Source organism: Macaca fascicularis, chromosome 2 (assembly GCF_037993035.2).
Source record: "Macaca fascicularis isolate 582-1 chromosome 2, T2T-MFA8v1.1".
Classification (NCBI taxonomy): domain Eukaryota; kingdom Metazoa; phylum Chordata; class Mammalia; order Primates; family Cercopithecidae; genus Macaca; species Macaca fascicularis.
In genome coordinates this window covers 21502140-21646318 of record NC_088376.1, presented here as the reverse complement: position 1 = coordinate 21646318, position 144179 = coordinate 21502140, and the positions used below count along the sequence as shown (strand labels likewise).

Sequence of the window (144179 nt, the reverse complement as noted above, 5' to 3'; positions counted from 1 at the left end):
GTATTGATTAGTCTTTTCCAGGGATTAGGAATTTGTGATTTGGGCTTAGAGAGTCTCTGTCATGGTAATACAAATGATTTTGCATTAACTCAGGGAAAGGCATGAATGCTTTCTTGGTCATTGTAAGGTCACGCTATTAGTTCATGAAAGAAAGTCAAAATTAAATTAACATGAGGAATAGTTGTTTCTTAAGATGTTCTGACTTGAGACTTGGGAAAGAAATGAAACCTTATGGTATTGTGATGTGTTTGAATTTAAATATCCCTAAAGGGAACAATTTACTGCTTGGAGTAGAACCACTCTCTCATTCTTCCCCTTTCTGAGTGAATGGGAACCAAGCTCATCCCCCACACAGTGTCCAAGCTTTTGTACACTGAGATCAGAGCAATATCAACAAAGCAAAGGATAAAAATGTTGCCAACTGATGCCCACGAGTATCAAATTTGTAGGACATAAGAAGGGAAAATAGAGACTAAGAGTTGATCATATTCTTGGTAAATCTGGTGGCTCCCCAAATTTTAAGAAATGGACACTGGGGACCTGAGTAAAAAAGAACTAAAGGAGAAAAAGTTTCAAAAGTACAGGGGGAAGCAAGCAACAGAATGTCCTGGTTGAAAGCTCCTTTTAGGAAGGACGCCTTCTAGAGTATCACTTATTTCATGGGTGTTACCTAAAACTGGATATAGGACCTGGTGCCAAAAACCCTATTCCCCTCCTCAGCTCTCTACTCCTTTGGAGTAATCTCTCAAACCCCTTTAGGTAAGGACATTGAAATTCTTCTTTGAATTCCACTTAATAGAGAAGTGGATTTCCTTTCTTCCTGATTATCAGTAAGCAGAGGTAGTACCCTCACAACAAACCACTGGTCAGGAAGGAGCTTCTGTCTGAGGTCAGACACTCAGTGGGAAGCACAGGATAATTCCCTCCAACCCGCCAACTTCTCCTCCTAGATAGCAAAACTGTGAGCAGAGAAAAACTAGTAGTGCAAGGGAGTTTCTTCTTTGGTTGCTATGCTTCCGTTATGTTTTCCAGTTACAGAACTATTTCAACATGAAAAAATAAATCGAGAAAATCAGTTTGGGCCTGATTTGTGGGATGGCCAACAAGCCAAACATCGAGTAGAAAACCTTGCCCAAGCAGTCAATGCCTTGCATCCGGCACCCTGAGCAGAAGGTCCACATAACTTTACCAACCATCAGGTAGAGGCCCCAAAAGACAGATGTTTAGTTCACCCCAGATGGAGCCAAAGCCCCTGTAGCAGTTTCTCATGTAGGTCATTACCCAAGGAAATTTAACAGGAAATGGAGATGGAGAAGAGGAAGTAAGAGAGAAGTGGCTAGGGCAAAAGTCGTGTGAATTCTGCAGCCTTTAGAATTTAGTCCAGTGGGTCTCAATCTTGACCACACATTAGAATCACCTTGGGAAACTTTAAAAGTCCCAGTGCCTATGCCACACCTTGGACCAATTAACTTAGCATTTTAATGGGTGGGACTCAAGTATTAATTTAGGTTCCCCAAGTGACTTCAATGTGCAAGAAGATCGTGAACCACGACATTGGTCCATTTTTATGTCAGAAAGCGATGGGGGAGTGGGGGGCGTATGCGGTGGCTCATGTCTATAATCCCAGCACTTTGGGAGGACAAGGTGGGAGAATCACTTAAGGTTAGGAGTTTGAGAACAGCCTAGCCAACACAGTGAAACCCTGTCTCTATTAAAAATACAAAAATTAGCCAGGCATGGTGGCAGGCACCTGTAATCGCAGCTACTCAGGAGGCTGAGGCATGAGAATTGCTTGAACCAGGGAGGCAGAGGATGCAGTGAGCCAGGATTGTGCCACTGCACTCCAGCCTGGGCAACAGGGTGAGACTTCATTTTTTAAAGTTGAAATGAAAAATGAGGCCTGAAAAATCAGATAGAAGGGGCAAAATTAGGCCTTTGAAACATGATCAGTCTTTATAGGGTCAGTAGAGTGCAAGGTGAGTGTACATGGAGGTGAATTTGGGTAAATAACTTTGGATCAGACTGTAGTAAAGTTTTAGGTTCCAGAGGCATCTTTATATAGTATCAGGTATAGAATTAAAGAGATCTAATGGTTCTGAGAAATCAGATGCATCACCTTAATCCCAGTCCTTGGGATTTCCAGGTGGGCCATATATCGATGAGCAGGTGACTTAGGTGAAATGACCTTTCCTGCTTTTCCTCTATCTGAATGGTGAGGACATAGATTGTGTCCAGCTGGGACAATTCTTCCTTTAGTTAAAGATACCCCTAATGAATTTCAACCATATGTCTAGGGATAAAATTGCCCCACCCAGCATATTCTGCAGTGGACAATAATTGGTGCTGAACTGGGTGAGCAGAAAGAATCAAGTTTTCTCATATTTCAGAAATACCTTGTCTTATAAATGACATCTTTATTGACCCAAAAAAGAAATAATTTAAAACATTGACATCATTTCCATCATTTTCATACAGTACTCCTTCCATACAGGTGAAGCTGGTTTTCAGTTTCCCACTGAAACTCTATTCCAATTTATTTCTTCTTATTATTTATTACATACACATGGGTCTCTAGAGATATTAAAAATCATTTCCTTAAAAGTCACATTCCTTGAAACCATTGTGAAACAATTCCAGAAACAGTCCCATCCTCACTAAAATTAATAACAAACCCCTCACCCATCCCACCAAACTTTTCCACTCTTAGTAGAGTCCAATTTTGAGTCCCAGCCATTGAAGCCTTCTCCTTAAATCAGCAGTCAACAAATTTTACTTGGATATCTAGGCTTTGGGTTTAAGCATTAGGTTTAATTGAAAAAAACACACACAAACCAACCAACAAACAAAAAAACAGAACGGAAAAGAAGAAACTAGTCCTTGGCTCAGCAAATTAATCTGGATAATCCAACTACAAATCCTTTTGTTAGGGACAGATTTGAAAAGCCTCAGTCAACACAAACGGAACCTTTCATAAAAGCCTCTCTCTGCCACATAATATTTCACTCTCTTAATCTTAAAAAGCAGGCCTTTCCAATGAGATGCCTAACACTCTGCATTATTTAGTCTTTTTAATCCTTTCTAAAGTTTTACTACATTAAAAAATAAGATCAAGGAACTGCAGGTGTCACAATAATAGCATGTTCATACAATTTGCAAAATTATTCCTGAAATTGTGTACTTTACCCTATTACTTCCTTTATTTATGCTTATGATTATCTTTTTCTATTTTCAGTTGTCATTCTTTTCTCTCTCTTTCAGCCCTTTCTTCCTTCTCCCCTTTTGCTGCCAAGTACAAAGTCACCTTAGAATATATTCTAGAGAAATGCATTTTTCCTGATTTTTCAAAGAGACAGATTCTTTTCATGAAATCCTATCCCCTTTTCAATGGAATGTCGCATTTGGTTTATAGGATGCTTCAAGACTTCTCAGTTTCTTTAGAGCTGGAGATGAAGGGAAGAATGGAAGCTCATAACTTGGAGGAAGTTTCCTATTTTTATCTGTAATGTTTAAGTCTACAGTTCTGCGTGAAGGTGACTTTTATCACTTTAAAAGTTGAAGGAGGACAAAGATTGGTCTATTTCCCTTCTAAAGAAAAAAAAAAACAGCAATTTTGAAAACTCTGTAGAAATAATGCTTTCTCAAGGACAAACTGCTTTTATTTCAGAGGTTTCTGGAATTCTACAGCACTCTTCTGGGAGAATCGCCTAGTGTCCAAAGATGGGATATGTTATAATTCAGTTGGAGGCCATACACTCAGAAAAGTAAGTGGTTAGGCACAGAAACAACTACCATGATGAAATTTAGCGTTTGTAATCAACTTCGCCAAGAGCTGCAGCTCAGCTTCAGGTCAAGATATAGCCAATCTCCATTTTATACAAATGATCTCAGAAGAAATTATTCTGGTCAATTGAATATGTTAACTAGGTTATTCTAAATGTGGTTCATTAATTCCATACAAGTACATACCATATTGTATAGTGAGTATCATTCTGTGCTTTTGTCTCTCCATCAAACAGCTGTTTAATATTTAAAGTCAAGAACTATGTTATATTTATCTTTGTTGGCACATACCCAGTGTGGAGGAGACACAAGCATAAGTTAAGCATTGTTTTAATGTGACAAGTAATGAAAAATGCCACTCAAATTGGCTTAAAGAGTAATCTGAGCAATCTAGAAGTAATGCTAACTGTAGGTAAAGCTTGATCCAGAAGCAATGAAGATGGCTTCAGGTACCTTATATACTTAGTATGTAAGCAAAAGTTTAAAAGTACTTAAAATTATTTGACAGTTTTTAAGTACTTCTTCCCCAGGGTATCTGTGGTAGCAGAGGAAAGATGATCAGTCCCTTGAAGTCATGTGATTGGAAGAAGACATGAAAGGGTCTCACTCAGCACCCTGCCACAAGTACTTTCAAACATGTGCCTAATGGCTGAAAATTATTTAACAGTGGACTAAGGTGTTATAAAGAGACTAGATTTATAAGGCAAGCATTTTTGAATGAAAAGAAAAACTGGAACAGATCTTCCCTCCAGAACGAATGATTGAGAGAATCTTTGCAAGAGAAAAGAGTTGAATTCTGGACCAAGTGGAAGCAATGCATGTAAAGGATGAAACCACTGTTCCTGCCACTTGGAGATGTTGTTCCTCTGCTTTTCACCTCATGAACACCTACTGATCCTAAAAAAACCTTGCTCTTATTCATTCTTATAGCCCCAGTTGTTGAATTAGGGCCTGGTTCAAAATAGGCTCTGAATAAATATTTGTTGAGGACAAGTTTATTGAGACCCATTCTATTATAAAGGAATAAAGGAGATGTCAGTCATATAAATCCAAACTCCAGTGGCCCTCATGGCGAAGACATCAGTCCTGTTGTGTCGAAGGCCTATCTCAAGAGCAACCCTGAAAACGCAGCCAAAGCTTGTGTGAGGAGGACCCGTGGCACCTTGTAAGATCTTATTCTCTGATACAGACTGCACAGATGGGGAATGGTCTCTATACAAAAATACACAGCAGTCGCTTTCTGACGTTTTTAAAATAGAAACTTATTTAAAATTTGAATTGTATAAAGTACTTCAAGGGTTTAAGATATCAAGAAAACTTTTTGTTGCAGAATTGTGGGTAAAATGTCAGTTTTGAAAAGGGCAGAGCTCTCAAATGCTATTGACAGAAAAAAATTCAATAACAAACATGACAGAAAAAAATTCAACAACAAACAACAAACAAAAAATACCAGCTAAGATTCCTGTTGGCAGTAACTTTTCTTTATTGGGCTTCTTGATGTTTATCATACATGTCAGGGTACTTTACGAGGTAGAAAAGAAAAAAAAGGACAGTAGGAATAAAATTATATGTTACATTGACCTCACTCTAAAAGTATTTTGGATATTAAATTACAAATTCATGTGGAAGCTAAAGGAGGAGGAATGAAGTACTCATTTTTAGCTTTATATAATTTATTCATTCTTTTATTCATCCATATCATCTTTCATTTCAAAAATGATTTTCATGCAACTTAAAAACATTTAAACACTGTAGAATGTTGTATGTGTAGCTGTTTAATAATTTACTTTGAGGGTCAATCACTGCAGAGAAAGGACTGAGTGAGGGCACTAACTGTCACCCAAGAGTAATTTTTCTGACAATAAGCAAGAGGAAAGACAGTGCAAGTGCTATACATTAAATAAAATGAAGCTTTTATTTAAAAGGCAGTCCATTTGGTTTTCTATCTGGTATGCCATCTTATCACTTACAGCCAGGCACATTCTGTCATCATAAACATAGACTCTCTTGTCTCTTGGGAAGAGAAGCTCATTAGTGAGCTGGTGGGTGGGATGAATCGGGACTGGATGGGTCAAGTACTCAGCAGAGAGTTGTGAGTTGGGTAGAATGAAATGATCTCTCTTCCCCTGTGTTCCCACAAAACTCAAATATAAGCTTATTTTTTCTAAGAAACCATGAGGATGGGAAGAGGGCAGGCTTGAGTAACAAGCTAGATTTGAGCAATACCTACACTGAACATCTCACAAACACAGGATCCGAGTGGAAGAGGCCATAAGGAATTGCAAATAGTAATTCACAGACATGTCGAGGAGAGCCATGTTTTTACAACTCTCCAGTGAAAGAAAGAGCCCAAGTGACATCTGGATTCCAGATAGCTGCAGAGCCAACAGCAAGCCACTTTCTGCTTTCCTTCCCTCTACCCCATATTTGCCCCACTCATGTCAAGCTTTTCATCACCATTCCTGTGTCTTCCAGCCCCAAATAGGAGGAAAGATCACTACACGAACCTTTCCATTTGAACTTCATCATGGCCTTTCTACATTTGACACACTGAAGCAAGCACCTACTTAGGTCTTAGTTTATACATCAGAATTCGTGTCCTTGCTTTAAAAAATCATTGACTTTCCCATGGAGAAATTTTTTTAATTGCCTTAAAAAGTGTTAACTAGATGCCTGCATCTCATTACTGTTCCTAATTTCTGTCTGAATACCTCAGATTGGGATTTTAGTTTCATTTTTAGTTTATTATTGTTGAAGAATGCACTGAATGAGGTGATCTATGGGACCACCTCTCAAGGCAGAATAGAAGAGTCAACATTATGCAGGCCACCAAAGTCTTATTTCAGACTTAAAAAGTAATTGTAGCCTTGCAAATTGCCTTTATTACCAAAAAGGCAGCACCTGTCTTCTAAGGAGTAGCCTCTCTCATTTCATATGAAGCAGCTTCTTGATACTAATTACAAACATCATGCAGCATGCTACACCCAACTGAATTCCTTAAAGTCCAGGCCCAGCTCACCGCCAACCAAATAGTTCTCTGAAGCAAATGGAAGATACAAGTTTGAGGTGGCATTGTGTCGTGATGGCCTCCCTGGGAGGTAGAGCTGTAAGTGTACTGGAAGATCCCAATCCTTCATAAATGTAATTGCTAGCTACTGGTACTTGAAAAATAAACCATGTTAACCTCTGTGCATCTCCATTTAATAAACAAATGGCCCTTAGGAAACTCACTTGCTTGTAATATATTGCTGTTTGTATTCATCATTTAATCTGATGGAACAAAGAAAGCAAATAAACAGGCATCATGATGAAGAACCAAGATCCAGCCATGTCCAGGACACCTTGTCCCTTATAGTAATTCTAGCTCCAATCCATGTGGACATTTGGTAAGTAATGTGGAGCATGTGGTATAAGCAAAAAGCAGTGTGGCCCCAGACAAATTGTCACTTTCTCTGTTAACGATTCCCTCAGTGAAAATAAGAGACAAGAGCTAGATAATTATGGAGGGCCCCTCCCTTAACAACACAGCTGGTGGAAACTGTCTGTTCATAAGTCCAATCTTCTTTCTGTTGTTTATGAAATCAAGTTCAGATTTATCATGTCAGTTTTACATGCCCTCAACAATCTGATCCCAATTTATATTACACTTCTCTTCCCTCCACCCATGCCCACAGCCACAATTTATTCTCAAGAAGGCAGGAGATAAGTACACTTATTCTGAGCTTCAGGAAATGGGTGACACCTGTGGGCCTTCCCCCATTAGTCTCTAGCCCAAACTTTTTCCTTTTTTGAATGCCTCGGCTGACCCAGAACCTGGAACGTTATAAGTATTCAATAAGTAATTGTAATGAAGAAACACAATAACTTACTTCTGCCGGGGCCATTTATTTGTTAAATGGAGATGGACAAAGGTTAAAATTGTTTATTTTTTAAGTACCAGTAGCTAGCAATTACATTTATGAAGTATAGGAATCTTCCAGTACACTTGTAGCTCTACCTCCTGCGGATATCATTATACTCCCAATGCTGTGGTCATTCTTATCTTCCATCCTTTTTTCATGCACTTTCTGGGGCCTGGTAAGGCTCCCCGTCTGCCTCCAATTTTTCCAAGTTCCATATTATCCAGAAGGTCTTCTCAATATGACAGCCTATATTTGTCTTTGCTCCTCTAAAGTTCCATATCAGCATATCATCTAACATTAACTCACTGGTTATTCATTAGTATTTAATATTTCATAGATAAAAATTTAATAGGTAAAAAGCTCCATGTCCTGCATGTAGTAGCTGCTTTATTATTATATTTTGAATACTTAAACTAGACAAATTTTGAAAGTAGCCATTGAAATTAAATCAAAATACATTGAAAGAAATATATAGATTTCATTTTTCAAAGCATATTCTTTCAAGAGTTTATTTTTACTTCACTACTCTGAGATTTAAAATATGGGTTTCTCTGGAAAGAATTCCATATATCCAAAGTGAGAATGAAAATATTTTAAATGCTACTAAAGGGCTATAGTCATATGCTTGACAAATTCCATATAATTAGGTAATCGAAATATTTCCTTTTCTCTCTCTTTTTTTTTTTTCGTTTTTTTGCATGGGGCACTTATTTTTAGTTTTATTGAGAACCATTTGCTTACCATAAAGTTAATCCTTTTAAAGTACAGAAGTCAGTGGTTTTTAATATATTAGAGGAGTGTACCCATCACCACTGTCTAATTGCAAAATTTTTAAAATAATTTCCCAAATAAATCCTGCATCCATTTGCAGTTATTCCTCATTCTTCCCTTTCACTGGCCTCTGACAACTATTAAACTACTTTTTGTCTCTGTAGTTTTGCCTATTTTGGACATTTTCTATAAATAAATCACACAATATGTGGTCTTTTGTATCTAGCTTCTTCCACTTTGCATAATATTTTTAAGGTTCATCTATATTTAGCATATATCAGTGTTTCATTTCTTTTTATGACTGAATAATATTTCATTGTATGGCTACACCACAATTTGCTCATTAACTCATCAATTCATAGACATTTGGTGCTTTTCTGCTTTTTTGCTCTTATGAATAATGTTCTTATGAACATGTGCAGCTTTTTGTGCAGACATTTGTTTTCCATTCTCTTGGGTACATATGTAAGAGGGGAATTGTTGGCTCAAATGGCAGCTCTGTTTTTAACTTTTTGAATAACTCTTAAAACAGAAATACTGGAGGATATACAGGTATAAGATTAATCACACATATTTTATTTGTATTGTTGCTAAATAGTAAGTCCCAACTTACCCCTCCACTTCTGTAATCAAGCAACTTAGTGACACACTTAATGAGCGTCAGGGACACTGAGGAGGAAATTGGGCTTCAGTCATGAGTAGCATGAACTAGTACAGATAGGGAAAGCCTCATCATTACTAACTCTGTCCCCACACACTTTGTGAAGATAATGCCAGTTTTCAGAAATCAGTGGAGTAGGAAATGTCAGCAGAGAGAGCAGTTATCTGTGAGATTGCTTCAAGGGAATGAGTCCTGAGTCTGATAGACACAGCACAAGCAGCTACCAATCTTTGGACAATTTGTCAGAAATTCTTCCTCCTTTTCTTTACTCTCCTTATTTTCTGGGAATATCTGCTTTTCCTCTTCCACCCCACAAATTATTTTTATTAACAATCTGGGAGCTAATTTCTTAGTGAAGATCAAAACATTTGGAAGACACCCGATTCTGAAGCTGATTCTGGAATGTACCTGAATCTGTGTTCTCATCAGCAATGATACCTATTTCAAGGGATTGTTTTGAGAAAATATGAGATAATCAACGAAAACTGCCTGAGGTGGTGTGATCATGTAGAAAAATTCTAAATGAACCTTTCAAGTACTTTCCCTTCTCTCCAATATAATGCAAATTTGGATGGTCCAAAGAATAGTAGACTTATAGACAGGAGACATAGATTTAGGTTTCAATTTATTTTTACTTAGGTTTGTTCTTCTAGTTCTATGAACTTGGACAATTCAATCTAGCCTGTTTTGCTGTCTTGAAGATAGAGATAATCATGCCTCCTTTGCAGCTGCCTACCTCCCAAGACTCTCAAGAGAGTATAAAGAAGTGCGTTGTAAATGTGCGAGTGTGTTTACTCTCACTCACATTCTACGAATGTGTATTAATAGTATCTCTTTTTTCCTCCATTCCCTTGACTGGTTCCATTTTTTATTCATGTTATCATTGGTAACAAGAGATTCGAGGAAAATAAGACACACCTTGACTCCAAAAATTTGGATTGCCATGGGCTGCTATCCTCACTCACACTATGACACATACATTCCACAATATTTGGAATCAAAATTTCTCTTTTCCTGATTTCTGAAACTCAATACTGAGATAACATTATGTTGCACTAAAATGAAGATAAATCTTCCAACATGGGGCAGTAGCAAGTCAAGTCCCCAGGCTTCAGAGATGGCACAGAGTTATTGTAGGTCAGGCAGAGGTCAAGTGTGCCCAGGTAAGTGTACCCAAGTGTGTAATTTTTATTACTAACCCTTCATCATGGTAAAGCACACAATATCAGATACATGTCCCTGCAAGACCAGTGAATGCTTTATTTTCTAGGGAAGGGGGATTCCAAAGAAGAAAGCCTAATGCAGTTATCCCTTGGTATCCACAAGGAATTGATTCCAGGACTCCCTCAGATAACAAGATCGGCAGATGCTCAATCCCTTATATAAGATGGTATAGTACTTGCATGTAATCCATGCACATTTGTATACTTTAAATCATCTTTTGAGTATTTATAATAGTTAATAAAATGTAAATGCTATTCAGATAGCAGTAATACTCTGTTTTTATTTTTGTTACTTTTTATTGTTGTATTTTTATCTATTTAAATATTTTTAATCTGCAGTTGGTTAAATGGGCAGATGCAGAGCCCACAAACATGGAGAGGCAACTGTTCTTACGGCATCTAGTGTAGATCACCTGACTGAGCACAGATTATAGCTTGCCCTTCTGACCTACTGAGTCTGTAAAACTACAAGTTACCTTTTAAAACTCTCGTGAAGCTAGAAGTCCACAGGTAAACTAAGTTTTACCATGCAGACAATCCCACGTTTCTTAGAGGGAGAGAGAGAAAATTGAAGCAGTGCTCCACATGAGGAGATTCACTTTTTGGAAAACAGGTGTCTGGTTACTCTGGACCATAGGGAACATGGTAACATCCAGGCCTTGGTAAGATATTTCTGAGTGGTAGATGGTAGCAGCAGTGATATTTCTAGGAGACAGCTTCATGATATGGTTTGTTTTATTTCACTGCATTGTTCTTCACTGAGTAGCATCTAAGCCTGAATCCCTGTGAAATACTTAATATCATTTCATAGCTCTTTCTGATCAATAGCTATAGTGGATTCTGTTGTCAGTGACTAAGAACCTTGAGCAAAAGTGCTCCATCAAGGTATTCTTACCAGAATGAAAAAGAACCACTGAATTCTAATTTAACCAAATATTTGTAAAGCTTCAAAAAGAGGTATTATTTTTATAAAATTAGTTCCATGTAATATTTCTAATAGTATGATGTTGAGAAATAGAATTCTTATTCCAATGATTGTAATAAATTTAGTGTTATATGTATGCAAGGTTGATGTAGTTACAAAGTTGGTATTTTTTCTGTAAAGTCTATTTTTCCTTTTTAATATTTTCAAACCTTTCTTCTAGCTCTGTTTTTCTCAAATTAAGAACAGCAGCTCCCTGCCAAAAGCCACTAAGGATATTTTAATTGGTGTTAGGAAAGCTACTTAATTTGCAAATATAGATATTTTAAAATTATGATTTGTAAAAATAACACAGAGTTAAACATATTTTGCCCTTCTGGGAATGTTCTGCCGTAGAACTCTTGGTTTTTCTGGCCCTAGACCTGGAGGCACTACATCGAAAACATGGGTTGTGCCTTGGAAGAAAATTTGAGGCAGAAACACCTGTATTTATTTTAGACAAGACAGCTAGATGAAAGTCATAACATCTGGCTACTGCCCCATTCTTGTTAAAAATGTTCACATTAGTCTCTAGTTCCAAAACCTGGATACTTTCACTATTTCTTCAGTTGAAGCCCCTATTCTATTCTTATTTGAATTTCCCAAACTGTAGTCCTTCTGTCCTTCTTTAAATCCTTTTTTAAAAATTTTTTTATTTTTCTGGAGACAAAGTCTCACTCTGTCGCCTAGGCTGGAGTGCAGTGGCATGATCTTGGCTCACTTCAATCTCTGCCTCCCAGGTTCAAGCAATTCTCCTGCCTCAGTCTCCCTAGTAGCTGGGACTACAGGTGCACACCACCACACCCGGCTAATTTTTGTATCTTTAGTAGAGACAGGGTTTCACCATGTTGCCCAGGGTGGTCTCAAATTCCTTAACTCAGGCAATCCACCCGTCTTGGCCTCCCAAAGTGCTAGGATTATAGACCTGAGCCACCGTGCCTGGCATCCTTCTTTAAATCCTAAGCACTTTGCTAAAGCACTGTAATTGGTTGAAGAATGTCAAAGATGACCTCCCTCTCTGCTCAGAGCAGTGCTTGTTAACTTCTCATAATTAATTAATTCATTTGGTGGATTACTTTCCATGTAATGGACATTGGAAAGTCCATTACATGGACATTGCTATACATTTAACACAACCTGTTTCTTCCTTGTGGTTGATAGAATAAGGCCTCCCAAAGAAGTCCAAGATGATCACATTCTAATTCCTAGGCCCTATGAATAGGTGACCTTACATGGTCAAGGGAAATTTGCAGAGGTGATTAAGTTAATGATCTTGAGATGGGAAAATTATCAGAGATTATCTGGTGGGCTGAATGTAATCACAAGGGTTCTTGGAAAGCAGGAGACTCAAAGTAAGAACAGACGTGATGACAGAGGTCACAGAAAGAGAAGATATTGAAGGTGCTACACTGCTGGCTTTAAAGATGGAGTAAGGAGTCATGAGCCAATAAATGTAGGCAGCCTCTTGAAGGTGGAAAAGGAAAGAAAATGGATTGTCAGCTAGAGCCTCCAGAAGTAATTCAGCCTGGCCAACACTTCGGTTTTAAGACTTCTGAGTTGCAGAACCCAAAGATAATAGCATTGTGCTATCTGCTAAATTTGTGGTAATTTGTTATAGCAACACTGGTATACTAATACATTCTTCTTCCTACTAATACATTCTTCTACATAGTTAGACTACATTTCCCAACTTCCTTTGCAGCTAGATGTGACCATATGACTGAGTTGTGGTCAATGGAACGTGGAAGAAGTGAAAGGCACGATTACCAGGCCAAGCCAATATAAAATCTTTTCTCATGATCCTGCGTGATCTTTCCCCTTTAGCTAGCTGTATGAAAATGATACAGCAGAGGACTCTAAGACTCTATGAAAGGCTAGAGCCAGAATATGGAAGACTATTGCTATTGCTACCCTGAATGTCCATATGGAAAGTAATCCACCAAAGAACCACATTGAACTGATATATAAGTAAAAATAAAGTTCTAAGGTATTAAGTCACTGAGATTTTAGGTATGTTTGTTATGTAGTAGTAATGTATCACTTGATCAATAAATATTTATTAAGCACCTACACTATACTAAGCACTAACAAAATGGTGAAAAAGAGACATAATTTTTACTCTCTTAAAGTTTATAATGTTCTTAGACAATTTTCTGTCTGCTTACTGAAAAATCTCAACACTAAATGATGTTGTTAACGCCAGTTATCTCTGTGGTGCTGGTTTTGTGTAAAGAAAAATGTGAAATGATGTTAGTGACGAGGTTAATAATACATTAGTGACTCACTTGCAGAAATAAAAATAACTACATCTGTTCATCAGATGATACTAACTTTATAATAAATAACCTTAAAATCTCAGTGTTTTAACACAATGAAAGTTTGTTCCCCTTTCTTTCTTGTTCCTGAAAAGTTCGCTGTGAGATGAGGTTCTTTTGGATAATTTATGTGAGTGTTGACTGAGAGACACATTCATTTCCATCTTATAGCTCCAAGATTCCTTGGGTATCCTCTAGTCAAAAACTGGAGAGAAGAAAGAGTGAGGAAGGCACACAGATTACATTCGACCAGCTAGGATCAAAGGTGTCACACATCACTTCCACTCACATACCATTAGCCAGAGCTACCCACATGACCCCCTAGGTGCAAGAGAGCTGGGAAATGGAGGTCCCAGCTGGATCATTATTCCCCATTAGTCATTCTGGAAGAGGAGCATACACTGTGAATGGTCTACGAAGCCATCTCTGTCAGGGATCATTGGGCCATGGATTTTATTATTTACTCTCAAAGAAACTCTATGAGATGGTTATATTTTCCCTAATTTACAGATGAGATAAATGTGGCTCAGAAAGATGAACTAACAAGGTTGTGTAGACACTGTAGGGGCAAAGCCAGGATTCAAAGAAGCTTTTAAGCTTGTATCCTGAGAACATACAGAGTTGTCAGGATAGCAACCAACGTAGCATAACCTAAAAAAAAGAAGGAGAAATTGACAACAAAATTGAAGCAGAAATTCAACTGGCTTCTAACCTTCTGGTGAGATAGATTGCAGCTCACCTTCAGAAAGGAGTGCTTATAGAGACTTAGGGAATGGGAATGACTGAAACAAGACTGCCTGGCATTTTGTTTACTGTGGTAAGAGAATACCTCTTCCTTCACCTCCATTACCCCCAGGGAACTTGTCCCTTCTTAACAAAAGGATTGTTCAGTGTTGGGGAAGTTCTGTGTGGAATTTAACCTACCACCACAGCCTCTACATTATCTATATTATCCTTGGGAATTTAAAACATGAGAAAGTTTTAATGCTGAAAGATACAAATCTGTCCGGGTGTGAGCAATTCCTTAGCACTTTTCTTCCACTTCTTTTTTATAGTAGGATTGAAAACTCATGTAGCTTCTCACAGGAATTCCCCTTTGCTACTGCCCTGGAGGAGAAGCCAAAAGAATCAAAGAATATATACTGTATAGTCAACAACATAAGGGAAAATGTATTAGAGAGGTAAATTAGGTAAAATGATGATAATAATATGCTTTTCTGGATTGGGCTATATTTATTTTTGCCCCAGAGGAGAAGCCAAAAGAACCCCAAGGTTTTCTTCTGTGTGCCTCAAAGCATGATTAGCTTGACTCTTACCTTTAGACAAATAAAACTGAATGCAGTTCTATATAGACAAAAAATGCTAGCATAAATGTTATTATTAGGAAGCTTGATTGTGTTAGTCTGTTTTCACATTGCTGTAAAGATATACCCAAGACTGAGTCATTTATAAAGGAAGAAGGTTTAATTGATTCATAGTTCTGAATGACTGGGGAGGCCTCAGGAAACTTACAATGATAGTAGAAGGGGAAGCAGACACCTTCTTCACAAGTCAGCAGGAAAGAGAAGAGTGAAGGAGGACTTTCAAACACTTATAAACCATCAGATCTCCTGAGAACTCTCTCACTATGTCAAGAACAGCATGGGAGAAATCACCCCCATAATCAAATCACCTCCATCCCTTGACATGTGGGGATTACAATTCAAGATGAGATTTGGGTGGGGACACAGAGGTAAACCATATCAATGATGAGGATGATGATGATGATAATGATGATGATGTTAACAATAAATAAGAGAAGCCTCAGGAAAAGGTTTTCATTAGTATTGCAAACAAACTCTACCCTAACAGCTCCACTGATTTCACAGATCACAGCTGCAAGATCATCTAGATCAGGGTCAAGGCAAAAGCAGCAAAAAGTCCAGTTCTGTGGATGGGCAAGGCTAGGAGTTGGGCAGGTGGTGACTCTGGGATGCCTAGTGCCCAACTGCAGAGAAAAAGAAGGCTTTCGCCTGCCCAGAATCACCTTCTCAGGAAAGCCTTCAGTAGCTCTTAAAGGCAGAGCTCGCTTTGGCTGGTTATCTATTTGCACTGGGGCACTGTGTTCTCCTGTATCCCTAGTTCCAATGTTAGGCAGGGCCAGGGTAGTAAGTGGTAATTTTGTGTCTGGACCTAATGTATATGGTGACTCTTGCTACATAGTGAAAATAGTAATTCCTACTTTCCTTTCTTTAATAACTGTCTATATTGAGCACACTGTATGGCCTCCTCACTGTAGTGAGACGAAAACAATGGTCAGCTTAAAAGCTGATAAAGAAGGGACCAGAGCAGGAAGTAAAAAAGGAGAATCTGTTCTGTTTAGAACAGCACATCCATGTGATCAAACAAAAGGGCTTCCTCTGTGGGGACAAAAAGGTTGTTTTTAGGTACATAAGTTTTGCTTTCTAAGAGTGTTTAAAACATTAACAGAAGAACTTTATTTTTACTGGGTTAGGTAGTAACTTAGGAAAGAGAGGAAATTGGAGAGAAGCCTGTTCTGAATGCTGGTAGCCCTTCAGGATCCCAGATGAGAGGCGAGCAGGATCCCAGATGAGAGGTGAGGGTGCTCAGAGAAACAAGATTGTGTGCATGTGTGTGTCTGTGTGTGTGTGTGTGTGTGTGTGTGTGTGTGTAGAGAGAGAGAGAGAAAGATTTTAAGAAGTTGCTCATCTGATTGTTGTGAAAGCTGACAAACCCAAATTCTCAAAAGCTTCAGGGTAGGACAGCAAGCTGGAGACGCAGGGAGCAGTTGATACTGCAATTCAAGTCTTATGGTGGTCTGCTAGCAGAATTCTCTTAAGGGAGATTGGCCTTTTTTCTATTCAGGCCTTTAACCAATTAGTTGAGACTTTACTCAAATCTTCTGTATTAGTCTATTTTGCATTGCTATGAAGGGATATATGAGACTTATAAAGAAAAGAGGTTTATTTGGCTCATGATTTTGCAGACTGTACAAGAAGCACAGTGCCAGCATCTACTTCTGGTGAGGCCTCAGGAAGTTTCCAATCATGGTGAAAGGTGAAGAGGGAGCAGATGTGTCACTCACAGAAAGGGAGTAAAAGAGAGGGGAGGAGGTGCCAGCATCTTTTAAACAATTAGTTCTTGTATGAACTAATCAATTGAGCACTCACTCATACCCATGAGGCAGGCAGCAAGCCGTTCATGAGGATCCACCCTCATGAAAATCTCATATAAAATCTCATATAAAAATACCTTCATAGATATATCTAGAATAATATTTGAGCAAATATCTGGGTACCATGGCCTAACCAAGTTGATAAATTAAGTTAACCATCTCAAAGTGCTTCTGTGAGATTCACCCAGAAGACTGCTGGTTTTTGGGGGCCTCAGAACCCCTTCCTTTTTTTTCTCTCCATAGCATAGGGGTCTGGAGTCTTGCATCTGACTCTACCAACTTAACAGAAGAGCCCAAGTTCTGTGGGGTTTGATGCTTATGTAATTTGAGTGGCCGTCTTTGAGAAATAATTAAAAGACATAAAGCAAAGTCCATTTTTCATTTCAGACATTACTGATAAGAGCAGAAAAAGAAATAAACATTTTGTAGATCAGCTAGTCAGTTTCTTATGAAGGTAACCATTTCCTCTACCCTATGATAACAAAGCGATTCCCCTCCAAAATGAAAACATTTGTCTATAAAAAGACTGCACAGGAGTTTCATAGCTGCTTTATTCATAATAGATCCAAACTGATAATAACTCAAATGTCCATTAAAACATAAATGGACTAAAAATATTGATATATTCACACAATGAAATATTACCCAGAAATGAAAAATAGGAATTACCAATATATACAAGAACATGCCTAAGAATTACCAATATACACAAAAATGTGCCTAAGTATATATAAAAACATTATGCTGCACTAAATAAGCCAAATATAAGAGTACATGGTGTAGTATTTCATGTATATGAAGTTCTAAAACGGGCAAAACTATTCTATAATGTAAGCAGATAAATAGTTTCCCAGGGCTGGGGATAGAAGGTGACTTACTTCAAAAGGACACAAGGAAACTTTCTGGGATAATGGAAATGTCCCAGATCTTGACTTGAAAGGTGGTAACATTTGTAAAGTTTGTCAAACTCAAAATTCAACGTATGTAAAGTACTGAGTATGATGCCTAGTCCGTGGTAAATACTGAATATTGGTGCTTGGATGAACACCCCCACACCCATTTCAAATCTACTGTCTCCAGCCAATCTCCATCCTGAGCCCTCAACCAATATATTTAATATACCCACACAGTAGATAGCTCCACATGGAAGTCCACTAGACACTTATTCATCCTTCCAAAACATTGCTCCTTCTGTCATTTCTACTTTGTTGAATGACAACACAATCACAAAGTTACTCCAGATTAAAAAAAAGTTATTTAGGTAATAATTTTAGGTCACTGCCATTCATTTAAAATATAACACGAACCACAAATGTGAGCAACATAGGTAATTTAAAATTTTCTGGTAGCCACAGTAAAACAGTACAAAGAAACAGGTGGAATTAATTTTGATGACATATTTTGTTTAATGATATATCCAAAATGGTATCACTTCAAGGTGATCAAGATACAAAATCATTAATGAGATATTATACATTCCATTTTAATATTGTGTCTTCAAAATTAGGTGTGTATTTTACACTTACAGCATGTTTCAAATTGAATTAGCCATGTCTAAAGTGCTCATTAGCTACACATGACTAATGGCTACTATGCTGGACATCATGGCTCTAGACTCTACCAACTTGGTCCTCCCCACTACACATCCAATTGATCATCCATTTTCATAACTGCTATCTTTTTGTTGCCTTCACAGTCTCTTACCCTCTACCTTCACTGGTCAGTGAAGAGGGTTTTTTATCCTAAACTGATGCCTCTGTCTTCTAATTATTTTCCCTTTCTTCAAGCTCACTTGCTTCCAGTCTCTCAGGCTTCTACCAGTGGATCTCTTTGTGAGAGCACATTCAAGATCAAATGCTAAGGCCTTAGCTCATCACACAGGGTCCGTCATACATGGTCCCAGGTTATCCCCACAGTTATATCTCCTACTCTAACACATTCTTCTCATTGATCTTGAGGAACATTTGACATTCTTTCAACAAATATCTATTGAACAAAACAAAATCCTTGACCTTAGTGAGTTTTATTCTACCTGCATAGATATGCACATGCAGTTCCATTTCTTTGACATGACTGAGGGCTCTTTTCCCCTTTCCTTCAATGGTCAACTTCTGCAACAATTCCCTCTGACAGAATTTATTACCACCACCTCATTTATCAGGATACTTAGCCCTGTGTTCTTATAGCTCTCTCTTCATGGAACCATTAAAATGATCATTATATACTGTTCTGTGCTTGCTGGTTTCCTCATCTGTCTCCAGCACTTTACTGTATGTGTATATGGAGGGTAGAGGCAAGATTTTACTTAAGTTGCTGCCCCATCACCTGGCATAGGGCCTGAAACATCATGGGTCCTCAATAAATACTTTTTGAGCCCACGAATGAAACCAGACCAGAAACAGCAATGCTGAGTTTTATTTAGTTCATGTTTCATCAATAAAACTTAATTTCATATTTTAAAACGTGAAGTAAGTCATTTCCTCCCACTGTTTGGCAAAAAGGACATTTCCCAGGCCCATTTGAGAAGGTTACTGAAAAAGTGTAGGAGAGCTTTTAACATGTTTTTAAAAACCATATCCCGCACAAAAGGCATCTCAAAAGAAGATTAAATAAGCATCTACCTAAGAAAATCTGACAATGGTCTATTTATGTGGGAGTATCCAAGGTTCCCAGGGATTCCAACCAAGAAAACTACCAGCTTGTGTCCTTGTCTCAATTTTGTCATTTGAATAAAAAGTTTTGCTTTTAAATTCATTCTGTAGCATGTTGCATAAACAGCAGAGTGAGCAGATGTGCTTTTCTTTTAGTCAACTGATTTATACAAAGAAAAAAAAAATCATTGAAAAAAAAATCATATGGGGCTTTCTTCACCTTATGAAAAGGTTTACCTACCATGTAGGTAGAGCTGCACAGCTGGTACGTGTACCTAATCTAGGCTTCTGAGCTGCCAAAGGAGATCCATCAGGATCTGGAGGAGCTGCAGGCCTGGCTCTGCTGCCATATGCCAACCAACAGGATAAGATAGCAGATCAGTAACAGCACGCATGACCTGCAACAACATCCAGTACCTTGCACTGATCTTGAGAGCATAATGACTACTGATTTGCTTCTATCTCCCAGATTGCATGCAAATATCTTTGTGGCCATCCCTAACGTGGAACTTTATAGGGAGAGACTTCTGGATGTTTCCACCTTTGCTATGTTGACACAGTAAATAGGTGCCAAAGTCTACACTCTTGATTTACTCAAGATTCTTCAGCTTGACAATGGTAGAAATCTATCTAAAAATGGTTTGATTTGGCTGAAGGGATTGAAAAGTCTATGGCATCAGTCCTCAGGCATGATTAGTTCCAGATGTTCAGACAATGTTGCCAGAAATCTGTACATCTTCTTGACACAGCAAAGGGAACAGTCAACAAAGTGAAAAGGCAACTTACAAAGTGGGAGAAAATATTTTAAAGCCATGTATTTGATTAAGGGCTAATCTCCATAATAGATAAGGAACTTCTACAGCTCACTAGTAAAAATACTAATAACCCATTTTAAAAATGGACTAAGGACTTGAATAAACATTTCTATTTATATGCCATAAAAGACATACAAGTGGCCAACAGATGTATGAAAAACAATGCTCAACATCACTAATCAACAGGGAAATGCAAATCAAATCCACAGTGAGATATTACCTCCTACCTGACATGATGGTTATTATCAACAAAAATAAGACCACAAGCATTGGCAAGGATGTGAAGAAATTTGAATCCTTGCACAGTGTTGGTGGGAATGTAAAATGATGCAGCTGCTGTGGAAAACATTATGGAGGTTCCTCAAAAAATTAAAAATAAAACTACTATATGATCCATCAATCATATATATGTCTATCAAAATAATTGAATTCATGATCTCAAAGAGACAGTAGCACTTGTATGTTCATTACAGCACTGTTCACAATAGCAAGATGTGGAAATAACCTAAATGTTCATTGACAGTAGGATGGATAAAGAAAATATGGTATTCAGTTGGTACAAAAGTAATTTGCGGTTTTTGCCATCACTTTTAATGTCAGAAACCGCAGTTATTTTTGCACCAAATGAGTATATTCATACCATGGGATACTATTGCGCCTGTCAAAAAAAAGGACATTTTTACATGGATGAAATTTAAGGACATTATGCTAAGTGAAATAAGTCACTCATGGAAAGACACATACTGCATTATTCTACCTATATGAGGTATCTAAAGCAGTCAAGTTTGCAGAATCAGAGAGTAGAATGGTGATTGCTGGGAGCTGGGGATAAGGGGAAATGGGACATTACTAATCAACTGACATAAAATTTCAGTCACTCAAGATAAATGAGCTCTAGAGATCTGCTGTGTGACATTGTAGCTATAGGCAACAATAACGTATTGTACACTTAACAATGTGTTAAGAGGGTAGGTCTCATGTTAAATGTTCTTAACACAATGAAAAGAAATCTGTATTTACTTATCTAAGTGTCTTGTTTTTCTCGTGGTTGATTTTATTCACAGATGAGTTTTCCCAATGTGGTGGCAAGAATTACCATCAGGAGCTCCCAGCTTGCATTCTACTGGCTTGGGGACCCTTGAGGAACAAGAGTATTTCTGTTCTGTAGGGTTCTCTATGATTCTAGAAAGAGTTTTAAATAAGGCCTTGTATTGGTTTCCCAATGCTGCTGTAACAAATTACCACAAACTTAATGACTTAAAATAGACCAAGTGTATTATCTTATAACTCTGGAAAAATTCAAAATGGGTCAGCAGAGCTACATTTCTTTTAAAAGCTCTAGGGGAAAATGTATTTCCTTGATTTCTTCAGCTTCTAAAGGCTGCCTGCATTTCCTCACTCATGGCTTCTTTTTCCATGTTCAAAGCCAGCAATACAGCATCTTCAAATCTCTCTTTTCTCTCTCTTCTCTCTCTCTCTCTCCCTGACACACTTCTATTTCTGTCATTACATCTAATTGTCTGTGTGATGGTTAATTTATAATACATGTCAACTTGACTAGGATTAGGCTATAAGTGCACAGGTGTGTGGTCAAATATTGTTCTTGTGAGGATGTTTTTGGATGAGATTAACATTTCAATCAGTAGACTGAATAAATCAGATTACCTTACCTAACGTGGGTGAACCTCACTCAATCAGTTGAAAGCTGAATAGAACAAAATGCTGACCCTCTCTCAAGTTTGAGGAAACTTTTCCTGCCTGACCACTTTGAGCTGGAACATTGGTGTTTTGTTTTGTTCTCCTTCAAAAACATTAGCTCTTCTTGAGTCTCTAACCTGTGGTTTCTGGTCTGAAACTTACACCACAGACTCTCTTGGTTCTCAGGCTTTCAGAGTTGGACTGAAACACCACCATTGCCTTCCTGGGTTTCCAGCTAACTAACTGTAGATCTTAGGACTCCTTGGCCTTTATAACCATATAAGCCAATTCCTTATAACAAATATCTTTGTGTGTGTGCGTGTGTGTGTGTGTGTGTGTCCACGCGCGTGCATGCATGAGCACACATTATATTGGCTTTGTTTCTCTGGAAAGCTCTGAGTAATACACTCTGACTCTAACTCTCTTGTCTTCCTCTTACAAAGACCCTCATGATTACATTGGGCCCACTCAGATATTCCAAGAAAATCTCCCCATATCAGGACATAATCATACCTGTAAAGTCCCTTTTGCCATGAAAGAAAACATATAGGTTTGGGGAATTAGGATGAGGTGGGCATCTTTGTGGCCATGATTCTGTCTACCACAGGTTCTCATTGGCCCACAGTGGACTATTTCTTCATTTCTGAACTAATCTCTTTAGCTTGGGGGATCTGGTGCTCTGATCAACTATTTCTGAGACATTTGATCATATCTTTATCGAAGCAGAGGAAGTAAGTAGCGCCAGCCACAATATGTGTACCAAAAGCAGTTGGGTCTCACATGCTCTTTCTGTATTAAAGGGATTTGGGGCCGGGCGCGGTGGCTCAAGCCTGTAATCCCAGCACTTTGGGAGGCCGAGGCGGGCGGATCACAAGGTCAGGAGATCGAGACCACAGTGAAACCCCGTCTCTACTAAAAATACAAAAAATTAGCCGGGCGCGGTGGCGGGCGCCTGTAGTCCCAGCTACTCAGGAGGCTGAGGCAGGAGAATGGCGGGAACCCGGGAGGCGGAGCTTGCAGTGAGCCGAGATCGCGCCACTGCACTCCAGCCTGGGCAACAGCGTGAGACTCCGTCTCAAAAAAAATAAATAAATAAATAAATAAATAAATAAATAAATAAATAAATAAAGGGATTTGGATGCTGGAAAGACAAAAATTAAAGGTATTCTCTACAACCCCAAATCCCAAGGTCTTTGAAAGCTCCTAGGACTGTTTTATGACAAAGTGCTGTGGAGTTGGAGTCAACCCAATTCTGCTTTAAACTGTAGTTTAACACCTCAGAGCTGTTTGACTTTGGATGAGTTACCAAATTTCTCTTAGCCTTAGATACTTTGTTTTTAAAAATAGGGATAAAAATATCTATAAAGCATGGCTGTCATGTTGACTAAAAAAAATCAAGTATGTAAAATTTCTAGAAAATGAGTGGCCCTTAGCTGCTATGCAATAAATTAAAGGTTCTTTCTCCTTTCCATTTCTTTTCTGTGATAATCTGTATTTAAAACCCCACAAGGTGAATTTATCAAATCTAATTCTCAAGAGCTCTGTTAAACTGAAATCAGGATGATTTTCCATCTGGCATGTAACATGCCCATTTGGAGATGTTCACTTCTAACCGACAGATTTGAGAAACCACAATTAAAATGTGAGGAGCTCATTCTTCATAAGTCTACCTGGCGAGAAGGGATCAAAGACAATGATTGGCACCAGTAGCTCCTAAAGAATTTAGGAGAACAGAGAATGAGAGGGAAATGACCTTCAGAAGCTGGGAGAAAGACTCTAGGCACTCTCCATGCAGGGTTTTCTGGGAGCGGATCACAGACTTCTATGATCTCTTTAAAGTCCCTTCTAATCCTACCAGGTCATTATTATCAATGTCTATTAGTTAAGGCCTAGAAATAAATAAACTGGTGCTCTTCTAAGAGGACTGGTGAAGTTAGTAAGCATGAGGAGGTTAATAAGCAAGTGTTCCTCAAACATATAATATGCTGCAAGGGTTAAACAGTAACATTAAATAACTGTCTTGAAATCTTTGCTATTTTTCATCAATACTTACGCATAAATTAAAACATCAGAGAAGGTTAAAGAGTCCGTCCACAGTACAAAGTTTGTTGGGTATGTTGGTAGAAAATGTGGGGAAGGAAAGGAATGTGTGGTAAACATATGGAGGTTGGGACTGAACAGTGTTTATTTTTGGACTTTTAAAGAGCTGGCAGAGCAAATTACTGAGCTGTGATTGACCAATTTTGGCAAGTCATCAAGGACAGGGTGTACACGTATTTAAATAAAATTCAAGTATACACACAGGCCTCATTTTCCTGATCCCATGTGATCTGAAAAGCTGATCAAGGTCAGGATGGTGGGTATGTGATTAGGAGACAGGCTTGGAACTCGGAGGTATGGCAACCTATGGGGATCATATGGTATAAGAGAAGGAACCCTGACATATAAGTCAGGATCCTAGTAAGTCTCGGCTCAAACACTGTTTGACATTGAAAGACAAACTTCTCTCTCTGATTTTATCTTCTCATCTGAGAATCCAGGTAGTGCAGATTAAACAATCCATTCAAACACAAGCATCCTGTAATTCTGAGAAGAAAATGGCCTGTAAGGGACTATCTCCTCATCCTCTGTCACCCAAATTAAATGTTCTCTCCTTAGTACTTGGAATGCTTCTGCCAAACTCCCATAGAAACTATGCCTTCTACAAAGGTATCAATCATATTTCACCTTGTATTAGAGCAATTTTGCATTTCTCCAACAAAACTAGCTTTTCCTTCAGGACAGGGGTCCTGGCTGATACACGTTTGAACTCCAACCCCTAATATAAGGCCCAGCCTATAATAGAGGTCTAGTAAGCATTGCAGAGAACTGAGCGGAACTTTTCCTGTTGTCCTAGGATTGGCAACAAGGCCCCAAAGCTGGAGACAAAGAGACTAAGTACTAAACATTCTGCTACCCCTTATCAAAAATGGGTACCAATTCTGCTTCAGACAATATGAGTAGAAGGCTGTGAAAAACAAAGGAAAAGATGGGGAAAAACAATCATTAAAGTCAGGAATTGGCCTACTGGGGAGTTGGGTGGACGCTCCTTTCACCATGAAGCAAAGTGATAGGGGCCGGGAGAGGCAACGGAGAGTGATGTGTGGAGAATGGAGAACTTTGAGTGATTAAGCACAAGAACTTGAGAGTCAGACTCTCTGGATTAGAATCTCATTTCCAGCAGTTATTTACTCTCTCTGCAATGTAGTTCTCTGTGTAACAGAGATAGTAATAATGTCTACCTCATAAGTTGTGAAATTGAATTAATTATTATATATGAAATGCTTAGAATAAGGCCTGGAACATTGTAAACAAACATACAATACAAAACATTTCTATTATATATATAAATGTATATTTTAAATAAAATAAATAGTTTTATTGTTATTTCATTATTAAATATAATTTTACTATAAAAATGAAAAGAATAAAATAAAATTATTCAGTACCTTCTGAGTCCAAAAGATATCATCTGGGTTTACATCCTGGTCACTGACTAAATTTGTGCTCACAGCCAACATATTTGCCAGAGGAACATTACTGCATGTGGCTAACCACTGATCCTCTCTACCAGTGGCAAAGAACAGAGAGTGTATTACATAGAACCCAGGTGGTGATGTCCTGGAGCAGATAAGGTAGCACAGTGACTTTGGAGAGAGATGGAACATGGATTCTGATTCTTGTTCTGGTGCATATTATCCATGCAACTGTGGGCCAGTTCTCAACTTACTGGGCCTCCATTTCTTCGAATTAAAAATGAGACAATGATACCTTCCTTTTACTATGATAGTGAAGCTTAAAAGGAGAAAATGCACACGAAGTACTGAATACAGTGCCTAGAACATCAAAAACCCTTAATAAGGGTTAGTTTTTATTTTTACTTCTATATTAGGAAGTAATGGAAAATAGATAAGAGCAGAAAACAAACTTTGGATCAAGGAAGAGAGTGCCAGTTAGGAGAAAATTGGGCAATAAGCTTCCGTTACGTTTTCTGCAGCACTGCACTGACGGTTTAGTTCTGGATCTGACACAAACATAGAACGCTGTGCAATAGGACAGTCCTTTGTGGCCAGGTGGGAGTACATGGCAAAGCCCCTTTAGAAGAGGACAGAATTCAGCACAAGAGTGAAAATGGTGGGAGCAGCTGAGAATGAGAGAGAAGGCACACTTGGACACTCTGCAGCCAAAATCTCAAACTCATTCCTGTGAGACTGTGCTGCAAGCATCTCCAAAAAATTGTCAGTCTGTTTTCCTGTCCTCTTTCTCTGTGTTGCTACAAATGTGAGGTTGGAAATTTTTTAAAAGATACTCATTACCCTTTGCAAGAGAGCTTTGGGAGGCATAAAAACACCAGTAATGAAAACCACAACAACCGCATAAGCTGGATGCCATAAAAAGTGCTCCAAAGCCTAGCAAACATAGCTGGCAGGATGTGGGCTGCATCTTCTTGAGGTCTGCTCTGACTGGGCTCTGTGGTGATGAGCAGCCCAGAACAAAAGTCACGACATTATTGGCCTCCAGAATAAGTGAGGAAACACCAGCTAGGAGCTCCCGGGATTCTGATGCCCCTGCAAACTCTTAGGCACAACCCTGTTCCAAATGGTCCTAACTTCTATTCAGTGCCCTACCATTCACTGAGTGCTCACAGTAGCCCATTGTGTCCCCAGTTTTCAAATATATTGAAGAACACTTCCACTTTGTGGATAAAGCTCCACAGCTATGAACTTGCCCGATGACACATATTATCTAAATATGGATCTAAGACTGCAGCCCAGACCTCTGATCCAAATTCAGTTCTGTTCTCTAGCTGTAAATGAGTGGAGGATGCTGTAGGGAGGAGTGGGAGAGGGGGATAGGGAAGCAGGGGAAGGCCTGGGCGGGCCTGAGGCTCAGGTCTTTTATGGTGGAATGACCTATGAGAACCTTTGTTTCTTCCCATTTAAAAGGACCCCCTCAGTTTTATTCTGGAAGACCTGCCATTGTCTTTAAGGATTCTTCAAGTCAATTTCCTTTGCTTGTTTTTAACTCAGTTTAATCTTCCAGAAAACAGTATATAATCTCACTGGAAGAGCAGAGAAGGAATCAGAAAATGCAAGGAAAGCCATTAGAAAACTTTATGCTATTAAAATGGTGGTATGTATGAAAATGCTCTCATAAACAGCAACTTCTTACATAGAGTTTTCCCCTCTCTATTAATTATTATTATTATCAGCTTAGCACATGGAGTTCTAGCACGCATTAGAATTACCTGGAAGACTTTTCAGCCCATAGATACAGATTGCTGAGGCCTGCCCCAGAAATCTACATGATTCAGGTGATGATTTGCATTCCTCTAATTAGGATTTCATGTTGCTATTAGGCCACACTTTGAAAGGCCACTGTCCTAGCAGAAAGGTGTGCCTTGCTCATGCATGAATCGCAATCTCTCCCTTCTCTTGAGCCCTCACCTTCAAATCTATTTAACCCATGGGTTGGATGTTATAGGAGAAAACACTTTGGGTAGTTTTTCGGCATACAAATCTCTCATCACCATGAATGGTTCCAAATTACGCAGTGCTGAGTTCCTACTGGAAATTTTCTGTGCTGTGTAATGTGATTTGTGGTTATAGTTGATTGACCTATAGGTAAATGACTCATCCATGCAGGGAAAATAAAACTGGGACTAGGACCTCTTCCACTGGAAATATTCCAAGCCTTTTTCACAGCTCTCAGGATAAAGGGCAAAATCTTTAGTGGGCATATTAGCCAGGGTAAGCTAAGGCTGAAACAGCCCCGACATATCAGTGGTTTAATCTAATAAAGGTTTAGCTTCATTTCCAATCCAAACAAGTTGGCAGAGAATGGCTCTGTTCCGTGTAGTCATTCAGGGATTATGTACCTTCTAATTTGAGGCTCCACCACTCTTTAGAGTTTTGTTAATGAGTAGCAGATAAAATAAGAAAGAGTGGGGTTCCAGTAGGAGGTTTAAGGCCTAGAGGTGATCCTTATTAATTTCCACCCATATTTCATTAGCCAGAACCTACTCAGATGGCTGCCCCTCACTGCAAATCTGGCTGTAGGCCCAGGAGGAAAAGGTAGGGGTTTGGTTAACAGAAATGTTTCTCTTACATGCAGCTTTTAAGGCCTTCTGTGATCTAGTCACTACACAAATCCATTCTGTTCCAACTTCAGGGCATATGCTTCTCATTCATGTAAAATATTCTTTATCCCATTGTTGCTTTGTAAACTTCTAATTAGCCTTCCAATTGTAACACTCAATTGTAACTTCCAATTATAACTAGGAAGGTAACTAGGGACAGGTTGTTCTAATATGCATATTTTAATAAAATAACTTGCCTATCCTTGAAATACAAATAGTTTTAATTATGCTGATATTTGTGTGATTACTTCATTAATTCTACATTCTCTATCCAGTCTACATTCCTCATGGGGCTGTAAATCCCATGAGAATAGAGGCTATTTCAGTTATGTTCATCGGATCCCTATTGCCTATCACTGTATTGAGCAAATAGTAGGCATTCAATGAATATTTGCTTAATGAATGGAAGGGAGGAGGGAAGGAAGGAAGGAAGGAAGGAAGGAAGGAAGGAAGGAAGGAAGGAAGGAAGGAAGGAAGGAAGGAAGGAAAGCGGGAGGGAGAGAGGGAAGGGAAGGAAGGAAGAAAGCAAGGAAGGAAGGAAGGAAGTAGGGAAGGAAGGAAGGAAAGAGGGAGGGAGAGAGGGAAGGGAAGGAAAGGGAAGGGAAAGGAAGGGAAGGGGAAGGGAGGGGAGGGAAGGCAAAGGAGAGGAGGAAGAGAAGGAAGGGAAGGAAGGAAAGGGGAGGAAAAGAGGAAAAGAAAGAAGGAATGAAAGAAGGAAGAAAAAGGAAGGAAGGAAGGAAGGAAGGAAGGAAGGAAGGAAGGAAGGAAGGAAGGAAGGAAGGAAGGAAGGAAGATTAGTAGAGCTGTTTTTTGTTATGGTTACATTCTGGAAAGAAGTTTCTGTTTTCCATGCTGTTGAGATTACTTTTTTTCATTACTCTTGTATAGTCAACCCTTCCTTCTATTCTTTGAGCCCCCCAAAGTTTTTCTGATAAATCCCCCCTTGAAGCTTAAACAGAGCCAGTTTATGTTGCTTCCTAACAAAATAATTCCAAGTCAGTGTTTTTTAAACTTGAGTATATTTGAATACCTGGAGATCTGGCTAAGATGCAGATTCTGATTCAGGAGGTCTTGGAGTTGGCATGGGATCTGAGGCTATGTATTTTTAACAAGAGCTCAGGTTATTTTGATGCTGCTTCTTCATGGACTACATTTTTTAGGGGTGAAATCTGGCTTGGATACTATAACCCAACTGGATGATCATTCAAAGAATTTGTTCTGGAGTACTATTGCCCTTCAGCTCATGGAGGAAGGAGTGTATTCTCTTTACCTACCATGCTTCTACACTAACAGCTGATTCACTCCATTTGATTTCAAGTCTTTATCCTCTAGCTGCCCTCATGGCACCCATAGCACCCATGTTGATTGTTGAGTTTGACTTCCTGCCTCCTGACCTAATGCTAATTTTAAACCTCACATCACTTGGCCAGTTCACTGGAATGTCTGAATATTTACTACCAGCATTTAATTGCACCAAACAATGAATTAACTATCAAAATGCCAAGTCTAGCAGACACAGCCTATTTTTGTAAATGGCATTTTCACTACTGTTGCTTTAAAGGGCTCAGCAGCTGTCATCCTTTGGGCACCGGCTGGCCTGTTGTTTTGAAAACTATCAACTCCTCTCAAGATTCTACATAATCTACAGCTCATTCATACTTCCCTCTAAAGAAATAGTTACAATACTTTAGTTTTTGATAGTTCTTCCTATCTCACAAAACCTATTGATATATGTCATTTCATTCTATCATCACATCCTTTAAAACTAATTCTGCATCATCATCTATGGAGATGGCACCTCCAAGGACTGTGTATTGTATCACAAGTATGCATCATTGCTTTGCAGCACCAGGAACCACAGATTTATATGTGAGCCTTGTGTCGAGATGGCAATTTTCTGAAAAGCTCTATGGACCAAGCAGCACCATGTGTCTCTGTCTAACAGTGTGTAACATGAAAGAACAAGCATGTCTTTACCTGCTAAAATGGAAGTCCAGACAGCAGGTGATTCTAAAGAGAGGCAATGTCCACCTCCCCCCAGGGAGGCGTATCAGATGAAAAAAGAAGTATGTTAGTGTGTAAAACCATTTTTCAAAAGGATTTGGCTATTTGATTATTTTTCAGTCATTTAAGTAACTTTGATAAAAGGTGAGATATTATGTGTATCCATTTATTAAGGACAGCTTAAACTTTGTCAGGTTGTCAGCCACATCAATACGAGTGCTCTCGGGCCTACTGTGGCAATGACAGATCTCAAATAAATTGACTGGCAATGCCGACTTATGGGGAGCACATGGGAGCCCTCCCCAGAAGGGTTTGAGCAAAAGGAGCAAGAAGCAGGGGAATTGAATGTCACTGCTATTTTCCCCTTTGGCAGCCACAGGCTGGGAAGTTCTGGGTAAGTAGAAAGTGTGGTCCATATTTTTAAGACATGCCAGTGAAAGTTACATAATTTTCACATAAGCTAATTATTAGTTTTAGGAAAAATGTAGATATTGAAACTTTGTGATGGTTGTTCATGTTTGATAGTGACATGTCAAGCTCTGCACTGATATACAGTATGTAATTTCTCATAAGAACCCCTTCAAATTGAATACTGTTAGCTGCAACTTAAAGATGGAAAAGCAAAGGCTTAGAAAGATCAGCAATTTTCCCTGGGTTACGCAGACTACAACCAAACTCAAGCCTGGCTAACTTGACTCCAAAGCCTGCTAATACCTATTCACCAAAGCTAATTCCTACTTTGGTGATTTTTTTGAATCTGCTGTGTAAACCATAGTGACCATGGTGTTGACACCACAAACTGGGTTAAAGAGAGAAGAGAGCTCATTGCACCAGTATTATCTTCACTGCTTGTCCATGCTGAAATTATCCAGAACCTCCACTGCATATATGCACAGTGTTTCCATAATATGCCATTAAGAAGTTCAGAATTAAATATCCCACTAAGTTTCTTTTGTTCTGTGGAGAAATCTGAGTCATTACTGGTCTGCTGAAGTGATCCCAAAGGGCTCTGGTATCAGCCATCTACCTCTCCATCAGGTAACCAACTTTTTGCATCTGAATCAGATTTTGAGATTATTATAAGTAGAAAGAAAACTCCTTCCCCGACCTTCCAAATAAGAACATAGATTCCACTCATATAAACATGCACCTTTGCTTGGAGCCTTCTACCTTTCACACTGAAGAGAGATAGAAATATGTTGTAGCTTCTTAATTGAAAAGAAAAATTCTGTTTCCTTTTAAACCCTCTGTCCCTCCTTTGCCTTGTTCTTTACAGATTCTTGGTTACGATGGCCCTTATAGGGCATTCTTTTTGGCTCAAGATTACTCAGGGGATACCCTCAGGGTCTACCATAGAGTTAAGAAACTCTTTGTTCAGAAAGAAATTCCACAGGAATTGTTTACTATTCCCCATGCATATTTAATCCCTGCAAAGAGATGAAAGACATATGCAAAATAATCATATAAGTTAAATATTTAAAAGTGCATTATCAGGTTCTTACTGTAGGCAAGGGAAAAATAGGTTTGGCTATAAAATGTTCCCAGTCAGGAAAAATTATGTAAGAGAAACAAAAAGTGTGGGGATATGCTTGAAAGTCTTATAGGGACCCTCTGGACTATATCATCAAAAGAACAAGAAGCAAGAGGGAAGAGGTGCAAATGTGATTACTCTAGTATCTCTTTTAGTTCTGGTCAACTTGTCAATACAGTGTAGGAGAACATGTTTCAGGATCAAGGGCTCTGAATACAGTTTTAGTGTCCTAGAGGGCTAGATAACTGTGAAATATTCAATCTCATGGTGGTTTTGTGTATCTAATTACAGGAAGGGATTTTTTTTTTTTAACCTCTTTACTTGGCAGCTTAAAATCTTCTAGGACTCAAACCCTTAACCACATTCCACTTCAGCGTCAATTTCTAGTGTTTTAAAAATGAATATGTCAATGAATACTGATGTTCTTATAAGAAACCACCCAGGGGCCAGCAAAACCCTGACGAGAAAAATTTGCTTTGAAATGTGCCAAACATTCAGAATATTATTTACCATGGGATTTGCTGAGACTGTTGACAAATCCCGGAAGATGCTGTGTGGAACGTTTTCAAGAAAATGGTTACATCTCACCATCTAGAGTTTTCCAGAGGGACCCAGATGCAGAGCCTAATGCAAATGAGCTCACATTATCCTTGAAGGAGGAGAAAAACTGTTGGGCTGCAGATTAAGCTACTGAGTGCTTCATCCACTCCAGCCTTTGTTGAAATCTTGTCCGTAGAGTAAGCAGAAACAGCACTCCCCACCCGATAGTCACAAAGGAAGAGCATGTCAGGAAGGTGGTGATGATGGGGAACTGCCTCCTGGATACTGGATCTCACAAAAATAAGAGACTCTGGTGTTTTATTGATACCAGTGGGATTCTAGAACTGTGTTCATGGCTTTGGGATTGTAAGAAAGGGAAAGCACTAGTATGGAAGTGGGTATTTCCAATCACTAATCCCAGCTGTGCTGTGTATCTACTATATGACTTTGAACAACTCATTCTTCCTCTTTTGGGGTCTTAGCTTTATAATTTGTAAAATAAGTAAAAAATTCCAACTTGACCAATGTAATAACCCCTAGTTGTGTGTGAATTAAATTAAAATTTACTTTATCAGTCACACTACTCAAATTTCAATACCATGTGTAGCTAGTGGCTACCATATTGACAGCACAGATTATAAACCATTTCCATCATCACAGAAAGTTCTGTTGAATAATGTTGGTAGAGAAGATGTATTTGGTCTTTTCTAACTCCAAAATTCTGAAACCATGCCCACACCATCTGGGCTAGCCAGGATTATACAGCATGGACTCCTGGCCCTAGAACAGTAGCCTTTGTCTGCTAAACAGATAATGAGTGTGGCATTTGTAACAGAGTGGGGAGATGTTGGCTGGGATTGGTATTCACCCACCAAACAGATGCAACAAGAAACACAATGGAAAACCCCACTAAAGAGGAATGAGGGAGGGAAAGCTGGCTGGCCAGATGGCATGCCTGGGTTCCCATTCCCAAACCTCACACTTGGTCAAACCTCTGAAAGAGACAGAAATACCAGACCCAGTCCTCAGAGAATAAGGCCTTTTATTGTTTATTCTTTCACAATCAGCTGACTCAGGATAATTTACAATTTAGAACTTGGTTAATGCCATAAGAGCTGAACTCCAAAAATAACCCACCTCCAGAAAAGTTAGTATCATGGGCTCACCTTTCCAGCAAGCCCATGGGGAAAATGTAACTCAGTGACCCCCTGTGTCTGAAAACATGGAACTCACAAAACCAAATCAAGGTACCTTGTTTGCTTAGCTCCTATTCTATCCTTTGATACGGCTGAGTTTTGGTTGCTATTGTGGTTGTTCAGTTTTAATTTTTTATTCAAAGAGAGCTCTGATCATGGAAGAGGGACACTGTTGGCAGGAGATGAGGATCCAGGCCAAATGGAAATAAATCCTGCACATTATTCATTCTAATCACTTACAACTAAATCTACAGCTGACTCATTTAATCATGGGTTCAGGGTCTATGGAAAACCCAGTACAGAACTCTCCCCCTAAAGGTTATATCCTATATTCAAACTACGCCAGCCCTTTCTCTAAAAAAAAAAAAAAAAAAAAAAAAAAAAAAGACTGATAACAAACATTTATCTAGCACTAGGTATGCAACTGACATGCTTCCAAAGGCTTTAGATGTATTTAGTAATTTAACCCTCCCAGTAAACTTATGAAGGAGAGACAAAACTGTTTCTATTTTAGAGTGCGAAACTGAGGCACAAAAAGTTTCAATGCTTTGCACAAGATCACACAGCTGGGACATGATAGAAACAGATTCTGCACTTAGGAATTCTAATTTTAGAATGTCCATGAGGCACCATGTTTCTATACAGCCATTCTAAATCAATTAAACTGTTATTTGAAAACCAGAGTGTGAATAGCATTCTATGTAAAATGTACGGTTTCAAAGTTGGCACATAATAGAAAAGATGACAGAAAAAGCAGAGTGGCTGTGACAGGAGCTGGGATGAGTTTGGCTGGTCCTGTTGAAAACAAATTAGAGACCACATCGGTCATGCAAATCAAAACCCAAAACACATTCTTACAACAGAGGCTCTTAGCCAAGACAGCATTAACTAACTGAACTTTTTCTTTTCCTTCTTTACTCTGAAAGGGCAAGAAACAGTTGAATAGTCCAAAGGAAGAACGTATACAGACTATGGGCACATAGAAAAAGAGGTCTAGATAAGCAAGAAGTTGTTAGTATGAATATGAAGCATGAGAGGAGCTCAATTTAGAATGGGTTTAAACTTAGGTTTAAGTTTAAGATGGTTTACTCTATCAAGAAGTGCAGTGAGGAAAAGTCACTTCTTCCTAGGCGTGATGCCTGTAATTCAGCGAGCTGCCATTGCATGGTTAGAAAATTTGCTACGATAGTAGTCAGTATTAAACTGCTCCCAAACACAGATATCAAAGAAAGCCAAAATGTTAGTGCAGTCACAGTGTAACTACAATTTCTCAATAAAATAACCCTGTCCTGGTGAGGCACGTTGGCTCATGCCTGTAATCTCAACACTTTGGAAGGCTAAGGTGTTTGAGATCAACCTGATCAACATAGTGACACCTCTAAAAAAAAAAAAAAAACAAAAATTTTTTTTAATCAGCTGAGACTGTGGCACACACCTGTGGTCCCAGCTACTCAGGAGGCTGAGGCGAAAGGATTGCTTGAGCCCAGGAGTTTGAGGCTACAGTGAGCTACAATCATGCCACTGCACTCCAGCTTGGGTGACAGAATGAGACTGTTGAAAAAATAATAAAATAACCCTCTCCTATGAAGCAGTCATAGAAGATAATTTAATGCTTTTGTGAAGACAATGGATATGATAAGCACGAACTTAAAAACTTAGTTTATCCGAGGGCTATGTGGGAGCCTCTCTCATACTCACTTTGTATTGATTGACTGCCACTTTATCTTTGGTGGTAAACATTCTTGTATTTGTTTCCTAGAAACAGAGATTCCAGGAAGGTTTTACTGACATGGCTAGTACTTTCATCTGCAACATTTACTTTCTCACACACACACACACACACACACACACACACACACACACACACACCCCTCAAGGTGAGTTCCAGCAGCAAGGTCATAAGCATTAGGCTTTCTACTTCTCAGGTCTCTGCTACATCTATTCTTGTCCTTTTGCACCTTTACTGACAACTTCTATTCCCTAAATGATTAACTCCTCTCTGCAGGCAGAGGATTTACATTGTAGATCCAGCCATTACTAAGTTCCTATCTGGTTTTGGTCACTTGATAGCTTTGTTAATATAGAAAATGGAAAATTTTCTCATCGCCTGTGAGCTTTATTTTCCTCATCTGTAAAATAAAACTGGTGGTTCCTACTTCACGGCGTTATTAGATGCAGATAAAATTTCTGGTCTATCATAAATGTTTAAATGATCAGTTTATTTCATCTATTTCTTCCTTTCTTAGTTCCAGGGACTGGACAATGATGGATATTAATAAGTATTGATTAAATGTACGTATGAATGAAAAAAAAAATTAGGAAGTGTTTTCTGTGGGTAACAATGGTTCTGAGCTTAACACGGTAAAAATACCCTCTGAGTACACTAGCTAAATAAATTCTGGTCTTTTACTTTCCTAAGTACCTTTCTCTGTCTTTTTACAAAGTATAAACCTGAATCTTTTGTTCGTGTCATTAAAATAAGACGTCTGACTCTAGAGATACGTGGAATCAAACAATTTCATAAGCTGTGTAGTACTTATAGTTAGAGGAATAATAAACGAAAATTCAGAATGGAGCCATGCAGTTGAATCGAATCAAACGGTAAGGCAGAGTGAGTTGTAAAGTTCCTTGAATAGACAGAAGAATAAGATACTGATAGAGCTCATGCTCAGGATTGTGGGCAGTCTGCCCTGTTTAAGTTTTAGAGTCCCTGTCACAGTGACCATTAAAAAGCATGCAAATAAATTTTAAACAAGACCGTATCTCTATTTCTTCTGTAACTTTAACTAGTTAAGAAGATAACCTCAAAACCATCCAGATAATATAATTGTCTTATTAGCAAATAAGAATCTTTTATTCTTGAGAAAAGTTGGAAATAAATGTAGACATGTTTAAGAAAATTATGGTACTAATGTTTTATATTAAGTACATGCTTGATATTTTAAGAATTTGTAACATCAAAAAGAATTTTGCCTTTGAGAGTAACATATCAGCTTTATGATTCCATTGTGAAATGTATAACTGAGTAATTGATTTGGACGTGATTTGAGGTTGAAATACACACACACACACACACACACACACACATATATATTCATTGTGGAACTGCTTAATACAAATTTAAAATTTAAATAAGTTTCATAAGTTTATAGATTTGAAAGAGTAATTTAGGTGCTCTAAAAGTTTTATTTGCTTGTTAGTTATTTGAAATTCTTAAAAAGAAAATTTTATGTTTTAATGCGCTAAGTTTATAAGGTGAGCTTAAAATACGGGAGTTTAAAACTTAAAGCTGAGCTAGGCTCAGTGGTTCACGCCTGTAATCCCAACACTATGGGAGGCTGACGCAGCCGAAACACTTGAGGTCAGGAGTTTGAGACCAGCCTGGCCACAATGGTGAAACCCCATCTCCACTAAAAATACAACAAATTAGCCAGGCGTGGTGGTGGGCACCTGTAATCCCAGCTACTCAGGAGACTGAGGCAGGAGAATGCCATGAACCCAGGAGGTAGAGCTTGCAGTGAGCCAAGATCACACGACTGCACTCCAGTCTGGGCAACAGTGCAAGACTCCGTCTCAAAAAAAAAAAAATTACCTGGGCATGGTGGCAGGCCCCTGTAATCCCAGCTACTCTGGAGGCTGAGGCATAAGAACTGTTTGAACCTGGGAGGCTGAGGTTGCAGTGAGTCGAGATCGTGCCACTGCACTCCAGCCTGGGCGAGAGAGCAAGACTCAGTCTCAAAAAAATAGGCCAGGCACAGTGGCTCACGCCTGTAATCCCAGCACTTTGGGAGGCCAAGGTGGGTGGATCACCTGAGATCAGGACTTCGAAATCAGCCTGGCCAACATGGTGAAACCCCATCTCTACTAAAAATACAAAAATTAGCCAGGCGTGGTGGTGGGCGCCTGTAATCCCAGCTACTCGGGAGGTTGAGGCAGGAGAATCCCTTGAACCTGGGAGAATGGGGTTGCAGCGAGCCAAGATCACACCATTGCACTCCAGCCTAAATGACAAGAGCAAAACTCCGTCTCAAAAATAAAATAAAACTTAAAGCTTTAAATTGGACAGCATATTAGTTGAAGTTCCTTTAAAACTGAGGGACATTTTTGTTAATTTTATAAGTACAAGAAGAGATTTGTAAGTATAACTTAAAATAAGAAAAAATAGATTGTTGTATTGACTTCAATAAACCAAATATTCATATTTAAAATTAAACAACATGCGGATAATATTTTCTGTTAATTAATGTTTTACTGGGAAACCCCAAATCTTATCTTCACAGCTCACCATACCTGATATATATATTTTGGTTAATCTCTTAGACTAGACTAAGAATTTGAATGGCAGCTACTAGAGGGGCCAGACTAAGGGGTTCTAAGCCATCACAGAAATGAATTAGAAAAATGATTCCCGGTAACATAGGTGTCCACAAGGAACTCTATCCATAATGGACAAAAACTGTCAGTGTAGTTTCCTCCCTCAGAACCATGTGATGCCCCTCAGAGAGGGACTAAAGGAAGATAAGGAAGGAGAAAAGAAGAAAGGGGGAAGAAAAGGAAAAGAGCAACATAAAGCAACAACAACAGAAAAAGAAAACAAACAGAAACAAAACAAAACCCACCAACGCTGAACTGGAATTCGCCAGTTGGGTAAGTTGAGCAGAAACCAAAGCATGAATAAGAATGCCATTCCAGCAAGACTGAAGGTTGATCCTAAGAGCTAAATGTGGAGCCATTTCATATGCATTGCAAAAAAGGAGAACAGTAATTACAGAAAAGCAGCAAGCATGTAATCTACATAAAAGTATTTGGGAGCTATTTTGTTTCTTTACACATGCCAGTTGCTTCTGTTTATTGTAAGTTGACAATGACCACCTGTAATCTGTTGTGACTGCCAAAATGTGGTCACATAAAGGTAATTCCAAATAAATTACAGCATTGTATTATATTAATACATTTAAATAAATGTCTTATTTTGACTATATAGAATGGAGTATACACTTTATGAATAGACACTTAGCTTCTCTCTAACAAATGTTAAACCAAAAAATAAACAACATTGGTTTGAATGGTGTGCTGATTTATGGCCTACTGGGTTGCACACATTGGTAAGGAAACTGAGGGTAGCTGTAATTCTACAGACTTAACCTATACTTGGGTCAAATTTCCATAGCCTTGTGGAGCACTAGCAATTTTCAATACACATTCTTACTTAAATGGTATGCTTTGATTTATAAATCTAATGGAAAGAAACTGAAACGCGTTTCCAATCCCAGAGTCTGTTATCTAAATCGTAGGAGGAGAGCCAATAGGCATACTGAGAACCCCATGGGACTTGCTACCATGGCATCCCCAGGGTCATGGTTAGCGCCATTTCTGTGTTACAACTGAATGATTCAATGGTATGATTTCTGCAGGTATATCAAAATGAATCTTATGGCTTATTAAAACTGAATCATTAAGGAATAAGTACAGTTGCAAATAACAGAAAATATAATAACAATGCTTTAAAATAGAAGAGATTATTTGTCTTTACAATCTAAAATCTGGAGTTAGGTAGTACAAGGCCAGTGCAACATCTCAATAATTCAAGCTCTCTCTGTCATCCTGCTCTGCCATCCTTAGCATGCTCACAGTATCGTCATAATTGTAGTCCTATTGTTGCAAGACAGATACTTCAGCTCCATCTTTGTATTCCATGGGGAAGAAATATAGAGAACACAAGGGAAAAAGTCACACAATTACCTATAATCCAAGCTTCAAAGTATCCAAAAAATTGTCTCTGTAGCAGGCACATGTAAAAAGACAGTAAGTGAAAATGGAAATTGAGTACACACCACCCAAAGATATTTTACCAATGTTAGGACAACACAGAACACTACTACCACAAATGACTATGTAGTCATCTAGAGCATTTGTAAGCTGCCATTTAAAATGATGTCACAGCAAAAGACATGATCAACAAAATAAACAGACAATCTACAGGATAGGAAAAAAATATTTTCACTATGCACCCGACAAAAGGGTAATATCCAGAATCTACAAGGAAGTCAAACAGCTCAACAAGAAAACAACAAACAACCCCATTAAAAAGTGGGCAAAGGGCATGAACAGACATTCTTCAAGAAGACATATAAGCAGCCAACAAACATATGAAAAAATGCTCAATGTCACTAATCAGAAATGCAAATTAAGAATACAGAGAGATACCATCTCGTACCTGTCAGGATGGCTATTATTAAAAAGTCAACAAATGACAGATGTTGATAATGCAGAGAAAAGGGAACGTTTATACACTGTTGGTGAGAATGTAAATTATTAAAACCTTTATGAAAAACGGTGTGAAGATTTCTCAAAGAACTAAAGATAGAACTACTATTCTATTGAGCAATTCTACTACTGGATATATATCCAAAGGGGAAAAATCATTCGATCAGAAAGATAACTGCACTAGTATGTTTATTGCAACACCATTCACAATAGCAAAAATATGGAATCAACCTAAGTGTCCATCAATGGAGGATTGCATAAAGAAAATATGGTGTATATATACCATGGAATACTACTCGGCCATAAAAAAGAATAAAATCATGTCTTTTGCAGCAACATGGATGGAACTAGAGGCAATTATCCTAACTGAAAAAACTCAGAAAAAGAAAGTCAGATACCTCATGATCTCACTTAAGTGGGAGATAGAAAATAGGTACACATATACATACAGGGTAGAATAATAGACATCAGAGACTTCAGAAGATTGGAGGAGAGTGAAGGTTAAAAAATTACCTGTTGAGTACACTGTTCACTATTTGGGTGATGGGTACATTAAAAACCCAGAATTTACCACTACACAATGTATACACGTAAGAAATCTGTACTTCTATCCACTAATATTAAAAAGTGGTGCCAGTGAAGACTGTATAATGGGAAAGTCCCATGACTGAAGGTAAGAGAGCTTGCTCATACACAAATATTGCAACTTGTAAAATACATATAAACATGGAGACTCAGGATGGAAAAGAATAATTAGAAATGAAATTATTACTATGTTCAGTTAGTGAGATCATAGATAATACTTATTTTAAAAACAAATTATTCTAGTCATAATATTGTTTTACAAACACAAAGAGATTTTAAAATGTTTTTACTTAAGAAAACCCATCTTCATAGACAACAAGGCACTCCTGCTTTGTTTTTATTTAGGTTCATTAATTCTTTATTTTTTGTTTTTATTTAATTTTTGTGGGTACATCGTAAGTGTATATATTTATGGGGTACATGAGATGTTTTGATATAGGCATTCAACATGAAATAAGCACATCATAGAGAATGGGGTAACTATCTCCTCAAACATTTACCCTCTGAGTTGCAAACATTCCAAATATAATCTTTAAGTTATTTCAAAATGTACAATTAAGTAATTGTTGACTATAGTCATTCTATTGTGCCACCAAATAGTACGTCTTACTCATTCTTTCCAACTATTTACTTTTGTACCCATTAATCATCCCCACCTCTCCCACCCCAAGCTCCCTATTCCCCTTCCCAGTCTTTGGCAACCATCTTTTTACTCTTTATGCCCATGAGTTTAATTGTTTAATTTTTACATTTGTAGATCCCACAAGTAAGTGAGAACATGTGATATTTGTCCTTCTGTGCTGGGTTTATGTCAAGTAACACAATCATCTCCAGTTCTATGCATGTTTTTTCAAATTACTGGATCTCATTCTTTTTTTATGGCTGAATAGTACTCCACTGTGTATATGTGTCACATTTTCTTTATCCATTCATCTGTTGGTGGACACTGAGGTTGCTTCCAAATCATACCTATTGTAAACAGTGCTGCAACAAACATAGGAGTACAAGGTATCCCTTTAATATACTGATTTCCTTTCTTTTGGGCATACACCTAGCAGTGAGATTACTGGGTTCTATGGTAGCTAAATTTTCAGTCTTTTGAGGAACCTCCAAATTATTCTCCATAGTGGTTGCACTAATTTACATTCCCACCAACAGTGTATAAGTGTTCCCCTTTCTTCATATCCTCGCCAGCATTTGTCTTTTGGATATAAGCCACTTTAATTGGGGTGAGATGATATCTCATTGTAGTTTTGATTTGTATTTCTCTGATGATCAATGACATTGATCATCTTTTCATATGCTGTCATTTGTCTTCTTTTGAGAAACATCTATTCAAATATTTTGCTCATTTTTTAAATCAAATTATTAGGTTTCATTTATTTGAGCTCCTTATGTATTTTGGTTATTAATCATGTGCTAGATGAGTAGTTTGCAAATATTTTCTCCCATTCTGTGGGTTGTCTCTTTATTTTGTTGACTGTATCCTTTGTTGTACAGAAGCTTTTTAACTTGATGTGATCCCCTTTATCCATTTTTGCTTTGGTTGTCTGTGTTTCTGGGGTATTGCTTGCTTAAGAAATCTTTGCCCAGATCAATGTCCTGGAGATTTTCCCAGTGTTTTCTTGTAATAGTTTCATAGATTGAGATGTTAAATTTATGACTTTAATCAATTCTGATTTGATTTTTGTATATGGCAAGAGATAGGGGTTTAGTTTCCTTCTTCTGAATATGGATATCCAGTTTTCCCGGCACAATTTATTGAAAACACTATCTTTTTTCCAGTGTATATTCTTGGCACCTTTGTCAAAAATGAGTTCACTGTAGGTGTGCGGATTTATTTCTAGGATATCTATTCTTTCTATTGGTCTTTGTGTCTGTTTTTATGCCAGTACCACACTGTTTTGGTTACTACAGCTCTGTAGTACAATTTGAAGGTAGGTAATGTGATTCCACCAGCTTTTTCAGTTTTTGTTTTGTTTTGTTTTGCTTAGGATAGTTTTGGCTATTCTGGGTCTTTGTGGCTCCATGAAAATGTTAAGATTGGGCCAGGCACAGTGGCTCAAGCCTGTAATCCCAGTACTTTGGGAGGCCAAGGCAGGCAGATGACCTGAGGTCAGGAGTTCGAGACCAGCCTGGCCAACATGGCAAAACCCTGTCTCTATTGAAAATACAAAAATTAGCTGGGCATGGTGGCAGACACCTGTAAACCCAGCTACTCAGGAGGCTGAAGCAGGAGAATCACTTGAACCCAGGAGGCAGAGATTGCAGTAAGCCAAGATTGTGCCACTGCATTCCAGCATGGGTGACACAGCGAGACTCTAAAAAAAGAAAAAAGAAAAGATTTTTTGTATTTCTGTGAAGAATGTCATTGGTATTTTGATAGAGATTGCATTGAATGTATAGATTGCTTTGGGTAGCATGGACATTTTAACAATATTGATTCTTACAATTAATGAACATGGAATATTTTTCCATTTTTTGCTGTCCTGTTCAATTCCTTTCATCAGTGTTTTATAATTGTCATTATAGAGATCTTCTACTTATTTGGTTAAGGTTATTTGTAGGTATTCAATTTTTTTTCTGGTGATTGTAAATGGGAGTACTTATTATTTTATTTCTTTTTCACATTGTTCACTCTTGACATATAGAATGCTACTGATTTTTGTATGTTGATTTTGTATCCTGAAACTTTACTGAGTTTATCAGATATAATAGTTTTCTTGTGGAGTCTTGAGGTTTTTCCAAATGTAAGATCATATCATCTGCAAACAAGGATAATTTGATTTCTTCCTTTCCAATCTGAATGCTTTTTATATCTTTCTCCTGTCTGATTGCTCTAGCTAGGACTTCTAGTATTATGTTGAATAACTCTTGATATGATGTATCACACTGATTAATTTGCATATGTTGAATCATCCTTGCATCCTAGAGATAAATCCCACTTGGTTATGAGGGATGATCTTTCTAATATATTGTTGAATTTAGATTGCTAGTATTTTGTTGAGGATTTTTACATCAATATTTATCAGAGATGTTGGCCCTCCTTTTTGTTTTTCTTTCTTTCTTTTGATGTGTTTTTGTCTGGTTTTGGTATCAGCATAATACTGGTCTCATAGAATGAGTTTTTAAGTATTCCCTCCTCCTCTTTTATTCACAAGAATTTGAGTAGGATTGGTATTATTTCTTCTTTAAATGTTTGCTACAATTCAGCAGTGAAGTCATTGGGTCCCAGACTTTTCTTTACAGGGAGACTTTTTATTATGACTTTGAACTCATAACTTGTTATTGGTCTATTCGGGTTTTGGATTTCTTCCTGGTTCAATCTCAGTAGGTTGTATGTATCTAGGAATTTGTTCATTTCTTCCAGATTTTCCAATTTATTGGCATATCATTGTTTACAGTAGCCACTAATGAGCCTTTTAATTTCTATGATATCAGTTGTAATATCTTGTTTTTAGTTTCTGATTTTATTTGGATCTTCTTTTTTTTTTTCTTTTTTGAGACAGAGTTTTGCTCTGTTGCCCAGGCTGAGTGCAGTGGTGTAATCTCGGCTCACTGCAACCTTCGCCTCCCGGGTTAAAGTGATTCTCCTGCCTCAGCCCCCTGAGTAGCTGGGATTACAGGCGCGCACTACCATGCCTGGCTGATTTTTGTATTTTCAGTAGAGACACGGTTTCACCATGTTGGTCAGGCTGGTCTCAAACTCCTGACCTCATGATCCACCCACCTTGGCCTCCCAAAATGCTGGGATTACAGGTGTGAGCCACCATGCCTGGCCCTCTTTTTCTCTTGGTCTGACTAATGGTTTGCCAATTTTGCTTACTTTTTCGAAAAACCAACTTTGGTTTCATTGAATCCTTTTATTCATATTTTTAAATTTCAAATTTATTTATGCTCTGATATTTATTATTTCTTTTCTTCTACTAATTTTGCATTTGGTTTACTTTTAGCTTTTCTAGTTCTTAAAGATGCATCATTAGATTGTTTATTTTTCTCTTTTAGTACTGCTTTTGCTGTATCCCATAGGTTTTGGTATGTCGTATTTCCACTATCATTTGTTTCAAAGAAATGTTCAAGTTCCTTCCCAATTTCTTTATTGATCCATGGGTAATTCAGAAGAATGTTGTTTAATTTCCATGTATTTGTATAGTTTACAAACTTCCTCTTGTTTTTAATTTCTGTTCTATTCCATTATGGTCAGAGAAGATGATTGATATTATTTCAATTGTTTTGAATGTTTTAAGACTTGTTTTGTAACCTAATGTATAATCTATCCTAGAGAATAATTCATGTGCTGAGAAGAATGTGTATTCTGCAACCATTGAATAAAACCTTCTATAAATATTTATTAGATATATTTAGTCTATAGTGCAGATTAAGTCTGATGTTTCTTTGTTGATTTTCTATCTGGAAGATCACTCCAATGCTGAAAGTGGGGTGTTGAAGTTTCCAGCTATTATTGTATCAGCGCCCATCTCTCTCTTTACCTCTGATAAGGTTTGCTTTATATATCTGGGTGCTCCAGTGTTGGGCTTATATATATTTAAAATTATTATATTATCTTGCTGAATTGACCCCTTTATCATTATAGTTTACTTTCTTTGTTTTTTCTTATAAATTTGGTCTTTAAATCTATTTTTTCTGATATAAGTATAGCAATTTCTGCTCTATTTTGATTTCCATTGGCATGGGATGTCTTTTTTCATATCTTTATTTTCAGCCTATGTGTGTCTTTATAGGTTTAGTGTGTTTCTTGTAGGTAACAGATTAGTGAGTCTTGTTTTTTCATCCATTCAGCCAGTCTATGTCTTTTGATTAAACAGTTTGGTCCATTTACATGTAATGTTATTAGTGATCAGTAAGGGCATACTCCTGCCATTTTATTTGTTTTTTGGTTGTTTTGTGGACTTCTCTTCCTTATTTCCTTCCAGTCTTCCTCTAATGAAAGTGATTGTTTTTAGTGATATGATTTAGTTTCTTGTTTTTTATTTTTTGTGTCTCCCTAGTAAGTTTTGGCTTAAGGTTACCATGAGACTTGCAAATACTATTTCATATGCCATCATTTTAACCTTTCAACAACTTACCACTGTTTGTATAAACAAACAAACAAGGAAAAAGCAAATTCATAAAAACTATATGGCTTAATTTTGTCCTCTAGCTTTTAAACTTCTTGTTTACTGACTTTTTCAATATTCAGGATGTCTTGAAATGTTGTTGTAGTTATTATTTTTTATTGGTTCATCATTTAGTCTTTCTACTTAGCACAATAGTAGTTTACACACCACAGTTGCAATGTTATAATATTCTGTGTTTTTCTGTATACTTACTATTACCATTGAGTTTTATACCTTCAGGTGATTACTTATTTCTCATTGATGTCCTTTTCTTTCTGATTGAAACACTCCCTTTAGCATTTCTTGTAGGACAGGTCTGGTGTTGATGAAATCCCTCAGCTTTTGTTTATTTGGAAAAGTCTTTATTTCTTCTTTATGTTTGAAGGATATTTTCTGCAGATATAGTATTCTATGGAAAAAGTTTTTAATTTTCCTTCAGCATTTTAAATATGCCATGTTACTCTCTGCTGGCCTGTAAGGTTTTTCATGAAAATTCTGCTGCCAGAGGTATTAGAGTTCCATTTTATGTTATTTGCTTCTTTTCTCTTTCTGCTTTTAGAATCCTTTATCCTTGATCTTTGGGAGTTTGAATATTAAATGCCTTGAGGTGGTCTTCTTTGGGTTAAATCTGCTTGGTTTTCTATAATCTTCATTTCCTTGCATATTAGTATCTTTCTCAAGGTTGGGGAAGTTCTTTGTCATTATACCTTTCAATAAACTTTCTCCTCTTATCTCTTTTTCTACCTTCTCTTTAAAGTCAATAACTCTTAGATTTGCCTATTTTCTAGATTCTGTAGGTGTACTTTATTGTTTTTTATTATTTTTATTTTGTCTTCTCTGATCACATATTTTCAAATAGCCTTTGAGCTCACTAATTCTTTCTTCTGCTTAATCATTTTTGCTATTAAAGGACTCTGATGCATTCTGCAGTATTTCAGTTGCATTTTTCATCTCCATAATCTATTTGATTCCTTTTAATTACATCAATCTCCTTGTTAAATTTATCTGATAAAATTCTGAATTCTTTCTCGTTGTTATCTTGAATATCTTTGAGTTTCCTCAACACAGCTATTTTGAATTCTCTTTCTGAAAGGTCACATACCTCTGTTTCTCCAGTATTGGTCCTCTGTGCCTTATTTAGTTCATTTGGTGAGGTCATGTTTTCCTGGATGGTGTTGATACTAATAGATGTTCTTCTGTGTCTGGTCATTAAAGAGTTAGATATTTATTGTAGTCTTCACTGTCTAGGCTTATTCATAGCCCTCCGTCTTAGGAAGGCTTTCCAGGTATTTGGAGGGACTTGGCTGTTGTGATATAAGCTGCCTCTACCTTAGGGGGCACCACAAGCCCAGTAATGCTGTGGTTCTTGAAGACTCATAGAGGTACCACTTTGATGGTCTTGGCCAAGATCCAGGAGAATTCTCTGGATCACCAGGAAGACTCTTGTTCTCTTCCCTTACTATCTTCCGAACAAACAGAGTCTACTGCCTCTGTTCTGAGCCACCTAAAGCTGGGGGTGGAGTAACATAAGCATCCCTGTTGCCACCACCACTATGACTCTGCTGGGTCAGACCTGAATTCAGCAGAGTACTAGGTCTCACGCAAGGCCTGCGGTCACCAGTCCCTGGCTACTGCCTGTTTGCTCAAGGCCCTGGGGCTCTATAATCAGCAGGTGGTAAAACCAGCCAGGTCTGTTTCTTTCCCTTCAGGATGGTGAGGTCCCCCAGGTCCCAGGTGGATCTAGAGGTGCTATTTGGGAGTCAGAGACTAGAATCAAAACCCTTAGATGTCTACTTGTTCTATTGTATTGCAGCTGATCTGGCATTCAAACCACAAGAGGTAGTCCTTCCCCCTCTTACCTCCCCTTTGGAAAGGCAGAGGAGCCTCATCCCATAGCCACCACCATCCAGGCTGCAAAGAGTACTGCCAGACTGACAGTCAATGTTCCCTTAACACCCAAGGGCTCTTAAGTCCACTTGCAGTGAATGCTGCCTGGCCTAGGACTCATCCTTCAGGGCAGTGGGCTTTCCTCTAGCCTAGGACAGTTCCAGGAATGCTGTCCAAGAGTCAGTTCTTAGAATCGGGGACCCCAACAACCCCCTTGGTGCTCTGCCCCGCTGTGGTTGTGGTGATACCTAAGGTGCAAGACAAAGTCGCCTTTACTTTTCCCTACTCTTTTCTCAAACAGAAGGAGTTTTGCCCCATAGCCATCTCAGCTGAGATGGAGCTAAGTCTTACTTGAAGCCAACTAGCTTGCAGAAGCTCACCCAAGGTCCTCAATGCAGTACCTGGGAATCGCTGGTAATATTGTGGGCCCAAGGACTCTTCATTTAGCAGATAATGAATACTGGCAGAACTAGGTTTTTTCCTTCAAGGCAGTGGGTTCCTTTCTGGCCCAGGGTATATCTAGAAATGTCTGACAGCAGGGCCTGGAACAGGGGCCTCATGTCTGACTAATGCTCTACCTTGCTGTGGTTGAGTTGGTATTCAAGATGTAAGAAAAAGTCCTCCCTGCTCTTCCCTCTCCACTCTCCAAGCAGAAGGAAGGGGTCTTTTTTGGAAATGTGAGCTATGTAACCTGCAGTTAGGGGAGGAGTGATGCCACACTCCCTTGGCTGTCCCAGCTGGTGTTTCAGTATGTTGTGTGCCCCCTCAGTCCACTGTCTCTGGGCATAGTTCAGCACTAGTACTCACCTAAGGGTCTCAGTCTTTATGGCCTAGACTGCCTTTCAAGTTTACATGGAGACAGAGAGTGCTGTAGCCCTCAGTGGTGAGATTTGCAGGCACTCAAGTTCAGACCACCAGGACCAGCAGTTCCCCTCTGGATAGGGCTGGTTTAAACGCTCCCTCCATGGGTGAGTGTCAGCTGAATTTGGTCCAGTTTTCACTTCTGGACAGCACTGAATTGTTGTGTTCCCTCCACCCCCAATGCCCAGTTGTCTCCACACAACTCTGCTGCTGCTGGGTGGAGAAGGAGTAGCATCAGCTATTCAAGACTATCTCTTCACTTGATGTTTCATTCTCATTAAGGTGTTTTTTCTGCGTAAATAGTTGTTAGCTTGGTGTCCTTGTTGCGGGATGGTGGGGTGAAAATTGGCAGAGCTTTCTGTTCTGCCATCTTGCTCCACCTCCTCTACACTCCTGCTTTGAAAAGCATTATTTTGGTGAGAAAAATAGCCCTTAAAAGAATTTGATGGAAAATGTTAGTCAAATAAAAGGTGACACAACAACAAGAGCAAAAGAGTTTCAGAGAACATGTGGCGTATTGTGTCAGGTGGATCCTTTCAAGTTCTTCTGAAAAATTTCTTGGATACTTTGTGATTCTGGCTTCTCTGAGAAGATCAACTGCCTGGAAGAATTGTATAAAGACGGAGACTAACGTGCAGGCAAAAGATGAGAGGGTGAACGTGGAAAGAAAAGATGTCAGGCTTTAAATCCTTCTGGAAGAGGTTAGCTTGGGACAGAACATTGCCTGAAGAGCAATGACAAAGCAGTTATCATTTTGAGTAGAATTGAAGAAATGTTTCCTAGGCCATCCCAAATGATAAATAGTGTTAGATTGAGTGACCATTGGCTTAGTAGCCACTGGGTTTAGCATGAGGTATGGGCTTTCTTGCAATTAGTCTCAGATTAGAACATTGTTTCCTGAGTGGACAAAGGGAGCCCAAATGGGTCCATGAATGGAAAACTTCTTTATTGACAAGAAAACATGTGTAAACTTGTGATTATTGCAGGTTGGCTCAAAAGCTAATGTGAGCTGTGACTGCCTTTTTGTGTTGCATGGGAGAATGGAACATATGGAAGACAGACAAAGGAATGACTCAGATTAGTGTCTAATAAATGTCAAATTCATTAGCCATCTGAGTAAGAAATAGACTTATTCGTGTAGAAAAATTGATATGCTTGAGTAACAGGAATTTAGCCTATTTTTTGTTTACATACTAGTTAAATACATTTCTTAATACATGGCGAAAATAGTGGTGAATTAACATTGATTTGTAGAAAAGACATCTGAATTATGATAGAGACTGGATGAAGTTTGGTATTGGCGGCATCAAGTCAAGAATGTTGAACCATGTATTTCCTGGTTCTTTGCTGTCACTCCCTGTCTTCATTCCACTCAACAAAGTAAAGCATGCGTCACTTCAGGAAAGCAGTGTCTCGCCTATTTGAATGAGTTCTTTCCATGTTTTTCCTTTCAATTCCTTTAAATTGTTCTGATAGGCACCCATTCGCTTTGGTCCCAACTTCAGAGATAAGTAAGATTGAGCCTTCAGTGGGCCTCCCATATAAAGTTATCATTATTCTGAATGATGAATATAAAAGTACTTGCAAAATGAGAGCAACAAAAGTAGAAAGACTGTAGGATGCACCATGATCCTCTGCAGAAAAAGGGAACAGAAGGCATTATAGGGAGGTGCTAGTAAGTCAGTACTTACTATGGGATTCAAACGCTGATCCAGATTATGCTTTAACTATACCAGTATCAGAATTCAACCTTCACAAAGTTTAAGAAGTGAAAGAAACTTGGTTAAATGAAAGGAAAGTGTGATCACAGAGGATTAAAATAATAAGAAAAATACATGACTAAATACTCAGTGAAAATTTGGCCAACTTACAGAATTTTGGAAGTAAAATTTTTGAAAATGATAAAGTATAAACCTTTAATTCATGGATGAAGAGATTACAAGTCTTGTACAAGGATGGTGGTAATGCCAAGACTAGAATGCAGGTCACTAGCTTTATGGGTCACTTTCTTTTCTGTTGCACCAGGGTCATTTGGATGCTGTGACTGTTGCGGGCATCAATGATGACCACAAAGCTTGGCTGGTCAGATGGCCCACAGTGCTTCCTACTGCTTGCCTTCAGGAGTTGACACCATATCCCTCAGAAATGGAGAGGTCTCTTCCAATTAAACTTTACTGACAAAAATAGGTAGTTTTCCATAGTTTGCTGATTTGATTCTTTTGGAATATTGCATTGAAATAGCATTTCTCTTGACTATGGAGTTTGGGGCCTGTTCTGAAGTTCTGCATTGGAGACAAATGTCTCCTTCACCTCCCCCTAGTTCCAGCCTTGGTCTTACTATTCTTTGGTTAGGAGGAGAAATCTTCTACCTTGCATCTGGTAAGGTATAGGAACTTAACTAGCCACACAAAATTTACATTACTTTCCTCATGTTTTTCTTGGAAAATTTCCTGCATGCTTTGTTATGATTTCATTTGCTATGTTTAATTCTTAAGACTCCATAATGACTATATACTTTTCATGAAAATATTGCCCATCTACTTGGACTTCATCAGGCCAAAGCTTTCAAAAACAGTTGCAAATAGAGTAAAAGCTAACACACTTTAAGGAAACACAGGAGGGATACTGGAGCTGGCCAGAAAGCAAAGATGGAAGGAGGGTTTTCTTTAAGCTACCATGAGAAGATCCAACTACCACATATTTGTCAATAAATTCAGTTAAGTATTTTGCAGGGTGTAATGATATAGAGAAAAACGACAAGGGGTGGGGATGAAGGAGAATCCTTTGGAATCAGATATATCTGAATCTTATACTGCCTTCCCCTTGAACAATTTAAAGAGGCCAACATCCATCAATGATTGTGATTTTTGCAGAATATGATATTTCATTCATTTCTTTGTTTAACAGATGTATTCTGGGTACATACTATGTGTTAGGCACAAATATAAGAGCTTAGGAATCAGCAGGAGGAAAAATATATTCCTACCTTCATGGGGTTTATATATAGTGGGGAAACAAACAATAAAAGTCAGGCATTTACACTGACTACTCCTTCTCTGGGAACCCATACCTCCAGATACCTTCATGGATACTGTATACTTTTTCAAGGCATCTAGCATCTACAGACTATATATATTCATAATTCTGTATTTGTTTTATCTTTTCTAACTTTTATTTTAGGTTCAGGGGCACATGTGTAGGTTTGTTATACAGGTAATCTGCATGTCATAGGGGTTTGATGTGCAGATTATTTCTTCACCGAGGTAATATGCATAGTACTCAATAGGTATTCTTTCTGATTCTTGCCCTGTGGCTGGGAGGAGGGAGAGGATGTGTTTAGATGTATAGTCCACAGAATGCCCTAATGGATTGGATATAGGGTGTGAGAGAAAGAAGAGTGGACATTGATTCCAAGGTACTGTTTCAAGCAACTGAAAGGATGAAATTACAACAAACTGAAATGGGGAAGAGTCTGTGAGAGAGGTGTGTTTGACACGGAAGATCAAGAGTTCAGTTTTGGATTTGTTAAGGTCGAAGTGTCGTCAGATAACCAAGTGGAAATGTTGAGTGAACAGCTGGAAATCCAATTACTATTAATAGTAACAATATCAATAACAGCAGAATTCTTGAGTGCCAAGTATATTTCTATGTAGTTTACATGCATTTATATTGTTTTATTATCTCTATTTTATAGATGAAATTCAAGAGGTTAAGTAACTTGGTCTGGTCAGTGGTTGACAAACTATATAGGTCTTGGACCAAATCCAGCCCACTGTCTGTTTTTTAAGTAAAGTTTTATGAGAACACAGCCACACTTGTTTGTTAGCATGTCTGTGGTTGCTTTCATGATGCAAAGGTGGAGTTCAGTAATTGTGAAAGAGACTGTGTGGCCCACAAAGTCAAGATATTTGCTACCAAGCCTTAACCGAAGAAGTTTGCCAATTCCCACCCTTGGTTATTCAGCCAGACAGTGACAGACTATGGATTCAAACCAGCCAGACTGACCTGAAAATGCACATAGCCTCGCCACTATGATCTACTTCCTCCCAATTACACGCACACCTGTTCTAACTTTTAAAATAAAATTGAATGTTAGTTTTCTTTCTCTAGAAGCCACTAAACCCATATTTTTGCTCTACATTCCAAGCCCTTCTTCTCATGGAGTAGAATAAACACATTTCCTGTGAATAATGGTTAGGGGCTTAGATCTCGGAGAAATTAAACATTGCTAGATATACCATGTGTTCTTTCTTTGAATAAAAGTAGCATGATGAAGGCTCTGGTGTAGAAGGGAGAAAGGGGGTATTGAATGAAACCAAAAGCAGAGAGGTGCCACACTGAAGTATATGGAAACCTCAGGGCCCTGCCTCAAAAGCGGGCTTGGCAATATGGAAAGTACGAGGTAATATAGACAGGGAAAGAAATGCTGCAAGGAGCACTGTTTTCCCGACTAAGAGTATGAGGGAGTTCACCAACACAGGTTGCTATTGGGGTGAAATTTGCTAAGGCTAGCTATCTGGCCATTCCACATCCAGAAAGTCCACAATCCTGTTCTTTAGTCATAATATAAGTAGGCTAATGTCTTGCCCATGTTTTCCATTATCGAAGGTCATCATTTTTGGTCACTCTGTGAAGGTTTCATTCCTGACACACGTCAGGATATTAGAAAGCATAAAAGAAGCCCCAAGGATATTGGGAAGTCTATAGTTGTGGAGGTAGTAGCTCCTGAAGTTTGGGTTCAAATCAAGAAGGCTAAGAATATTTTAAACTGATGCTGAGGTTGGAAAGTTGTCATATAAGAGGATTAAATGAAAAGAATAAAATATTTTTAACAAAGTGCTCATTAGAATGTTTGGAACATAGTTGATGCTCAGTAAATGGTAGGGTAATAGAGACTGTAATGGGGAAAACTCTAAGTAAGACTTGCTACCTCTACACTGTGGAAGCGAGATGAGATTTACGGGCTCTGGATTTTAGAGAATCGTTGAAATGCTTCAACGGATAGATAAAAGATATTTGTAGCTATCACACTCATTTTGGAAATGCCAATGCATCTGCTAAAGAGATTGAAATTAATTTGTTGGCTTTCACCCGTAAGGCAGATAAACACTGCCCATGTTTACTCTATCCATTTACTCAGCAAACCCTTTGATCCATGAAGTTGCTCCACAGTGAAAGGATAAATTTCATTCCTGCCCTATGGAAACACAGAAGACTGTAGATGAGAGAATTCCCCAACAGCACAATCTGTCTATTATAGGGCTAAATTTTGGTAGCTATGATAGTGTCATTTTCTGAGCCAGGAGCAGAGCTTGTGTCCAAGGCTGCACTGTTAATGGCAGCATTAAAAAATTGTTGAGACTAGACAATTCTGGCTTTTACAGCGTCTACAGCACCTCAAGGCCAGTATTTCCTTTATGACTGTCATTACTACCGGACTGCAGACTTTGGAGCTTGGTTTGCAACTAGTGAACTGTTAGCAAGTAGAAAATTGATGATCAGTAGCATCAATGCCAAAAAGAGTGATTGGGTTATTAAGGCTTTTAGGGAGGATACAGTTATCAAGGCTCTATAGAGGCTACCAATGAGTAAATAAAACCTCTCTTGACCCCTTCTCCAATTGTAGTGAGTGATATCTTCTCTTCTGATATCATTTATTTATTTCACATCCTATGGGAGTTTCCTCTTTGACCACCAGCTAAAGTGGAGGTAAATGGAAAGAATCTAATTAACACTCTTCTCAAATCCCACCTATAACAGCAAAAATGATGCTTTTCAAGCAGTCTTTGAAATTAAAAACAAATTTAATTCACTTTGAGAAGTATTTAGTAAGCATTTCCAATGCTTCTAGAATTTTATTGGACACTGTTGGGTACCAGGATTGTCTAAGACATAAAATGGTTGTGGTAAATATATAAGATACTTCCTTCTAAAGAAAAATTCAAGGTTAAACCCTCTTATATAGCCCAAAATGGTGAGAAAATGAGTAAGGGTTGTCAGTCTGTCTTCACCTGGGAATCCAGGTGATTGTATAATACAATTTGATTGTAACATTTCTGTTAGTGGTGAACAGATCTAGGGTATTAATTCTCAATTATCTGAAATTCTGGTTGTACCTCCATTATTGTAATTAGTGTTGTATTACCACTCTCCCCTGCTAGCCTGAGGAAAGAAAACCCAGTTATCATCTCTATTAACCCATGGTATAATGCCTGGTCCCAACAAGATGATTATTAAATGCTAATTTATTAAATAAAAAGACAAGTGAATAAAAGTATTAAAAATGAGGACTGATAAAATTACTTAAATAATATGGGCAAAAATTTGTGTTCTTCAGGTGCCCTCCCGAAGATATCTCCCAAAGATATACACATCCTAATCCCCAGGATCTGTGAATATGTTACCTTACATCGCAAAATGAATTTTGTAGGTGTGATTAAGTTAAAGATTTTGAAATGGGAACATTATTCTGGATTATCTAGGTGGGCCCAATGTAATCACAAAAGTTCTTGAAAGAGGGAGGCAAGAGATCAGAATTAGTAAGAAAGGCGACAGTGGAGGCAAGAGGTTGGAGCAAAGCAAGGAAGGGGCCATGAGCAAAAGATTGCAGGCAGTTGCTAGAAGCTGAAAAGGGCAAAGAAATAGCTTTTCCCCTTAGAGCCTCCAGAAGGAACCAAACCAGCCAACACCCTGGTTTTAGTCCCCTAATATACATACAGAGGACTGGAAGACAGACCCTCTGGCCCAGAAGGCAGATTCATGGGGCAGAGAGGATTATTTCAGCTCTCGCACCTGATGGAATTTGCCCAGTAGATTTTTGAAATTGCTTGGCCCCTCCTTCTTTCCTTTCATTTTCTTCTTCTGGGGATGGGAATATATATACAACTGTTATCCTATGCCTGTTCCATCACCTTATTTTGGAACAGATAATTAGAGTCTTGAGTGTCATAGATTCATAGGTGGAGAGAAATTTTGTGCCAGGATGGAATATATTCAGAGTCTCATTTATACTTAATTTAGGGAATTTGTATGATGAGATTTAAGACTTTTAAACTTGTGAGACTTAGATGAGATTTTGAACTTGAGTTGACTCTCTAGTGGATTAAGAGTTTTGGAGACCTGGGGATGGGATGACTTTATTTTGTGTGTGGAATGGACATGAATCATTGTCATAACAGCAATAGAAAACAAGTACAGTATATTATTAAAATATTTCCAAAAGACCTTTAATTTATTTGTTAGTTTGCTTCTTATTACTTTCAGTCACAACTGCTTGAAAGTGAATATGAATAATACAGGGAAAAAATTCCTTCCTTTTTCATCAAAGACAGAGAGATACTTCCATCTGTTAAAGAAGTCAGATCTTTATTCTGATATTTTTATTGAATGTAGCAGCATTGGGACATCCACACATAGGATTTGTTACTTTGGGTTAAGATACAATCACCAATGTACCATGGCCATGATTCCATGACACATTTTTAAATTTTCATCATTCAATCACATTTTTCCTTAGCCTACTGCTTTCTAGTCACTTGTACAGAGTAGTAGATTAACTTATTTTTTGCTTGACTAATTATAATAAATCCTCATACCTGGATCATGTCTCAACATAAGGTCACTCTCAGGATATGTCAATGTTGTCAATATTATATTGAGAAACTTAAACCCAATAGATCTCTTGGTAACTAAGGGAAAAGTCCTGCATCTCAGTAATATCACCAGATGTTACTGATAAGCTAATAATTTATTAAACTTTCTTGTTTTGATATATTTATAAAAGTCTAAGTCAGTGTATAAATTAGTACTGCAAATTCCACACTCTGTATTCCAAAATTCTATTCACCATTTTGTTGTAAAGTATTGTTAAGTCACTTTTGTAACATATAGAAAAATATTTAGGGCCCTTCTGAGAGACATAAAAATTGCAAAAGCCTCATAATATTCAATTCTAAGACAGTAGGTCTTTTCTAGTTCCCTGAATTTGTGCAAGGTTTAATAAAATTTGCTGAATAGTGAATTATTGCTGTAAATAATTTGATGAGAGGAAAAATTTGAAATCAATCAATTTGTGTCAACTAGCTAAAACAACAAATTGATAACATTTTTTAAAAACCTACTTGTCGGCCGGGCGCAGTGACTCACGCCTGTAATCCCAGCACTTTGGGAGGCTGAGTCGGGCAGATCACAACGTCAGGATATCAAGACCATCCTGGCTAACACGGTGAAACCCCGTCTCTACTAAAAATACAAAAAATTAACCGGGCGCGGTGGCGGGCGCCTGTAGTCCCAGCTACTCAGGAGGCTGAGGCAGGAGAATAGCGTGAACCCCGGAGGCGGAGGTTGCAGTGAGCGGAGATCGCGCCACTGCACTCCAGCCTGGGCAACAGGGCGAGACTCCGTCTCAAAAAAAAAAAAAAAAAAAAAAAAAAAGCAAAAAACAACTTACTTGTCCAAGAGTTGCAGGTTTGTGAAGACAATATACCTAATATACCTTTCATCGGCCAAGATAAAGGCCACTGTCTTCAGATTCTCACAGGCTTTAGAACCTCACATTCATTTCTGTATGGCTGGCTGGTGCACAAGAGCTCTCATGAGGCAATCACAGAGAAAAAGGAGAAGTGGAACATGTTTCCCAGCCACTGGGAATCTTATCAGTTTCATAGAAGCAGAAAAGCATCCAAATTTTATTTTACTATTTGCTTTAAGAACAGTTCAACTTTGAGAGAAAGCAGACTACTATCAAAAAGGGAGTTTTGTATTCCACTACACGTATTAAATGGTGATATTCCGAGGAAGAGAAGGAAAAAAAATTATTAGACACTCTCTTAGAGCATTTATTTTTCCTGTTTGGAATCCCAAACCCCTTGCAAGAACACATGAAAAAAGGAGGGAGAAGAGCTATGGCCATAGGATTCTTATCTATCTCATCCTCCTCGCTGGAACAGTCTGTGCTATTTAAATACCAGCTAGACACAGACCACTCCAAGATATGATCTCTAGCCACTCTACTGAACATTACACATAGTTGCTTACTGACAATGCTGCACAGATTTCTCAGACTTAGCAGGACCAAATCAGAAATTTTTTTCTTTTATTTTTCTACAAACCTACCCTGCCCTGGGGTTTGCCATCTTAGTTAATAGCATCTTCATCCATACAGTCACCAAAATCAGAAATCTTGACTTAGGGTCAGCTCCTCTTCCTCCCTTGCTCCTCAAATCTAATTCTCCACTAAGATTTGTTCATTCCACATGTGCAGTATGTCTTCAGTCCATGCTTTGTTCACCATTCCTTGTGCCTTTGCTAATTGCAAGCCCTGGAAAGTTGTCTTTTGAACTCTTTCACTATCACTGAAAGATTCTATTGACCTGTGCCACCTTGAGTCTACCTTTCATGCAGCCACCAAAACATATCTTTTATTTATAAGTTAGAATTTTGGAGGATGTAAATAAAATTCAAACACAGTCTCATTGCAATATATCTATATCTATACCTATGTCTATATTTAGATATCTATACAAACACACATACACACACAGATCTATAATAAAAAAAATATCTCTTACATTTCCCCACTCTACTGTCATCCCCAGAAGTTGCTATTATTGATGTATTAGTGTCCTTTAGACTTTTTTCTATACGTTCAAGTAAATATGTACTTCTACACATACTCATTGCTGTTTAAACATAAATGGAATTATATTTTGTGTCTTGATTTGTAACTTGGTATGTTAACAATGTCTTTGAGATTATTTCATATTAATAGATATTATATAATACAATCTAACACTTATTTAGCAATTATTTTATGCTACTTACTGTTCTAAGTGTTTGCTATGCATTATCTCACCCAGCTATCAGATAATCTCTATGTAGTGAGAACTATTATTGGTACTGTTACTTTACACATCAGAAAACAGACATTTAGAGGTTAATTGCTCCCTGAAAATCCATAATTAAGAAGCAGTAAAGGTGAAATTAAAACATAGACAATATGATTCTAGGACCCACATTTACTCATTTTATGGTAATACTTCAGTATTAAAACAAATGCATTCTTTTATTAAATGCTTCGGAAGTCACTTTTGATTGCATGTTTTGTGCCATGCTCTATGCTAAGAACTGAGGATAGAAGGCTAAAGAAACTATTCAAGGTCCCTGCTCTTGTGAAGTTTACATTCCAGCAGGATAATATTCATAATATGTGTGTTGTATTTTTAAAAATTTTTCTACTGAAGAATATTTGAATTTCTTAAAAACAACAACATAACAAATGTTATTGTACAGCATATGCATTTGTGTGCTCATGAGTGAGTATTTCTGCAGGACAAACTCCTAGAAGCAGAACTGTTCATGTGAAAAGTATACACATGTAAAATGTTGCTATGTCCTGCCAAATCATCAACTCAAAAAAGATATACCAGCATTTACTGCCATAAACAGTGTACAAAATGCCTGATTTTGTTCAGTTTTATCACTGTGTACTTGAGAAAATAAGCATTCTTTAATCATGCATCTTTAATCATAGGTAGGAGAACAATATACACACTCAGTAGGTCAAGTTACATAATTGTGTTGTTTAGATCATCAATATTCTTTTGAATTGTAAAAATTACAAAAAAATCCTTAACAATATTTTAAAAATAGTTATCTACAAATATCTACAAATATCTGTACAATTTAGAAGTTAATAACAAAATTCTGAATAAGAAACACATTCATATTTGGAAGTTTTAAAAACACATTTGTAAATAAATCATGGGTCAGAGGAAAAATCCTAATTTAAAATTTTAAAAAATATTTTTACATCTATGATAACAAATACACTATGTATGAAAATTTGTAGGATATAAGAAGAGTGAAGCTTCAATAAATGTATAGTGATAAAGTATTTATATTAGGAAAGAATAAATCCTCAAAATTAAAAAGCCAAGCACTCATCTTAAAAATTTAGAAATAATACCAGAAAAATTCAAGGAAAATAGTGAAAATATACACTAAATATGAAAGTAAAAGTCAATTAAAATGGAAAAATATAATAAGAAAGGTTAATAAAGCCAAAAGTTGGTTATTTGAGAAATCTCACAAATACACAACTGCTATAAAGACTAATAAAGATATATGTAAAAAATAAATAATATTATAGATGAAAATGAAAATGCAACTATAGATAAAATAGAAATTTAAAATATAATAAAATTATTTACCTAGGTTGCATAATATAACATCCATTTAGATTTCTATATCCAGCAACAAACAAACAGAAAATATTAAAATGTATAATACAATAGTGTGAAAAAGTCAAGTAGGTAAGAATAAAAATAACATCTTGTACACTAAAACCTTTTGAATGTAATTGTGGGAACTTTAAAAATACCTAAATGAACAGAAATACATTACATTCCTGTAAGACTTAATATTAGAAAATGAATAAATTCTCTATAGATTGATCTACAGAGTGAATATACTACAATTAAAATCCCACAAGGGAGTGTGTATGTGTAAAGTGACAAGATTCTAAAGTTTATATAACAATGCAAAGGGCCAAGAAAAGCCAAGACAATACTGAAAAAGACCAATGCTGAAGAATTCTTACAGTCAAATATACCATTTATTTTAAAGGAATAGAAATGGAGGTAGTATGGACAACAAAACATATGTCACAGAACCAAGTGCTCAGTGATAGACACATACATTTACAATTACTTGCATTATGAAAAAGATGCCACTGCAGGAGAAGTGGAAAAGAATCATCTTTTCAATAAATGGTGCTAGGAAAATTTAATATCACATGAGGAAATTCAATCTCGACCATAACTCATGCTGTCTATAAACACATACATACATACAATTACAAATTGGTTATATAAATTAAAACAGGAAATAGATTATGTATAATAATTTATGTAAAGTTTCTAGAGGAAAACTTAGGAGGATCTCTTTAAAATCTTGTGTTACACAAAGATATTTCAAGTAAGTCACAAGAATAGAAAATCTGTAAATAAAAAAAATTAATAAATTGGTCAAATAAAAATGAATGAGGAATTCCATTTCTCAAAGACACCATTTAAGACAGTGAAAGGTAAGTCATAGAGTGCGCAAAGATATTTGTCATGTATACGTAATAAAAGATTTGCACCTAGAATATATATATTTTTAAACCTAACAAGGAAAAAGACTTAAACAAACACATCACAAAAGACATCCAAATGACCAGTAAATCTATACAAAGGCTTGATATCTTAATCATAAATAATTAAACCATAGGGAGGTACCACTATCCACCACCAGAATGGCTATAATGAAAAGACTGAGAGTACCAAGTGTTTAGTGGAATGTATTATAACTGTGTTTACGAAAGTTTAAGTTGGTACAACCAGTTTAGAAAAATGTTTGAACATGCTCATACCCTGTGATTTAGCAATTCCAAAAGGCATGTATAAGCACTTCTGGAGCCATTTATATGAAATAGAAAATAAGGATTCTTAAAAGTCTGGTGGAACTCATCACCCTAAATTATCTGAACTGGATGCCTGCTTAGGGATAGATATTCAACTCTTTTTCCTTTTTAATGTTCTTCTATTTAAGAAATAGCCAAAACTGGAAGCACCTCCAATGTCCAACAAAAATAGAACGAACACAGTGTGGTTTATCCACACAAAGAAATACTACACATTAATAAAAATGAATAACTTATAACTATATGTTGTGGTGTGGATACATTCTTAAGAGAAAAGCTAGACACAAAAGTACATACCATGTGACTCAGTGTATATAAAGTTCAAAAACAGGCAAAATTAGTCTATAATGGTAAAACACAGGATAGTGGTTACTCTAGCATAGTATCCCTCAGGGAGAATAAAGGGCATTTCTGATATTTGACAAGATTGTATTACTTTTACTGAGTACTACTTTTATTTATATTCACTTTCGTGAAAATCTAGTTTAAAAGTGTTTTGTGCATATTATATGTGATACTCCTATAAAATTTAACTTTAAGAAGACAATGGAATTAATATTACTATGGTAACAATTTTGGAAAATTATATGAAATGGGCTAATTTTAAGAACAATATAACTTTCCGTAAGTAAACTCAAGAAAAAAACAATACTCCCAAACTGTTAAAGATAATGATGATTTTTTTGTGTATTCCTTTTTCAATTGTGATGTCAGAGTTATGTTAGCCTTGCAGAATAATTTGAAGAGGATTTCATATTTACCATTAACTTATCTCATCTGGACCAATTTCTATAAAATGGAGATTATGGGTTATTAAAAATTTGGTGAAACACAAGATACTATTTGGACCTGATGTTGACTTAGGTATATTACCACGTTTAATGTTTTTTTCAAGTAGTCTACCTGTAATCTAAGCAGTTTACATAGATTTTGTAACTGCTGCTTCTTTGAGTTAATTTTGGACATTTGAATTTCCATAAAATCTTGTCTATATTTAATACATTTTAACTGCATTAGGAATTGTTGAGCAAGTACTCTGTCTACCTTTGAAGGTATCTGTAGAGTTCCTTTTATGAAAGTTTAATTGCTGCAACTAACACATGCAGAAGAAACACCTAAAGAATTGGATTTTTATATAATTTTAGGGACAGGTGGTTAGGAAGGTGTAGTGAAAGAACAATCGTTTCATGGGATGAAGAATGAGAGAGATGGAGCCAAAAAGATGAAAGAAAACAACATTGTGTAATGTGATCCTTCCTCACTATTCTTCAAGTTTTCATCAGTTTTTAAAGTTAGAAAATTCTGAGTATGATACCATTTCTCATGGGAAATCGCAACAAGACTAATGTCTGTCTACTAGTTGTCAGGGTCTGAAAAACATAATTATGTGCTACTGAAGAAAATGTAAAGTCAGAAAAAATAAGAAGAAAGTATTGGAAGTTATTAGGACAACTTTGAACTGAAATGAAAAGTGAGATTAATCAAGTGTCCCAGGTGCAGGAGGTCACAGGGGTCTTTAGACTACATTTATATGCCTTATTCTTACCACATTAGTTGGCACGATGTAGACATCAACATACATGTGTTAAATTGAATAACTGCTTGAAACCAATGTTGAAGAACATTTCATCATACTCTTACAGTGATCAGTGGATCCTGGAAGTTATCCAAGACAATGAGATGAACATGTGAACTATCAGTTTATAGTTTCAAAAAGTTATTAGATCCCTGCTCTAAGCATGACGCAAGCTTCTGATAGGCCGATCGAGTGGCCTAAAACCCCAATCATCACATTAGGCTCCAAGAAAGAGAAGAGTATCTGGGAGTGGTGATGACAAAGTAGACAAGCTTACTATGAAGAATTAAAGATTCTGGCAAGGGGTAGATAGGTATAGAAAGGAAATTGGGCTTTAACTGCCTATCCCTCCACAAGAAATATTCTCAAGGTGACTTCTGCCCTCTGTTCTCTTCAGCTTGACTATGAGTTGAGGAATGGCCTGTGAGTCTATTTCTTTCTAGCTAATTCCAAACACTGTAGACTATAATTAACCATTAAATCAGGCACATAAACTTGGTAAAATGTGTGTCTGTAGTTCATTCTATGGGTTATTTCAGAGGCAATGCCATGGCAAAATGGGTCTGTCTGTAAATTCCTTTTTTTTAAGACACAGACTTTCATCATGTAAGTTTTGGAATGCAAATACATTCTCCTTTTTTTCAACTTTCACTTTGGGCACTATAATTAAATAATGCTCTACTCCCCCCTTCAACCAAAATAAATAAATAAATAAATAAATAAATAAATAAATAAATAAAATAAAAAAGACTATGGGCTACACTCTCTGACTTGGAAGTTAAAACCAGTAATTTGTGTTTGTTTGTTGTCCGTCCTCAAAAATTTCAAGTTATCTACAGATGGCCTCACTTGACATTTTATACTTTTATATGTAGCCATATTTATTCCTACAAGGAAAATGGTCTCCACCTTGCTCTTACTGCTACCCAGAGATGTAATAGAAAGGGAGAAGCTTATAGGTGTGGCTTAGGAAGAACACCTAAGTAAGGGTGTCAGTGACACATGGTGGCAGCTGCTCTGTTGGATGTCATGAGTCATGCAAAATGATTCCTCCTGCCAATCTCAGGAGTTTCTCCTGAAGTCACATATTCAGAATCAATGCTGGAAGAGACTTGGCATATTTGGTGCAAAAAATACCTAGAAGAAATCTACCTAAGGGTATTCTAGTGTTGGTATACAACAGTTAAATTCTATTTCTAAACGTTTTACTTAATATGTTAGAGAACAAAACAATCAGCTTTCTTACTTATTGTATTACTTGTTACGTTATTTATTATTTTAGAGATCAAAACAATCAGTATGGACTATCTTTTGTCCATGTTGATGACTGCATCTGAAACAACCAATATGCTAAGGCCTCTGTCAATCATACTATAATCTAAATATACAGCATGACTAGAAAATGATTAAAAGTTATACCAGCAGGCTATTAATTGAGTAGATAAAACTCTAGGGAAGGATGAGATATTAATAAAGGTAAATGATACAAACTCCTTAAAAATTATAATAAACCACACTGATAAATAAACTGCTCAGGCTCTAATTAATACATCCTAAATATATTAAAATGTGGCTTTAGTGACTCCCAACCCTGTTTTTATCAAGAAGAGAATTGATATATTGCAAGCTTGTTTGTTGGGCCAAACAGAGTAATAAACTATGTTTTAATTTTCAAGAAAATTTTACAATCTTGAGAATTTTTCAGACTATGGCCCCTTGTAATAGTAAGGAAAGAGAACCAAGATGCCATGGGCTCACAAGAAGATAGGTGAACATCCCCCAACATCTGATGTCTAGGTATTAGAACAGAACCTGCAGTACCTTCTCTTTAATGTCTTAATAATGTCCCACAATTCATAAAAATTTTGGTTGTTACTATATTTGAAGGGAGATTTAAAATGGAGGTAAGTATATATTCCTGTTTAATTTAGATAGAAGTTACACTTAACCAACAAGATTTTACACTTACCTCCATTGTAAATCTCCCTTCTTTTTTCACTCAGCATGAGTCCTAAAAGAATATCGATTTGACTTATTGTATGTATCCAACCTGTTTGTTCCTTTTAACTACTGAGTAGTATTCCACAGTATGGATGTGTCAGTTTGCTTAACCATTCACCCACTGGAGGATATTTGGGTTGTTTCCAGAGTTTGGCTATTATGAGTAAAGTTGCTTTAATTTTTTTTACAAAAAAGAATATCCTCCAAGTGTTATGCTGGACCTCCCTCATAGAATGTCTATTAGGGCAACATCAAATAAATAAATCCCTTAAGAGTCCATATGCCAAATAAGTATTTTCATCTTTAATGTACCTCAGCACTGCAAAAGGTACTACTTAAAAATAACAGAGTACTGGCAGTATCTATGGAAAATGGCACATGAAGTTATTGAGTTAGAAAGAGATAAATAGGAAAGAATATAGGACAATATACTGGAACCAATCTAGGTCAATGAGTTTCTTGCTCACTGTTATATATCAAGCATAGAGTACATGCAGAGAACATAGTGGATGCTCAGCTACCATTTGTTAAAAGATGGATAAATAAATTAATAAGTAAATAATAAAATAATTATGAAGTTAGGTAACACATTCACAATTATAAAATGTAGGCAATTCACAAAATCCTATTTCTGAGGAGGAGGATAGTTGGAGGGAAGCAACGACAAGAAACGTACATGAAAGATATCAGTTCTAAAGTAAAGTTACACATATTTTATCTTTAACAAATAGAAATATATGCAGATTATTTTTCTTAGATGAAATATGAAAGAAATGTCAAATTTTAAAAAATAGCCTAAGCATTACTGAGCAAAAGGGCTCATTGTCCAATGCGCTAGAAGTTAATACCACGACACCAGGTTTTTTAAAAAAGAAAGCCATTCTTTGTAGGTTGAACAATAAGGACACAGGAGTCCAGCTCAGATTTGTCTGTCTCCACCTTTGTTAGAAAAGGGTTAGGGAGCCAATTTGGGGATAAACATGTGATTAGTGGAAAGAAAGAAGGGGCCCGGAAAGTCCTCAAGCTTGTGCAGTATCTCTTTATGCCTCCTCATGGGTCACATGTGATAATTTCTGGGGAGTTCATATTAAAAATGCAGTAAAAAATGGGCTGTGATGTCAGCAAGTTTGTTCTGAACAGACTCCAATTGGCCATATAGGTTCCAGCTGATTTAGCCAGTTTTGGTATCTTACAGGCAGAGAGAGTTTCAGAGTTTCAGCAAGCTGCTTCTTTTCTTATGTACCATCCTGCAAACTCACGAATTCCTGTTAATCATTGGTTTCTTTAACTCCTTAGGGCAGTTTCATAAGCCTGAGAAAAACACAGTCAAATGGAAGTATAAACAAAATAGTTAAAACAATAAGATGATGACTGTTCATCTAAGCAAAATGGAAGAGTTTCAGTAAAAATATCTTAGAAAGTTGAGGACCAAAAGCCTATTACATGCAGTGACAGTAATTCTAAACGAATACTGGACTGGCCTAAGCCATTGTCTGTGCTCCAGTAAACAACTGTTGGTGAAAGTAGAATTATCACCTATTAATTTTTCAATCATTGGAACATATTAGCCAGTGAATGGATGTTAGCTAAAGTAAAAAAAAAAAAAAAAAAAAAAAAGTACTATGCAGCTAGAAAATTTTAGTTAGCAAATTACACTGTAAATCTCTAAAATGAGACAGAAATAAAGTCAAAAAATGTCTTCATTTCTCTGATGACCAGTGATGATGAACATTTCTTCATGTCTCTTGGCTGTATAAATGTCTTCTTTTGAGAAGTGTCTGTTCATATCCTTTCCCTACTTTTTGATGTTTTTTTTTTTCTTGAAAATTTTTGTAAGTTCTTTGTAGATTCTGAATATTAGCCCTTTGTCAGATGGGTAGATTGCAAAGATTTTCTCCCATTCTGTAGGTTGCCTGTTCACTCTGATGATAGTTTTTTTTTTTTTTTTTTTTTTTTTTTTTTTTTTTTTTTTTTTTTTTTGCTGTGCAGAAGCTCTTCGGTTTGATTAAATTCTATTTGTCTATTTTGGCTTTTGTTGCCATTGCTTTTGGTGTTTTAGTTATGAAGCCTTCGCCCATCCCTATGTCCTGAATGGTATTGCCTAGATTTTCTTCTAGGGTTTTTATGGTGTTAGGTCTTACATTTAAGTCTTTAATCCATCTTGAGTTAATTTCTGTATACAGTGTAAGGAAGGGATCCAGTTTCAACTTTCTACATATGGCAAGCCAGTTTTCTCAGCACCATTTATTAAATAGGGAATCCTTTCCCCATTGCTTGTTTTTGTCAGGTTTGTCAAAGATCAGATGTTTGTAGATGTGTGGTGTTATTTCTGAGGGCTCTGTTCTGTTCCATTTGTCTGTATATCTGTTTTGGTACCAGAACCATGCCGTTTTGTTTACTGTAGCCATGTAGTATAGTTTGAAGTCAGGTAGCATGATGTCTCCAGCTTTGTTCTTTTTGCTTAGGATTGTCTTGGCTGTGTGGGCTATTTTTTGGTTCTATATGAACTTTAAAGTAGTTTTTTTCCAATTCTGTGAAGAAAGTCAGTGGTAGCTTGATGGGGATAGTATTGAATCTATAAATTACCTTGGGTAGGATGGCCATTTTCATATTGATTCTTCCTATCCATGAGCATGGAATGTTCTTCCATTTGTTTGTGTCCTCTTTTATCTCATTGAGCAGTGGTTTGTAGTTCTCCTTGAAGAGGTCCTTCACATCCCTTGTAAGTTGGATTCCTAGGTATTTTATTTTCTTTGCAGTAATTATGAATGGGAGTTCACTCATGATTTGGCTCACTGTTTGTCTATTACTGGTGTATAGGAATGCTTGTGGTTTTTGCACATTGATTTTGTATCCTGAGAATTTGCTGAAGTTGTTTATCAGCTTAAGGAGATGTTAAACTAAGATGATGGGGTTTTCTAAATATACAATGATGTCATTGGCAAACATAGACAATTCGACTTCCTCTTTTCCTAATTGAATATCCTTTATCTATTTCTCCTGCCTGACTGCCCTGGCCAGAACTTCCAACACTATGTTGAATAGGAGTGGTGAGATAGGGCATCCTTGTCTTGTGCTGGTTTCCAAGGGAATGCTTCCAATTTTTTCCCATTCAGTATGATATTGACTGTGAGTTTGTCATAAATAGTTCTTATTATTTTGAGATACGTTCCATCAATACCTGGTTTATTGAGAGTTTTTAGCATGAAGGGCTGCTGAATTTTGTCGAAGGCCTTTTCTGCATCTATTGAGATAATTATGTGGTTTTTGTTGTTGGTTCTGTTTATGTGATAGATTACATTTATTGATTTGTGCATGTTGAACCAACCTTGCATCCCTGGGATGAAGCCGACTTGATTGTGGTGAATAAGCTTTTTGATGTGCTGCTGGATTTGGTTTGCCAGGATTTTATTGAGGATTTTTGTATCGATGTTCATCAGGGATACTGGCCTAAAATTCTCTGTTTTTGTTGGGTCTCTACGAGGCTTTGGTATCAGGATGATGCTAACCTCATAAAATGAGTTAGGGAGGATTCCCTCTTTTTCTATTGATTGGAGTAGTTTCAGAAGGAATGGTACCAGCTCCTCTTTTTGCCTCTGGTAGAATTCAGCTGTGAATCCATCTGGTCCTGGACTTTTTTTGGTTGGTAGGCTATTAATTATTGCCTCAATTCAGAGCCTGTTATTGGTTATCTCTGTTATTCAGAGATTCAGCTTCTTCCTGGTTTAGCCTTGGGAGGGTGTATGTATCCAGAAATTTATCCATTTCTTCTAGATTTTCTAGTTTATTTGTGTAGAGGTGTTTATAGTATTCTCTGACGGTAGTTTGTGTTTCTGTGGGATCGGTAGTGATATCCCCTTTATCATTTTTTATTCTGTCTATTTGATTATTCTCTCTTTTCTTATTAGTCTTGCTAGTGATCTATCTATTTTGTTGATATTTTCAAAAAACCAGCTCCTGAATTTATTGATTTTTTGAAGGGTTTTTTGTGTTTCTATCTCCTTCAGTTCTGCTCTAATCTTAGTTATTTATTGCCTTCTACTAGCTTTTGAATTTGTTAGCTCTTGCTTCTCTAGTTCTTTTAATTGTTATGTTAGGGTGTCAATTTTAGATCTTTCCTGCTTTCTCTTGTGGGCATTTAGTGCTATAAATTTCCCTCTATGCACTGCTTTGAATGTGTCCCAGAGATTCTGATACATTGTGTCTTTGTTCTCATTGGTTTCAAAGAATATCTTTATTTCTGTCTTCATTTTGTTATTTATTCAGTAGTCATTCAGGAGCAGGTTGTTCACTTTCCATGTAGTTGTGCAGTTTTGAGTGAGTTTCTTAATCCTGAGTTCTAATTTGATTGCACTGTGGTCTGAGAGACAGTTTGTTGTGATTTTTGTTCTTTTTCATTTGCTGAGGAGTGTTTTACTACCCATTATGTGGTCAATTTTAGAGTAAGTGCAATGTGGTGTTGAGAATATATATTCTGTTGATTTGGGGTGTAGAGTTCTGGAGACGTCTATTAGGTGTACTTGGTCCAGAGCTGAGTTCAAGTCCTGGATATCCTTATTAATCTTCTGTCTCATTGATCTGTCTCATATTGACAGTGGGGTATTAAAGTCTCCCATTATTCTCCCATTGTTATTGTGTGTGAGTCTAAGTCTCTTTATAGGTCTCTAAGGACTTGCTTTATAAATCTGGGTGCTCCTGTATTGGGTGCATATATATTTAGCTCTTCCTGTTGAATTGATCCCTTTACCATTATGTAGCGGCCTTCTTTGTCTCTTTTGATGAAAGTCTGTTTTATCAGAGACTAGGATTGCAACACCTGCTTTATTTATTTATTTATTTATTTTACTTTCCATTTTCTTGGTAGATCTCCCACCATCCCTTTATTTTGGCCCTGTGTGCATCTTTGCATGTGAGATGGGTCTCCTGAATACAGCACACCAGTGGTTCTTGGCTCTATCCAATTTGCCAGTCTGTGTCTTAATTGGGGCATTTAGACCATTTACATTTAAGGTTAACATTATTATGTTTGAATTTGATCCCGTCATTATGATGTCAGCTGGTTATTTGGCCTGTTAATTGATGCAGTATAGCGTCGATGGTCTTTGCCATTTGGCATGTTTCTGCAGTGGCTGGTACCGGTTGTTCCTTTCCATGTTTAGTGCTTCCTTCAGGAGCTCTTGTAAGGCAGGCCTGCTGGTGACAAAATCTCTCGGCATTTGCTTGTCTGTAAAGGATTTTATTTCTCCTTCACTTATGAAGTTTAATTTGGCTTGATATGAGATTCTGGGTTGAAAATTACTTTCTTTAAGAATGTTGAATGTTGTCCCCCACTCTCCTCTGGCTTGAAGGATTTCTGCCTGGAGATCCACTGTTAGTCTGATGGGCTTCCCTTTGTGGGTAACCTGACCTTTCTCTCTGGCTACCCTTAACATCTTTTTCCTTCTTTTCAACCTTGGTGAATCTGACAATTATGTTTCTTGGGGTTGCTCTTCTACCATCCAACACCAGAAGAATGGCAATCATTAAAAAGTCAAGAAAACAACAGATGCTGGAGGACATGTGGAAAAATAGGAATGTTTTTACGTTGTTAGCGGGAGTGTAAATTAGTTCAACCATTGTGGAAGAGAGTGTGGCAATTCCTCAAGGATCTAGAACTAGAAATGCCATTTGACCCAGAGATCCCATTACTGGTATATACTCCGAGGATTATAAATCATGCTACTATAAAGATAGATGCACACGTATGTTTATTGTGGCACTATTTACAATAGCAAAGACTTGGAGCCAACCCAAATGTCCATCAGTGATAGGCTGGATTAAGAAAATGTGGCATATATACACCATGGAATACTATGCAACCATAAAAATGATGAGTTCTCGTCCTTTGCAGGGACACAGATGAAGCTGGAAACCATAATTCTAGGCAAACTATTACAAGGACAGAAAATCAAACACTGCATGTTCTCACTCATAGGTGGGAGTTGTACAATGAGAACACATGGACACAGGGCAAGCAATATCACACACCAGGGCCTTTCAGGGGGTTGGGGACTGGGGGAGGGATAGCATTAGGAGAAATATCTAATGTAAATGACAAGTTGATGGGTGCAGCAAAGCAACATGGCACATGTATACCTATGTAACAAACCTGCACGTTGTGCACATGTACCCTAAAATTTAAAGTATAGTAACAAAAAAAGTCTTCGAACTGGATTTTTAAAATGCTAGGTACCTTCACTTCTAAAAAGGATAAGTAGAGTCCCACATTACTATTGCTTCCATCCTAAAAAAAAAAAAACCCTAAATAAGCTGTAAAATCATAGTTTTTACAAACATGTCAGAGATCTGAGGATACAAACAAACCTACATCAACCAATTTCCAGAATATGGCAATACATTCTTAGAAGTGAAGCACTCCATGACCATTTTTATTCTTTGAAAATCAATGAAAAAAAAAAAGAAAGCATCTACCCTAAAAAAGGATAAAGAGAAACTAGAAAAAAAAGTTAACAAATTTTCGACAATGGCATGTTGAATGATATAATAAACTGGAATCCTGAGAGGTCCCAACCACAGAGCAAGCCCACATTCGTATACCAACTATTTTCCCTCAGCTTTTGCTTAATAAATGGTACAGTATTCTGAAGGCTCAGGGCAGGCAATAGAGCTGAAATAAACCTCTCCAAGGCACTTTAGGTCTTCGCCAAATGCATTATATTCAAACTTGCATGGCTGGAGATAGCATAGCCAGATAGGTCTTTCTAGGAACAAAAAGGCAGTGGTGGAAATAAAGAATATAGAGAACATTCCTCAGCAACTCAGAGAGTAGATGACAAAGAGTTAGGCTGTAATTTGGAGTCATATCATAAGGGATTCAGAAAGCTGGCAGCGTGTTGTAAAACACAAAATAATTTCTAGAATCTCAAAGATTCTAAGATCCAAAGCCCTGCTACAAAAGAAGTCTATATTCAATTATCAGAAACATTCTAAGACAATGGTTAACTGCCTCCAACTAAAGCTGCAACAAAACTCAAACCCAACTCAAATGCAGCTTAGATTAACCAAGCCACCAATACCAGAAGCCCTCCTTTTTACAGCAATAAAACTTATTTACTTTTCTACACACACAAAGTTCAGAATAAAATGGGAGATTATGAGTACATAAAAAAAATCAAGAAAATGGTAAAGTGAAGATACTCTCAATAAAAATAGCTAAGGATGTGGGCCAGATTTTGGAATTATCAGATGATTTTTTAAAAATAACTGTGGTGAATATATTAAAAGATCTGCTGCTAAAGCTAATAGCATGCCTAAATAGATGGAATAGATGGAAAATTTCAACAGATATGTGGAAATTACTATTTGAACCAAATGCAAATGTTAGTAATAAAAATATAAAATAAATGCAGAATTCATTTAATAGCATTAACAGCAGATTGGTTATTGCAGAGAAAATATACAGACACCTGCATACAACTTAATAATTTATTCATAGTGAAACATTAAGAAAAAAACTGAAAATAAAATAAAATAGAACAAGAGCTGTGAGACAATATCCAAAGTCTACATAGGAATGCTTGGAGAAGCAGAGGTAGAGAAAAAGAGACACAAGAGTAAAATAAGTATTTAAGGAGATATTGACTGAGGATTTATCAACTATTATCAAAGAAATAGGCCCAGGAATCAAAAACAAACAAACAAAAAACACAGCCTCAAATAAACCTCAAGCAAGGTAAATAAAAAGAATGGTAAATCATGTAATAGTCAAACTGCAAAAAAAAAAAAGAAAGAAAGAAAGAAAGAAAGAAAGAAAGAAAGAAAGAAAGAAAGAAAGAAAGAAAGAAAGAAAGAAAGAAAGAAAGAAAAAGAAAAAGTATCATAAAATAGGAAAAGAAGTATCTTATATACAGGAAACCACAACATGAGTGATGGCTTAATTCTAATCAGAAACAATGTTGTCCAGATAGAATATCATCCTTTAAAATCTGACAGAAAACAGAAGTGTCAATCCAAAATTCTATCTTCAGTAAAAACTAGCATTAAAGAAGAAAGTAAAATAAAAAACATTTAAGACAAATAATAGGTGAGAATATCTGTCAAAACAAATCTACACTACTAGAAAAAAAAAGAACAAAGTTGAAGCATTTGCACTACCTGATTTCAAGACTTACTAGAAACCTCAGTTAATCAAGAAACTATGGGTTTGGGCATAATGACAGGCAAATAGATCAGTGTAACAGAATAGAGACCCCAGAAATAGATAAACTCTCGCTATTATGCATGTATGTGTTTTTTTTTTAAACTGAGGTACGATATCAATTCAATAGAGAAGAAAATCATTTTCAACAAATGGTGCTGGAAAAAGTAGATATCCATTTTGAAAAACATTAAAACTTAATCCCTAAATAACTCTCTAAACAACAATTAATTTGAAAGGAATCATAGATTTAAATGTAAAGATAGAAAGAACCATAAAGCATCCAGAAGAAAACACTGAAGAGTATCTTGCAACTCATGGGGTAGGCAAAGATCCCTTAGATATTACATAAAAACCACGAATGATAAATAGCAAAGTTGATGAGTTACATTTCACCCTTTTGTAAAATTTCTGATCATCAAAATCAATGTAAAAAAATGAAGCCACAGACTAGAAAAAAGTATATACACACAAGCATACACAAATACATATTTATATATATTATATATGATAAGGAACTTTTATATAAAATTTATATTTTGAAATGCTTGCAGATTAACAACAAAAAAAAAACAAAACAATAAAAATGGACAAGTCATTTTAATGAACACAAAATAAACACATAAAAACGTGCTCAACATCAATTTATCATCAAGAAAATTCAAACTAAAACCACAACGATGTATAGTTTACCAGAATGTATAAAATTTAAAAATTGACAATACCAAATGTTGACATGGATGTGTAGTAACTAGAACTCTCATACATTCCAAGTAGTAGCATAAAATGGCAAAACCACCCTAACAAACTGCATGGCAGCTTCTTTTAAAGTTAAAGATGTATATAAACCTATGATGTTGTTTCATTTCTGTGTGTTTAGCCAAGGGAAATCGAAGTAGATTTATATGAAAATGTTCATAGTAGATTTATATATCTACGTAAGCCAAAAACTGGAAGCAACCTGTATGTCCATTAACAGAACTGATATTTGTAGAGTTGAATACTACTTAGTAATAAGAAATACAACCACTCACACATGAAACAATATTTAAAAGATCTGGGCGGGGGGCTCACGCCTATAATCCCAGCACTTTGGGAGGCCAAGGCAGGTGGATTACAATGGCAGGAGATCGAGACCATCCTGGCTAACATGGTGAAACTCCGTCTCTACTAAAAATACAAAAAATTAGCAGGTTGTGGTGGCAGGCGCCTGTAGTCCCAGCAGCTCAGGAGGCTGAGGGAGGAGAATGGCGTGAACCCGGGAGGTGGAGCTTGCAGTGAGCCGAGATCATGCCACTGCACTCCAGCCCGGGTGACAGAGCAAGACTCCGTCTCAAAAAAAAAAAAAAAATCTGAAGATCATTTATTTAATAAAAGACAGGAGACACAAAAGGATACATACTACATGATTCTACTTGCAAAAGTACACGAACATTTTTTTTCTGATGGAAAGCTCAGGAAAATCTTTTGTTGGGGTACTGAAAAGGTTTTATATCTTGCGTTGAGTGGTGGTTACATGATATTGCACTTGTTGTTTGGGTGATGTCAGAACTCATGGAACCACGTATTTAGGATCTGTGTGTTCTGTTACATACAAATTTTACCTCAATAAAATATTTAATTAAAATAGTACTGTTTTAGTTTGCTCAGATAGCCATAACAAAACACCATAAACTGGGTGGCTTAAAAAACAAATGTATTTTTTCACAGTTCTGAAGACTGGAAGTTCAAGATCAAGATGCCAACAGGCTTGGTGTCTGGGGAAGGCTCCCTGCTTGAACTCCAGATGTCTGTCTCCTCTCTGTTGGTTCAAGTGACCTTTCCGCTGTTCCTGTGCCTGGGGAGAGAGTGAGCAAGCTCTCTGATGTTTCTTCCAGTAAAGATACTAATCTTATTGGATCACAGTGCTATCCTACGACTTCGTTTAACTTTAGTTACTTCTGTAAAGGCCCTATCTCCAAACAGAGTTATACTGGGCATTTGGGTTTCAGAATATGAACGGGGAAGAAGATGACAAACATTTGATCCATAACAAATACTGAGAAATAATTTCTTTAGAAAAGAAGACCCAAGTTTATTGGAGAGGATTTCTCGTTTCGAGAGTTTGTGTTTTTTTGTTTGTTTGTTTTAGACTTCCTTGCATGGAACATGAAATTAGATGAAAGAAATGAAAAGAAGTACAATTCTACACTTGGAAAAGTACCTGTAATGTGCTGAGAGAAGTCATTTATTTTTAAAATTAATTCTCACAATGCAAAACAGAAAATTGGGTTAGCAAACAGAAAAGGTTTTGTGAGAACCCTTCAGTTATGAAGATATGAATAATTCCAAACATTTGTAACACTTTAAAGTATTTTATAAAATAATGTTTTAAAATCCTGTCTCAAAATATAGGAGGAAAACAAACTAACCACCAAGTACATGAAATGTTAAATTTCATGATGAGAAATATGGAAAAAGTGCATGGCGATAATGAAAACCAATGACTTAATCAGATGTTGAACTGAAAAATTATTCATAAAAATAATTCTAAGAAGAAAATGTCTTGGAAGAAAAATTAATCAAAAAAAAAAAAAACATACAGGCTGCTCTTTACTCCTAAAATATATCCCAATTTGAAGAACAAAAAGCCTCTTTTTCCACTATTGTCTCTAAGATATTCAGGGCACACATTACAAGGCTGAAAATAAGAAAAAGGTACTTTACTCCTTACCATACACAAATTTCCCAGGAAATGTTTTTTTTTCTTCTGATAGCCAACAAAGAGCAAAGACCACTTCTATACCTAGGAGGTAATCAATGATGTAAAATAAATGTGGGCATAAATGGTGAAACTAGTATTGCTCACAGCTAAAAATTTGATGTGTTTTATGTATGTAAAGGTCATAATAAATCTGTATTTTTTCCAAGTAAAATTTTTGCCTCTGAGCCTCAGAGGCAGCAGAGATTTTTAACTAATTTTTCCTTTGTGTTCTTTATATCCCAATGTTAGTGAGGTATGTTACTTCTTTTCTTCTGTTTTATTTGTCCCTGAGAGCCTGCCTCTATGTATTGAAAGTATTTCTGTAGTTTTCATTTTATGACAAACTCATTGTTGGAATCAGCACCATCTTTTATCTTAAATATTGTTTATCTGGAAGTAAAGATAGGATCCAGTGAAGAAAAGAGATATTTTACTATCAGGTTTTTAAAATCCCTTTGCAAATAATCTTAGAAAGTAATTGAAGTCAATCTTTTCCATAAACTTAATTAGAATTTCTATACAAAGGTGATCTATTTTTTTAAATAAACAAAATAAAGGAGCCATATCATGCAGTTATGGTCTTTAATCATCTGTGAGGCCCAAATATATAATCCATGCAGCAAATTTGAGCAAATTAATAACTTACTATAAGTAGCAGATGCTGTTCCTTCACCACCCAAATTCCCAACCCTACACACATAGTGCATATCTGCCAGGTTTACAACGGCATCTCTGCTTTTTTTTTTTTTTTTAATTTCAATAGCTTTTGGGGTGCAAGTGGTTTTTGGTTACATGGATAAATGATATAGTGGTAAATTTTGAGATTTTAGTGCACCCATCACCTGAGCAGTGTACACTGTAGCCAGTATATCGTCATTTATCCCTCACTCCCTCCCAACCTCCCTCTGCCCAAGTGCCTGAAGTTCATTGTATCACTCTGTATGTCTTTGTATTCTCATAGCCTAGCTCTCACTTGTAAGTCAGAACATACAGTATTTGGTTTTCCATTCCTGAGTCATTTCTCATAGAATTATGGCCTCCAACTCATCCAAGTTGCTGCAAAAACATTATTTGTTCCTTCTTATGGTTGAGTAGTATTCCATGGTGCATATATATCACATTTTCTTTATCCATTCATTGGTCGATGGGCACTTAGGTTGGTTTCATACCTTTGCAATTGCAAATTCTGCTGCTATAAACATGCATGGGCATGTGTCTTTGTTAGGTAATGACTTTTTTTCCTTTGGGTAGATACCCCGTAGTGGGATTTCTGGATTGAATGGTAGATCTACTTTTAGTTCTTTAAGGAACCTCCATGCCGTTTTCCATAGAGGTTATACTAATTTACATTCCCACCAACAGTATAAAAGTGTTCCTTTTCACCACATTCACTCTAACATCTATTGTTTTCTGACTTTTAAATTATGGCCATTCTTGCAGGAGTAAGGTGGTAACTCATGGCATAAATTTGCATTTGCCTGATGATTAGCAATATTGAACATTTATTCATATGTTTGTTGGCTGTTTATATGTCTTCTTTTGAGAAATGCCTATTCATGTCCTTTTCCCACTTTTTGATGGCATTATTTGTATTTTTCTTTCTGATTTGTGTGAGTGCCTTTTAGAGTCTGAGTACTAGTCCTTTTTTGGATGCATAGTTTGCAAATACGTTCTTCCACTTTGTGGGTTGTCTGTTTGCTGATAATTTATTTTGCTTTGCAGAAACTTTTTAGTTTAATTATTAGGTTGATACAAAAGTAATTGTGGTTTTTGCCATATTTTTGCAAAAATCTATTTGCCTAATATGTCCCATTTATTTATTTTTGTTTTTGTTGCATACACCAATGTAGCTAAAGAATTCATTATTAAGACCCTAAAAAAATGAGGACTGAAGAGAGAAAAATTATGTTTCAAAACTTACCTTGCACTTGTCATTAAATCTAGTTTTGTTAATTGTTTTTAAGTTTTTACCTACATTTTAAACTAATGCTGCTTATTTCTGTGAACCAACCACTGATTTCCAGCTACAGCTCAGAAGAAACAAAAGATATGGGTAGGTAAACATCTGACTCAATATTCTAGTTCTGGGTAATTATCCTGCAAATCCTGCCAGGTGATAAGAGTAAGTAGGGTGCCCATAACCTGGAGGTTTCCTTGTTTGGGAAAACAAGACCAAAGAGGCTGACCAAAGCCAAGCCCCATGCACCCAAATCTTAGCAGGCATAACTATAGCCACCAGTTATTAGGGCATGTTGGCAGCCTCAGGATTTTTAAGCTGTCTTTACCCCCTTGTTTCATTTTTATACATGTTGTCTAATAACCTGGTTTGTCCTTCTCACCTTCTAGCCATCAAACTCCAAATGGTTGTGCAACCAGAGCCTTGCAAGATGGTTCCCTTTAAGAGACCCTTAGGTAAGACTCTGAGGGAGATCTAGCTGCCATCTTCCCAAAAGAATGCCCTTTGTCAGCAGGAAGCAGTTATGATCGGTCATCATCCCTATTCTAACAGCAGTTAGATGTACCTCTTCAGAGCAGGGAATCGATAGTGACTGGAGGCAGTCAAATGCCTACGCAGATGGGGAGGGGCCCGGGTAAAACCCCACCTCCAAGCCAAAGAGAGTTTAAAGCCTGAAAGCCAAGCTACAAGTTAAATCCTCAGACCAGGTTGAAAACCTGTCTTCCTGTTTGGCACACTTTCCTCTGACTGATCCCCACTCTTCACCTATTTTACATATACCTACCCTTTCCTAATTTGGTTTTCTATACTGCCATGCCCACCTTTGATTGGTGTCTTTGCTTTAACCTTTTTTTGCATACTGACAAACAAATCAGCAACCACTCCCCATTCTGAGTCCATAAAAAGCCCCAGACCCAGCCACAGAGAGAAATAAAATAAAATAAACACCTGACTGTGGGGGGTGGGGGACCCCAAGTCCCCTCATCTCCTCTCCACTGAGAGCTGTTGTGTCACTCATTAAAATTTTTCTCTGTCCATCCTCACCCTTCAACTTTCAGCACATTCTTCTTGGATGCAGGACAAGAGCTCAGGAACTGCTGAACACAGGTACACAAACTATAATACAGGTGAGCTAGGGCATGACCAGCCATGAGCTGAGCCGGTGTGCAAGCCAGACTTGGTCTGGGGAGGCCAAGTAGGCAGGGCACCTCCAGTGGCAGGCCTGGGGCTGAGTTAGGCCCAGTGGGGTTGGGGGTTGTTGCCGGCCAGAGGTCCCAGCTGGCAAAGTGACTGAGAAAATTCCTGCATCACTATTAGTCTAGAGAATAATTTTATTTTCCTCCGCCTGGGAAATCATAACCCTTGGTACTGACATTTTGGGGACAGGAAGAAAGGGTTGCTGAGGGTCTCATAATTTGATGAAACTTCCCTGTTTTGATTATGTTGTTTTACCTTTGAGCTCACCTATATTGTGTCCCCTAGAGCCTTGAGACTCTGTTTCCATTTTTCCTAAAAATAAACCTCCACTTTTTTTCAGGGATCAGAAAAAAGATTGCTGCTTGCAAAAGGTAAGATTGGTAAATAACTTATATATTAATTTCACTAATTAACATATAATTATCTTTCTATTCAGCCCCATGCCTTCATCCATATTTCACTGGTTCTTCCATTTCCTTTTTTTTTTTTTTTTTTTTAATGAGACTGCAGGCTGGACTGCAGTGGCATGACTCCCTCCCAGACCCAACAAGTAGCTGGAACTATAGGCATGCACCACCACACCCACACCCAGTTAAATTTTTTTTAAGAGATGGTAGTCTCCCTATGTTGCCCAGAGCTTCTTCAATTTCTGACATTTTCCAGGATGAAGCAAGGGGTATCAACCTTTTCTTATTATTTATCCTGTATGCTCTTAGGTTTCAGCTTCCTCTGCTATGTCAGTCATCACTCTTGCAACTGAGGCCATGCTTCACCTACTACTGTTTTCCTCTCCAGTTTTCTTTATCCTTATAGCCTTATTATTTTCTTGCTTATTCCTTTTATGGTTTTTAATGGGATATAAAAATGAAACAAAGAGAAACACTTGGACTAAAACCATCACGATTAATAAAAACTAGAAATTGTTTTTCCAAGATAATATTGGACATCGTTATCAAAACCATCGTAAGTCTTACCATGGTTCTAGTTCTGCAATGTGTATGATCTGAGAGTATGTTATGAGAGTCGTGTGGCTTCTCTGTAGAGAAGTTTTATCATAAGAGGTAGGAATAAAGACCTCAAAGAAAGAGGATGATTTACCCTGCTGCAAAATTATGTTCAAGGTATAAAAGCCAGAGTGGGATGGCAAGATGCCCAAATAAATGTAGCCAGGTGAAACAGCTCCCACTGAGAAACTGAGAGGCCTGGCATGCTCCTAACAGGTCTTCAAAGGGAAGGTACCAAGAGTGAATTCAGGGAAGACACAGAAGCTGGGCTGAATAGAGAAAAGGTTGGGAACTCTGCATGAGGCTACCATGCACTGGGACTCATTCCTGGCCCCCAAGGGCTCGAGGAGAACAGGTGAGCTGAACTGACAAGGAGCAACCCACTCCCACCAAGGGCCTCTGGAACCCTGGCAAGAGGAGAATTCCTTGACCACCAAGGACACTCAAGTTGGCAGGGACATCTTAGAGAAGTGGTATTGGCAGCAAGCCAGCTGATGAGCAGCCCAGAGGGTTTGGTGCAGAAGGGTCTATAGCACAACATGGCCTGGGATGGCCATTCCCATGGGCTTGACTTTCTCATATAGGATACTTTAGCCCTAGGAGAACTAAACTCTGCAGGGAAGTCTTGCCAGTCAGACAAGACTGGTCTGACCTGAGCATCTCTTGATCTGCTGGCTTGTCCCAGGGCTCCAGCTGGGCCACACCTGCTTGCAGGGCAGTCTGAAGTACTCGGGGGGCCCACACCATACCTTCTGCACTGGCATGCCATGCCTACCCACAGAGCGCTTCATCAGGTCAGCCCCTAAGTCCATACACCAACCTGCATGTGCCTTCCCCATACTGCAGCTTGTCCCAGGCCCATGGCAACTCCCCACATCACTTTACTGGTGCATATTTGCCCAGATGAGTTTTGATTTCTTTGCTCCACCAGTTCATGGAAGAACAGCCTGTTCCCCTTTCCCGATGACCACCATTGCAGACAGAGCCTTTACAGCCCATCCTCACAAGTACCCTGCCATTGCGCTAACACTGTGCAAAAAACAGTGGATAATTCCCCTACCCCCAGTGACCACACCTGCCTTTAGAGAACAGAAAAGGCAGCCAGAGCTGAGCCTACCAGTAGCCCACCCCCAAGCCAACACCACCTCTAGTGGACTGTCCAGACAGTCACCAGCAGGGACTCCCTGCCCCCACCAGCTGCATTGCCTCTGCCTCTGTGGAGAATGCCCACAGGGAGATAGGCAACTCCCACCCACTAGCACTCTACCACAGCTGCTGCTACCATGGCTGCTGGCACATGCTAATGAAGATGGATCCTGCTGTCACTGCACTATAAAATGCTTTGGCTGACACCACCCATCAGAGTGTAGTGACCAGCAGTCTGGGGCACCTTGCTCGCCTCAGTATAGTGGATTTCTAACCTCAAGGAGCCAGAGAACAAATTCAGGACCTAGTATAAGTCCCCCAGAGTTAAAGCACATAGTCCAGGAGTTAGGAACTGAGCATTAGTCCCCTAAAATCTTTCAGAAACAAAGCAGTCAGCTGAATTCACCTTATACCATAATCAAACCCTCAAAGTCATCAAATAGAATTAAAAAAAAAATCCAAAGGTCAGTAACCTCAAAGATTAAAGGTAGATAAGCCCACAGAGATGAGAAATAATCAGTGCAAGAACCCTGACAGTTCAAAAATTCAGAGTGTCTTCTTTCCTCCAAATGAGTGCAGCACCTCTCCAGCAAGGGTTCTGAACCAGGATGAGATGGCTGAAATGACAGAAATAGAATTCAGAATACAGATAGGAACAAAGATCACTGAGCTACAGAAGTATCTTCAAACCCAATTCAAAGAAGCAAAAAAATCATGATAAAACAATGGAGGAGCTGACAAAATACCAGCATAGAAAATAATGTAACCAACCTGATAGAGCTGAAAAGCACACTATAAGAATTCTATAATTAAATTATAAGTATTAATAGAATAGATAAAGCAGAGGAAAGAATCTCAGAACTGGGCAACTGGCTTTCTGAAATAAGACAGTCAGACAAGAATAGCAAAAAAAAAAAAAAAAAGAAGCGAACAAAACCTCCCAGATATATGAGATTATGTCAAGAGACCAAATCTATAACTCACTGATGTCCCTGACAGAGAAAAGGGTGAATGGAACCAACTTGGAAAACATATCTCAGTATATCATCCATGAAAATTTTGCCAACCTAGCTAGATAAGCCATCATTTAAATGCAAGAAACAGAGAGGACCCCAGTAAGATACTCCATGAGATGATCATCCCCAAGACACAAAATTGTTAGATTCTCCAAGGTTGCAATGGAAGAAAAATTGCCAAGGCAGCTAGAAAGAAAGGTCAGATCACCTACAAATAGAAGCCTATCAGACTAACAGTGGACCTGTCAATGGAAACCCTATAAGCCAGAAGAGATTGGGGACTTACATTCAACATCCTTAAAAAAAAAAGAAATTCCAACAAATAATTTCATGTCCAACCAAACAAAGCTTCATAAGCAAAGGAGAAATAAGATCCTTTTCTGACAAGCAAATGCTGAGGGAATTCATTACCGCCAGACCCACTTTAATAGAGCTCCTGAAGAAAGCACTAAATATGGGGAGAAAAGACTATTACCAGCAACTACAAAAACTCACTGAAGTACAAAGACAGGCCAGTGACACTATGAAACAACCACAAGTCTGCAAATTAACCAGCTAGCATCATAATGACAGAAAAAAATCCACACATATCAATACTAACCTTGAACGTAAATGGGCTAAATGCTCCAATTTAAAGACACAGAATGGCAAGCCAGATAAAGAACCAAGACCCATTGGTCTGCTGTCTTCAAGAGACCTATCTCATATGCAGTGACACATATAGGCATAAAATAAAACAATGAAGAAATATATACCAAGTAAGTGGAAAAGAGAAAAAAGCAGAGATTGCAATCCTAGTTTCAGACAAAACAGACAGACTTTAAACCTAGAGATCAAAAAGGACAAAGAAGGGTATTACATAAAGGTAAATGGTTTAATTCAACAAGAAGATCTAACTCTCATAATATATATATGCACCCAACACAGGAGTAACCAATTTATAAAGCAAGTTCTTAGAGACTTTCAAAGAGACTTAGACCTCCATGCAATAATAGTGGGAAATTTTAACACTCCACTGACAATATTAGATAATTGAGACAGAAAATTAATAAATGTATTCAGGACCTGATCTCTGCAGTGGGTCAAATGGACCTGATAGATATCTATAGAATTCTCCACCCCAAAACAACAGACTATATATTCTTCTCATTGCTATAAGGCACACACTCTAAAATAAATCACATAATCAGAAGTAAAACACTCCTCAGAATATGCAAAATAATGGAAATCCTAACAAACAATCTCTCAGACCAGAGTACAATCAAATTAGAAATCAAGACTAAGAAATTCATTCAAAAACCATACGATTACATGGAATTTGAATAACCTGCTCCTGAATGACTTTTGGGTAAATAATGAAATTAAGGCAGAAATCTGTAAGTTCTTTGAAACTAACAAGAACAAAGATACAACCTACCAGATTCTCTGGGACATAGCTAAGGCAGTGTTAAGATGAAAACTTATGAAACTAAATGCCCACATCCAAATGTCAGAAAAAAATAAAAAAAACTTAAAGTTTAAAAAAGATATAAAAGCCTTTATATTTCTGTAGAAGCTGTGCTTTGTGTGTTAAACAAGGTCTTTTCAGAAGAACTATGTATATTTTCATTTAATATGTATGAATCCTGCATACTTGGTGCCAAAGTGGTAATTTTTGCCTTATGGAAAAATAAGAACATTAAGAGTTTGTACATCTATTCACAAAATGAGTCTTAGAAACAGTCACACAGAGTCAGTGAACTTGATTAAGTATAGCACATTAAAAGTCAAACATTTGAAATACATTGAGGGCTAAGAAGTGGAATGTAAATAAATTTATAAAAATTGATCTAACTTCATCAAATTAGGATGTATCTAATGAAGCATAAACCCAGAATGTAAAGAAGAAAAAAACTGTCTTGTAAATAGGGTAACTATATGGGTGAATATACCCAGTGCAGTTTCCAACCAATGACAACCAAGACTCAGATCAGAAGTAATGCTTTGACATGATCCCTTACCAGTAAAATCAAGTCTATCATGTTTTTAACCAAGAATCTCGATAAAATAATGTGATTTCATTTATCAAAGGAATAAGTTACGTGTTTTAAATGGGATTCAGATTTGTTACATCAAAAGAATAAAAGAATAGTTTCAAGTGAGTAAGCATAATGGTGTATGCTTTATGCAAGTGGTGTAAATATGAAATGGCAGTTAATACTGAAATTCAGTTGCACTTCCTAAAGATTAGCTGGGTCACCAAATATAGAAATATTTAATTATTTTACTAAAATTGCTGCAACTAAGGTAAGCAATCATCAACCACCAGAAGTTTTAACTGGTGTTTAGTCTTTGACAATGACATAGATACATTCTGGCTTCATTAAGGGTAGCTAAGTGATGCCATGTATTTTACATGCCAGGGGGGAGTCATTTAATCTTGATGTGATTACTTTTCTTTGAATTTCTAATTTTTTTGAGTCATTTGAATTACCTGTAGAGTATGGCAAGGGAAACAATACAAGCTAACTGTTGTTTACTTGTATTGTTTAAGACTCCAAATAGTACATTCTACATGTTTTATTAGCAACTCATAAAATATGCCAGAAAATATTAGGATTGACAGACTCTAACTTCTCCCTTTAACTGACCATGCTCAAAATGCAAATTCAGAGAAGCAAAAAGGAAAATGTGTGTCTTACATTTATATTAAAATATTCTTAGAAGAAGAGCAAATTCCAACTATTTTACTGCCATATGCAGTTACAGAGTAAAATGAGGCATTTAACCTCAGTGAAGAAGAGAAGCAGGTTTATGGGAAGGAGAGAAGGTACAGAGAGAGAGAAAGAGAGAGAGAGCCTTTTACAATTTATAAACCAGTGTTCTTAATAAATCTCAGAATTTAAACAGAAAATTTGTTTAGGGAAAATGTAAGGGGCTGTGTTGAGTCCAATTTGGTGATTATTTAAAAATAATTTTTGTAACTTATTAAATCAAATAAATTCTGCCTGGCATACAGTAACTTTAAATGATAAAGTTTTATTAAGGAAGAAGTTTGATATTCATGACCTATACCCTTTAATTGTTTCAAGGGCTTCAAACAAAAAAGAATTTAAAATGGCCAACTATGAATAAAGTCCATTCAGTACTCAACCAAGCAAATGGAAACAGCATATGCCAGGGAAAGATAAACACTCCGATATGACCTGTAAGGGCAATATCAGGAGTTATGTCACAGATATATGTGTATATGTAGAGTTTCAAAAGAAGTCTGTCCTCATGAAAGATCTCAAAGTTTATCTACTAGCTATAATGTATCCATGCCATAGTCAAAAACTAAATACCATATAAAACCCATGGCAGAGAAAAAATACAGCGAATGCAGCAAATACTAAATGTCAAATTCTGTATATCTTTGTTGCTAAACTTCTATATGAGTAAAACAGACTCCTTAATGAAAATCACTATTCTCTGTAAATTAAAATACTTTTAAATTAAATATTTTTTAAATTTTAGTTTGAATTTCAAAATAAGACATTCTAACTTTGTTAGAACTTCCCTTTGTTTACAATCAGTGTTTAAGTTATTAATAATTAACAGCTGATGCATAAAGCAAACCCCAGTTCATGGATTTGTGTACTGTATATCCCTAAGGCAAATCAATTATTTACTCCTGAATAGTTAAAACTTTCATTGGCTTCCCACTGCAGTGGCAATAAAATCCATACTCCCTATCAAGGCAGAGAAGACTTTATATCCTGTCCCCTGGGTCTCTCTCTGACTTTAAATTGTACCTCACTCACTACAGTTCTGTCTCACTGCCTGTGACAGAATTCTAAGATGCCCACCAAGATTCCTATGCACTGGTATATATTCCCTGCCTAATCTTTTCCCCTTGCGTGTGAGAAGAACCTGTAAATATGATGTGATAGCAGCCACCTTCTTGATTAGGTTATGTTACACAGCAAATGTGATGAGATAGTCATTTCATGATTACCTACTATTACATAAGACTGTATTGGTGGACTAGAGATACTCTTGCTATCCTTGAAGAAGAAAGATGCCATGTTGTGAGACAGTCATGTGCTAGGACCTGAAGGCAGTCCTTAAGGAGCTGGAAGGAACCCTCTGAATATCCTGCAAGAAAACAATGCAACGAATTAAATTCTGCCAACCAGTGAGTTTGAAATAGGACCCCAAACTCCAGATGAAAATGCAGCTCAGCATTCTTGATTCAGGCATTCCTCTAAGCAGAGATCCCAGGTACACATGATAGAATCTTGACCTACACAAAATCTGAGATGCTAAATGTGTGTTGTTTTAAGTCAATAACTTTGTGGTAATTTCTTATGCAGCCATAGAAAATTAATACATTTCTTTCCTTTGTTCTTCAAACATGATAAGCCCATTACTTGGGTGGTCTTTTTTTGTTGCAAAGTTGTTTTTCTTCAACTTTTAAGTTTGGAGTACATGTTTAGGATGTTCAGGTTTGTTACATAGAAAAATGTGTGCCATGGTGGTTTCCTGCACAGATCAACCCATCAGCATAGGTGGTTTCTTATTTAAATTCAGATCTTAGCTTAAAATCACATTCTCTGATAAGCCCCAGCTGCCAACCACATCTAAAGTTCGACCCACATATGTACCAGTTCATTTCCTGAAGATTACCGTCTTCTATTGTCATCATGGCACTTATTACTACTGACAAGTATCTGCTTAGTTTTCACATTTTAAAAAATTTTAAACAAAGTAGCTCATGAACACAGTTTAAAAGGCAAATCATACTAGAAGACTTACAGCAATAACAACAAAAGTGCACACTCCTGTCTTACATCTCACCAACTCGAAGTATAGAGTTGTTTCCTGCTCTCCTATGTCAGATCCTTTGTAATCTTGATCCTTTGACCTCCCCTTGATCCTCAGCCTCCAGTGGAACTGTTTCAGCTAATACCACATGGAGCAGAGACAAACCTTCCGTGTTGAGCCCTGCTCAAACTGCAGATCCACAAGCTTAAATAAATGAATAAATAGTTATTTTATGCCACTAGGTTTTGAGAGTGGTTTGCTATGCAGCAATTTATCATTAGAGCACCAGCTAATGATTTCATGACAATCAGTTGGTGTCGTATTCAATGGTGTGCAATAATAGCTTAGAAGTAAAAAGTTATCTTTCAGAATTGCCAACAACATAGAAAAAGAGAGGTTGCATCTCCTCCATACAGCATTATTAGTCATAACATTGACAAAGTAACTGAAATTCCATCTTCAAGTCTAACCCTACTGAGTTCACTTGACTATTAAAATACACACACATACACACGCACTGCTCTAGTATCTTGATATTCTACAGTTATGATTCTAAGGCTATTTTTCATGAGTTGAGACATATACTGTCTATAAATCATATATAAAATATCCATATGCTGGACTTCAAAACATTCCACTACAGGGGACAGTGGTATCTCAGCACCACAGACATTTATTCTCAGGATTCCTGTGAAGATCATTTAAAAATTAAACCTTTAAATATGACTTTTTTAAACAATTTCAATAGCCTAGGCAATATAGCAAGGCCTCATCTCTACTAAAAATAAAAATAAGTCAGCCAGGCATGGTGGCATGTGCCTGTATTCCCAGCTACACAGGAGGCTGAGGTGGGAGGATCATTTGAGCCTGAGAGGCTGAGGTTACAGTGAACCGAGATCACACCACTGCACTCCAACCTTGATGACAGGCTGAGACCCTGACTCAAAAATAAATACATAAATAAAGATGTCAAGGTAAATTATGACATGAGCAAATCATCTAGAATGAAATGATTTAATTAAATTGCAATGGAACGTCCCTGATTTTAGCTGATAAAGGCAATTACAAATGTATGTCTGGTTTTCCTCTTTCCAAACAACATTAAACTTGAATTACAAAATCATAACATTACAGACTAAGTGAGACGTGACCACTTGGCTTGATGCAAAAGACATTTCTTCTTTTGAAGGAATTTAGGTATTCAGAGTAAGTTGCATAATTCTTTTGAGTCACTTGTAGATAAGATGACCAGAGAAAGCCTGTTTACCTAAATGGCATTGGAGAAAGACTTGAATGAAGCAAATAAATAAGAGATGAGAATATCTGAAGGAAGAGTATTCTAGAAAGTTAGAAAAGGAAGTACCAAGACACTAAGATAAGATTATGAATGGAAAATTTTTTGTAGATCACTTAGATTACTTGCTTGAATGAAGTTCATATACCCACTTTCATAGTGGAGCTACTTCAGATCCCAATCTAGGGCAAAGCTCTGCTCTAAATGGCCTCTAAGTATCCACAGATGACCCCATGACAAAAGCAACCATCTTTGAGGTACCTGACTTAAAGTAGGGGCAGAAAATACGAAGAGACAACAGTGAGATAATAGAGCCAGAGGACTCCAATTCATGTACTAGGTGCTTAATTAAAATGTACTTATCTCTTTAATGACAACAGGATGAAGCATCTCTAATTCACCTCTTCAAGCGCTAACCATACCAATATTTTACTGGGTCTTGTTGCTTTTTGAAGACGATTCTTCCTTCACTTAAGCATTATAGTTGCATTGAGCAAAGAGTTGAACTATATCACCTAGCCCACTATTAGGAGCTTCAAATTCAATAAATACTTCACACTATGTACCGCTTTACATATTTTTATTCCAAATGAAATAAATGTACCATCCTTTTAAATTAACTTACGTATAAGTTTTTTTAAAAAATCAAAATGAAGAGGTATATGTATATACAATGGGATACTACTCAGCTATAAAAAGGAATGAATTGATGGTACTCGTAGCAACCTGGATGGGATTGGAGACTATAGTGAAGTAACTCAGGAATGGAAAACCATACATTGTATGTTCTCATAAGTGGGAGCTAAGCTAAGAGGGTGCAAAGGCATACAAGTGTCACAGTAGACTTTGGGGACTCAAGGAGAAAGGGTGGGAAGAGGGCGAGACATAAAAGACTATAAATTGAGTTCTGTGTATATTGCTTGGGTGATGGGTGCACCAAAATCTCACAAATCACCACTAAAGAAATTATTCATGTAACCAAATACCACCTGTTCCCCAAAAACCTATGAAAACAAACAAAAAACATTTAGGTGCTTCAGAAAAAATGGTTTAATAAAATAAAATGAAGAAGTATAATTTTTCACAATGACAGGAAATTAAAGGTGATATTTAGCAGAGGCTTAGGCAAGCATAGGCAAGTTTCTTTTATGGAGAGAGAGGAAAGAGTATAGATTTTATTAGAAATGTTTATATTTAAGCAATTACGTGAAAAACTCATAATCAGCAGAAGATTAACATTACAAAAAATCTTCCAAATAAGAAACAAAGGGGTCAGAGGCTGGAGAATGAAGAAATCTTTATGTAAATAGGAGATAGGAAAGAAGACAAAGAAAAGCAAACAAAATAGATAATAAAAATATTTGGTTGTATATAGTTTGTTATGTTAAAAATAAAGAACTGTGAAAGAAAAGCTTATTGAATTTTTTTTTTCAAGATGGAGTCAAAATTTGTATCTAATCACTTTGCTTCTCTTGAAATGGTCAGTGGATCCTTGCTGGTTTCACTTAAAATAAAGTCAGAGGTATTTTCATTTCTCTGGAGTGTACATATCCCAATCTGAACATTATTGTTTTCTGTTCTGTCTTCCTCATTTCATATAAGAGATTACTCCATGGATCAATAAACAATTCATGTCATATAGGTCACTGAACAGTTGGTCCACAGTAATTGCACTGCATTCTGGCTCTACCAAACTAAATTTCCTCTCATGAAAGGAAGGAAGAAATGCCTTGTTACAGTCTCTTTCATCTAAACCTCTCTTCCACCCTGGAGAAGGCCAGTATGCTCAATAGATATCATTAAGGTTGATTTTTTTTCTTAAAAATTCTACTGACTTTTATTTTTGACCAATCTTCTGTTTTGCATAATTTTAAGGATATGTGTAAATTAAGTGTTACAGTAAATATTACTTCAAAAAATTAAAAGATAGAAAAAAAAATCACAATTTTCATGAATTTGGCATGGGAAGGGGAGTCCTTGGGAGTAATTCAAAGATGGCTCACTAAAGCCCAAAGTGCCTAAGGACATACAACTACTTACCGATGGACGTGAAACCAGAACTCAGGTCTTATAGAATGCATCAAAATTGTTCACACCTTTTAAAGGTCTATCTGTGTAATACTAGAGTCATCAGTTGAAAAGTAGAAAGAGTGCTTTGATCAGCTAGTACTTTTGTCTGCACCTTATGTAAGCAACGTGGCTTAAAGTTACAATGCTATCTGTGTTACAAATGTCTTCTGTGAAGTCTGGTTGTCTCCTCCACACAGAAGATGCTGGGTAAAATTTATAGCTTCCCATCTCCCATTCTGGCACTAAGGATGGAGATGTATGTTCCATATCCTTAAAATTTTACATAAGAAACTCCTATGACATAAACCTAGAGCAAAATTCAGAGATTTCAATAATAGTTCATCTGCTCATTAACCTCAACCATGTGCAAAATTTCATAAACATCTACTTAACATCAGACATCCCAGATTTGTTATTTCCATTAGAATTATAAGATGGTAGAAATGAAAGATATCTTAGAAAAAATCTACTTGATTAATACATGAAGAAACGGAGGCCTAGAGAAGTGCAGTGATTACCTGAAGTGTCACTTCAAATGGTCCATACCAAGTCATCGACTATAATTCACATCTTTTCATTCCCACTCCAGAGACCTTTTACCATTTTGGAGAGTAAGGGGTATAAGATGGGAGAGCTATTCAGATTTTTGTTCTTCCACTGAGCTATTTTTAGTTCTGATGTTTATAAGCTAGTCTTTCTGAAGACAAAACACTAAGCAAGAAGGCTTACGGTAAGAAAAAATAAAACAAAAACATTTATTTATTCATTGAATAAGTAGCATGCACTGCTCCAAATAGTAGAGATGTAAATCCCCTCAGTTTAAATGGAACTTACATTTTAGTGGGGGTCAGGGAGGTGCTGGTAGTGAAGGTGTTGGAGACACGTAGTCTAAAGAAAATAAATTGATAAGCCAAATAAGTTCACACAGTGATACATTCTAAAAAGGAAATAAAACAGAATGAAAAGGAAGAGGTGACTACTTTATATTAAAGGGCTTTCTGAGGCATTAACCCTTGCACTAGAAGCTGAATGATAACAAGGAGTCGGCCATGTGAGGCCTAGGAAAGACCATTTTAGGCAGTGGTGGCAAAGGACTGGAGGCCAGAACAAGACTGGCAAAATAATCCAGGAGAGGAAAGACTAGTGGGGCTAGAGTGTGGTGACTAAAGGAGACAACGGGGAAAGATGAGGTTAGGGGTATGCAGAAGCCTTATCATTCCTATGACAGGAGGTTTGAATTTTATCCTTAGTATAAAGAAATACATTTGAAGCTTTTACACAGAGAAACTTCATTCTTCAATTGATTCTTTTATAATATCACCATGACTGCATATGTGAAGAAGAGATTACAGTGATGGCACTGTAATTTGGTCTATATTTTATGACATGTGACAGAGAGTAAAACAAACTAATCAGATAAAACAAGGCCAAAATAAGTGGAACTATTCAAATGTTATGTTGTCAAACCAACTGCAGTAAGAAAATCACAAAAAAAGCTGGTTGAAACCTGGAATTCTGTACATCTGGCTGATGAAAGGAGGACCTTGATATCCAGTGACACTCAGAAGAGTTTTAGAATCCAGCAACTTTGAAGATGGTCATTAAAACTCATGGTACAAAATACATGGTCAAAATCAGTCCATTTTGCAAAAGTCACTGTAGTGAATTTTAATGAGTACATTAATGCATTATATTCTCAATCGATCTTATTTTCACATTCCCCTCTCATGACACTGATCACTTATTGTACATTTTCAGAATCTGTCCTTTAGGGAATAAAGATGCTCCATAAGCCATTTGCCTCATTCTCTGGGAAACAAAACACTTACCTGTTGAAGTGTGCTTATAAAGTATAGACCTTACCCTTATGTAGGAAAAGACTCAAATGGTAAATTGCATCATTTGTCAGTATTTGTTAGTATTTTACATATGCCACCTAGTTGATGTTAACAGAATCATATGATAGGTGCTATTTTTACCGTGTTCCAGATAAGAAAGGAGAGGCTTAAAATATTGGACAAACTGTCCAGGTTCACACAGCCTCAAAATAGCAGAGGTGATATTTTTAACCCAGGAAAATATGACCCCAAAGACCAAGAGTTTCTGTAGCAGTCCAGAAAGAATTCTTCATGCTGTAAAATAAATTCAGGTAGGAGAGTTTAGGCTGACCTTCCAGTAGATCTTGTGGGACCTGGAGTGTATTCCAATTTTTAGACATAATCACCTTCTCCTCACCAACAGGAATATTGTCACACATTTTATAACCTGAGTTATAATTAACTGAACACGGTGGTAATCCAGGAAGTTAGGACTAATGTACCATTATAATTGCTTAGGAAAGTATGACTAGTGTGGCATTATGAGAGCATTAAAGTCGTCTTTTATAAAACAACTTTTTAAAAGGCTGTATTTCACATAAAAATCTTCCTCCAGTCCCATTACACTTCAGTGATGCAAATTGTTTTCCTTTTTGTGGTAATTTAATGCTCCCCTGAACTGACTCCCTTGATTTCAGAAGCTGGCCTCGAAACAGTCATGCTCACTGATACAGACTTGGCACAAAGAGAAATTCATTTTCTGCTTGACTTTGTAAGTAAAATTACACTCTGACAGCACTCCTTTCCACTGCCACTGAAAGGTATTAATGAAACATGGCACCAGAAATTTATTTGCAAGGTTGTCTTCTAGTTTACCCTTAGGTCTAAAAATGCCTTTTTAGATCTATGTGACAAGAGAGGAGGGCGAAGGAAGAAAACTCTTGGCATGGCTGGAAAATCACACAAGTTGTTTGGTCTCCAGATTGAAAAGAAGTCAACGTTTCACAGGGGTCTTAGTAAAAGACAGCTGTGCACAGATAAAAAATATATAGGTTTATATTTCATGATTGAGTCCCAAGCCTCTCAGGTCAGAAATCACTAGACAACTAATTATCCTTCAGAAAGGAAAATTATCTATATAATGAAACTCACTGTTCAGAGTGTAGTTTCAGAAGCAAGATGTTTAACATTGAGGTGAAGTTCCTCAGAGTATTTCTGTATTGACTGATTCCTTGTTCTTCTCTCCATGCTCAAAAAACCGAGCGATCCTAAGTGATAGAAAGGAGAGAGAATTTCCATAGCAGCCCACTCAGATGGCTCTGACCTGAGGACAATTCACTGAAGAGTCTTCCAGCATTCTGTCTACAGTCTTGCCAGTTCACCATGATTTACTTTCTAGAATGATTGTCAGTCCTCCTTACTATAGACTGTGTGTGCTAAGAGTTTATGACCCATTTATTTTTTTCTCCACGACTTAGCAGAGGACCTAACATGTAATTGACTCAATATTTTTGATGAATACATGAAAAAAGAAAAAGAACAAATCGATTGATTGATACATAAATAGATAGATGGATAAATGAAATTTGATTCTGATTCTGGGGAGACAGGCAGGGCTCTGGCATAAATCCTCAATAGACTTTTGTCCTCAGTGAATAAATCTGATGTTAGAGTCTGCATGATTAAAAGTGACATCTATTGGTCAGGGGCAGTGTGATAAAGAAAGCAAGAGCCCCGAGGACTTTTTTTTTTTTTTTTTTTAACCAACTTCTCATATACTACAGTATTTTTCTCTAAGATCTAAACTTCACATGCCTTTTGTCGAAGTTAAAAAGATGAGGATATCCTAGGTAAATATCAGCATCTTTCAGTATGGAATTGGAAGAGAGTTTGATGGAGTTTATAAGTTTGCCCTAGTTTTCTGAAACACTTCCTGATGTGGAGAGAAGTAGATAAAGATTACTAAGTTCCTCCCTTATACTTCTGTATAAACTAGCTCTGTGCTAGCTTAAAAAGACAGCCAAGCACTGGTAAATTACTGCAAGATGCCATGCGGGAAGAAACAGCAATTTTTTTTCTGTCTCAAGAGCCCAATCTTAGTTCTCACTGCCTAGAGATCATTATTATTAATAATGTCAGGCCATGGGCTAAATGAGACTGGCATGCATTAGCATATTTAATGCTCATGACATCCCACTGAGATACAGGGCTAGTCACATTTTATACAAATTGGAATCACACAAATTTTAATTATGCAAATATGAAATAGTTTAATATAAAAATATCAACACATTCTCACTTTATTTACAAAATTTCAAATATAGTAAATATCTTCCAATTTAAAATAGTATGAAGAATTGCCTAATTTAAAAGACAAGCCTAGAGAATTTTAAATGACATTTATGCTTTGGTCATGTGAGGATGTGGTACTTTTGCAGGAAAATAAAAATTGTTACAATAAAATCTAATACTTATCGAATATTAAGCACTTCATAGATATCAGGCTATTTATTTTTCACAAAAAAAGAAGATTCCGCGAAGCAACACTCTTATCCCTCTTTTGCAGAGAAGGAAAAGGTGATGTGCAAGCTCTGAGTAGCAGAGGTAGAATTTAAACTCTTGCAGCCTGGCTCCAGACCCAATCAAATCAATGCCTGGCCTTACTTTTTAGGATTAATTTTTACTTATATGCATTTTTAATTGAATAAAACCTTTAGGAATCCTTCCTTCACATCAAATATGCCTGTTTTGTAGGTACTATTCTCACTTTTGAAATTGAAGCCTTAAAGTAGTTAAGTAACTTGTCCAAGGCCTCAAAGATAATAGAAGCCAAACTCACCTAACAGAGACAAAAGAGTTATTTCTAGATAAGTTCGTAGACACGCCTGAGAGATCAATCAGAGCTTGAGTCCTCCAGTTCTGTGCCTTTGTTGACTCTCTGCTATTTGCATAATGTTAGTAAGCTTGGCCCACAAAAACCCTCATATTCAATCCCATCGTCTGCTTTCCTCCCCAGGATTCCTACTCTTCTCCTAAAGAAATTACACATGTCCCAAATGTCTAAATACACTGCCTTATTCTTCCAATTAAAGTTCAAACAAAAGAACCTCTCAGCACGTCCTCAAGTATCCCACACTCCTAACAATGTCTGCTCTGTAACTGCAACACCATCTTGTCAAACAGCAACCGGAATCAACAAATGCTTGACCCAGGTCAAATACCAGGAGAAGTGGAGGCAGTTCACCACTCATAACCCCATTACACATTCTTGTTATCAAATTCAGATAGATTCTTGCAGTACATGTTCTGCCCAGTGGTAAATACAAGATATATTCTTTCCACGTGGGCATCAGAATCAACAAAAACTGTTGAAACTCATGGAAGCTGAAAATTAAGGACATGTCCTTTTACTTTCTTTAAACAGAACTCCACAGCAGATAAAGCAAAGCTTTTGTGTGAGAACAAGTTGACAATGATGTGTTGTGCAGGATAACAATGATTTTTTTTCAAAGATGATGCTGAAGCATTTTGCTTTATATGCTTGCATGCAATAGACTTAGCATTGATTAACCCAGATTTGTGTGTGTGAGTGTGTGCGCACGCATGCACGTGTGTGTGTGTGTGTGTGTGCCTGTGTGTGCCTAAGCACAGTACATGTGTAACACTGGTAGGAAAGAAAAACAGTTTTCTCAAGTAAGGTGACCACAGCTTACTAACCGTAAATCTTCCTTGGCACAAAATAAATGGTTTTCCTTAGAGGAAGAAAAGATCCCCAAAATAGAAAAGTTCATAGCAATCCATAGCTCTGTGTCTTGACTGTCTTCTGAGAGGGTTTGGGCACTGAATAATCAGCAGTGTTTTTGATTTCAGGCCAACTGAAGTAGCTATTGCAATCAATTAAAAATAATAGCTATAGAAAAATATTAGTGTATAATATGTACTAACATATATTATGTGTATTATATAATAATTTATATGTAATTAAAACACAAATAAAACAGTATATATTATATGATATATTGTATAGTATATATTATATATTTATTAAATATGCTTTATGTAATAAAATATGTTACATATAAACATATAATTCTTTTTTACAATATACGTACATATTTCAAATTAAATCCACAACCTAGTTTCTTCTTTTTTATCACAACCATTACCACCACTGTCAACATTTAACATTTTCTGGTATCTGTAAGTACTTATTTTACAACACTCTCAATTGTTTAACACAATAAACGTCTAAGTTTCATTTACAGATATAGACATAATTTAATAGAGAGGTTAAATTACCTGTCCATGATTAACCAGTGATGGATCCAAGGCTGGAACCAGCAGCCCTCCTTCTTTAACTGAATATGTCATATACCAAGGAAGTTCCTCATTCCTTCTGACTTCTTTTTTTTAAATTATACTTTAAGTTCTAATTATATATGTGCAGAACGTGCAGGTTTGTAACATAGGTATACACATGCCATGGTGGTTTGCTACACCCATCAAACCATCATCTACATTAGGTATTTCTCCTGATACTATCCCTCCACTAGCCCCCCAACCTCCTGACAGGCCCTGGTGTGTGACGTTCCCTTCCCTGTGTCTATGTGTTCACATTGTTCAACTCCCAATTATGAGTGAGAACACGTGGTGTTTGGTTTTCTGTTCTTGTGTTAGTTTGCTAAGGATGATGGCTTCCAGCTTCATCCATGACCCTGCAAAGGTCATGAACTCATCCTTTTTTATGGCTGCATAGTATTTCTGCTTTTAAGAGATTATTATCTCTCTTCCTAGGCCTTCTTAAGAAAAGGATGTATATTATGAAAAGGGGCACAAGATCATTTTCTCAAAGGAGCCCGAGAAGAATATGGAAATGAGAACAAGTCAAGTCAGACAGCAGGTATTGTGGGTGAGCAGAGTAGCACCTTCTCCCAGTTCTTCCCAGACCACCTGAGTCTGCAGGGAACCTAGGTCTTCATGGAAATATCAAGGAAAAGAGATATTTGTTAAAGGTCAAGGCTGAACAATTTTAGTTTAGTATAGAGAAGAATAGTTGCAATTATGTAATAACAAAAAGAAGATGGAGAATGAAGTTACAGAGTTCAGAGGCACCAGGGCATCTCTGCAGGTTGGGGAGTAAGGCATTGACTAGGATCTTAGGGCAGACAGATCACAGCTCCACCACTAGGACTGAATGGAAAAGCAGCCACTGAAACTCTCCAACCTTTTAGGAAGGAACTCCAGTTGGCTGGTTTTGTTCATGTGTGGAAGTGGAGTACAGTTTCTTGGTTGTCCCAAGTTAAAATAGATGGCAGGCAGACAAAAAGTAACAAATAGCTACTACAGCATGTTTTAAAATGTACTTTCAGATGCCTGCTCATATATATTTATCACAGCACTATTCACAATAGTAAAGATTTTGAATCAACCTAAGTGTCCATCGGTAGATAAATGCTTAAAGAAAATGTGACATTTACACACAATGGAATACTATTCAGCCATAAAAAGAATGAAATCATATCTTTTGAAGCAACATAGATAGAACTGGAGGCCATTATCTTAAGAGAAACAACTCAGAAACTGAAAGCCAAATACTACATATTTACACAAATAATTTTAAGTGTAAGTGTGTACACATGGACATAGAGTGTGGAATAATAGACATTGGAGACTTTGAAGGGTGGGAGGGGGCTGAGGAATGACCAATTACTTAATGGGTAAAATGTATGTTATATAGCCCAGCTGTCACTCCTATACAACACATCCATGTAACAAAACTGCATTTGTACCTTTAATGTATACAATTTTTAATGTACTTTCACAGTATTTTAAAAGCTATTTTTTTATTTGACTCCAACAAGCAAACTTTCACTCAAAGAACAGGTAGATACTGCTATTTCTACTTTTAAGATGACAAACTAAAGATTAGGGATGCCAAGAGATATGCCTAAGGCTTTGTGTGTAGAAGGTAGTAATGTCTGCATCTTAAACCCAAGTGCTCTGACCTGTGTCTTAGTTGACCCCTCACACACACACTCATATTAATGTTGGTTGATCATGTCAAAGAAATAAAAATGGAATCAGGTCACACCAAGATCAAGTAGTACGAGTTTCTGGGGAAGAATCTATGCATTGCTATTTTTTAAAGTGTCCCAGGTAATTCCAAAGTACAAACAGAGATGAGAACCACTTTTCTAAAAAAAAAAAAATCATTTGAATGTCAGGTGAAAAAGTAGTTATTGAAACTTGTAATAAAATGCTAAAGGTGTGATTATACTTTTGCTGTGTTTTCTATTTGAATGCTGTCCTGTTCCTATATGAGCTTAGATTTATAGCTGCCAACTCTGCAAAAGATACCAATTTGAGAAGAAGCTGAGGTTGCTAGGGGCAATCCAATTTACCAGAGAAACCAGCTGAGCGGAGGAGCAACACTGAGTGAGCAACATACAGCTAGAATGCTCTCTGTAGAAGGGCATGCTCTCTTTGTTTCTTTAGGCAGAAATTGGAACATCATTCCCTTACTCCTGGTAAAAGAGCATTTCACTCTTTGCTGGAAGATGCACTTATATAACTAAGACTTTTCTGTTTTCTGCCTTTGCCATGAAGAACAGTGTAGTCCCTACAGAGAAGTAGGAGCCAGAAGTGAGAGATCATTTTTTTTTACTTCTCCCTGGAGACACTTAATCCAGGAAGCATTCTTGTCCTTTTTAGCTAAGAACCAGTGGTTTCCCTGTTAACATGCAAAATAGTTAAGGTGAAGAATTCAATAATAGCAAATAGTTTATTTACAATCTTGCTCTAAATGTGTATCACCTTTATATTTGCTATTTCAGTGTTGCTACTTGCTGTTTAATAATAAATGGCTATGAGTAAATGACTTAAAACAAATACTGAAGAAATCTGTAGATAATATAATGTGAATCTCAACTTTGAATACATGCTGTCATCACACACCTATGTTCTGTATAACAGAAATTATAAGTGGATAGAAGAGAAATGAAACTTTCTTGAGTGATAAACTTGTGAATCAAAGTCAAGTAAAAGCAAACGGCAATTTTATGAACTAATATCTCAAAAATGAGTTTATGAGCTTATATCAGTGTCTCATCTATATAAATATCACAGTTCAAGGGGTTTAAATGTGATGATGTCTCATGATAACTCAAAAGGTGCCTTTTAGTTATTAACTTTTACTTTTTGGATGTGTGCTTGTCAAAGCTATTGCTCTAGCTCCGCGTACAGATAGACAGTAATGCCTTACTTTATGGCCATGACCAAATCTAAGTCAAATGTTTACAATTCAATCAATGTATTTTTTTAAACCTAATTCCTAGTTAATGTTTGGGTATCAGTTTAGTAACATCTCCTTTCAGCTGTCTTCCCCATCGCTATTGTGACTTTCAAACTCCATGTGCTCATAACATCCTGTGCTAACATTTCCATAACAATGATCGTATGACATAGAAATTTCCAGTCTAGACTGCAAGTTCGTGGGTGCAGGGATTAATTTCATTCGTTCATTTTCTCAAAACACATTATCAATATTGCCTACTGTGTATCAACACTGTCCTAGGTCCTGAAGGTACAACCAAAACAAAAATCCTGGCCCCTAGGAAGTTTACATTTTGGGGAAGACAGGAGGATGTGAAATGTGTGTGTGTTATGGTAGTGGTGGACGCAAAGCTGAGTTTGGAATTTTACATGGGATATCTCGAGAAGGCCTCTGTGGGAAAGTGACATTTGAGGAAAACCTGAAGGAGGTGAGAAAATAAATGAAATAAGATTCTGGGATAAGAAAGTTCAGGCAGGGGAAACAGAATATGCTGGGATAAGAAAGTTCAGGCAGGGGAAACAGAATAGGCTAAATCTAAGTTATGAGAAAAATGTATGCCTGGCATGTTCCAGGAACAGCCCGATGGCCAGCAATTTTGGAGTGGAAGGGGAGAGCAAGAGTAGATTACGTTCATTGAGGTGCTGTGCTTAGGTACTAAGTAACTATTTTTTGAATTATTTTAAAATAATAAAATTCCCCGTCTCTACTAAAAAATACAAAAAAAGTTAGCCAGGCATGGTGGCCGGCGCCTGTAGTCCCAGCTACTTGGGAGGCTGAGGCAGGAGAATGGCGTGAACCCGGGAGGTGGAGCTTGCAGGGAGCCACAGTCGCACCACTGCACTCCAGCCTGGGCGACAGAAAGAGACTCCATCTCAAATAATAACAACAACAAAGTTAATAATACATTTGACAGAATACCATATGATTTATAAACTATTATTCTACTCAAACTAGCACACTTTCTGGAAGAAAAAAAAAGATACAGGTTTATCCTCTGTAAAATAAAGATATGTTCACAAACATTCAAATTTGGAGGAAATTTGGGGTTTTATGTACCAGATTATCTGAGAGTAGATGAACTATATTCAATGATAGGCTACAGTCATCAAATTTTAACTTCTTTCAAGGTAATTTGACTGTTAAAGTGAGTTTCACCTTTGCTGTTTTAATTTCCTTCTCATAACCCTCATCTTTTGTGCACATCATGGCTTTTGGGTAAGCACTGATTACTCTTGATTCTCCTTGTTGAGTGTTCTCAATGCTCCAAAGCACCATAATGGTGCATTCTTCTATGGATCTCTTGTTTCTGTAACTTCTTCCCCAATCGTTATTAGACAATGAGTTCCTGACCACGTCATGATGGCACTAAGTAATGAGGAAAATGCCCTGTCTCAGTGTGTTGGTAACTCTGACAATTAGAAGTAGAAGAGAAAAATAAACCTCTTTACTCTGCCACCAAAGAACTATTCCATGATGATATGAAGGGGGATGAGGTACTCCTAAAGAACTGCAAATAAAAGGGGTAAAATGGAGACCCTTTTATCAGATCCATCTCTTATGCGCTCAATGGTGCTGTACTGTAGGAAAACCAGCCTGATGAATTGGGCTTTGAACCCTAATTTATAGCTTGACTTGCTAGGCAATCTTAAGTGAGTCACATTATCCTGTCTGAAGCTCAGTTTTTTAAATAAAAACTGGAATAAGAAAATCTGCATTGTTTGTCTCCTAAGGATGGGATAAGGATTAAAGGAACACTGTGTATGAAAGTATTAAGAAAATAATGAAGAGCTTATCCACCATGATCAAGTGGGCTTCATCCCTGGGATGCAAGGCTGGTTCAACATTCGCAAATCAATAAACATAATCCAGCATATAAACAGAACCAAAGACAAGAACCACATGATTATCTCAATAGATGCAGAAAAGGCTTTTGACAAAATTCAACAGCCCTTCATGCTAAAAACGCTCAATAAATTCGGTATTGATGGAACGTACCTCAAAATAATAAGAGCTATTTATGACAAACCCACAGCCAATATCATACTGAATGGGCAAAAACTGGAAAAATTCCCTTTGAAAACTGGCACAAGACAGGGATGCCCTCTCTCACCACTCCTATTCAACATAGTGTTGGAAGTTCTGGCTAGGGCAATCAGGCAAGAGAAAGAAATCAAGGGTATTCAGTTAGGAAAAGAAGAAGTCAAATTGTCCCTGTTTGCAGATGACATGATTGTATATTTAGAAAACCCCATTGTCTCAGCCCAAAATCTCCTTAAGCTGATAAGCAACTTCAGCAAAGTCTCAGGATACAAAATTAATGTGCAAAAATCACAAGCATTCTCATACATCAGTAACAGACAAACAGAGAGCCAAATCAGGAATGAACTTCCATTCACAATTGCTTCAAAGAGAATCAAATACCTAGGAATCCAACTTACAAGGGATGTAAAGGACCTCTTCAAGGAGAACTACAAACCACTGCTCAGTGAAATAAAAGAGGACACAAACAAATGGAAGAACATACCATGCTCATGGATAGGAAGAATCAATATCGTGAAAATGGCCATACTGCCCAAGGTAATTTATAGATTCAATGCCGTCCCCATCAAGCTACCAATGAGTTTCTTCACAGAATTGGAAAAAACTGCTTTAAAGTTCATATGGAACCAAAAAAGAGCCCGCATCTCCAAGACAATCCTAAGTCAAAAGAACAAAGCTGGAGGCATCACGCTACCTGACTTCAAACTATACTACAAGGCTACAGTAACCAAAACAGCATGGTACTGGTACCAAAACAGAGATATAGACCAATGGAACAGAACAGAGTCCTCAGAAATAATACCACACATCTACAGCCATTTGATCTTTGACAAACCTGAGAGAAACAAGAAATGGGGAAAGGATTCCCTATTTAATAAATGGTGCTGGGAAAATTGGCTAGCCATAAGTAGAAAGCTGAAACTGGATCCTTTCCTTACTCCTTATACGAAAATTAATTCAAGATGGATTAGAGACTTAAATGTTAGACCTAATACCATAAAAATCCTAGAGGAAAACCTAGGTAGTACCATTCAGGACATAGGCGTGGGCAAAGACTTCATGTCTAAAACACCAAAAGCAACGGCAGCAAAAGCCAAAATTGACAAATGGGATCTCATTAAACTAAAGAGCTTCTGCACAGCAAAAGAAACTACCATCAGAGTGAACAGGCAACCTACAGAATGGGAGAAAATTTTTGCAATCTACTCATCTGACAAAGGGCTAATATCCAGAACCTACAAAGAACTCAAACACATTTACAAGAAAAAAACAAACAACCCCATCAAAAAGTGGGCAAAGGATATGAACAGACACTTCTCAAAAGAAGACATTCATACAGCCAACAGACACATGAAAAAATGCTCATCATCACTGGCCATCAGAGAAATGCAAATCAAAACCACAATGAGATACCATCTCACACCAGTTAGAATGGCAGTCATTAAAAAGTCAGGAAACAACAGGTGCTGGAGAGGATGTGGAGAAAGAGGAACACTTTTACACTGTTGGTGGGATTGTAAACTAGTTCAACCATTATGGAAAACAGTATGGCGATTCCTCAAGGATCTAGAACTAGATGTACCATATGACCCAGCCATCCCATTACTGGGTATATACCCAAAGGATTATAAATTATGCTGCTATAAAGACACATGCACACGTATGTTTATTGCAGCACTATTCACAATAGCAAAGACTTGGAATCAACCCAAATGTCCATCAGTGACAGATTGGATTAAGAAAATGTGGCACATATACACCATGGAATACTATGCAGCCATAAAAAAGGATGAGTTTGAGTCCTTTGTAGGGACTTGGATGCAGCTGGAATCCATCATTCTTAGCAAACTATCACAAGAACAGAAAACCAAACACCGCATGTTCTCACTCATAGGTGGGAACTGAACAATGAGATCACTCGGACTCAGGAAGGGGAACATCACACACTGGGGCCTATCATGGGGAGGGGGGAGAGGGGAGGGATTGCATTGGGAGTTATACCTGATGTAAATGACGAGTTGATGGGTGCAGCACAGCAACATGGCACAAGTATACATATGTAACAAACCTGCACGTTATGCACATGTACCCTACAACTTAAAGTATAATAATAATAAATTACTTTAAAAAAAAAAGAAATATTGCAAATGAAAAAAAAAAAAAGAAAATAATGAAGGATTATAAAAGAACACTGTTTGGATTTAAATGGAAAAATAATACAGACTATAAAAACAAATTGGTGGGGAAAACAAATGTTTTTCTTAAAAGTTCTCTTTAATATTGTTTGGAAAATAAATGGTAACTATTATTCTCAGGTGACAGCAATTCTCTAGATACCAGATGCTACCAGCACTACCTCCAAAATATACCTTTCATCTGTCCGCTGTTCCCCTTTTCCAGTGCTACATAAGCCTGCACCACAGAGTTCTGCAATAGCCTCTGAACTACTGCTTCTAAATTCGACTTTCTCCACCTGTTAATCCTTTTCCCACAGAGCATCTAAAGTGCTTTTTCAAAATTGTAAATCAGATTATCACTACCTTCTATTTAAAGTCCTCAAAAGGTTTTTGATCACACTTAAATCCCAAATCGCTATCATGAACAAAGGACCCTACTCTGCCCTCAGGACTTTATCCACGACTTAGGTCTTCTTCTCTCATGATGCTTCAGCCTAATGCTTTTTGCTGTTCCTTGAACACGCCAAATCTGTATCTGCTTTAGAACTTTTGCATTGCTGTTTCCTCTACCTGGAAGTCTCTTCTCCCATCTATATTTGAATGGCTCCTTGCAAAATTAATCTCCTTGGGGAGGCATCTGTTGCTGCATCATCTAATGGTGCCTTCTTTCCAGTCATCCCATCACAAGGGATCCTAGGAAATGGTGCCTTCCCTTGCTCCGTTATTCCATCTTTATTCTTAGCACTTAAAATTTGTGAAATTGTTGTATTTGTTTACATGTTATTGCCTGTGTTCCTCAGTCAAATGTGAGCTCCATGACAGGAGTGGCCTTGTTATTATAATAGCTTATTTCATCATTGAGTCTTCTGTAATGAGATTTTCACCTGGAACATAGTAGGTGATCAGTGAATCTTTGCAGGAAAAAAAATGAGTTACAGAAACCTGAAGTCTCAGGAATGGTTGTTAAGTGCCATTTGTAACAGGAGAGATTTCAAATGGTTTAGATAAAATGATTATTCAGCATAAACTGGTTTCCTTGAAAGGAAGTTTAGGAATGAATTAGGAGACTGTGCTGAGGATGATGATGGCTTTGTTTTTCAAATGTGTGTAGCATGTCAGTTGGAGGCAAGCAAGAAACTTATACTTAGCTCCTTACAAGTCTATAATGTCTATTCCAATTTGTTACAAGTCATAAAAATGAACCTTGGCCGGTCATGGTGGCTCACGCCTGTAATCCCAGCACATTGGGAGACCCAGGTGGGAGGATCACCTGAGGTCAAAAATTTAAGAACAGCTTGGCCAACGTGGCGAAACTCCTGCTCTACTAAAAATACAAAAATTAGCCAGGTGTGGTGGCGCCGCCTGTAATCCCAGGTACTTGGGAGGCTGAGGCAGCAGAATCGCTTGAACCCGGGTGGCAGAAGTTGTGGTGAGCCAAGATCACGCCACTGCACTCCAGTCTGGGTGACAGAGTGAGACACCATCTCAATTAAAACAAAAAACAAAAACAAAAAAACAGAAAGAAATTTGACAACAAAATTGGAAGCCTGTGTCTTTAGTATAACTTCCATTTCAGAGAAAATATATAGCCACCCACCAGCTCTGTGTTGGCACAGTGAGGTTCCTACCAATTATAAAAATAGAAAAAAAAATACAACTTTTTTAACAGCTCCATCAGGGGACCTTTATAGTGACATCTCTCTGGCAGCACTTGCAAAAGAATTAGGAGCTGTTTTCAATCATTCTGTATATAACATGACATTTTCAAATAGAAAAGCAAGGGAAAAGAACAAATGCTTCATAAGTAGTTTTAGACTTCGGGGATCTAGAGAGCAGACTAGATCCACCCTTCGGTCCCTACCTATTGAATTATATACAAAAGAAAACACAAACAAACAAACAAACAAACAAAAAAGTGAAACTAAGAATATTGGTCCATAATTGGCCAGATGTCAGAATCAATTTTTACAACTCAAACAAAATGGTAGCTATAGCAATTCTACAGTGCCAAAAAGGTAGAGATAAATTTTACAGTTTAATTTTGGTGGTGTTATTCTACTGGTGCTTTAGCATTTAGACCCCATGACTTTAATTTATCCCAATTTAAATTTAATGATATTATACCATTCCATGTATACAATGAGAACTTTACATAGTGTAATGTTATTCCTCCATTTCTGACTTTTCAGGTATTGTTGTCAGGTATTTTACTTCTTCATAGTTTTAACCTAACACTACACTGTGATAATTTTTATTTGAAGTTATTTATTTTTTAAAGCTATTTAAACAATATCTTTAAAATCTTACATATTGACCCATGTAGTTACCATTTCATATATTTTTTTTTCACATGATATAATTTGCCTTCTGTCTGAAGGACTTCTTTATTTCTTGCAATGCAGATGTGCTGACCATGAATTAGTTTAAGAGTTTGCATGTCTTAGAAAGTCTTTTGCCTTTGTTTTTGAAATATATATTTGTTGGGTGTAGAATTTTAGGTTGATACTTTTTGCGGGACTTTGTTTGTTATTCTTTTAGTTTCAGTACTTTAAAGATACTGCTCCACTTTTTCTACGTGCATTGTTTTCACCAAGAAGTCTGTTTTGCTCATATTTATCTTTGTTCTTCTGTACAACACGTCTTTTTCTTCTCTAGTTATTTTTAAGATGTTATCTTCAGCAATAACTTTGAACAATTGCATCTTGCTGCTTGTTAGTATAGCTCTTTTTTTCTGTTTCGTCTGCTTGTGGTTTATTGAGATCTTTGGAAGTATAAGTCTTTTTCATAAAATTTAAAAAATGTTGAGCATTGGTTCTTCAAATATTATTTTCTTTTCCCATTTTTATCTCTCCTTCAGGAAATCCAATTATATACAATTAGGCTGCTTCCAGTTGTCACACAGTACACTGCTATTGGGTTCTTTTTAAAAATTCTTTTATTTCTCAGTATGTTCTATTTTAACTATTTCCATAGATATGTTTTCAAGATCATGAATATTCTTCTCTGGGATGTCTAGTCTACCATTAATCCAAGTCAGTTTATTTTTATATCAAATCTAGTAATATTTATGGCTAGCAGTTAAATGTCTTTGCAATATCTTCTGTGTCTCTACTTATTAATTTTATGTAATTTAGTTATAGTGATTGTTTGATGCCACTGTCTACTCATTCTAACATCTGTGTCACATCTGGTTAAGTGTGAAATCAACTGATTTTATTTCTAATATTAAAGTTGATGTTATCCTGTTTTTAGATATCTGATAATTTTTTATCCAATGGCAAGGTATTTTGATTGGATATGATATTGTTGAGTACTGGATACTTTTGTACTCTCATACATATTTTTTAGTTTTCTTCTGGGACAAAGATGAATTACTTGGAAACAGTTTGAACATTTCAAGTCTTGCTTCGAAGATTGGTTACATGTAATCAATTATCACACAATATCTAGGACTAATTTTTCCCACTATGGAGGCAAGAAACTCTGAGTACTCTACCCAATATTCCAATGAATTACGAGATTTGCCAGTCTGGCTGGTACAAACAGGCACTGCTTCTGGACTTCTGTGAGCAGAACATTTAGCAATGCTAATGTTCAGGATTTCAACTAGAATTAGTCCAGAGCTAATTTTTCCTTACCATGGAAACAAGACACTTCAAAGTATTTTACCCAATACTCCAATTAAATATGAGATTTTTCCAGCCTGGTTAGTAGAAACAGACACTGTTTCTATCCCTGCATGAGCATTAAGTACTGTGGTGTCTACCCTTTAAAGTGATTGTTTCACCAGCCTCAAGTAGTTTTCTCATATGCATGCAGTGATCAGTAATCTACAGAAAACTTGAGGGGTCACTCTGCAGATCTCCAGAGTCCTGTATTCTGCCCTGTGAACTCCAGCTGCTCTTACTGTCCAAATCCCCAGCTCTGTCTGCACAACAAGTAATGTCCACTGGGCTCTGCCTGGGCTCGCCATCCCAACACCACTGCCTGGAAACTCTCAAGGCACAAAGTTGGGTCAATCAGAGAGCTAATGTTGTTTCCCATATCTCTTCTCAGGGATCACTGTCCTTTGTTATATATTGTGTCCATTGTCCTGAAAGGCATTCTTTTTTATATTTTGTTCATTTTTTTATTGTGACAGTAGATTGACTTATTTCATATTTGCTAGAAAAAGAAACATTAAAGCTTTTTCATTATTGATAGCAATAGTTAAATACACATAGATTCAGCATTACCTTTAGAAAATTAAAATAAAACCCTTTGTAAAAATAAAAACACTAAAAAATCATTTGAGAAATGTAAAATTCATGTAGCAATAGATAAAATAAAAAATAAATATAAAAATATGACAGAAAGAAAACAAACATATTAGTTAACATAAACATAAATAGGCTAGGCCAGGCCCCGTGGCTCACACCTGTAATCCCAACACTTTGGGAGGCAAGGCAGGCAGATCACGGAGTCAGGAGATGGAGACCATCCTGGCTAACACGGTGAAACCCCGTCTCTACTAAAAATACAAAAAATTAGCCAGGCGTGGTGGTGGGGACCTGTAGTCACAGCTACTCAGGAGGTTGAGGCAGGAGAATGGTGTGAACCCAGGAGGCGGAGGTTGCAGTGAACCGAGATTGCGCCACTGCACTCCAGCCTGGGCAACAGAATGAGACTCTGTCTCAAAAACAAAGCAAAACAAAACAAAAACATAAATAGCCTAAACATTTTGTTAAAAGAAAAATTTCTTGACTACATGCTACATACACAAAAGGCAGAGCTGAAAATAAAGTGACTCTAAAAAGTAAAACTACAATATGGACACAGGTATATCAAGCAAAAATAAACCAAAGGCAAACATGTTGAGTGTAAACAGTAGTATATACAACTGTGTACATAAAATTAGTATGTGTCAGATAGATGTTTGAAAATAGATAAGTGTATGAAGTAGGAGGAAGAGGAAATGAGGAAGAAAGATACAAAGAGAATGTAAAGATATTTACTAACACATTTTCTTTTTGGCAGTAAAGATGATTTGGAAGGTAGTATTTTTTTCTTCACAATTTTCTAAAATGTATACATTTATACATTTCAAATTTCATAACAAGAATTGAGCAATTATTACTTTCACAATCAGAAAACACTACTTAGGTTTTCTCCCCAGTGTTCCCTTTGTATTTTCTTCCACTCATTTAACTCTTTTTATCTCTTGAATTATCACTGTTGCCTTTAAAACCTAGCCTGCTGTTTCCACTATCTGTGTTTGGATAAATTTAAAGTGAAACAATTATAGTAGAGAAATCTTACATTCAAGAAAAAGTGCAAACCTCAAACAACCTTGGTTTAGAAAATAGAAATTTTAAAGGGGGCTTAAAAAAATATCTCAGATTGAGTTTCACTCAACTTGACTTGGGAATATTTAAGGGGAGACGAAAAACCTCATAAATCAAGAGAAATACTATTTAAAGGCAAATGATTTTTAAATAGTTTTGATTGTAACTCCAAAGACTTTTGGAGCTCCCTAAAATTTTGTACTCAAGACAAGTGCCTCATTCGCCTCACCCTTGTCCTATCCTTCCACCCAATGCCACATAAAAATATGGTCTGCTCATTTGCAAAGGGATTATCTGGCATAAAAATGGCTCTTCTCCTGTCTACAATCAACAGAGTGGGTGGAAACAAATTAACAATCTGGCATGACCAAATAACAGGGACTCCTGCCATCCTCCATCCAGTGTCTTCCTTTTTTTTTTTTTTTGAGACAGAGTCTTACATGCTGGAGCACAGTGGCAGGATCTCAGCTCACTGTGATTTCTGCCTCCCAGGTTCAAGTGATTCTCTTGGCTCAGCCTCCCAGAGTACATGAGACTACAGGCATGGGCCACCACTCCTGGCTAATTTTTATATTTTTTTGGCACAGATAGGGTTTCATCATGTTGGCCAGGCTGGTCTCAAACTCCTGACTTCAAATGATTCACCCACCTCGGCCTCCCAAAGTGCTGGGATTATAGGCATGAGCCACTGTGCCTGGCCTCTGTACCTTCCCTTCTATGCCACCTTCTTCAATATACGCACCGCCAAAAGCCCTTTTTAAACACTGCCAGTTAGAAAGAACCTGGCTAATGAAATGCAGCCTTTATCAGGTTTAAAGAGTCAGCTAAGAGGAAATTGCTGGAAAATTTCCTTCCATTTTGACTTGAACTTTGGCAAAATTGGGCCAATTATGAAGGATGAATAGAGAACTGCACTCTCACATTTTCATATTTCCTTTGTCTGCAAAAAAAAAAAAATGTAAAAGAATCTAGGCCATAATAAGGTTGACGTAAGACTGAGCTTAAAGGATGCAGAAACCAGCATGCAAAAAACCATATAATTTTTGTCAGAATATATAGTACATTCCAAGTCTCCTAAGTCCCAGTTTAAATAGTGTTTTTATGGTGCAATTGTCTAACCAGACAATTGTACTAATTGTCAATTGTATATATTAGCATTTATTTTAGGAGACTTGGAAACTAGTAGACATTTTCTCAACCAGGAAGGTTGAGAAAATTACCACTCAGCAAAGGTATGCTTTTAGTCATATATTATTTATTTGCCATGTCCAACTAATATTAGAAGAATAAGAAAAACTGAAGACCTGTAGATACATTAATCTAGAGAAGAAAACCACATTAGGGTTCTTCTACCTAAGTGAATGTTAGACTAATCATTGCTATATTTACAGAGAGAATGTTAAAAATATCATTATTCTAAAAATATATAAAAACTCCATAGAGTCCTTGGGTACTTTAGGACTTCATAGAGTTTTCATGTATTTTAAAACTGTAATAACCAATGAAATGGTAAATACACAACAGACATGCTTGCTCCTTGGGCTTGTTTATTGGGAGCTATCAGTAGGTGATGACAACAGTATCACCCACCAAGCCTGGATGCAATTACGCAGTATTGTTTTATACAACATCTGGAGCATCCACCAGCCAAAACTCTCTGAGAAGAAATCCCTTACTATCACTAATTTAGGGTGTAGATTAAAAACAAACACATTTAAAAGCTTTGCATTGAAGTATAACGATTATGTAGAAAAGTATACATATCATAAGTTTACTGCTGGAAGAATTTCTGAAATTCCAACACCCAAATAAAGAAGACCATGACTCTAGAAGCCCACTTCATGTCAGTCTGTCATCTGTGACGGGTTAGTTTGCTTAAGCTATAGCACCCCGTATTCAAACAAACACTAATTTAGACCAGCTGAGGTGGCTCACGCCCATAATCCCAGCACATTGGGAGGCCAAGGCAGGCGGATCGCTTGAGCCCAGGAGTTTGAGATCAGCCTGGCCAACATGGTGAAACCCTGTCTGTACTAAAAATACAAAAATTAGCGAGGAGTGGTGGCACGTGCCTCTAGTTCCAGCTACTCTATAGGCTGAGGTGAGAGGATCGCTTGAGCCTGGGAGGTGGAGGTTGCAGTGAGCCGAGACCACACCACTGTACTCCAGTCTAGAAGACAGAGTGAGACCCTGTCTTAAAAACAAACAAAAACACTAATTTTGGTGTGGCAGTGAAGATGTTTTGTAGATGCCGTTAACATCTATAATCATTTGACTTTAAGAAAAGGAGATAATTTTCATTATATAGGTAGGCATTATCCAGATCAAAGACCTTAAAAGCAAAACTGAGATTTCTCTAATGAAGAAAACATTTTTCCTCAAGACTGCAGCATCAACTCCTGCTGGAGGGTTTCCAGCCCATTACCCTACCCTACAGATTTTAGAATTGCCAGCCCTCACAACTGCTAGAACAAATTCCTCCAAATTAAGTTCTTTATATATGTGTGTGTGTGTGTGTGTGTGTGTGTGTGTGTGTGTGTGTGTGTATCTCCTCATTGTTCTGTTTTTCTGAAGAACTCTTACTGATATACAGTCACTGCTTTCCTGAGGGTAACCTTTTTTCAGATATAGATTCATTTTTATTAAACAATATTTAAAAGCATAATTAAAATGAAATTTGTTATACTTTAAAGGTAATGGTTATAACTACCATGTATTATGTATCATTATCATGGTGGCAGTCACTGCTCTAGGTCTTCACAGTCCTTATTTAAACCTCATGATTCATGCTTGCCTGTTTTTTCCCCTAATTTTGCAGATCAGTAAATGGAAGATCAAGGAGGTTAAGAAATTTCTCCAAGGTTCCCATAGCAAGTCACTGGCTTTATTGCCTCTTTTTCTAAATCAAACAATTGTATGCAGTTTCTATAACATGAAATGAAAAATGGTTCTCATAGCCAACAAAGTAAACTGGCTCAAACTATATTAAACTACATTTTACTCAAGAGTATAAAATTTAAATGTAAGTGCAATTAATAGATTGACTGTGCTATCCCCACAGCTATGTTAAAGTTTACCACTTAAAGATGCAGCAAGGATTTCCTTATTCATGTTATATTTCAAAAAATAGGTAAAGTAGAAGAAAAGGGGATGGGTAGAAAAAAGAAAGCTCTATCAGAGATTGATATTTGTCCTAAAGTCTTATAATTTTCAAAGTAATAAATTACAAAGAAGGTAACACAAGTTTTCATAAAAGTATAAAATATGAGAACTGGAAAGTAATTTGCAAATTACTTTACCCAATCTGTTCTTTATTATTCAATATGTTACTGCATTATACAAGGAAGAGAAAGGCACTAACATGCTCACTGTATGCCAGGCTCTACCCTGGGAGCTTTTCCTATGTTAATCTAATTCAATACTCATATCATCCCTGACATTTTCCATAATGTACAGATGAAGAACTCAAGCCTTGGAGACTTAAATGTAATCTATCTACCAAGCTTTGCAATGCCTGCCCTTCTCACTGACCCCTTCTATGTTGTTCACACTGAGGTAGTCACAACCAAGTGGTTCATGCCCTCAACAGAGATGCTGCCACCCACCTTTCTCTTCATGTCCCATCCTTCTCCAAAGATGTCTTTGCCTCCCATATCACTGATTACATCAAATGCAAATTTCTTCCTGATCCATCTCACAAAAGTAACCTTCTTGCTACACTTTCTCTTCATCTCTAAAGAACAGGGGACCTCCCTTTTATTATCCTGGTGACCAGCATTTTCTACTCACCTCTTCAATAGATTCCAGAATTACTTCATCCCCTAAAGACTCAGCTGCATTATTTAAAGAGACTATAATTCAATTTACCTATCTCAAATTAACCTAAATAAGGATTTTTAAAATGAGGTCATCTATGGAAAAATATTTCTGGCCACTAGTCAAATGGTATGCAAATATAAGAGATTACTCTTTATTAAAACAGAATATGTTTACAACCCAGAAAAAATCCAAACAAAACAAAACAAAAATCCTCAAAGGAATATTTCATTTCAACAGTATTATTTTCACTTTATATCATTTTATTTCAATAATGTCTGTTACATGTTTCTTTGAGAAATGTTGAAAATAGAATTAAAATCGCACCAACTATCTTATAAGTATTTTATTTCCTCCTCTTTTGAATTTTGCACATAAGGGTTCCCAATGGGTGAAAGATAGATAATTGTTTTATGTTGGTAGAATGCTCAGCTATCCAGTATGACACCTCTGAGAAATATATTTGCCTAATAGTCATTTGAGATTATCTGTCTCTGTAGTAAAAAGAATGACATTATTTCCAAATTTGAAAGTTTTGTGCCCTATTAAGGAGAGGAGTAACTTAATTTCTCTGAAAACTCCCCTAAATGATTAGCCTCAGAAATGAATAAATGTATATGAGAGTTTGCTTGGATTAATAATTATATAACTTTTAAATTATGGGGTGTTTTTCTTTTAACAATTTGTAAGCAAAATTTATTTCGCAATAGGTCTTAAATGTATTAAATTATTTAGAATATCTCCCATAGGATGCCATATTAATTAAAAGGAGAAGTAATGATATTTTAAAACCATGATCTTTAACAAATGATAGCATGATGTGATAGAAGGAACAGCAAGTTCAGTGAGCATGTGGCAAGAGAAAGAGCTTAAAGTTCTCATCTATTCCAATTTTGCTGTGCCACCTTGACAAGCCATGCCACTTCTGTGAACATCTTGACAGGAAGCTTAGACTACAGACAGTGATAAGCAATCCATCGACCCCAGGCTGCCTAGCAGATGCTTTCCAAAATGACCCATAACTCTATCTATCACAACTTGAGTAAATATTTATTGAACTCCCTTCCAGGGACTAATATATTGTTATGTAATTTAACACTACCAATTCTGAGAGAAGTCAAAATTATCCCCATTTTACAGGTGAGGCTCAGAGGTGTTAAGTCACCTTGACATTACCAGAAAGAGAAAAAGCCAAAGATGATTTGTTTTAAGCAAAGGTTTCCTCTATTTTATAAGATATTTCTCAAAGGAGAAAATTAAAACTTAAATGGAGGAGTGCTAAAATAATATAAAATAGATATTAATCTTAGGTCAAATGGACCCACACAGATGCTATAAGTTGGGGTTTCATGTTCTATCATAAAATATACGTGTGTGATGAATGTTCACATCCAAGATGGTATCAGCAGAGGGTCAGCTGCCAATCACATGACACCAATGTCCTATTCCATTCTGGCATTTCCCCCTCTTTTAGCAACATTCAGATAGTAGCTTGAAAAATCTGATACTAATCTAGTTATGGGAAATTTAGATACTTTAACTTGACAAGGCATTAATAAGTACTGGAAAATGTCTAGAGGGCCACAAGCAAGCTCTTTCAGAAAACTTATCAACAAGGAACTCCCTGAGCACTCATGCAGTTGCTAAAATGCTTTTCCAAAGGTAAATTTGGTGTTGGCAGAGAGGTGAGCGTTCTGAGTGATCTCTGGGTCCTTCAGTGCCACCCCTGTTATAATGGCTATTGAACTAGTTTCTATGTGGGTGGCAGAAAGTAGGAAAAGCAATAAAATCATGCTCTTGGTGTCTAGAAGGATGTCTGAGGCTACCTTATTAGTAGAAGCATCTATCTTGGAAAAGGGGGAACACTGATTATTGATTTACTTTGCCATGTGCCACCAAGATAAGAAACATGAGTCATTTCAATGGGCTATAAAGTACAAGGCTTTACTGAGTCTGAGGAAGTTTTGCTTTGCTGTGTATTTTAGGGAGGTTAGAATGACTAGATTAAATCCCACCTGCCACCTACTCATACTAAGGTGGTTTTTCACGGCCAAGGCAAAGTCAGAAACTGGACAATCTTAAGGCAGCGCTTAGATAATGTGCCTCAGCTTAGGTAAGACAGTCAATGAATGGCCACTTGCCTTGAATAAGGACCAGCCACATAACTGATCTGCAAGGAGGATATAAAAGGAGAGTATATTTATGAGGAGGATTTATTTGGAAGAAGAGTTGTTCTGAATCTCACATCTGCCTCCCAGTAAGGAAGCAGGTATGGAATCTCCTAATCCTATGCCTTGTGAAGGGGCTTTAACACAACCCTGGGAGAGCTTTATATGTGTCCTTGCGATTAGGGAACAGAGAGCACTAGCACCATCCCAAACCTAGGTAGTGACCAAGAGAAAACAGGAAGTAAGCTAATTGATTCTGATTATCAAGGAAGAGTCACTAGGAGGAAGGGATGGATTATTATTCCATTCTAGAAGTTTGGGAGATGAGAATCCAGGCTGCTTCATTCATCCTGTCTAGTTATTTCCTTGCCTTTCATCTCTTTCTCCCCTCACCTCTTTGTCCAAGGAGATATTTACAGTATTACACTCATTTTCAGTTTCTTCTTCTAGCTCTCTTCTGAGCTCTCAGCTTCCTTTGGAGGAAGATGGGTCTGCCCGACTCCATCACATAGGAACCTACCCTCCACTCTTCACTTTCTTTGTATGTTGGACTCTTCTCCCCTTGGCCCAGGAAGAAGGAAGAAAGAGACCCACCTTGATTCCTTCATCTTTAGGAAGGCTCTCCCTCTCCTCTATCATTCTTTACCCATGGAGCTACCACTTCCCCACCACCACCAAATGCTAAGAATAACAGTCTGAGTTAATAAGGAGAGGAGTTCACAGCCACTTAAGAAGACAATAATTTCCAGGGGAAAGAAGGCAGAGTACTTTCCAACATCCTTTTGTAAAACCTCCCCCTTTGTTTTGCTATTGCCTTTTCCCTCATTCTTGGTTTTAACTATTCTACCTTCAAGTTGCTGTTTTGTGGTTAATCTGCTATTTATCTTTTCATGTTGAAAGAATGGCATCACCCCAGGAGCTAGAAATAAACATGAATTACCCAAGAAACTGACCTGCCAGGGCAAGAGGAGTCCCCCAGCAACAGAAGGTGGGGTAGTAGCCACCCTACCTCATAACAGGGCAGAAGCTGCAGGGAGATAAGAAGCCTCCTGGCAGGAAAGGCCCCAAGAAGTTTGACTACCAGTGGGGCCCCATAATGGGGTCACCTGAGAATCCACCCAAGCTCTGGTGAGAAGAGTCAACTTAAATCATCATGTGGGGCCAGGTTGCTCAGGGCTGACTTTGGACCTTGGCAGGTAGGTAAATACATTCTGCCACCTTTATTGCCTCTTTCTGACCCCTCTTCTCCCTGTCCAGTGGCAGAGTCAGAATCAGTAGCCACTGATACAAGGGAAGGTAAAGCTGGAAAGAGAAAAGGCCCACATGCTCCACCTCTGCCCCAGTCCTCCTGGAGGAGGGAGGGAAGATGATCTAACATTCAATCAGGTTCTTGGTTTTGATTATGGTTTGTAACAGATAATTTTCAATTGCTAATGAGATGACAATTGTGATTTAATGTGACCATCAAAATTCATTATTTCAGAGTGACTTGAGAGCTTCTAGAGTTTTTCCTAAGTTTCCATCAAGAAGCAAGGAAAGGACCATTCCCACTAAATACATTTTAAAGGGAGAGTGGGAAACAAAATAAATGCATTTTCTGATTGCTTAGCATCAATCTTTCTTGGTCAATGCACTGGCTTCCATGGTTTTCACGCCTGATTTATCCGGGTATTACCTGCTGAAACAGTTTTCCTTCTATTTTGCTCTTAGATTGGTTGGATATATAGATTGTTGATGTGGGAAGGGACTTCATTTGAAAACTATCTCTGGTTGATTCCATTATGTTTATTTTAAGAGAGTGTAAATTTGGCCCTTCATGAATACACACAGTTCTGCAGCTGGTGAATGTTATGGGAGTTTCCTCAAATGGTTCTGCCCACGCTGCTCGGCCTGCAAATGAACTCCCTCCCACCAGCCCCCTTCCCTCCTGCCATACACAATGTGTATACATGCTTCCAGGCACAGATAATTTTATTTACCCACATGCTCACAGCTCGGACCCCAGAAAAGCTCCCAGTTTCGCAGGCATAATTATTTATGTACTTTTCCACTCATTCTCTAGGACACTGGTAACCAGAAAATCTGCATAGACGGTGTCAAAACTAAAAATGCTGATTCACTTTTGCTCATTTCAATCATCGCTTGCCTATTTACGCTTCCATTTTCCAAATAAAAAGTCCTTATTCTCTATCAGGCATTTAAAACCCTCTGCTCTTCCTCTCTCCTCTAACATGCACATACTTTGCCCCCAGGGAGGGAGAACTCTCTTATAAGACAAGAAGAAGAAAATGTAGTCTCAAGGTCACAAAATGGAGCCATCATTTTTAAAAATGGGTCACTCTTTGTTGCCTTGGCTCTTTTTTTGGATGAATGTGATTCCAAATAGAATAGGATGTGATCACAATCCTCTTACCTTGGAACTATTTGGTTTCTATACTTTCTCCCCTTTCCCATGAAGCTGTAAGGTAATGTAGTTGGAGAAAAACTACCAGTGGCAGATGCACATAGCTTCCTTCTGTTTGCCTTAGGCCATAAAACAAAACAAAAGAAATACCCCAGAATATAGGGGACACAGCTTCCAGTACTGGCCTTGTGTCAAGCAGAGGCCTTTGAGTTTTGTCCATAATTAAGCTCTGATCAGCAACGTAAGACTTAGATGAAGATTTAGAGCTGAATCAATAAAGAGTGAAAGTTTTCTATGGGTATTCTTTTTGCATGTATTCCCTAGCTGGAACAGTAGTGATCTTGGGAGGGTAGTGTTGGTCTAGCCTTCAAAGTTAGGATGTCAGCTGTGTATTTGTGCACAACGTAACATCTATATTGTCAAAGGCTTGACCCGTTTATTACCAAAACCAAATGGTAACATGTAATTAATGTCCAATGATTATTGGGGGTTATTTTGAGGAGAAGGATTAACCAACTGGTTAATATGAGTTAATACATATTAATAAGAGTTAATATGTATCATACAGCTACTGCGCGGTACCAGAGTGCAAACAGATTTGAATAGAATAGAATCTCATTTAATCCTCTGATTATAATAATGTCTCATGGATGCTTTAGTACATGATGGACTAAAATGTATCAGTCTTTAAGTTAGTTATTATTACTCTCATTTATCAGATAAAATGAAAAATCAGAAAGGGTAAGTGACTTGTATGAAGTTATATTTTAATGTCTTCATGAACTTGGCCAGTTGTGTTTGCGTTATGAGAAACACAGTCAAAATTCAGTCTTCCCCTGTATTATTTCCTCAACCATTGGTCCAGTGAATTGGCGATGGTGTTGAGGATCTGCTATTGTGGTGTTAAAAGACATAAAGAGTTGTCACATGTGCATTAGTCTTTTAATTCCAATGTTGTATATGCATTCCTTAACATGAAAACTTAAACTATTTTCTCAAGTATATGAGTCTTGTGGTAGCTCAAACCTTGTCAGTTATACCTTGTGGGATAGGGGAGGGAAAAATAATATATGTGCAAGAATTAAAAGCTGTTACATAACAAGATGATGAGATTCTTTAATATTCTTCACAATATATTATTTTTTCCTTTATTTACGATTTTTAAAAATTTTTCTCCATGATCATTTGTTATCTTTTATTAAAATTCTACTCAACACAGCTTAAGAACTACACTAAGGAACTAGACACAAAGTAAATAGCAAAATATGACATGTGCCCTTAAAAAAAACCTCACTAATAAAGAAAAGCAATTCTACTCACCAGTCTCTTCACGTTTCCAGTTACCTCAGTAAGGCCCCAAGAGATAGTTATAGCAATTTATTTTAAGGCTCTTGACTGCTACAGTGAGTGGTCAGCTGTTCCAGGACTCAGCTATCCATGTTTATAAAACCCATTAGTTCTAAAGCGCATTGCTAAAAAATATTGACACACTTATATTTGAAATGTAGCATTTATGGCTAAACTTAAGCTATTGCATTGTAATTAATCTGCAGTAATCTTTTTTATAGTAAAGGGGTAAAGGGGGATTTTTCTAATGATTAAAGGGAGGAAGACCTATGGCAAAACAATGAATATAAATGGAATGTTTCTGAGAAGCAGGCCAGAATGCTCTAGGAAAGTTTAGAAAAATGAGAGTCAGAGAGGTAATCATTGGTAATGCCCATCCAAGCCCTTTACAAAGAGCCAAATGGGAACCACTTTAAATAAACCTCTTTGAATATCATTTTTCCTCAGTTCTTCACAAATAGTAAGAGCTCTTTCACAGTAAGAATTACTTGCACTTTCCAGTAATTAAGCTCTATATTCATAATGTTATAGGGAGAAAGGTAAGGATAGGATTGCAATGAAGAATTGCTTAGAAAAAAAGTAATAATAGTATATCCATAAACACAAAATTCAAACTATTTGCTCACTTAAGCATATCTCAGTTGCCTTAGGTATTCGTGACATATCAAACAACAAATGCTTTTATGTTATAAGTAATAAGATTTGTTTCTTTGTAGTTCCCTTTAAGCAACAGAATGCTAGCAGTTCAATGCTTCTTAAAGCCTTGCTGTAACTCAACAAATTTTGGTCTTCCCTTCTTTATCTGACAAAGAGAAGGAAACCTCTGAGGGATTACGGATGACCTCATCTTTTTCCTTCTTCAAGTCTTTGCTGCAAACCTAGCTGTGAAGGAAATATGAATTCAGCTAACACCATGTCACCTCCTTTATTCTTAGAGGCTGAAACAGTAGAGAAATTTCCTCTGAGGGAGCTCCCAGACAAAATAAGACCTAGCCTGAAGAATAAAGGTGATATTGGATTATATTTTCGCCATCCAGAGAAGGTCTGTGCCAGTCAGAATCCAATCAGAAAAAAAAAAAAAATGACTCAATATTTTAAACAGAGAATCTAATTCATTGAATTGGTGGCACAGGTGATAAAACAGCCAATGAAAACAAGAGACTGTGAGGCCATTAGGGATTAAGATAACAGGAATCCACTTCCACCCTTAGGATAGAAGGGAGCAGTGATAACATCAGTTCCCAGTGTTGTGACATCCCAGGGAAACTGGAGCCATGGTGGGCTTGCCTCATGTAAGGGGTGAAGCCTGCAGCAGAGAGTAAGGCACAGAATTGCCCTGGCTTCTCCCTTCTTCCCATTCTCTAGTTTCTGGGAAACATCACCTGGGGGCTCAGCAGCAGAAGGGCAAGGAATAGATCTCAGGGCAAACAGGACAGGATTGGCAAAAAGGCTTAGAAGCAGAATTATTTCACTATAATGTACTTCAAGCTGTACCTACAAGAATTGAGCTGCAAGAGATGCAGATTTAAGTGTTGGTCCAATGAGGTACAACCATCTTACAAGCCAAGTCTAACCTCTTTCCAGGAAGAAGAGCAGCTATAGGCCTGCAGTGGAAACATATGTCAGAATTGTTTGTGAATTCATGTTTGACACTTGCAGCATCCCCCTCCCAACAAAGATCCCCCAAAATCTTTGAGACCATGAAGAAGCAGAGAAGAGGAGGTGCTAATGGCCCCCAGTATTCAAGGAGACTAAGTCTATGAAACTTCAATTATTACCATAAATAGGACCTAGCATTACTTCTAGACTAATGATATGTGGAATAATTCTGATTACTCATACATGTTAGATAACTAAACAGATATACATCAACAGTGATTATGTCTATATTTTCCGAAATTTCTACAATTAGTTTATATTACTTTTATTACTTTATAAGGTTTTCAAGAATAAGGTACCATAATAGATTTTGTTTAAAATACTTTTTTTTCCTGGTTGGACTTTGACTCACATGGACATTTCTCAGTGGCTAGCATCTGATTATCCATCTCAAGGCAGTTCAGCAAAGACCCATCTCCCAGAGAACTGCTTGCCGTGAGCATATTTAATTGGACTCCCTTGTCAAAACTAGGCATTCAGCTTTGACTCTTGAGCTTCTCTGAAAGCATTTAACGAAAGGAAAACCTCTGACCAAGGCAGCCTTAATGTTCCCCACAGCTTGACTACACTTTAGACAGTTTTTTTCCTGACTATAGGCCCCTGACCTCCTTTTTCTTAGAGCATTTACTTTACAAAACTTGTAATTGTAAATTCTTCCTCTGACTCCTTTGAAATAAATCTCCTTAGAAATCTCCTTAGAGTTTTAAGACCCAATAAATGTCTTTCTCAAGGACCTGGGAGCCATCTCTTTGAAATGTAAATGTCAGGAGATAGCTCTCCAATCTTCCAGTTTCTGTGGAAGAGTAGGAGCCGAACTTCAGTGGGCTCCTTGCTCCAAGTTGTAAAAGTAATTCCTGTCATGAAGACACAGAAAGTTTACTTTTCCTCTGGGTAGAAGCCAGTTAGAAATCACCTGTGTCCTATGATTTCTCCCACCCCAGCTCCTGAAAACCCTCCAGTGAGAAATGATTGTGAACTCATGTTTGATACCTGCAACATCTCCCTTCCAGGTTCTCTCACCCCTACTGTGATAGTCTTGAACAGTCTTCCTGTTTAACTTTTTCCAGTGCAATTCTTACTTTGACATCTCCCAGTTCCCTGCTGAGATTATCCTATATTTATGAATCAGCAATGATTTTTTAGCAAGGGGAAATAGGATTTTCAGTTGGCTCCCTCAACTCTCTGGAGCGCCGAGGCAGATCAATGAGAAGCAAGCTCAAAAGGGTCTTGCAAGTTGCACTTTGAAAACAAGTTGCCTTTACTACTAAAATGCCTCCAATTAAAAAAAAAAGAAAAAAAAAGTGTTGGGTTCCATTCTCTTCTTTCTCCTCTCTCCTCTCATTTCTCTTCTCTTTCTACCTTTTCCCTACACAACACTCCCTGACTCCCACACACAACCATGCATACACCTCTCTACCTATGTCATTTACAATAAGTAGGTACCCTTCTCGTCGATTTAGAAAAGACACTCCAGGCCTAGCATAGGCTCCAACAACCAGGTCCCCCTTCAGTGAAGGACTCATCGCCCAGCTGCCTGGGAGGGCTAACTGTGGACAACCTTTAGTTGTCAGCCTCTTCAACAGTGTCTCCCTGTAGTGTTTTTACCTCAGACCACTTGTCTGTCAGACACAGAGTGGCCTCACTCAATGACTGCTAGCTGCAGTGGTATGAAAACCTGGGCTTGACCCAACTCTGGACAATTTCTCATCAGGCTCTTCCAGCTGCAGAGCTCCCACAGAGTAGACCAAGGCTGTTATTGGGTTACAGCATAGTTTGACTTCTTCCTTTGCCCATCTTGCTTCCTCCCCTCTCTTTTTCAAGTGTTGATCCCAAGAATACTTTGGAATATTCTGCCCACTAAAGCATCTCAGTGTCTGCCTCCCAGGAAATACAGCCTGCCACAGAGTTGTTATAACAATCAAATTAAATGTATGGGAAAGTCTTACCATGATGTGCTAATCAGTGGAAAGGTAAAAATAATAATGACTACTCATTGAGTACTTTGTTAGGCACCTTAGTAAATGTTTAATTTTAACCAAAAATTGCACGATAATTATATTCTTCATTATTTTGAGATAAGAAGACTAAACCTCAGAGAGGTCTTTTTTTTTTTTTTTTTTTTTTTCTGTTTTCCAAGGTCACTGAGCTTGTTACAAAGTGTCAGTGCCTGGTATTGGACCTAAGGGTAGTGTGATTCACTTTTATTCCGCTGCCTTGTAACCTACCACAACCTCATACTGGTTGAGACAGTTTCTCAGTCGAGTGCCATTAATGGACTAGAAAGCTATGACTTTAAGAAATAAGAGTATTAAGAGGGAATATAAAAAAGCTTTCAGGTGGGGAGAATGCATGTGAGAACCACCAGTGAGAAGTTCAGCTGCCTCCTTCCTGATGGTTTCAGGATGTGCTTCCTGCTGGGAACAGAGAAAGGTTGTCAGGTCTATTAACCTCAGCAAATGTAAATGGGGACCCAGATGCTCTCATCTAAAATAAAATCCTCCCCAACAGATGGTCAGGTTTAACAACTTGGTATGGAGACTGGAGCTTCCAAATAGCTCATCTGCACAAAAGCAGAATCAGATAGAACCAAAAAAAACTTCAGCCAACCCATTTTCTGGGGCTTGGATGCTGGTCCCAAGAAGGGTCAGCTTCTAAAAGTAGCACCTTTCATCAATGCCAGTATCCACCTGGATACCAATACAGAGCAGATTGTTCGATTACCTGTTCAAAGGGGGCATGATCTGGTGAGGAGGAGACTGTCTAATGTAGGACAATCCTGTGGGAGGAAATAATTCCCTCTTTTGAACAATGTACACTGAGCATCTCTCACATGCCAAGAACTGACTCCGTGGCTGGAGATTCCAAGTGAGGAGAGGCAGTATTTGCCATTAAAGAGGACATGGGCCAATGAGGACAAATAGCCAAGTAAGCGGGAAACTTCTATACATGTGATTTAAAAGGCAGTGGGAATAAGCAACGGGTTCAATGAGAAATATTCTTGATATCAGTCTCTTTTCAAATGCATAATTTGCAGGTATTTCTCCCATTCTTCAACTTATCTGTATACTCTGTTGATTATTTATTTTGCTTTACAGAAGCTTCTTAGTTTAATTAAATCGCATTTGTCTATTCTTGTTTTTGTTGCTTGTGTTTTTGAGGTCTGAGTCATGAACATCTCCTAAGCAGCTTTTCTTGGTCACAGCCCGCTTTCCAGAGGAGGCTGAGATATTGAGACTGGAACACTGAGTAGAAGTTAGTTAGCCACAAAATGTTTGCAAGGGGGAAAAGAACTCATAGGTAGAGGCAACTGTTTCACAAAGACTCAAGGAAAGAATGGCGTATCTGAGGCAGAGTCGGTTCGAGACAAGGTTTTTGCATATGCTTGGAAAAATGTAAAATTGGCATGATAAATTATGTATTATTTTATAGACTTTTTGAAGCATGATCATACTATGTAACATCCACATATTCTACTATTTACTGAGCTTCCACTAAATGCTAGGCACTGTTCTAGTCTCTGCAGTTACAGTCACCAGTAAGACAGAGCTGCCCCACTCGCTAACAAGGTGTATACTCAGGGACTGCAATAAGCCAGAAGCCCTAAATAATAGGACAGAACAGTGGTTCTCATTCAGGATGCAACACTGGAATCACCTGGGGAACCTTTGAAAATTCTGATGTCAAGACCACACCCTATCAATTAAATATGAAAATCTTGGGGAGGAACACAAACGTATTTTCCACAGACCTGGTGACTTCAGTGTGCAGTCACATTTAAGAAGCAGTGTACTGGAAAAGTGGTTTTCAGAGTTTAACTGCACCAAAATCATCTGGAGGGCTTGTTAGAGCACAGATTGACAGGCTCTGCCCTGACAGTTTCTAATTCAGTAGGTCTGGGGTAAGACCCAAGAACCTGTATTTCTTTTTTTCTTTGTATTAATTTTAAAAGTACCACTGCAGTTTTGATACATGCATACACTGCATAATGGTGAAGCCTGGGTTTTCAGTGTAGCTATCACCAGAGTGATGTACGTTGTACCTATTAAGTGATTTCTCATCCCTTACACCTCTCCCATCCTCCTAAATCTCCAATGTCTATTATTCCACACTCTACGTCCATATATACATATTATTTAGCTCTTATAAGTGAGAACTTGCAGTGTTTGACTTTCTGAGTTGTTTCACTTAAGATAATGGCCTCCAGTTCCATCCATATTGCCGCAATAGACATTATTTCATTCTTCTTATGGCTGAATAATATTTGTGTGTGTGTGTGTGTGTGTGTGTACTACATTTTTTTCTTCAGTCATTCATTGATGGCACTTAGGTTGATTTCACATCTTTGCTATTGTGAATACTACTGCAATAGACATCCAAGTCCAGGTGTCTTTTTTATATAGTATTTTCTGTCCCTTTGGGTATATACCCAGTAGTAAGATTGCTGGATAGAGTGGTAGTTCTATTTTTACTACTCTGTGAATTTCAGTACAGTTTTCCATTGAGGTTCTACTATTTTACATTCCCACCAACAGTGTATAAGCATTTCTTTTTCTTCTCATCTCTGCTAATATCTACTATTTTTTGACTTTTTAATAATAGCCTTTCGGGCTAGTATAAGGCGATATCTCATTCTGGTTTAGTTTTCATTTCTCTGATGATTAGTCATAGCGAGTATTTTTTAAATATGCTTGTTGGTCATTTGTATGTTTCCTTTTGAAAAATGTCTAATCATGTTTTTTGCCCACTTTTTAATGGGGTTATTTGTGGGGTTTGCTGTTGTTGTTGTTGTTGTGAGTTGTTTGAGTTCCCTGTAAATTCTGTAAATTCTGGATATCAGTCTTTTGTCAAATGCATAATTTGCAGATATTTCTCTCATTCTTCAACTTGTCTGTTCACTCTATTGATTATTTCTTTTGCTTTACAGAAGCTTCTTAGTTTAATTAAGTCCCATTTGTCTATTCTTGTTTTTGTTGCTCGTGCTTCTGAGGTCTTAGTCATGAATTCTTTGCCTACACCAATGTCCAGAAGACTTCCTAGGTTTTCTTCTCATATTTTAATAGTTTCAGGTCTTACATTTAAGTGAGCCCACATAGTCAAAGCAATCCTAAGCAAAACAACAAAGCTGGAGGCATGACATTACCTTATTTCAAATTATACCACAAGCCTATAGCAACTAAAACAGGACGTTACTGACAAAAATACATCGAGAACCCAGGAATAAAGCCTCATATCTACAGCCAATTGACCTTTGAGAAAACTGACAAAAACACACACTGGGTAAAGGACACTTTTCAAAAATTGGTGCTGGGAAAATTGGGTTGCCATATGCCAAAGGATAAAACTGGACTCCTATCTCTCACCACATACAAAATCAGTAATCTGTATTTCTAACAAGATCACATGTGTCATGAATGCTACTAGTTCAGAAATCAGACTTCCAGAATCTGTGTACTAGAGTATGGAAACTTCTTTGTATTTGTTTATCTCATCAGAAAAAGAAAACCTTACTCAATAACCCTATATATTAATGATACCTGTCTAACTTAGTCGCAGATTTCCTCTTTCAAGTAAGTTTTCTTCCAAGAAGGGGATGAGAATGAGAACTTGGAAAGGAGTATTGGTTTTTAAATTAAGCCTTCTTCGTATGGAGAGTTTCCAAAGGGGAGAAGCACCAGAATAAGACACAGAAGAAAGGGCTCTCTTTGTCCTGGTAGCCTTGTGTAGAGTTTAAGAGCAGGGACTCCGGAGCTGCCTGGGCTATCAGGAGCATATCTCTGCAACCTATCAGCTTTGCACTCTCCAACAAGTTATGTATTCTTTCTGTGTTTCAGTTTCTTCTTAAATTGTGATGGCTAAAATATACCCACTAAGTGCTTAGAACAGAGCCTGGCACATGGCCAGAGGTACATAAGTGTGTGCTATTGCTACTCTTTTCAAATCAGCCCAATATTTTTCTTGATCAGTTTGTAACAATATTATAAACTACAAACATCATATTTTCTCTTTTATGCTCCATATTTCAGATATCAAGCATGTCTTCTGAAGATTGTATCAGTGTGACAGTATGTATTATGAAGAAACAAATTCATGCCGAGTACAAGGCTATGAATGCTAATAACATTTGTATAGGCTCAAAAGGAGCTATGTAGATAAGACATAATACTACTCTCAAAGAACTTAATACTTGGTGAGAGACAGATGGCGTATTTGTAAATAATACCCCAAAACTGGTTTTATAAGGCTATTAAGAAAAATAAGAAAATTCTGCAGATCAGAGAGGAGAGAGTGGACATCTGGTTGGAATGATAATGGCTCATGGCTGTGGCTTCAAGGAGAATATGACAGTTGATTTGGCTCATCAAGGATGAATAGGAGCCCAATACACAGAGATGGTTGTGGGAAGGGCACCCCAAGGAGAAGGAATGGCATGTGCAGAAAATTTAAGGAAATAACACATATTCGGGTTAGTTTATGCAAGCAAACAGCACATGCATGGAAAACTACAATCAGTCTCACAGTGTTTATCTTATCCCTTGCAGCCTGCAGAACTAGTCTGCCTTGATTCTTACTCCAGCAGATGAATGAGTTCTTATAATAATAAGATACTGGTATTTCCTAAGGGATAAAGTTTATATTCTTGCAGTTAAAAAATCAAAGGAGCAAGCCAAAAAATATGCATTAAAAGCAAAATGCACAGGTGAGGTATCGTACAAGTCAGCTTCAACATGTTTTGTTGTTCTTGTTGCTGTTGTTATTGTTGTTGTTTGTAAATGCATTCTGGCACTTTTCCAAAGCAAATCTTAATTGGTTTTCACCTCTCTTAATTGTGTGTTTAGCATATTGGCAGCACTTAGGCAGAAATAAATCAAATCATAAGGCTTTATAATTATTGGCCTTTTAGAAATTCTCACATGACAAGTATAAAAGTAATGACTGTCCAATAAATTACTTTTCTTGGTGCCACACAGCCCAACTGTATTGTCCAGAGCTGGAAGAATATTGCATGAGAAGAAAAGATTGTTGGGGTTGTGGGTATGGGTAAGAATCTCCTAAAACTCATAACTCTGTCTAGAATTTGAAGCAGAGAGTTTTACAGAGCCTTAAAACAGAGCACTATTAGTAGAGGAGGCAGGAGGTAGAGGTGGTCAGAGAAAAAACTGTGCAAAAGTCAAGAAGGGCAGGAAATTATATGTCCAATCCTGAATCACAGTTGGAGTTTCCCATATTATATGATTTCGGAGACAGAAAAAGAGTTACTAGACTAGGAAAATCCTTTCTCACCACGTCACTGATGTCTAAAATTTCACTATTTGGAACTTCAACACTTTGGTCACTTGGGAAAATAGTCACATTTTATTGTCCTGTTATTCATTAACACGTCAACATGAATTCATTTCCCAGAGTGTTTCATTCAATAAGCATTGATTGATTTGCTCATTCAATATTGGTTACTAAATACGTACCATGTGCCAGGCATTTTGATGAAGGCAAGGGTACCAAGGGGACATACACGGCCACATGGCTCCTACCCTTACCAGGCTTGGAGTACAGCATAGCACACCAATCTACTTTCAGGTTTTTGGTAGGGAGTGAGAAAGAAGAAAGCTTCTGCAAGCCAACTGAGCAACTATCTCTTCCTCCTCCAGGTTCTCTTACAGAACAATGCAAGTATGCATTTGCCCTTTTATTTCCTTTTTTAAATTTTGCTGTGCCTGGAGCTTCCTTCAAATCTCTATTGTTTGGGGGATGGGGGGAAGTTTTCCTTTATAAACACTTGGGCATTGTTTACCAATAGAAGCATACATGACAAAGGAGAACACCTTACTAGCTCATAGATCCACAGAATGTGGATCTCTATCAATGTTGGTACTATAGGGCTACCACCTACCTACCATGAGCAACTTACATGATTTGCATACATTATTTTGTCCTAACTTTATACTCTAATCACTGGCCATGTTTGATTCATACATGCAAATCAAGAATTAACACTGCTACAGGGTGGCTTTCTGTGATAAGTGCTGCAGAAATCCATACCAGTCAATTTGTAACCAGTCTTAGTCTCTGGAGCCAGTTGCAGAATTCCTGCTAAGAGTATTGGGACTCTCTGAAATCTCTCTCTCTCTTTTATTCTGTTTCAACTTCCCAGGATACCTAAGCATCAAATACTCAAGAAATATTTTCTACATTTGTTATTTTTAAGGGAAGTTCTGTCTAAGATACTGGGGAAGTAGTTGGAATTTAGAAATTTCCTACTAGAGGTAATTGGAAACAGGAATCCAGAGGGATGGTCAAACAATTAGATGAATCCAAGACTTAGACATCAAAAGATGTGGTCTAATTGCAGAAGCCATGCAGCTGAGGCAAGAATCAAGGGGAGAATCAGAGATCCAGAAAGAAGTGAGGAGGATGGTGTTTAAATAGGAGCAAATTTATATTAAAGAAGGATGGCTGGGATTCTAAGGGCATTCCCTTGAGCGCTGAAGGGTTGATGATCTATGTTGTTTATCTGGGAGAGCATAACAGTCTTCTAAAAGACCAAGGTAGAAAGGATACCAATTCAAAATGAGTCCTTTATCTATCTTAGGCCCTTTATGGTCCTGCTTTTCATTGCCTAGCCTAATATAAATTTGACTTTAGAGCTTAAGCCACTGTAGCTATCTTAACTGTCTAAACTTTATTATCCAAGACCACCACAAAATAACAGCACACTTAGGGGTCAGAGATACAGAAATGTCCTTGGATGAGCCAAACAGACTTGTTTAAGCAAGAGATGACCTAGAAGTTTCTTGTGTTTTGAGGAAGGAGAGGGAAGGAAGCTGGGAGAGGCATGAACAAGGGAAGGGCACTGAAAATGTTGCTGTTACACTACAACCTATTAATTCTCAGAAGAGTGACAGAATACTTTAGGGTATGCAATCAAATGAATGATTTACATTAAACATCCCATTTGTCAATACTGGGCTGAGAGAATGTATGCATCTCATTCATTATGCTCACATCTGTTACTGTGTATCCTGTGATTGCGTTCTCTATATTGACAAAGAAATAAAATGATTGAATGAACACATATTTGTGTATGTCCCAAAAGGGATATGATAATTTCAGCCCACTGAAATTTAACACTTATCCTCAGGATATCATTCAGGCACATGGCTGAGTAACAAAGTAAAAGAGAGACGAAAAAGAAGTAAATGCCTGTTGACATTTAAAAGACACAAAAAAGATGCAAAAGATGCATCAAGCAAGTTTGTCTCTGCAAACCACTTATGCACTAGCTACTATTCTCCAAAGCACGGATACAGCACATGAAATTATTCTGTCTCCGTTTCAAAAGGAAATCAATATCCCCAAATATTACAAGACTAAGACGCTACCTGAGTGCCTTAAATGAAGTAGGTACACAGTGCCATGTTTATTAATACCTTACAGTAGTATAGGTCTTTATGACTTAACCAGTGCTTTCACACACACATTTTTTTTAATTCTCATAATTAATGGGTAAATATTCACATTTTATCTTTATTTGGAATATAAGGAAACATAATCTTAGACTAAATGACCTACAAAGGCTTACCAGCTATTTGTTAACAAACTCAAATCCAGTCTTTTAATTTCAAATTATTATTTTTATTACTTTAGTCTATTTTAATATGAAATTTCTGTGTATATATATATATTCAATATTGTATATTATACCTGTTTATGGAACATTGCCTATAATGTCACTGTGTTAATGGTGATACCTGAGTTGCTAGAGTCCATGGAATGATCTAATTTGTTTCATACAACTCAACAATGGCACCTAAACTGCACGTCTGTAGACTCTTTGAAGAAAGATGTGTGATGAAAACTAGAAGCCCACAGTGACCCAAATACTGAGCATGGATGTGGGTTCCTGGTTGGCTTATAATTACTGTTATTACTGTTATTATTTGTCTCTATTTCTCTTTTTATTCTTTAGGCTTATATTTATTCAACTTTAAAATTTGACATTATTTACTTTATATTCTCTTATTAGGTAATATATGTGATTATAGTCCTGAATTTTCTTCTCAGTACACATTTGATTGAGTGCAATAGTTTTGATATATAGTTTTACTTATTGACAATTTCTACATATTGTAACGGTCTCTTCGGTGCAAAAATTGTTTAGGAAGGAGTTTTTAATTTCAAGTGGTTCAGCTCCTATTTTGTTTGCTTTATTCATTTCAGCACTGTGTATAATTTAATCAGTTTCATTTAATACAACCTCAACTTACATACATCATTTTCTAACAAAATTGCAAGCCTTGCTTTAATTGATATTTCTTACTATAATTTTTCACACTTTCATTTTTAACCTATTGGTATTACCATTTACCCTTATAGGTCCCTTATAAATGCCATATAAATATCTGCTTTTATGCAATCCAAGTATTTTCCTTTCAGTTAAATTTATATCATTTAAACTTGTTATCAAAACACATAAGCTTGTTCTTACTTCAGACATATATATACATATATATATATATAGCCTTGTGTAGCCTTGTTTTATATCTTTCCTATAAAACATGACATTTTTCTCTTAACAATTCCACTTCTAAAAGAGGTTATTTTAACAAATTTAGATAGTATGTTCAACTCAAATTTTGTGTTTATGGCAATTAATTGTTTTGACATTAGCAATGGAAATAATCTCAGAAGTCATTAAGCTCAGTATTTCCTGCAAAACAATTTTGTAAAAGAACAAAGTTGAAGGCTTACAGTAGCTGATTCAAAACTTCAAGTTTCAGCAATTAACCGTGTATTATGTATTATATATATATGTATTGGCATAATAATACATATATAAATCAGTGAAAAAGAATGGAATTTTTAAATTCCAGATAAAATCTGGAAATAAACACGTGTGTGTGTGTGCACATATAGTCAATTTATTTTCAAGATAATTCAATAAAGGTGTGCCTTTTCAACACGTATGAAACTGGAACAACTGTGAAAAATAAACTTCAAACTCTATTTCACATGATATACAAAAATTAACTTGAAATAGATCACAATTTTGAACATAAAAGTAAAAATGTAAAATTTCTAGAAGAAAATAGGTGAAAATTTATGTAATCTGAGGAAGGCAAAGATTTTTTAGAGAGGACACAAAAAGCACAAAATCGTAAAAGAAACTTCTATGTCTCTTAAAGTTAGGCAACATGGCAATGTAACTTACCTTGGCCAAAGAAATAAGAATGGAAGTAGCATGTGCCCATTCTGTCTTTAATGGCCACTGCTGACATGACCAGGAAGGTCTGGATAATGAAGTCTCCATTAGCCTGGATCTCTGGGTAAAGTGATGGAAAGCAAAGTGCCACTAACTTGCAAAGCGAATGTGACCTCTGTGTAAATGAAACCCCTTTGTCATTTGCTTATTTGTCTTAAGCCAATCCTATTTTGAGGGTGTTGTCTGCTATGACCACACAACCTAACCTATCTTAGGTAATACAATTAAATTCTAAGATGTATGTTTCTTTTTCCTCAAAATTTATTTAATGTTTCCTAAATTTGGACAGGTATTACATTGATTGATATAAACATTTCTTTTAGGGGTCCCTCCCCACCTACCCTTCAAAGGAAGTTATTAAATTCATAGTGTGTCCCATAACCCATGGCATCCTAGAAATGGGAGTAACAGCCTACACAACAATCCCATCATATGGAAGACTCTTCTCTATTTCCTTCTAATAAAGGCTCCTAAAGACGCTCCAAGATCCCAAGGAAAGTTTTCCTTCTTCTAATTTCCTTATTCTGGAAGCCCTCAAGAATCTGAGACCTTCACCATATGCTTTCTACCTCATAATGCCCTGATATGACCCTCTAATGTTTAATTTTAAAATGCATGTCAAAGTATACATAAAGGCAATTAGATTTCCTGCCATTCTCTTCTGTACTCTAAGTACTTCCATTATTAAATGCCACTCTCATTTAAAAAACAAACATAATCTTCCACAAAAAAGGAAAGCAAATATATGGCCAAGGATATCTCTGTAGGTAAGCCCTCTTTTTGTCCCTTATTGAATACTAGTTTCCCCATGCTTATTCTGTCTACCCATCCACGCTGCCTTTTCTTCAAGGGCACAATTATCCTGTTACTGGTTTGCCAGTAGCCTTCTATGGTGTTTTTCTATTAGTCAAATAAAATCATTTCTGTCAGTATTTTGAGAGAGATTTTATGCACAGTGCTCTTCTTAGGAAGGCACAACTGTTCTTGTCAAGCTTCCTTACCTCCTTATTCCTTTCTCTCACCTTTTTGTTTCTTTGCCCACACCTTATAGTTACTCTTATAGCTCATAGACAACAACAACAACAAAAAAGTTTTAATTTTGCTGTGTTTCTTATTTGAAATGGTGTCATCTACCTCTCCCATTTGTCTAACTTCTCTTTCATTGTTCCTACAAAGGTCTGTCTATCTTTGCATAATCCCTTAAAAAGGGAACACTCCTCTAGAAACCAAAAGTACCTCTGAAGATAATTTGTGCATTTATATGACTCTTTGTATATCAGAGGCACTCATTTTATATTTTTTGTTGTTATGGGAATTCTCTTAAGATTTGTCCCTTGCCAACTGCTGCGTGATTCACCCTTATAGTAAATCAAGATAATTTCATCAAATAAACAGTCTCAGCAGCCCAGATTAGCTAGCACCCCTACTCTCACATCACCACCATAATTACAATAACGCCAACATTTAGAACTTCAGTGAAATACCTCTATTCATATTCCCAGCTGGTAAAAACGGGAGAAGCATACAGGTTTTTGTGAACTTAGATAATAATAGGTTCTCACTATAACCTAAAAAGACAAAGTTGACTAATGATTTTACTTGCAACTACATGAACAGACCTCCTCCAGATGCCAGCACTTGTTAGCCTTTTTTACAAGTTTGGTTTTGTGTTATTGAAAGCCACCAAAGCCTGAATTTCACTCAGTGGAGACCTTGTGGCTCTGGAGAAGGTAGATATCTGAAAGCATAAGTAATTTCCCCTGAGTCCTGTAAAGCTCCAGCAAACTGCAGTGGATTGAAAATCCTGCTGGTTGTTTTAGACAATAGTAAAATAATGTAATGAAAGGCAAAGAGAAGGTATTTAAATTATTAGCTTTAATAATGTGTCATGGTTATTTCAATTAACATGTATGTTTCCGTTAGAATAAGGAAAATTTACCTTCTATGCAGGGAAGCAGACAGGCTCCTAGTCAGCTAGAGGAAATGGAAATTGGAAATATCTTTCTGTGGCAGCCATTCAATTAATATAAATAAACCTGTAAATAATCACATGTTCTACTTCTGAATATTCATTATAGCCAACTATTGAAAGGAGCCCACAAATATTTATTCATTATACATTAATTTTCATAATTAATTAATAATGTATACATTTATTCATTTATACATAATATGCATTATGTAACTACTGGTTTCCATGCAGTATTCTAGGTGATTTTCAACAAATTTTTATTTGTAGGAGAAAAAAAAACCTCTATACTATTGGCTAAATAAGTTGAGAAATATACTTCTAATGAATACTATACCATTTAAAAAGCTAATATAGATAAATATTTATTGACATTAATAATGACAACAGCTAACATTTATCAAATACATATTACATGCTAGGTACTGACTTGACTGTGTGCTTTATATAAGACCTTTAATTTAATCCTCATAACTCTTTACTTTGATTCTCCTCATTTTATTGATAAGAAAACTGAGGCTCAGAAAGGAAAATCCAAGGTTATACAGTAAGAGGTATACAAATCCAACCCAGGTCTGTTTTCTTAAACAACTTTATTAAGATTTAATTCATATACCATACAAATCACTCATTTAAAGTGTACAATCCAATGGTTTTAGTATATTGACAAAGTTGCACAGTCATCACTACAATCAATTTTAGTGCATTTTCATCATCCCAAAAAGAAGCCCCATGCCCATTTCCTTCAATTCTTTCTATACTCAGCCTCTGGCAATGTAACATACTTTCTGTCTCTATAGATTTGCCTAGTCTGGACATTTCATACAAATGGAATTATATAGTATATTGTTTTTTGGGACTTCTTCCACTTAATACAATGTTTTCAACTGTATTCATTATGTTTTATGTATCAGTACTTTTTATGACCAAATAATATTCCGTGGTATGATTATATTACATTTTAGTCATCCATTCATCAGTTGATAGACATTTGCATTATTTCTACTTTTGGCTATTTTAAATAATGCAGCTGTGAACATTTGTATACAAGTTTTTGTATGGACATATGCTTTTATTTTCTTGGATATATACCTACGAGCGAAATTATTGAGTTTCAATAATGACTACTCCATGTTTAACCTTTTGAAAAACTGTGAGGATGTTTTCCAAAGGGGTTGCATAATTTTACATTCCCATCAGCAGTTTATGAGGGCTCTGATTTCCCTACATCCTCACCAACGCTTGTTACTGTCTTTTTCATTTAAGCCATCCTAGTGGATATGACATGGTACTTCAATGTAGCTTTGATTTGCATTTCCCTGATGGCTAATGATGTTGAGCATCTCTTCATGTGCTTATTGGACAAGATCTTTAGAGGAATGTCTATTTAAATGTTTTGCTCAGTTTTTAGTTTGGTTATTTGTCTTTTTATTATTGACTTATAAGAATTCTTTAAACATTCTTGATACAGTTGTCTTATCAAATATATTGTTTGCAAATATTTTCCCCCATTTTGTAAATTATCTTTTCACTTTCTTAATGATGTTCTTTGAAGTACAAACATTTTTAATTGTGAATTCTAATTACTTTACTTTTTTTTGTCCTTTGTGTTTCTGGTATCATATCTAATGACTCTTTGCCTTATGCAAGGATGAAGAGATTTATGCCTATGTTTTTTTCTATGAATTTAATAGTTTTAGCATTGTATTGTACTGTACATATTTAAGGTAAACAACATGTTTTGTTATCTATATCTGTAGTGAAATGATTACTGCAGTGAAACAAATTAACATATCTATTACCTCATACAGTTACCTTGTGTATATGTGTAGTATGACCATTAAAACTCTATTATCTTTGCAAATTCTCAGTATACAGTATTATTCATTATAGTTTCCATGCAGTACATTAGATATATAGACTTATTCATTCCACATAACTGTACCTGTGTACCTTTTATAAATTTTATTTTTAATGTTTGAGGGTACATAGTAGGTGTATATATTTGTGGGGTACATGAGATGTTTTGATACAGGTATGTATTTTGAAATAAGCACATCATGGAAAATGTGTTAATTCCATGGGATTATTTCACCTCCCCAACCCCAAGCTCCCCACTACCCTTCCCAGCCTCTGGTAACCATCCTTTTACTCTCTGTGTCTATGAGTTTGTTTTGGTTTTTAGATCCCACAAATAAGTGAGAACATGTGATGTTTGTCTTACAGTGCCTAGCTTATTTCACTGAACATAATCATCTTCAGTTCAATCCATGCTGTTGCAAATGACTGAGTCTCACTGTTTTTATGGCTGAATAGTACTCCATTGTGTATATGTACCACATTTTCTCTACTCATTCATCTCTTGATGGACACTTAGATTGCTTTCAAATCTTAGCTATTGTAAACAGTGCTGCAACAAACATAGAGTGCAGATACCTCTTTGATATACTAATTTCCTTTCTTTTGGGCATAAACCCAGAAGTGGGATGGCTGAATTACACAGTAGTTCAATTTTTAGTTTATTGAGGAACATCTGACTGTTCTCCATAGTGACTGTACTAGTTTACATCTCCACCAACAGTGTACAATGGTCTCCTTTTCTTTACATCCTCACCAGCATTTATTATTACCTGCCTTTTGGATATAAGCCATTTTAACTGGGGTGAGATAATCTCTCACTGTAGTTTTTACTTGCATTTCTCTGATGATCAATGATGTTGAGCACCTTTTCATATGCCATTTGCCATTTGTATGTCTTGTAAAAATATACTTATTCAAATATTTTGTCCATTTTTTGATCAGATTATTAGATTTTTTTCTGATAGTTGTTTGAGCTTTTAATATATTCTGGTTTTTAATCCCTTGTCAGATGGGTAGTTTAAAAATATTTTATCTAATTCTGTGGATTGTCTCTTCACCGTATTGATTGTATCCTTTGCTGTACAGCTTTTTAACTTGATGTGATCCTATCTGTCCATTTTTGTTTTGGTTGCCTGTGCTTGTGAGGTATTGTTCAAGAAATGTTTGCCCAGATCTATGTCCTGGAGATTCTCCTCAGTGTTTTCTTGTACAGTTTCATCGATTGAGGTCTTAGATTTAAGTTTTAATCATTTTGATTTGACTTTTGTATATGGTGATAGATAGGGGTCTAGTTTCATTCTTCTGCATATGGATACCCAGTTTTCCCAGCACCGCTTATTGAAGAGACTGTCTTTCCCCAGCATATGTTCTTGGCACCTTTTTGAAAAATGAGTTCACTGTAGGGTTGTGGATTTGTTTCACAGCAGAACTAAAAGGAATTGAGACCCCAAAAAACCATACTAAGGATTAATGAAACAAAACATTGGTTTTCTTAAAGGTTAAACAAGAATGATAGATTGTTAACTAGATTAACAAAGAAAAAAAGAGAGAAATAATATCCAAATAAACACAATCAAAAATGGCAAAGATGACGTTGTAACTGATCCCACAGAAATATAAAAGATCCTCACAGACTACTACAAACCCCTCTATTCACACAAATTGATAATTCCTGGAAACACATAACGTTCCAAGATTGAATCAGGAAGAAATTGAAACCCTGAACTGCCCAGAAATGAGTTTCAACATTGAATCAGTCATTTAAAAAACTATCAACCAAAAAAGCCCCTGATTAGATGAATTCACAGCTGAATTCTACCAGACATACAAACAAGAGTTGGTACCAATCCTTCTAAGACTATTTCAAAACATTGAGGAGAAGGGATTCCTTCCGAACTCATTCTACAAAACAAGTATTATTCTGATACCAAAATCAGAGAGAGATACAATGAAGAAAAGAAAACTATGGGTCAATATCCCTGATTAACATAGATACAAAAACTTTAATAAAATACTAGCAAATTGAATCCACCGGCACATCAAAAAGTTAATTCACCATGATCAGGTGGGCTTTATTCCTGGGGTACAAGTTTGGTTCAATATACACAAATCAATTAATGTGATTCACCACATAACAGAATTTAAACAAAAAACATATTGTTATCTGAATAGATGAAGAAAAACCTTTTGGTAAAATTGAACTCCCCTTCATGACAAAAACCCTCAACAAACTAGGCAGTGAAGAAACATACCTCAAAATAATAAGAGCTATCTATGACAACTCCACAGCCAACATCATACTGAATAAGCAAAAGCTGAAAGCATTCCCTTTAAGTACTAGAACAAGACAAGGATGCCCACTCCCGCCATTCCTATTAAACATAGTACTAGAAGTCCTAGCAGAGCAGTCAGACAAGAGAAAGGCATACAAATAGGAAAAAAAAAAGTCAATTTATCTCTTTTCAGCAATAATATGATGCTATACCTAAAAGACACTAAAGACTTTGCCAAACAGCTCCAAGATCTGATAAATGACTTCGGGAAAGTTTCAGGATATAAAATCAACAAACATAAATCAGTAGCATTTCTATACAACAATAACTTTCAAGTTGAGAGACAAATCAAGAATGTAATAACACTACAATAGTCACAGAAAATAAAATAAAATACCTAGGAACACATCTAATCAAGGAGGGGAAAGATCTCTACCAGGAGAACTACAAAACACTGCCTAAAGAAATCACAGATGACACAAACAAATGGAAGAATATTCTGTGCTCATGGGTGGGAAGAACCAACATCATTAAAATGTCTATACTACCCAAAGCAATCTACAAATTCAATACTCTTCTATCTTATCAGCAACATCACTTTTCATGGAATAGGAAAAACCTACTCCAAAATTAATATGGAAACAAAACAGAACCTGAATAGCCAAAGCAACCCTAAACAAAAAGAATAAAGCCAGAATTATCATATTACCAGAATTCAAACTATACTACAAGGCTACAGTAACCAAAATGGTATGATACTAGTATAGAAATAGACACATAGACCAGTGGAACATAATACAGAAAACAGAAATAAAGCAGCACATATACCTGCAACCAACTGATCTTCAGCAAAGTTAACAAAAATAAGAAATAGGGAATGGACTCCCTATTCAATAAATGATGCAGGAAAACTGGCTAACCATATGCAGAAGAATGAAACTGGACCTCACTTATTACCATATACAAAAAAAATGAACTCAAGATGGATTAAAGACTTACATGTAAGACCTCCAGCTATTAAAAAAAATCTAGAACACCTAGGAAATACCTTTCTGGGTATTGGCTTTTGCAAAGAATTCATGTGCAAGTGCTCAAAAGCAATCACAACAAAAAATGAAAATTAACAAGTAGGACCTAATTAAACAAAAGAGATCCTGCACAACAAAAGAAACCAGCAACTGAATAAACAGACAACCTATGGAATGGGAGAAAATATTCTCAAACTCACATCTGACAAAGGTCTAATACTCAGAATCTGTAAGTAACTAAATCAATAAGCAAAAAAATAAATAAATAAATAAATAAATAAATAAATAAATAAATAAAAATAACCTCATTAAAAAGTGGGCAAAGGACATGAATGGACACTTCTCAAAAGAAGACACACAAGTTGTTAACAAACATGGGAAAATGCTCAACATCACTAATCATCAGAGAAATGCAAATTAAACCACAGTGGGATACCATCTCACACCAGTTGGAATGGCAACTATTAGAAAGTCAAAAAATAACAGATGTTGGCAACATCGTAGAGGAAAGGGAATGTTTATATACTGTTGGTGGGAATGCAAATTAGCTCAGTCCCTGTAGAAAGAAGTTTAGAGAGTTCTCAAACAACTGAAAATAGAACTATCATATGATCCAGTCATCTCATTACTGGGTATGTAACCAAAGGAAAATAAATCATTCTACCAAAAAGACACATGCACTTGTATGTTCATCACAGGACGATTTAGAGCAGCAAAGACATGGAGTCAACCTAGGTGCCCATTAACAATGGATTAGATAAAGAAAATGTGGTACTTGTACACCATGGAATACCACACAGCCATAAAAAAGAAAGAAATCATGTCCTTTGCAGTAACATGAATGCAAATGGAGGCCATTATCCTAAGCAAATTAACACAGAAACAGAAAACCAAATATTGCATGTTCTCACTTATAAGTGGGAGTTAAATCTTAACATAAAGACAGTAATAATAGACGCTGGGGACTCCAAAAGGAGGGATGGAGGGAGAGGGCAAGGGCTTAAAAACTTCCTATCAGGTACTATATTCACTATCTGAGTGACAGGATCAGTAGAAGCCCAAACCTCAGCATCATGCAATATACCCATGTAACAAACCTGCATATGTGCCCACTGAGTCTAAAATAAAAATGGAAATTTTAAAAAATTAGAAAATAAATTAAAAGCTACCTTTTCCACAATATCTTAAGGTTGAGCTTTCCAAATATTATTAAAGTTTCACTGACAAGATGCACCCATTTTATCTGAATTCATGAATGTCTTTAGTACAAAGGGACAAGGGAGTGCAAGGTGTTTTATTTTACTGGTATAGATCTAATAGGCATGGCTTGGCTCCAACCTGGTAGCAGCCACCCTCCCCCTGGATTCCAGCTAAGACAGTATATAACTACAGCAGTCTGGCAACAGCTTCCCGATGCTCAGATTACAATGAGGACTACATGATGGTGGCCACACCATGCACCTCTTGGGTACAGCAAAATACAGTCAGCCCGCTATGGCTGTCCACCTCTGTACTGTTTGCTGGGAATCAATCCTGAAGACCTAGCCTTCTGATCAACAATGATTTTGTCAACATCAAATTTCCTGTATTAAATCACTTCCTCTGTAAAACGCTAATGTAGTTTCTGCTATCTTCAACAGGAGATTAATATAAGGGGCCAGGGTAGGAGCTGTAAATAAGTGACTAGGACCTCATGGCTACATATTAAATACTTAAGAATGTTTTTTTCACTTTTATAAAATAATACGGTCTCTACTACTTTTTTGAAATTGAGTGTATTCTTGACCTGTCTTTTGTTTCTCCTCTTTAATAGACACATTTTAGAACTATTTCTCTACTATGGAGATAAGAAATACTATGCAAGCCTGGTACTAAATGACGTCTGACAACTGGCCTCAGTTTGGGACATGTGCGGGGCATGGCATGCACTGTGGAAACTCATAATGGGACTCTGAGATACTGCAACACTAGAGGAGAAAGACAGCAGAAGAGGAAAAAGGCAAGTTGACCAGAAAGTAATGTCCCAGACTATATCCACACCCAGCATACCCACCCCCCCAGTGATGGTGTGCTTCCTTGTGCACAGTAGGCCCCTTCCATCTCATAAGTAAGTGTGGAATTCCATTGCATGAAAGATTCATGAACTGATGCCCTGCAGGCTGGCCCGACCCCTCAAAATCATTTGGTTTAGCCAAAATCATGTTTAAGAAACTTAAGCCCACACTGCAGAATGAAAGTATGTTCGAAAATATGGATTTCGAGTTTTGCTTGAAAAATCTGGTCTGACAGCACTTGGAATACCTTCCTACATGGCAATGAGTAGCTGGAGCTAATCCAAGGAGTTCCCACATGGCAATGAGTAACTGGAGCTGAATCCATAGAAGTTTTCCTATAAGAATCATGTCATCTTTATCATACGCATCACAATGAGGTGTGATTATCTCTTGCTCACTATTTTCCCCCGTAGAATATGGAGAGAGACTATTTCTTTTAAACCTGTACCCCTACCACCAAAGTTTATGTAGTATATATCCTGTTAAAGTGTTAATGTTTATTGAATGAATGAATGAATGTAGGCAGTCAAGCTATTCACTACTAATTACATTAAAATAACATTTATTGAATTCCCACTCTGTATCAGTTACTGAAATAGGAGCTTGTCATGCACCCTCTCATTCATGTAGCAAACACAACAGCAATGGTACAAAGTAGTCAAGAGAATCAAAGGAAAGAAAGTTGACACTGATGAGACTGCTTCATAAATAATGTGAGATTTCATCTGATGTTTGAAGGAAAGGTAAGATTTTAATAGATGAGGTGAACAGGGAGCAGTGCACTATTCTAAAGAGAAGAATATGACCCTGCTACAAGGCATGCCTGAAGAAGAACAGGCCCAATTCTACAACCAAGAGCCTAAAGGAAATAAAACTGGAGAGGAATGTTAAGGACTTTATGTTGAAACAAAATAAACGCCCAGCTCAAAAGTTTAAATCTGATCCTCTAGACTCTGGGTGTCATTTAAGCAGATTATAATGAAAGTTAGGGTAGAAAGATTTAGCTTATCATAACCTGTAGAAACATTTTAGATTGAAAACTTGTGACTTGTAGAAGCAGTTAGTTTTCACAAATGCATATATATGTTAAAACTCATCAAGTTGTACACTTTAAATATGTGCAGTTTATGGTACCTCAATTATATTTCAATAAATATGAACAGGAAGCAGGTAGACTAATAAGACACATATAGGTTTATATTAAAGGAGATTTATTACAGAAATTTGCTCATGAGATTATGGAGGCCAAGATGTCTTACAATCTGCCATCTGCAAGCCAGATGAACAAAAAAAACAAAAACCAGATGGTATAATTCAATCAAAGTCCAAAGGCCTGAGAATTAGGAGGCCAAGAGGGTAAGTCCCGATCTGAGTCCAAGAAACCAAGAGCACCAAGGTCCAAGGGCAAGAGAAGATGGATGTCTTAGCTCAAGCAGAGAGAGCAAATTCACCCTTTTTCTACCTTTTTCCTCTATTCTGATCCTCAAAGTATTAGATGATACCCACTGACATTGGGGAGGGCAATCTGCTTTACTCAGTTCTCCAGTTAAAATGCTAATCTCTTCCCGAAACCCTCTAACAATCATACCCACAGATAATAGTGTACCAGTTATCTGGGCGTTCCTTAGCCCAGTCAACTGGACACATAAAGTGAACCACAACAGGTAGCAACATTGAGGTGGCAGAAATGAGCTAAAATTTGTTTAAACCTACTGAGGGCAAGGCATTGTGTTAGGGGCTTTACTCAAATTATCTTAATTAGTCAGCATAGCAACCCTGAAAATGATACATTAGCATAGAAATTGAGGCTCTAATACCAGCTCCAAATGTTATTTGGTTAGTAAGACAGTGGTTAGATTTGAACACAAATTTATCTTTCTTCAAAGTCCTGTTATTCGAAATGACAGCACACAGGGCGAATATTAATATTGCATCTGGAACCAGATTCATTCTCTCTGCTAACAATAGTACCAGGGCAAATTATTGGGAGCATACACATAATCCAAATTAAAGACTTGGAAAAACTTACTCTAGAAACCTGTTTTACATTTGTTACAGACTTGTCACATCTGAAAATATTCCTAAGCTGACTGAAAATTTAGTGAAATAATAAAAAAAAGAAAGGGGAGAAAAAGAGGAATGAGGGGGAAAGGGAAGGGAAGGGAAGGGAAGGGAAGGGAAGCAAAGGGAAGAAGGAAGGGCAGGCTAAAGGAAGGAAGGGAAGAAAGAAGGGAGGGAGGCCATCAATTTCACAACGCAAGCTCATACATTACAGCATACCTTAGGCTAAATAGGAAGGAATTTAACCAGTGGAAACTCATTTCTAGTAGTCATACGTAGTTAACAATGCCTCTGATATTAATCAGAATTAAAGACAGCTAAATTCCTAAGTGTGGATTTTTCTGATAAAAATGCTATTGCCCCTTCTAGAGTAGGATTCCTCTTTAGAAAACTGACGATACTGACAATGTAACTAAAATGCATGCATACGTGTGCATGTGTCTTTATAGCAGCATAATTTATAATCCTTTGGGTATATACCCAGTAATGGGATGGCTGGGTCATATGGTACATCTAAATGACGAGTTGATGGGTGCAGCACAGCAACATGGCACAAGTATACATATGTAACAAACCTGCACGTTATGCACATGTACCCTACAACTTAAAGTATAATAATAATAAATAAATTAAAAAAAAAATAAATAAATAAAATGCATGCATAATATCTCACTATCCATCTTAAATATTTTAAAACAATAAAAAGTGTTCAGTACAAATTTTGGCTTATTTGAAAATTATCATAATGGAAATGTGAAACACATTGAGTAACCCTGAATATCAACAGATTGTCATTGAGTTGTAGCAGTTAATTTAAGCAGAAAGTCAACTTAATTACACAGCTGAGTCAAAACCAGGATTTGGTTTGCTGTCATTTTTGAATTTTAGTAAGCTGCTTCTTTCATTCTTTGTCATTTGCCAGCAAGTAGTTCAAAACGTTATAGTTTATTGAGGTGGATTTTTCTACAGATTATTGGTTTCTTGAGTTTTGTATTGAATTTTTTTTTTAATTTTCAATTTGGCACTATCCTCCTAGAATTTTTCTTCTACTGACCTTCAACTTATTGGAGCAAATGAGAAAGTGCAATGGTGTTGAAAATGTTTTTTAATTTGGCTGTTCTTATGCTATCCTTAGTTAAGTGCTATGTGCTTCAAAAATCATCATTTATTCCTCAATCATCTCTTTAAATCAGTATATTTTCCTTCCTATGATAGCAAAGATGATCATTGCTATGTTAGCATCAAGGAAAATGAGACACAGATGTATTAAGTGGCCTATTTTCTTCCATGAAAAATGGAGAAATGAACACTGAGGTCTAATATGGAATGTCATGCCAGGTACACAGTTTTGTCAAATATTAGGACAAGGATTGAGAACGACTTTTTAAAAAATAATTTTAGTACATAGAAGAATCTTCTTCCCTATTTCCCATGTTTAAGGGTCTATATTCTGTACTTAATAATAAATGTCTAGGAAGTATGTCAGAAAAGATTAAGATAATTAATCTCAAAAACTTCCACATCTAGTTCATGCAGCTATAACACTTACTTTTCATATGTGAAAAAAGGAAGTGGAGGAGGCATGAGCTACCAAATAGTACAGACAGTGACATAATAGTAATCCTTATTTACAGCGGGTTTATTGTTATGCCACTCATTCAAAAAAAATCTCTTATATCTTTCTTAAATACAAAGGAAATGAAAATGCAACAAATTTTCAAATTTCCACTTTATTTTCTTGAGACAAAATTTTAGAGGCCCAAGGTCACCATAAGATTGCAATTAATTGGAATGTGTTCTTTTATATTAGCATCTTTTGAAGAAAAAAGATATGTCCATTGCCATTGTCATTACTAGAAATGAAATAGCAAGAGTGAAGATGAGTGGAGCAGGCTCCAATAAGAGTTGAATGATGGTCTAATTCTGAATCTGCTAAATAATTTATTGTGGTACACCCTTATTACAGGCCAGTGTCAAAAATAACTTCCAGAAATGTGATGAGGATATTGGTCAGAATCTATTTAA

The 144179-nt window shown here is 37.0% G+C and overlaps 1 long non-coding RNA gene across 1 annotated transcript; it reads left to right on the top strand.

Moving 5' to 3' along the window:
* Positions 1-77442: 77442 nt before the first annotated feature.
* On the top strand, positions 77443-142117 carry LOC135969610 (uncharacterized). The gene is made up of 4 exons (XR_010584904.2): positions 77443-77510; positions 78114-78162; positions 78593-78623; positions 139853-142117. It is a non-coding gene; the product is annotated as an uncharacterized lncRNA (long non-coding RNA).
* Positions 142118-144179: the final 2062 nt, after the last annotated feature.